The following is a 140,564-nucleotide window of genomic DNA, read 5'->3' as shown; positions in this document are numbered from 1 at the left end:
AGAGCAACAACGGAAAAGCCAGCAATCATGTGTTCGCTGTAGAACTCGATTCGATTGAGAATAAGATTATTTAATGACATCAATGATAACCATGTAGGAATTGATTATATTAATGGATTGAAGTCTGAAATATCAAATTCAGCAGGTTATCATGACAATGAAACTGGTCTCTTTACGAGCTTGTTGCTTGCTGGTGGTCAAAGAATGCAGGTTTGGGTGGAATATAATGGTGGGAGAAGCAATTAATGTTACTTTAGCTCCTTCAAACATGGTAAGCCCAGTAATCCAATTCTTAATTTGTCGATTGTGATCTTTCACCAATTTTAAAACAAAATCATGTTTGTTGGCTTCTCATCGTCCACTGGTTCGTTGTTAGCATCTCATTATGTTTTGGGTTGGATTTTAAAATGATGGACAAGCAGAGAAACTGTGCACTCTCTAGCTTCCTCCTAACTTCCCCGAATTGGTCCAAACCGAAATCAAAGTTTTCGACAATTGGGCTCCCTGTAATTTTGTAAGCTTGACTTTATCTGCAGTGTCAGGTGTGGTTTATGTGAAAGAAGGAAAGAAAGTTCGCTGAAGTGCTTGAAGTTGGAGCTTGTATATGGGCCTCATACATTCAAATACAAAGATCTTTATTTCGCCACCAAAGATTTAGAGAAACAGAGCTATTAGGTAGTGGTGGATTTGGCAGGGTATACAGAGGTGTACATACGCAACTCTAAACTAGAAATTGCAGTGAAGAGTCTCTCATGAATCAAGACAAGGAATGAAGAATTTGTTGCTGAATTGTTAGTATTGGTCATCTCCGCCACCGGATTTTGTACTACCTCTTGGGTTTATTGCCGGCGTAAAGGAGAGCTGCTTTTGGTGTATGACTACATGCCTAATGGAAGCCTGGACAAGTACATCTATGGCCAACAAAGGACCCTGAATTGGAAACAAAGATTTCAAGTAATCAAAGGCGTAGCCTTGGTGCCTATTTATCTACACGAAGAATGGGAAAAAGTTGTTATTCACAGAGACCAAGGCTATAATGTGTTACTTGATGCTGAATTGAATGGAAGGCTGGTGATTTTGGGCTTGCAAGATTGTATGACCACGAACTGATCCACAAACAACTCATGTGGTTGGTACTGTTGGCTACCTCGCCCCAGAGCACGCTCGAACAGGAAAGGCCACTAGAAGTATTGATGTATTTGCTTTTGTGTGCCTTTCTGCTCGAAGTTGTCTGTGGCAGAAGGCCAATAGAGCCACAATCCCCGACAGAGGAGACTGTGATTTTGGTTGATTGGGTATTTGGTTTTTGGAGCAAGGTAAATTATTGAGGCAAGGATCCGAAATTGGGAACAGATATGTCGCGGAGGAGCTAGAGTTATTGTTTAACTTGGGTTGATGTGCTGTCATTCAGAGCCAGCAGCTAGGCCAAGCATGCGACAAGTTGTGCAGTACTTGGAGAGGATGCTCCTTGCCAGAGTTATCACTCTAAAATTTCAGACTGTGGCCTAAATTTGCGCATTCGAGGTTTTGATGACTTTGTGGCTCGTTTCCATCTTTAATGGGCATGACATCATGGACTTCTATTGCAGATTCAATACTTTCAGGTGGCAGATAAGGTTGCAACGTCAAATTATTGGATATAATATGAATGTAATGATGTTTTGCTGTACAATAATCTTTGTGTACTAATGGATGAGTACTAATATGTGTACTAACTAAAGCATAGTACCCGTACTATGCGTATAGTACGGGTACTATGCTTTAGTTAGTACACATATTAGTACTCATCCATTAGTACCCATAGCATCACTCTTTGCTGTATTATTCTTTGTAATATATTCTCAGTTGTAGCCGTGCTGGTGTAATATAAATAATAATAATATTGTAGCATGCATGAATTAATGACCGGAAATTGTCATTCAAATGGGTACATAGCCAAGCAATAATGTATTTAAATGAGGCAGATTTAACTATTTTGAAGATAAAAAAATAATTGAATAAAAATTCTGGGTACTTGCTAGTTACCCTTAATTGGATACACTCTGAACATATTGTAAATTTAGTTTCAAGAGTATTATCATATTTGGTACTTAAGAATTATGTTACAATATGGGTTTAATAGCGTTATTCTATTAAATATGGTGGATTGCAAATTGGAAAATAAGAAGGGTCACAAAAGAAAATTGGAGACAACGATTTAGTGTCATCAAAGGGGTAGCTTCAGGCTTATTGTATCTACATGAAGAATGGGAACTAGTTGTCATTCACAGAGATGTGAAGGCCAGTAACGTTTTGCTTGATGGTAAATTCAATGGAAGACTAGGTGATTTTGGCCTTTCAAGATTATACGATCACAGTAGTGATCCACAAACAACTTGTGTAGTTGGAACTTTTGGATATCTTGCCCCAGAGCGGAAAATGATAGAGTTACCGAAAAGTGTATATCGAAATTGTGCATCGAATAACGTGGTAAAATCTTAACCGTTGATTAATATTAACTTATAATGAATCAACGATCAGGATTTTGTCACGTTATTTGGTACATAAATTTGGTATACACCCATCGATAACTGTAGCATTACTCACCCCAGAACACACTCGTACTTGGGGACGATCACAAAAAGTAGTGACGTGTTTGCTTTTGGTGCCTTTTTGCTTGAAGTTGCCTATGGGAGAAGGCCAATTGAATCACGAGCGGCAAGAGAAGATTGCATAATTTTGGTTGATTGGGTATTTGGTTTCTAGAGTAGAGGTGAAATTCTCGAGGCAAGAGATGTCAAATTGGGTACAGATTACGTAGCTGAAGAATTGGAGTTGGTATTGAAACTTGGGTTGGTATGCTCTCATTCCGAGCCAATAGCTAGGCCGAACATGCGTCAAGTTGTGCAGTATTTAGATAAGGATGCTAGTTTGCCAGAGTTATCACTATCAGCCCTTGGAATTTCAGCTAGTGGCCTAAATTTTGATCATTGGGAAGGTTTCGATGGTCTTGCGGTCTTATATCCATCTTCTATGGGCTTAACAGTGTCGACTTCTGTTACAGATTCAATACTTTCAGGTGGCAGATGATCCTTTTTTTATTAACCCAATTTGGCCATATATTGTATTTTAGTTTGATATTGAGGATACGTTTGGTTCAGAGAATGTTGGATTACTAAGAATATTAGGGCTTCGTTTGGTTCAAAATTTTAGGTTTTTGGGAAAAGTTTTTTGAAAAAAGTTAAAAAAAAGTTGAATTGGGCGGGTATTACGATGTAAGATTTACCAATTATAAAATATCCCCTATGTTTATTTTTTTACAAAACACCCCCTATAATAAAACATTAAAGGTTAACAAAAACACCTCCAACCCACCCTCAAATACGGACAGCCGACCACCACCGCCGGAGGGTGGCCGGAGTCGCTGTAACAAAAACATTAAAAATATTTAGGGGTATTTAATTAAATTAACAAATTTAGGGGGTTTAAAAAAAGTTGAATAATATTATGAGTTTTTGGGTATTTTACTGTTTAACTTTTTTGGAAATACTAAAAGTAGTATTCCCAAAATCCAACCAAACGAAGCCTAGATTATTAAAATCTTATATTACTTTAAAGATTATTAAAAATCTTTAGGAAAATGTATTTAGTTTGTTGGTGGGTATGTTATATTAATATGTTTGGTTAGGGGAAATAAATTGGTGGTATGTTAGTTAAATTACTAAATTGCCCTCTCTTTAAATATTAATATAATATTATTTTTATTATTAATTTTTGAATAATTTTTTTTAACCCCCAATATTTCAGATTTAGCTAAAACACACCCACATATAAACCTTTAATTTATGACAAAATCACCCCCCACTGCCTGCCGCCATCGCAAACCACCGTCGGAAGTCTCCGAAAGTCGTCGTGAGTAGCTCACCATGACCACGAGGCTTCGATATAGCCGTTTCTGGAAAACAGCCATATCAGGCCAAATCTGGCCGAAAATGTCCAGATCTATTCTGGCCATTTCCGGCCAGATCCTTGGCCATTATTAGCCAGATCTATTCCAAGCAACATAGATCTTGCTAATAATGGCCAGGGATATGGCCGTTAACGGCCAGATCTGGCATAATATGGCCATTTTCAGCCATAAATATGGTTGGAAACGGCCAGATCTGGCCTGATATGGCCGTTTTCAGCCATAAAATATGGCCGAAAACAGCCATATCGAAGCCTACCAGAACCTCCCAACGAATCTCGGTCATTTTTAAGGACTCCGGCGACTTTCTGGCGGTGGTCCGTGGTGGTTGGTCCACTGTCGGTGGTGGTGGCTGGGTGGCGGTGGTGGCCTGTAATTTGTTTTAAATATAATGGCATTATTGTCTAAAAAATTAATTAAATAAGGGTAAAATTGAAATGGTATATTAATGTAAATTTATTTTAAAATAGGAGCATTATTGTCTAAAATTTTTATTAATAAGGGATAGAATTGTAACAAAAATAAGATTGTTAAGGTAATCGTACAATACCTAAAAAAATAGAGGTAATCAGATTACCTCTAATATTACCAATAATAGCAATTATTGATAATGCAAGATTATCAGAATCTTATATTACTTGATAATCAAACATGGTAATCAAGTAATATAAGATGACATAACTCTAATAATCTTTCATTACCTCCAATCAAACGCTCCCTTCGTTTTATTCTTTATTTCCTGCACGTCCTTAATTTTATTATTTAATTTAATTAATTTGACACGTGAATTTGTTATTAGTTTGTGACAGTATATTCTAGATTTTATCTTTCAAAACATTACTACTCTAATTGACTGGCATCATCCACGCAAGCAAAAATTTTTCACTTAAAAAAAAAAAAAGGCGAATTGATGAAGTTACAGCTTTTCTAGCCACTTTTGACAAAGCGTGAGATCTGCAATTACGCGCTTCAAAAACAAAAGAGAAGTTCAAGTCCAACTGAAGCTTGATTGTTCTGGGCAACTGATGGGAGAGTCTGAGATGGATTTTGTTTAGGGTTCGTGATTGACTGGGGAAGAATAAAAAACTGGACAAAGTTTGGTTGGTGCTTAACACTTAATGGAGAGAGTTAATTTTTTTTCTTTTTGATTGTGTGGTCTACCTATTTCCAGTCTGATTTTATGTTATTTTTTTAGTTATGTAACCCAACGCAATCAAAGCGCCGGTGTAAAATAATACAGTTTTTACGCTTTCAACTAAGCTGGTGTATGTAGATGCAAAAAATCTACCGTCATGAAAATAGGGTGTGATCCCGTGAGGTTGAGGTCACTGACAATCCGTTAGACCTGCACACATGAAAAGGCAAGCGTGAAGCTTCCGGAAAACACCGAGGTGGTGTTTGCCGTAGGTACTCCGACGCTCAAGTCAGCAAGGCTGAAAGAGATTTAATAAGAATTAAGGAGAAGAAGAATTACCAGGAGTCTTGTCGGAGGCTAGGACTACGGCGGAGGCATCGGGTTCTTGGGAGCAAGAACTTAGGAGCAAATAGATGGTTTTGAGTAGTGTAGATTGACTGTGGGAGATTGCCCNTGATCTCCTTTGAAAACCAACTTGAAATCCTATGAAAATTTGAGAATAAAATGCTTGAATTAGTGGCTTTTATGGTGGATTTGAGAGATGAAGAAGAAGATGATGCACTTGGGGTGTAAAAGGCCGACTCCTCTCACTTAAAATCTTGTAAATATTTATTCCATTGTTGCTCTAATGTGATTGGTCAATAAAAGTTAGATATAAGGGTCATTTGGCATAAATTATTCATATAAGGGCGTTTTGGTCATTTCTACCACAACATAAAGATAAGTACTCATTTAATGCCATTTGACTTCTTTAAAACACTTAACAATTAAGCAATCCCATTAGGTAAATGACTAACTTAACCTTAATGCACTTTTATGGATACTTATTTTATATGAATTTGTATGAAAAGACCATTATACCCTTGGTTACCGTTTACGCCATTTAACCATATCAATCAACTTTATGACCATTCTACCCTCATTACTCTTCAATGACATCACCCCTTACACTTTATAATGGCCACATCTCAAAATACATGTAAATTGACCATTTTACCCTTCCATTCAAAAAAAAGAAAATTATTTGAAAAGGTAAGTTTCATACCTTAGGGCATCGGAATAATAACGCAGGGTTTACAAGACCTTCTTTTGGTGTATGACTACATGCCTAATGGAAGCCTGGACAAGTACATCTATGGCCAATCAAATGTCACACTGAATTGGAGACAACGATTTAGTGTCATCAAAGGGGTAGCTTTAGGCCTATTGTATCTACACGAAGAATGGGAACAAGTTGTCATTCACAGAGATGTGAAGGCCAGTAACGTTTTGCTTGATGGTGAGTTCAATGGAAGACTAGGTGATTTTGGCCTTTCAAGATTATATGATCACGGTAGTGATCCACAAACAACTCATGTAGTTGGAACTCCTGGATATCTTGCCCCAGAGCAGACTCGTACTAGGAAGGCCACAAAAAGTAGTGACGTGTTTGCTTTTGGTGCCTTTTTGCTTGAAGTTGCATGTGGGAGAAGGCCAATTGAATCACGAGCGGCAACGGAAGATTGCATGATTTTGGTTGATTGGGTATTTGGTTTCTGGAGCAGAGATGAAATTCTCGAGGCAAGGGATCCGAAATTGGGAGCAGATTATGTTGCGGTGGAGCTATAGTTAGTTTTGAAACTTGGGTTGATGTGCTCTAATTCAGAGGCAGCCGCGAGGCCAAGCTTACGACAAGTTGTGCAGTACTTGGAGAAGGACTTTCCTTTGCCAGAGTTGTCAGCTCTAGGAACTTCAGGCGGTGGGCTAAGATTTGTACATCCAGAGGGTTTTGATGACTTTGTGGTCTTGTATCCATCTTCTATGAGTATATCAGCATCAACTTCTATTGTAGATTCAATTCTTTCAGGTGGCAGATGATGTTTTAATTTACGGGCATATAATTTATGTTTGGCTGCATTATTCTTAAAATGTAGCGCTGCAGGTGTAATATAAATACAATAATATTGTAAGGCGCATCTCCTTCCCAAATTAAAATATTCAAATATTTTCCCATATTTTAACTCAATACCTAACACCCTTTACTCTGAAGCATATTAATAGTTCAAAATTTAGGGGTGAGCGGTTTCGGGTATCCTGCATTTTTCAGGGGAACTGGAACCGGAACTGCACAGTGCAGGTTTCCAAAAAAAGGAACCGGAATCGGAACTGCACAGTGCAGGTTCTTCAATTCAAGGAACCGGAACGTAAAATGTAGGTTCTGGTTCCTTTCCGGGTACCCTGTAAAAAATCAATTATCCCCCTATTAGTTTAAAAAATGACACAAATACCTTAAAGGTTTACAAATACACCCCTAACAAATTTTTATTATTCATTCATTTATGTAAAATGTAACTCATAACCTGTAATCTCTAAGCAACAATTGAATTCAATCAATTCATCACAATTCACATACAATTCGTTAATCAAAATCAAAACACAAACAATTATTCATCACAATTCACACATTGCCAGGGGTCCATTTGATAAGTTAATAAATTATTAATGTTTATAAATTTATTAATTTAATGTTATAATTGGCCAATTGGGTATTTATAATATACTAAATATAATTTAGTAAATTTAGTATTATAAATTAGTAATGTTATAATTAATTAAGTGATCATACTACAATGTAAATTGTAATGTTATAATTAATTAAATGATCATACTACAATGTAAATTGTAATGTTATAATTAATTAAGTAATAATTATTTAATTATATGTAAATTATATAATATTAAATTGTTAATCATAATTAAGTATTGTAAGTATGTTCTAATAGAATGTTATAAATTAATTAAGTAATCATACCATAAATTTATAATGTAATGTTATAATTAATAAAATTATCATTAATTAAGTATTGTGTAAATTAGTAAATTAATTACTAATGTTTATTAATTATTACATCAAATCAATTAAGTTAATTATAATTAAGTAATGTTATATTAATTATATCATCATCACTATAATAGTACAATGTAATGTTATAAAAATTAAGTAATCATACTATAATCTATAATTAATTTTGTATTAAATCATTAAAAGATACTAAATTTATTGAATGTTTAATGATTAAGTAATTCATATTATAAATATAGAAGGTAATGGTATTATTAATTAAAATTTAAATCATTTAATAAGTAATGTAATAATATAGTAAATTACTAATATTTATAATGTAATGTTATAATCATCACTAATTATGTAATCATTTAACCATGTAATGCTATAATTAAATAAGTGATCAAATATAATGTAATTAATAAGTGTTAATTTAATTGAGTAATTATTAACTATAATGTAATGCTTAATTAATTTTATAAGAAAATTTATAAGGTAATGTATATAATTAATTAAATTTCTAATCAATTAATAAGTATGTGCTAATGTTTATGTAGTAAATTAGTATTACTAATGTTTTAAAACATAATATCATAACTCATAATCAATTAAAAATAATCATTTATATTATAAGTTTAATTATTAGTAATCACACTATAATGTAATGTTATAGTGAATTAAGTAATCAAATTATAGATCTTTAATGTATATTATAATTAATTAAAATTTAATCATTAATTAAGTAATGTAATAAATAATAATGTAGTAAATTACTAATGTTTACATGATTATAAATTATAAATAATTAAGTAATCATTAACTATGTAAGGCTAATTAATTAAGTGATCATAAGAATGAATAAAATAACGGTTATAATTTAATTAAGTAATATTACTAACTATAATGTAAATTGATTAATTAAATTATAATCATTTAATTAAGTAATCATTTGTTTATAAGTAATGTATAATTAGTATTATCATAGAATGTATAATCAAAAATCATTAAACTAATACGTAATGTTATAATTAATTTTGTAATAACTAATCATACTATAATGAAATAGTGAAATGTTACACAGAATTAAGTAATCATTACTATAAGTCTTTAATATAATATATATAATTAATTATAATAGAATATTATAATTGATTAGTAATTATTAATTAATGTAATTTTACAATTAATTTATAATAGTACTAAAATTTATAATGTAATGTTTTAATAATTATAATTTTAATCATTTGATAAGTATTATGCTATTTTATGTAGTAAATTAAATTACTAATATTATAACTAATGTCATAATCAATTAAAAACATTTAATTATGTAATGTATAATTAATTTATAATCATATACTAATGTAATATTATAGTAAATTAATATTAAGTAATTATACTATAAATTTTTAAGTATATTATATAATAATTAATTTTTAATCATTAATTAAGTTTATACTAATGTTATAATAAAATGTTATAATTGACTAAGTAATATACATAAATCTATAATGTAATGCTATAATTATTTAAATTTCTAATATTTAATTAAGTAATATAAAATGTTATAACTTATAAGTCATTAATTAAGTAGTAATCAATTAATGTAATGCTTAATTAATATAATATAAATCAATTAAGTAATGTTATAAACATTATAATAATTAAGTATCATTTAACTATAATGTAATGTTATAATTGATAGTATGATATTAACTAGTAATTAAATTTATTAATGTTATCAATTTATCATATTAATTAATTAATTACTAATTTATATATATACTTAGAACTTGATAATTGAAGTAATAACTAATATATTATTACTCAATCAAAATATACTATTTTTTCAAAAATAATTTTTAATAACATTAAAATGTAAAACACTTTTAATTGGATATATTCCAATTATTCACTTAATTATCAAAACTTTAATTTTGTATAATAAATTAAAGCTTTATATTGGTGAATTCTCTGTGAATAAGTATAATTGTATTCGGATATTTATTTATAGGTTATTCTAAAAATTTAACTTTTTTCTATTTTAAATTTTTTATATGTAAAATAATAGAAACCTCAATATTCAATTTCACAAATATTTCATTGTAGCTAGGTTCCAAAACAGGTTTAAAACAGGTTCCAAAACAGTTCAAACAGGTTCTAAAAATCAGTTCCAACCGGGTACCCCTAAAGGTTTCCAAACAAGTACCCTTTTTAAAGGTTCCGGTTCTCCAACACAAGAAATGGAACCGAAACCGAAAACCTACTGCAGTAACCGGTTCTGGATAGGTTCCGGTTCCGGTTCTACCGCTACCCGCCCCCCTAGTTAAAATGTGTGATGTAATAATTCCATTTCTGTTTTGAAGGATACACTCTGTACAGTATAATTTAGAAAAGAGTAACAAACTTTCCCATGGTTTAATGACACTTTTTCACTTATAGATTTTTAAAAATCATTTTATTACCAAAATTTATATTTCGTTTCTGATTTGGCATATTTGAGACCTCACACCACCACTATTTTCTTCCCGATCATTACTCACAAAACCCTCAAACCCTACTTTTTTCGACCTTGTTATGACCGAAATTGAGTGATAAGGTTTGCCCAAGCCGCTCCCAAGCCAAATTTCGATCATCCCCACTACCAAAATCCAACCTTTGTCCAAATTCAACCAATTCAACAACACAACAGCCCTTCAGTTAAATTCGTCAAACACAAAACAGGAATAATCTCACACTTACCTATAATTTCGGACCCAAGACGGTAGAAACCACTTTAGCATAACGGACTACTCACCCAACAATTGAAGTGACAATTCACCCCAAAACATCCCCTGCCAATGCGGAAAAGAATGCACTGTAACGGATACGCTGACTCCCCCCCCCCCCCCCCCCCCCTTTCTTGCTCCCCCGCCACTCGAACCAAGACCAAGGGGCTATAGTCATTAGATTATGGACTATACACCCCTGGTCTTGGGTTCGCAGTGGCGGGGGAGGCGAAGAAATCCCTCAAAAAGGGGGAGGGGGGGGGGGGGGAGGGGGGACAGTACCTGCCACATAGGAAGCTGTGTGAACTCCATGGCCGATTAGTATTGGGCCCACCATGCTAACCGTTACATGCACAATCAAAGAACACAAAAGGTCTCTCAAATGGATAAACTAATTTTCATATATTTCAAGACTAAGTGATACAATGGAATAATTACCCTTATATAAGCAAATACAAGGATAAACAAGTAAATTACAAATACAAGAAAATGAAATAAAATTAGCTAAATATTACAAGTCATTCATTCAAAAAATAAGGTCATGTCTATTTAATGCAAAAGAGACACAATTCCCTAATTCTATAATCTATGTCTTTAAGCACCCTATTAGTTGTTTAAACTTGCTTCCATCAATGGTCCTAATTAAGTTTACCAATAAGGGTGTAAGAATTTGGGCCTTTAGAATCATGCAAATGGATCCAATAAGGGGTCATGTGGACTTTCCCCTTTGTAATGCAAATTGGGCCGAATTTAACACTTTGAACATTTGGGCTTCTTTCTTGGTGGTCTTAAGCTTTCCTTGTTGTGCTTGGACTTGGAGTGACTTTGGCCGAAATGTTTGGACTCTTCTCTTTCTTTAAACTTGCTTGGGCCGATTGGTCTTCATAGCTCCCCACATTCCACAAACCAAGTGTTTTAAGACTTTGAGTGAATTTCTTCGATTCAACCAAATTAGCAAGTGTGTTAGGACTTGCAATTCCTTGTCCACTCATGTTTACAAGTGTTTTAGGACTTGTAAATGTATCACCTTCCACCACCAAAAGACTCACCGACCTCCCCTTTCCAAAAGTCCCAACAGCCTGGATCGAATTGCTCTCTGTTTGTAGTCAAAATATAAATTTAGGTAGTAAACTGGTATTTTAAAAGTCTGTGAGTAGAAAAGTGTTATTCAGCCATTACTTGGGTGGGAAAAAGTCATTTACTCGTTATAAAATTAATATTTTATAACTCTTAAATTGAAATGTTGGTATATATATGTACAACTTAATTTAAGAATTATGTTACAATACGGGTTTAATAGCATTGGATTAAAACTGAGGGATCATTAATTCAAAAATATAAAAGAGCAAACTGACTTCTTATTCACATGAAACGTTACGTTCTTAATACCTTATTTTTATTATTTATATTCTTAATTCAAACTATACGTACTTTGAAAGCACCATCGGATTTTCACTCTACCCCAACGCAGGAAGCTCGCTGGAAAAGTGAAATTCCCCGTTTGTGCAACCAATCATATGATAAATTCAAATCGGCTAGTCTAAGTCTCCATGGTATAACTAAGTTCACTGTCCATGGACTTTTGCAACTTACCAAAGAAAACCCTAATGCAAAAGAATCAAGCCTTCTGCTGTAATACCCTGTTTTTATTTAATTTATTTTTGTGTCTTTGAGGGGTAAAATGTAAGTTTTTAAATTTTTTTTGGTGGTGAAAACGAAAGAAATGAGAGATTGTGGGTTTTCATGTAACAAATGGAAGAAAATAGGGTATTTCTGTGAGAAAAATATGACATGGTGGGGTTATGGTAGAAATAATAGAATTCAAGGGATAATTTTATAATTTATGAAAATGTGTTATATAAATAACAGAGAAAATTAATTAAAATACAGTTTCAAGTTTGGAATGAAATAAATAGCCATGAAGTTTGAAACTAGAGGTGGGCAAGGACTGAGCCCAATTAATCCCAAGTTTGGGCCTAATGGGTCTAGTCCCAAAGTGGGACCAGTCCCATTGGAACTGATCCCAATCAGTCTCGAGACCAATTCGAGGCCCATGAAATTTTTTAGGGTCCGGATCGGTCATGGACCCATAGGACTGGTCCTAAGACCGGTGCTATGGGCTTGCAAAAATTTCAATATGCCCCCTTAATACATAAAATTTTAGTTTAGCCCCCTATTTATTATCTATTTCGTATTAAATGGGGGGATTTTGGACATTTAACAAAGGCTTAAACGAAATGGGGTGGGAGGGTTTGGGCTCGAGCCTAGGATCGGTCCCAGGCTCGAGCCTTGAAGGAGGGACCGAACCTAGGCCCGGGCCCTCCTCCATGGGCCTGGTCCAGTTTTGGGCCGGACCTTATAGGACCGGTCCTTGTGAGGACCAGTCCCAAGCTCGATTTTTTGGATGGGTTTTTTGGGTTCGGGCCTAAATTCCCACCTCTATTTGAAACTCTTTACTAAACGATCATTTGCTTAAGCGATACAGGCTTATCTAAAAGTTTCTCTATTAAACTATATGTGTTAAATTACTTAAGTGATAAAGTTTATGACTATTTAATTTATTCTAAAGTTGAGATGATATGCCTTCTATAAATACTGGGCAGTTGGCAAGAAGTCGAGAGAGAAGAAGAAAACCGAGAGGAAAAGAGAAGAGAGGAGAGAAGGAAAGAAAAGAGAGAAGGAGAGGAAGAAAAGAAAGAAAAGACAGAAAGAAAGAAGAAGGAAAAAAGAAAAAAGGAGTAGAGAAGGGAGAATGCTTTCGGCCGAGAGGTAGATTGAGAGTGAAATGAAATTAGTACAAGGGAGGAGAGAAATCAATAGATCGATTAAATCCAAGTTCGGGTATTACATGCATGGAAACTAGACAGTAGATCTCCTCATTTGCTTCTTCAATCTAGGAGAGATTAACTTGTGTTTTTTCTCGGTGTTAGGTTTGGAAGAGAATAGTGGTTGAGAGTGCAAGGGAGCTTCAGTTGAATATTATGATACTTGCATTAAAATTCATTGTTGGTTGGAATGAGCATATGCATGTGTGGAATGTTTTTGGCTGGAATAAATTGAGGATTGTGGGTGGTAATTTTTGTGTGCTGAAAATGGTGTAGAATGGAGTGGCAAAGATTATGTTGAATTTGGCATTTTCGTTTTAATGGAGTCTTGCATATGTCCTGGAAGTATGTTTATTTGTGTTGTTGATTTATAAGTTAAAATACATTGAAAAGAGAGAAGTCAAAATTTGTGATGAATGCCGAATTGAAAGTGCCAAGTTTCATGCTTCTAAAGAAAAGATACACATGTTCTTTATGTTTATTGCATTGCTGGAATATTTAAGAAGTGTGGAGGAAGATTTTTTTTAGAATGTAGAATTATTTTATATAGTGGAAAGTGTTTTGAATAAGAATAGTGAGCAGGTGAGCTGGTCTAACAACAATAAGGTCCAGTTATTTGTTGGGTATTGGGTTTACTATTTGGTGGGCTGGCCTAATAACAACAAGGCCCAGTTATTTGTTGCGTATTGAATTGTACTATTTCTTGGGTTGGCCTATTAAAATATAACCCGGTTTCTTTTGTAAACCCTTTTTAATTCGTTGGGTTTGGGCCTTAGGGGAAGTTCCCCTTCTTGAATTAGACTCCTTTATTCTGAAGGGAGAAAACTGTCATGTTTCAGAGTTTTTAGAGGGTTGTAAGGATTTAAAAGTATAGGGGGTTTACTGGAGGGCCTAAAAGTTTAGGAAGTTGAAGGATTTAAAGGTATATGGGGGTTGATGTAAATAATGGAAAATATAAGGGGTAAATGAACATTTACATTATTAGTAATTATGATGTTTCAAGCATTGCACTCATATTTGCATGCCCGTTTTTAATGGGAACAAATGTTATATGATATTATTACTTGTACGTAAATTGCATGAAGGCACTTATGATGCATGGTGTGGTTGGATATTCGAATGCACGTGGATGGTTGTGTATGATTATCATATTGGATACCACCTTTATAATACCCTTCCCTCTCCAGACATCAGCTAGCATGTTATGTTTATCCTCGTGCGCGCATTGAAAATTGAATGATTGAAATATCCTATTGGGACAAGATGGACGTCTAACGAGTTTCATAAGGGATTATACCAAGCGGGTATTGGCCAGTGTAAGATTTTGACACCCCAAGGATAGATTGTGTGCAGGATTCCATTTGATATCATATTATGGCGCCCAAAGGGTAGATTGTGGTTGGTCTAACTGTTTGTCTGTATATGATTTTGCCATCCCGAGGGTAGACTATGGATGGCACCACCCTGAGGGTAGAATGTGGGTGGCCCAACTACTTGTTTGTTTTTGGGACCAACACAAGAGAGGTATAACGTAGGTCTCTGGGTACCGGCATGGTAGTGGTGGCCGTACTAATTATATGAGTGGGATTATAGCACTCAATGGGTACAGGCTTGGGTGGATTTATAATATATTAAATCATTCATTATCTATTATGGATATTATTGAAACGAAAATCACACCAACCTGAGAAAACTGATTGACCTTGATGGAATCGAAACTGATATCTGTGTGATTTAGGATAAACCAGCAATTGAATGTAAATGTGTGTAAGAAAGTAAAGAACACAAAGATTTTTAAAGTGGTTCAACATGTTGGAACTTGAACCTATATCCACTGTTATCTTATTGCTTTTGAGGGATACAAGAACAATTTAATATGCCTGAATAAATTTGCTAAACCCTCTCTCATCGTTTGAAGGGGTTTTTATACAAGTTTGTAATTAATGGAGAGAGATAAATTCGAGATTGCAATCAAAGTTGATTTGCAATCCCGTGATCTCCGCGATCGTGGGCTGAGATTGCGCTCGCAGTGGTGTTGATCTTATCCTTTCCGAAATATCTGAGATTAGAGTTTATCTTTGATTTTGTTGAACAGCTGTTTGGATTGATCGTTGTGGCGAGCCTCACCTGGGTCGAGCTTACTCTGAATCGAACTGATTTTGAGTCGAGCTTGCTCCTGGGTCGAGCTTGTTCTGGGTAAAACTATCTCTCTGCGAGCTTTCGAGATTTGTGAGCTCTTATGGCAAAATCACACAATATATATATTTATTTATTTATTTATTTATTTATTTTGATGTAATATTTTGAACATCTTTTTGTAAAACATGTTTAACAGTTTGACAATAAATAAGAAGCAGAAATTTTTGATTGAGTAAATCACTTTGAAATTTAGAAATGTATAAGACAATGGATAATATATATATATATATGTTTTGATGCAATATTTTGAACATCTTTTTGTAAAACATGTTTAGCAGTTTGACAATCAATACGAAGTAGAAATTTTTGATTGAGTAAATCACTTTGAAATTTAGAAATGCATAAGACAATCCAACTGATTGTTCGACATCGGTTTAAGTCTTAGTGCCCTTTTTATGCAACCCGCCTAAAGTCTGTCTCTACATTTCATAAGAAAGAAGTCATTTTAAGCGTCCAAAGATACTTGAATTTTCTCCTCTCGTCGAAACAGAGATGAGTGACACTGAATTAGCACAGCAATCATACGGCATTCATGTTTATGTCGATGGGTAAGGCCGTAAGAGACTAACTAACAGTCTAACATAACATGCTATACTTTTCATTGTTATATCTTCTATATAATGCCTGTGAGAGAACGGACATGGTTTAAGGAATTGCCCAGCCATGTTTTTCAAAATTGCAATACTGCTGTCCTCCTTAATCATCAGCTTAACTGCAGCAGATGAAATGTTGGTTTCATCTACAATGGGTTCAGATCGGAAAATCTCAGCCTCCATGGTATAGCTAAGTTCACTGCCAATGGAGTTTTAAAGCTCACCAACGAAACCCAAAGACAAAAGGGTCAAGCCTTCTACCCAACCCAATATACTTCAGACCCCAACAAATGGCACCGTTTTCTCTTTTTCTACCACTTTTGTTTTCGGTATCCGTCTCAATATCGGATTCTTAGCGGCCATGGTATGGCTTTCGTGATTGCACCAACACTAGGGCTCCCTTTCGCTCTTCCCAGTCAATACCTCGGCCTTTTTAACGATAGCAATAATGGAAATGCCAGTAATCATGTTTTTGCCATAGAATTCGATACAGTGCAGAATGCCGAGTTTGCTGATATTGATAATAACCATGTAGGATTGATGTTAAAGTTTGAAATCTGAGATATCAGCTCCAGCTGGTTATTATGATAATCAAACCGGTGATTTAAGAACTTGAAGCTCATTGATCGTCAGAGAATTCAAGTTTGGGTGGAATATGATGTGGAGGAGAAGCAAATTAACGTTACTTTAGCTCCTTTAACAGTGGTAAGCCAAGTAATCCCTTCTGTCTTTGTCGAGGGATCTTTCATTAATTTTTATGAAAACATGTTCGTTGGCTTCTCATCGTCCACCGGTTCGTTGTTTTCATCTCATTATGTTTTGGGTTGGAGTTTCAAAATGAATGGACAAGCAGAGAACTTGCACTCTCCAGATTCCTAAGCTTCCCCGAATTGGTCCCAAACCGATCAAAGTTTTCTGACAATTGGGCTCCCTGTAATTTTTGTAAGCTTCTTTAACTGCAGTGTCAGTGGTGGTTTATGTGATAAGAAGGAAAAGAAAGTTCGCTGAAGTGCTTGAAGATTGGGAGCTTGAATATGGGCCTCAGAGATCAAATCACAAATCTTTATTTCGCCACCAAAGGATTTAGGAAAAGCTATTAGGTAGTGGTGGATTTGGCAAGGTGTACAGAGGTGTACTACCCAACTCTAAACTAGAAATTGCAGTGGAGAGAGTCTCTCATGAATCAAGACAAGGAATAGAGAATTTGTGGCTGAAATTGTTAGTATTGGTCACATGCGTCACCGGATTTAGTACAACTCTTGGGTTATTGCCGCGTAAAGAGAGCTGCTTTTGGTGTATGACTACATGCCTAATGGAAGCCTGGAGAAGTACACTATGGCCAATCAAATGTCACACTGAATTGGAGACAACGATTTAGTGTCATCAAAGGGGTAGCTTAGCCTATTGTATCTACACGAAGAATGGGAACAAGTTGTCTTCACAGAGATGTAGCTAGTAACGTTTTGCTTGTAGGTGAATTCAATAGAAGACTAGGTGACTTTGGCCTTTCAGATTATATGATCACGGTAGTGATCCACAAACAACTCATGTAGTTGGAACTCCTGGATACTTTGCCCCAAGTAAATCGTACTGGGAAGGCCACAAAAAGCAGTGACATATTCGCTTTTGGTGCCTTTTTGCTTGAAGTTGCATGTGGGAAGGCCAATTGAATCACGAGCGGCAACGGAAGATTGCATGATTTTGTTATTGGTATTTGGTTTCTGGAGTAGAGGTGAAATTCTCGACGCAAGGGATCCGAATTGAGAACAGATTATGTTGCGGGGGACTAGAGTTAGTGTTGAAACTTGGTTGATGTGCTCTAATTCAGTGGCAGCCGCGAGGCCAGCTTGCGACAAGTTGTGCAGTACTTGAGAAGGACTTTCCTTTGCCAGAGTTGTCAACTCTAGGAACTTCAGGCGGTGGGATAAGATTTGTACATCCAAGGTTTTGATGACTTTGTGGTCTCGTATCCATCTTCTATGAGCATAGCAGCATCGACTTCTATTGTAGATTCAATCCTTTCAGGTGGCAGATGATGTTTTAATTTACGGGCATATATTAATGTTTTGCTACATTATTATTAAATGTAGCGCTGCAGGTGTAATATAAATATAATTGTAAGGTGCATCTCCTTCCCAAATTAAAATATTCAAATTTTTCCCATATTTTAACTCAATACCATAACACCCTTTGCTCAAGCATATTAATAGTTCAAATGTGTGATGTAATTAAATTCCAATTTCTGATTGAAGGATACGCTCTGTACAAGTTATAATTTATAAAGAGTAAACGACTTTTCCCCACCCAATAATAGTTTATGACATTTTCCCCACTTACAGACTTTTAAAATTCATTTTATTACCAAAATTTATATTTCGTTTCTAATTTTGGCATATTTGCGACCTCACACCACTACTATTTTCTTCCCCGATCATTACACACCAAACCCCCTCAAACCTACTCTTTTCGACCTTGTTAATGGCCGAAAATTGAGCGATAGGGTTTGCCCAACCGCCCCGCCCTCCCAAGCCAAATTTCGATCAATCCCAACTACCAAAATCCAACCTTTGATCCAAATCCAACCAATTCAACAACATAACATGCCATAAATCCAGTTAAAATTCGGTCAACAACAAACAAGAACAATCTCACACTTACCTGTAATTTCGGACCAAGACAAGTAGAAACACTTCAAGCGTAAAGATTGCTCCCACCACTTGAATTGATTCACTATCAAATCCCCTTAACAGGCTTGATAAAGATGCACAATCAAACACAAAAGTTCTCCAAATGATAAACCAATCTTCATATATTTCAAGACTAAATGATACAATGGAATGGTTACTCTTATATAAGCAAATACAGGGGTAAACAAATAAATTACAAATACAAGAAAATGAAATAAATTAGCTAAATATTACAGTCATCTTCAAAAAATAAGGTCATGTCTATTTAATACAAAAGAGACACAATTCTTAATTCTATGATCTATGTCTTTAACCACCTCATTAGTTGTCTAAGTTTGCTTCCATTAGATCAAAAGCCAATCAATATTCCTAATTAAGTCTACCATAAGGGTGTAAGAATTTGGGCCTTTCGAATCATGTAATGGATCTAATAGGGGTCTGTGGACTTTCCCCTTTGTAATGCAAATTGGGCCGAATTTGACACTTTGAACAGTTGGGCTTCTTTCTTAATGGACTTAAGCTTCCCTTGTTGTACTTGGACTTGGAGTGACTTAGGCTGAAATGTTTGGACTCTTCTCTTTCTTTAAACTTGCTTGGCCAATTAGTCTTCATAGCTCCCACATTCCACAAACCAAGTGTTTAGGACTTGCAGTGAATTTCTTCAATTCAACCAAATTAGCAAGTGTGTTAGGACTACAATTCCTTATCCACTTTGTTTACAAGTGTTTGAGGACTTATAATGTATCACCTTCCACCACCAAAAGACTCATTGACCCCCCTCTCCAAAAGCCCCAACGTCTGGATCAAATTGCTCTCTGTTTGTCGTCAAAATATAAATTTAGGTAGTAAATTGGTATTTTAAAAGTCTGTGAGTAGGAAATTGTTATTAAGCCATTATTTGGGTGGAAAAAGTCATTTACTCATATAAAATTAGTATTTTATAACTCTTAAATTGAAATGTTGGTATATATATGTACAACTTAATTTAAGAATTATGTTACAATACGGGTTTAATGGCATTGGATTAAAACTGAGGGATCTTAGTTGAAAAATAAAAAAGAGCGAACTGACTTCTTATTCATAAACGTTACTTTCTTATACCTTATTTTTATTATTTATATTCTTAATTCAAACTATAGGTACTTTGATAGCGCCACCAGTTTTTCACTCTGCCCCAACGCAAGAAGCTCGCTGGAAAAGCGGAATTCCCCGTTTGTGCAACTAATCATATGATAACCCAATCGGCTAATCTGAGTCTCCATGGTATAAATATTTTCACTGTCCATGGACTTTTGCAGCTTACCAAAGAAAACCCTAATGCAAAAATAACAAGCGTTCTGTTGTAATACCTGTTTTATTTAATTTATTTTTGTGTCTTCGAGGGGTAAAAGTAAGTTTTAAAATTTTTTTGGTGGTGAAAACGAAAGAAATGAGAGATTGTGGGTTTTAATGTAACAAGGAGAAAATGGGCATTTCTGTGAGAAAAATATGACATGGCGGGGTTAGGGTAGAAATAATAGAATTCAAGGGATAATTTTATAATTATTAATTTATGAAAATTGTTTATATAATAAAAGAGAAAATTAATTAAAATACAATTTCAAGTTTGGAATTAAATAAATAGCCATGAAGTTTGAAACTAAGGTGGACAAGGACCGGCCCAATTAATCCCAAGTTTGGGCCTTTGGGACCGGTCCTATTGGAACTGAGCTCAATCTATCCGAGACCAATCCTAGGCCCATGAAATTTTCAGGGTTCGGACCAGTCATGGACCCATAGGACTGGTCCTAAACCGTGCTATGGGCCTGCAAAAATTTCAATATGCCCCCCTAATACATAAATTTTAGTTTAACCCCCTATTTATTAATATTTTGTATTAAATAGGGATTTTGGACATTTACCAAAGGCTAAAACGAAATTGGGTGGGAGGGTTTGGGCTCGGGCCTAGGTCGGTCTTAGGCTTGGGCCTCGAAGGAGGGACCGAACCTAGGCTCGGGCCCTCCTCCATGGGCCTAATCCGGTTTTGGGCCGGACCTTATAGGACCGGTCCTTGTGAGGCCATCCTAGGCTCGATTTTTTGGATGGGTTTTTTGGGTTCGGGCCTAATTCACACCTCTATTTGAAACTCTTTACTAACATCATTCGCTTAAGCGATATAGGCTTATCTAAAAGCTTCTCTCTTAAACTATATGTGTTAAATTGTTTAAGTGATAAATTTATGACTATTAATTTATTCCAAAGTTGAGATGATATGCCCTCTATAAATACTGGGCAGTTGGCCAGTTGCCCAAATGAAAGAAGAAGAAGAAGAAGTCGAGAGAGAAGAAGAAACCGAAGGAAAAGAGAAGAGAGAAAAAAGAAAAAAGAGAGAGAGGAAGAAAAGAGAGAAGAAAGAAGAAGGAAAAAAAAAAGGAGTAGAGAAGGGAGAATGCTTTCGACCGAGAGGTAGATTGAGAGTGAAATGAAATTAGTACAAGGGAGGAAGAAATCAATAGATCGATTAAATCCAAGTTCGGGTATTACTGCATGGAAACTAGACAGTAGATCTCCTCATTTGCTTCTTCTCAATCTAGGACAGATTAACTTGTGTTTTTTCTTGGTGTTAGAAAGTTTGATAAAATAGCAAGTTTATACCTCTAGTTTTATATATTCTAATTTATACCCCTAAATTAACACATTGAATTTCTTTTAACAATAAAAGACTAAAATAGTCATTTACATGTCTCAAATTACTCTATCCCAATTTCATCCCAAAATTCAACATTCACATAAATCATCTCCACCCCTCTTCCGCCGCCAACCGTTTGGAGCTGATTCCGATCAATTTTCTCACCTAAATTGACTGGAATCATCACTTTATTATTTCTCAAGTATTTTTCTAACCTTGATAGCCCTCGATTTGACCCTTTTTTTAAGAATCTCATAACCCAACTCTACCGCACACGACAGCCATTTTGGCCTTTTCAGCATGTACTCAGCGTTGTTGGCCTTCCCCGACATCACCATCTTCCTCCCCCTAACCCTCTCACCAAAATCCCTATCATATCTCATCTATTTACTCCGTCAATCACCGGCCACCGATACCTTTTGGGTTGCGACTTCTCAAGCTTTTTTTGGCCAATTCGACATTGAAAATTACATATTTCACCACTCATCGCTTCTCTAACATTTGTTCTCCAAAACCCCCCATGAACCTGACCCTGTTAGCCTGCCGATCGTCCACTTCTCCTAGTGATTTTGCATCTCAAAAGGCAATAAAATAAATTTGAAATAATTTTTTTAATATATGTTTATATTATTAGAAGGCCTCCAAAGTAACTCTTATCTAAGGTCACAAATGTTCTTGAGACGGATAGGACAAGGTATAAATTATAAATGATTTCAATTTGGGTGACTTTAAAATATATACTATTTTCCACTAATTAATTGAAGACATGATTGGACACCTTAAGTTCTCTCCTTCTATCCTGACCACGTGACATTGACAAAAGTAATACAAATATTAATTGTTGCAATGATAAATAACAAACTTTATGGGTGCGTTTGGTTCATTATTTTATATAGAATTTTGGGAATAATATTGGGTAGTTGAATAGGGGAGTATTACGAGGTAAAATTTAAGAATTTATAAAAAAGCCCCTAGGTTTACTAATTTAATTAAACACCCTAACATATAAAATGATAAAAATACCCTTACCACCTGCAGTGCCAGATTCTGGCCACCACCATCGGAATCTGGCCTAAAAATCGCGTTATGACACAGACCGGTCAGATCTGTGTCATAACGCGTCGTTATGGCCTTTTCCGGCCAGATCTACGGCCTGCTATGGTAGTCGACGGCCGAAAAAGGTCAAAACGACGGCCATCTTTGATCGTCAGTGACAGCCAAAGATATGGCCGTCGTTTTCGGTTAACGATGGCCAAGATTTGGCCGTCGTTGACCCTCAATGACGGCCATTTCTTTGGCCATCGCTTCCGACCAGATCTGGCCTTTTCTGGCTAGATCCACTGTGGATCTGGCTGGAAAAGGCTAGATCAGTGAATTACCGGCCATCTTCGGTCGGTAATTCACCGTTGTGGCAGATTCCGGCCACCACCGACGGTGGTTGCCGGAATCTGGCAATTATGGGTTACGGAGGTGTTTTTGTTATTTTTTTAACTTTTTTTTCAGGGGTATTTGATGAAATTAATAACCTTATAGGGTCTAAAAGTAATTAAAAAAATCGGGTAATATTTCTGAAATAATGTGCCAAAGATTATTTGGAGAATAGGATTGAGAATATGGGCAGGAATAATGAACCAAACATGACCATATTATCTTATACTTCCAACCAATGGTATTGTTTCTTGCCTATGTAGAAAAAAAAAAGGGAGAAATTATAGCCTATTGATTAATAGATATTCTAGATACAAATAAAGAAATATACTTACATGTAACAATCTTAATATATCACTTAGTTGACATATTGAGACTGTTCAATTCTATAAGAGTAAACGACTTTTCCTCACCCAAATGGCTACTTAATGACATTTTTTCACTCATAAATTTTTAAAATACCATTTTATTATCTAAATTTATATTTTATTTCTGATTTTAGCATCATTGCGACCACATACTACCACCGTTCTTTTCCCTAATAATCACTTACCAAAACTTCTCAAACTCTATTATCGTTGATCCCACCAATCGCCAGAAATCGAGTGATTAGGGTTTATGTAACCATCCCTTTCAAGTTAAATTTTGACTAATTCCAACCATAAAAATTTAATATTTTATTAACAAAATACTCATCAGTCTTTTTTTTTCAAAAATTTTAATAATTTGAATCGAATTTACTCTTTATTGGTCATTAAAATATAAATTGATATAATAAAATAGTATTTTAAAAGTTTGTGGGTGAAAAAGTTGTTATTAGCATATTATTTGGGTGGGAAAAAGTCGTTGACTCATAATAGACGGTGAGCATGCTGTTGCCTTCAAGGTACGTAGAAGCAAGCTAGCCGTTGAACGTGGATGTAAATATTAAATGTGCGTCAATCAATTAACGAACGTCAACACCAAAATGCCCCAAACGGTCTACGAAGGGCAGCGTGGAAATTAAACCAAACTGATTGGTCGACATCGGTTTAAGTCTTAGTGCCCTCTTTTATGCAACTCCGCCTAAAGTCTGTCTCTACAGTTCCATAAGAAAGAAGTCATTTTAAAGCGTCAAAGATACTTGAATTTTCTCCTCTCAGTCGAAACAGAGATGAGTGACACTGAATTAAGCAGCAATCATACGGCATTCATGTTTATGGTCGATGGGTAAGGCCGTAAGAGACTAACTAACAGTCTAACATAACATGCATATACTTTTCATTGTTATATCTTCTATATAATGCCTGTGAGAGAAGCGGACATGGTTTAAGGAATTGCCCAGCCATGTTTTTCAAAATTGCAATACTGCTGTCCTCCTTAATCATCAGCTTAACTGCAGCAGATGAAAATGTTGGTTTCATCTACAATGGGTTCAGATCGGAAAATCTCAGCCTCCATGGTATAGCTAAGTTCACTGCCAATGGAGTTTTAAAGCTCACCAACGAAACCCAAAGACAAAAGGGTCAAGCCTTCTACCCCAACCCAATATACTTCAAGACCCCAACAAATGGCACCGTTTTCTCTTTTTCTACCACTTTTGTTTTCGGTATCCAGTCTCAATATCGGATTCTTAGCGGCCATGGTATGGCTTTCGTGATTGCACCAACACTAGGGCTCCCTTTCGCTCTTCCCAGTCAATACCTCGGCCTTTTTAACGATAGCAATAATGGAAATGCCAGTAATCATGTTTTTGCCATAGAATTCGATACGGTGCAGAATGCCGAGTTTGCTGATATTGATAATAACCATGTAGGGATTGATGTTAATAGTTTGAAATCTGAGATATCAGCTCCAGCTGGTTATTATGATAATCAAACCGGTGAATTTAAGAACTTGAAGCTCATTGATCGTCAGAGAATTCAAGTTTGGGTGGAATATGATGGTGAGGAGAAGCAAATTAACGTTACTTTAGCTCCATTTAACAGTGGTAAGCCAAGTAATCCACTTCTGTCTTTGTCGAGGGATCTTTCATTAATTTTTAATGAAAACATGTTCGTTGGCTTCTCATCGTCCACCGGTTAGTTGTTATCATCTCATTATGTTTTGGGTTGGAGTTTCAAAATGAATGGACAAGCAGAGGAACTTGCACTCTCTCAGATTCCTAAGCTTCCCCGAATTGGTCCCAAACCGAAATCAAAGTTTCTGACAATTGGGCTCCCTGTAATTTTTGTAAGCTTGACTTTAACTGCAGTGTCAGGTGTGGTTTATGTGATAAGAAGGAAAAGAAAGTTCGCTGAAGTGCTTGAAGATTGGGAGCTTGAATATGGGCCTCAGAGATTCAAATACAAAGATCTTTATTTCGCCACCAAAGGATTTAGTGAAACAGAGCTATTAGGTAGTGGTGGATTTGGCAAGGTGTACAGAGGTGTACTACCCAACTCTAAACTAGAAATTGCAGTGGAGAGAGTCTCTCATGAATCAAGACAAGGAATAAGAGAATTTGTGGCTGAAATTGTTAGTATTGGTCATCTCCGCCACCGGAATTTAGTACAACTCTTGGGTTATTGCCGGCGTAAAAGAGAGCTGCTTTTGGTGTATGACTACATGCCTAATGGAAGCCTGGAGAAGTACATCTATGGCCAATCAAATGTCACACTGAATTGGAGACAACGATTTAGTGTCATCAAAGGGGTAGCTTTAGGCCTATTGTATCTACACGAAGAATGGGAACAAGTTGTCATTCACAGAGATGTAAAGGCTAGTAACGTTTTGCTTGATGGTGAATTCAATAGAAGACTAGGTGACTTTGGCCTTTCAAGATTATATGATCACGGTAGTGATCCACAAACAACTCATGTAGTTGGAACTCCTGGATACTTTGCCCCAGAGTAGACTCGTACTGGGAAGGCCACAAAAAGCAGTGACATATTCGCTTTTGGTGCCTTTTTGCTTGAAGTTGCATGTGGGAGAAGGCCAATTGAATCACGAGCGGCAACGGAAGATTGCATGATTTTGGTTGATTGGGTATTTGGTTTCTGGAGTAGAGGTGAAATTCTCGACGCAAGGGATCCGAAATTGAGAACAGATTATGTTGCGGGGGAGCTAGAGTTAGTGTTGAAACTTGGGTTGATGTGCTCTAATTCAGTGGCAGCCGCGAGGCCAAGCTTGCGACAAGTTGTGCAGTACTTGGAGAAGGACTTTCCTTTGCCAGAGTTGTCAACTCTAGGAACTTCAGGCGGTGGGATAAGATTTGTACATCCAGAGGGTTTTGATGACTTTGTGGTCTCGTATCCATCTTCTATGAGCATAGCAGCATCGACTTCTATTGTAGATTCAATCCTTTCAGGTGGCAGATGATGTTTTAATTTACGGGCATATAATTAATGTTTTGCTACATTATTATTAAAATGTAGCGCTGCAGGTGTAATATAAATATAATAATATTGTAAGGTGCATCTCCTTCCCAAATTAAAATATTCAAATATTTTCCCATATTTTAACTCAATACCATAACACCCTTTGCTCTGAAGCATATTAATAGTTCAAATGTGTGATGTAATTAAATTCCAATTTCTGATTTGAAGGATACGCTCTGTACAAGTTATAATTTATAAAAGAGTAAACGACTTTTCCCCACCCAAATAATAGTTTAATGACATTTTCCCACTTACAGACTTTTAAAATATCATTTTATTACCAAAATTTATATTTCGTTTCTAATTTTGGCATATTTGCGACCTCACACCACTACTATTTTCTTCCCCGATCATTACACACCAAACCCCCTCAAACCCTACTCTTTTCGACCTTGTTAATGGCCGAAAATTGAGCGATAAGGGTTTGCCCAACCGCCCCTCCCAAGCCAAATTTCGATCAATCCCAACTACCAAAATCCAACCTTTGATCCAAATCCAACCAATTCAACAACATAACATGCCATAAATCCAAGTTAAAATTCGGTCAAACACAAAACAAGAACAATCTCACACTTACCTGTAATTTCGGACCAAGACAAGTAGAAACACTTCAAGCGTAAAGGATTGCTCCACCAACTTGAATTGATTCACTATCAAATCCCCTTAACAAGGCTTGGATAAAGAATGCACAATCAAAGAACACAAAAGTTCTCTCAAATGGATAAACCAATCTTCATATATTTCAAGACTAAATGATACAATGGAATGGTTACTCTTATATAAGCAAATACAGGGGTAAACAAATAAATTACAAATACAAGAAAATGAAATAAAATTAGCTAAATATTACAAGTCATTCATTCAAAAAATAAGGTCATGTCTATTTAATACAAAAGAGACACAATTCTATAATTCTATGATCTATGTCTTTAACCACCTCATTAGTTGTCTAAGTTTGCTTCCATTAGATCAAAAGCCAATCAATAGTCCTAATTAAGTCTACCAATAAGGGTGTAAGAATTTGGGCCTTTCGAATCATGTAAATGGATCTAATAAGGGGTCATGTGGACTTTCCCCTTTGTAATGCAAATTGGGCCGAATTTGACACTTTGAACAGTTGGGCTTCTTTCTTAATGGACTTAAGCTTCCCTTGTTGTACTTGGACTTGGAGTGACTTAGGCTGAAATGTTTGGACTCTTCTCTTTCTTTAAACTTGCTTGGGCCAATTAGTCTTCATAGCTCCCCACATTCCACAAACCAAGTGTTTTAGGACTTGCAGTGAATTTCTTCAATTCAACCAAATTAGCAAGTGTGTTAGGACTAGCAATTCCTTATCCACTTATGTTTACAAGTGTTTGAGGACTTATAAATGTATCACCTTCCACCACCAAAAGACTCATTGACCTCCCCTCTCCAAAAGCCCCAACAGTCTGGATCAAATTGCTCTCTGTTTGTCGTCAAAATATAAATTTAGGTAGTAAATTGGTATTTTAAAAGTCTGTGAGTAGGAAATTGTTATTAAGCCATTATTTGGGTGGGAAAAAGTCATTTACTCATTATAAGATTAGTATTTTATAACTCTTAAATTGAAATGTTGGTATATATATGTACAACTTAATTTAAGAATTATGTTACAATACGGGTTTAATGGCATTGGATTAAAACTGAGGGATCATTAGTTGAAAAATAAAAAAGAGCGAACTGACTTCTTATTCATATGAAACGTTACGTTCTTAATACCTTATTTTTATTATTTATATTCTTAATTCAAACTATAGGTACTTTGATAGCGCCACCGGATTTTCACTCTGCCCCAACGCAAGAAGCTCGCTGGAAAAGCGGAATTCCCCGTTTGTGCAACTAATCATATGATAAATTCCAATCGGCTAATCTGAGTCTCCATGGTATAAATATGTTCACTGTCCATGGACTTTTGCAGCTTACCAAAGAAAACCCTAATGCAAAAGAATCAAGCGTTCTGTTGTAATACCTTGTTTTTATTTAATTTATTTTTGTGTCTTCGAGGGGTAAAATGTAAGTTTTAAAATTTTTTTGGTGGTGAAAACGAAAGAAATGAGAGATTGTGGGTTTTCATGTAACGAAGGGAAGAAAATGGGGCATTTCTGTGAGAAAAATATGACATGGCGGGGTTATGGTAGAAATAATAGAATTCAAGGGATAATTTTATAATTTATTAATTTATGAAAATGTGTTATATAAATAAAAGAGAAAATTAATTAAAATACAATTTCAAGTTTGGAATTAAATAAATAGCCATGAAGTTTGAAACTAGAGGTGGACAAGGACCGAGCCCAATTAATCCCAAGTTTGGGCCTTTGGGACCGGTCCTATTGGAACTGAGCTCAATCAGTCTCGAGACCAATCCTAGGCCCATGAAATTTTCAGGGTTCGGACCAGTCATGGACCCATAGGACTGGTCCTAAGACCGGTGCTATGGGCCTGCAAAAATTTCAATATGCCCCCCTAATACATAAAATTTTAGTTTAACCCCCTATTTATTATATATTTTGTATTAAATAGGGGGATTTTGGACATTTACCAAAGGCTTAAACGAAATTGGGTGGGAGGGTTTGGGCTCGGGCCTAGGATCGGTCTTAGGCTTGGGCCTCGAAGGAGGGACCGAACCTAGGCTCGGGCCCTCCTCCATGGGCCTAATCCGGTTTTGGGCCGGACCTTATAGGACCGGTCCTTGTGAGGACCAGTCCTAGGCTCGATTTTTTGGATGGGTTTTTTGGGTTCGGGCCTAAATTCACACCTCTATTTGAAACTCTTTACTAAACGATCATTCGCTTAAGCGATATAGGCTTATCTAAAAGCTTCTCTCTTAAACTATATGTGTTAAATTGTTTAAGTGATAAAATTTATGACTATTTAATTTATTCCAAAGTTGAGATGATATGCCCTCTATAAATACTGGGCAGTTGGCCAGTTGCCCAAATGAAAGAAGAAGAAGAAGAAGTCGAGAGAGAAGAAGAAACCGAGAGGAAAAGAGAAGAGAGGAGAGAAAGAAAGAAAAGAGAGAAGGAGAGGAAGAAAAGAGAGAAAGAAAGAAGAAGGAAAAAAAAAAAGGAGTAGAGAAGGGAGAATGCTTTCGACCGAGAGGTAGATTGAGAGTGAAATGAAATTAGTACAAGGGAGGAGAGAAATCAATAGATCGATTAAATCCAAGTTCGGGTATTACATGCATGGAAACTAGACAGTAGATCTCCTCATTTGCTTCTTCAATCTAGGACAGATTAACTTGTGTTTTTTCTTGGTGTTAGGTTTGGAAGAGAATAGTGGTTGAGAGTGCAAGGGAGCTTCAGTTGAGCAGAATTTTGTGAGTTGAATATTATGATACGTGCATTAAAATTCATTGTTGGTTGGAATGAGCATATGCATGTGTGGAATGTTTTTGGCTGGAATAAATTGAGGATTGTGGGTGGTAATTTTTGTGTGCTGAAAATGGTGTAGAATGGAGTGGCAAAGATTATGTTGAATTTGGCATTTTCGTTTTAATGGAGTCTTACATATGTCCTGGAAGTATGTTTATTTGTGTTGTTGATTTACAAGTTAAAATACATTGAAAAGAGAGAAGTCAAAATTTGTGATGAATGCCGAATTGAAAGTGCCAAGTTTCATGCTTCTAAAGAAAAGATAAACATGTTCTTTATGTTTATTGCATTGCTGGAATATTTAAGAAGTGTGGAGGAAGATTTTTGTTAGAATGTAGAATTATTTTATATAGTGGAAAGTGTTCTGAATAAGAATAGTGAAGTAGGTGAGCTGGTCTAACAACAATAAGGTCCAGTTATTTGTTGGGTATTGAGTTTATTATTTGGTGGGTTGGCCTAATAACAACAAGACCCAGTTATTTGTTGCGTATTGGATTTTACTATTTGGTGGGCTGACCTATTAGTAATATAAGCCAAGTTTCTTTTGTAAACCCTTTTTAACTCGTTAGGTTTGGGCCTTAGGGGAAGTTCCCCTTCTTGAATTAGACTCCTTTATTCTGAAGGGAGAAAACTGTCATGTTCCAGAGTTTTTAGAGGGTTGTAAGAATTTAAAAGTATAGGGGGTTTACTGGAGGATCTAAAAGTTTAGGGAGTTGAAAAGGATTTAAAGGTATAGGGGATTGACGTAAATAATGAAAAATATAAGAGGTCACTCATATTTGCATGCCCGTTTTAAACGAGAACAAATGTTATATGATATTATTACTTGTACGTAAATTGCATGAAGGCACTTAGGATGCATGGTGTCGTTGGATATTCGAATGCACGTGGATGGTTGTGTATGATTATCATATTGGAGACCACCTTTTATAATACCCTTCCCCCTCCAAACATCAGCTAGCATGTTATGTTTATCCTCATGCGCGTTTTGAGATTGTCTATCATATTGAATGATTGAAATATCCTATCGGGACAAGATGGACATCTAACGAGTTCTATGAGGGATTACACTAGGCAGGTATTGGCCAGTGTGCAATTTTGACGCCCCAAGGATAGATTGTGGGTGGGATTCCATTTGATATCATATCATGACGCCTTAAGGGTAGATTGTGGGTGGTCTAGCTGTTTGTCTGTATCTGATTTTGCCATCTCGAGGATAGACTGTGGATGGCACCACCTTGAGCGTAGACTGTGGGTGGCCCAACTACTTGTCTGTTTTTGGGACCAACATGGGAGAGGTATAACGTAGGTCTCTAGGTACTGGCGTGGTAGTGGTGGTCATACTAATTATATGAGTGGGATTATAGCACTCAATGGGTATAGGCTTGGGTGGATTTACAATATATTAAATCATTCGTTATCTATTATGGATATTGTTGAAACAAAAATCACACCAACCTGAGAAAACTGATTGACATTGATGGAATCGGAACTGATGTATGCGTGATTTAGGATAAACCAGCAATTGAATGTAAATGTGTGTAAGAAAGTAAAGAACACAAAGATTTTTAAAGTGGTTCAACATGTTAGAACTTGAACCTAAGTCCACTGTTATCTTATTGCTTTTGAGGGATTACAAGAACAATGTAATATGCCTGAATAAATTTGCTAAACCCTTTCTCATCGTTTGAAGGGGTTTTTATACAAGTTTGTAATTAATGGAGAGAGATAAGTTCGAGATTGCAATCAAAGTTGATTTGCAATCCCGTGATCTCTGCGATCGTGAGCTGAGATTGCGCTGCCAATGTTGTTGATCTTATCCCTTTCGAAATATCTGAGATTGGAGTTTATCTTTGATTTCGTTGAACAGTTGTTTGGATTGATCGTTGTGGCAAGCTTCACCCGGGTCGAGCTTACTCTGAATCGAACTAATTTTGAGTCGAGCTTGTTCTGGGTAGAACTATCTCTCTGCGAGCTTTCGAGATTTGTGAGCTGTTATGGCAAAATCACACACACACACACACACACACACATATATATATATCCATTGTCCTATGCATTTCTAAATTTAAAAGTGATTTACTCAATCAAAAATTTCTACTTCGTATTGATTGTCGAATTGCTAAACATGTTTTACAAAAAAATGTTCAAAATATTGCATATATATATATATATATATCCATTGTCCTATGCATTTTTAAATTTAAAAGTGATTTACTCAATCAAAAATTTCTACTTCGTATTGATTGTCAAATTGCTAAACATGTTTTACAAAAAGATGTTCAAAATATTGCATCAAAACAAATTTATATATATATATAAATTTTTGATTGAGTAAATCACTTTGAAATTTAGAAATGCATAGGACAATGTGAATATATATTAATAAGGGTGAGCACGAGTAGAACCGAAACCGGGGGGTGGAATCAGAACTGGAACCGGTACTGTGCGGGTAGGTTCCGGTTCTAATTTTTTGGAACCGATACTGTGCGGTTCCAGTTCCCGTTCTTGTGTGTGGAAGAACCGAAACTAAAACCTGTAAAAAGGGTACCTTGTTTGGAACCTGTAGGGGGTACCCGGTTTGGAACAGATTTTTGGAACCTGTTTTAAAACTTGTTTTGGAACCTTTTTGGAACCTGGACTACAATGAAATATTTGTGAAATGTGAATAATGGAGGGTTTCTATTATTTTACATATAAAAAAAATTAAAATAGAAAAAGTTAAATTTTTAGAATAACCTAATTAAATAAATATACGAATACAATTTTACTTATTACATATAAATTACATCATATTAAAAGTTGTAATATATTATAATACATTAATATTAAAGTTTTGATTAATTAAGTGAATAATTGGAATTATGATCCAAGTAAAAGTGTTTTACAATTTTTAATGTTATTAAAAGAATTATTTTTGAATAAAATAGTATATTTGATTGAGTAATAACATATTTAGTTATTTACTTCAATTATCAAGTTCTAAGTATATCTGTAAATAAATTAGTAATTAATTAATTATATATGATAAATTGATAAACATTAATAAATTTAATTACTAGTTAAATATCATACTTAATCAATTATAACATTACATTATAGTTAAATAATTACTTAATTAATTATAATTTTATAATATTACTTAATTGATTTATAGTATAATTAATTATAGCATTACATTAATTGATTACAACTTAATTAATTGACTTATAAGTTATAACATTTAGTATATCACTTAATTAAATAATTAGAAATTTAATTAATTATAGCATTACATTATAGATTTATTGTATAATTACTTAGTCAATTATAACATTTTATTATAAACATTAATACAAACTTAATTAAATGATTAAAAATTTAATTAATTATAATATTACATTAAAAATTTATAGTATGATTACTTAATAGTTAATTCACTATAACATTACATTATAGTATGATTATATAATTAATTATAACATTACATAATTAAATGATTACTTAATTGATTATGAGTTATGATATTATGTTTTAAACATTAGTAATTACTAATTTACTACATAAACATTAGCACAATACTTAATTAAATGATAAGAAATTTAATTAATTATAACATTACCTTATAAACATTTCATTATAAACATTAATTAAGCATTACATTATAGTTAAATAATTACTCAATTAAATTATAATATTATTATATTACATTATATTATGATCACTTACTTAATTATAGCATTATATAGTTAAATGATTACATAATTACTTAATTAGTTATGAATTTATAACATTACATTATAAACATTAGTAATTTACTATACTATTACATTACTTAATTAAACGATTAAAAATTTAATTAATTATAACATTACTTTATATATTTGTAATATGATTACTTAATCAATTATAACATTCCATTATAAACATTAGTATATTAATTAAATGATTTGAAATTTAATTAATTATAATATTAAATTATAGATTTATAGTATGATTACTTAATTCATTATAACATTACATTATACTATTATAGTATGATCATATAATTAATATAACATTACATAATTAAATGATTACTTAATTGATTATGACATTATATTATAAACATTAGTAATTAATTTATTAATTTATACAATACTTAATTAAATGATTAGAATTTTATTAATTATAACATTACATTATAAATTTATGGTATGATTACTTAATTAATTATAACATTCTATTATTAACAATATTACAATACTTAATTAAATGATTAACAATTTAATTAATTATAATACATTATAATTAAACCCTAAACCCAAATAGTATATTTGTTAGGGGTGTATTTGTAAACTTTTAAGGTATTTTTGTCATTTTTTAAACTAATAGGGGCATAATTGATTTTTTATAGGGTACCCCGGAAAGGAACCGAAATCTGCATTTTAGGTTCTGGTTCCTTGAATTGAAGAACCTGCACTGTGCGGTTCCTTTTTTTGGAAACCTGCACTATGCGATTCCGATTCTGGTTCCCCCGAAAAATGGAGGGTACCTGGAATTGTTCACCCTATATATATGTTTTGATGCAATATTTTGAACATCTTTTTGTAAAACATGTTTATCAGTTTGACAATCAATACGAAGTAGAAATTTTTGATTGAGTAAATCACTTTGAAATTTAGAAATGCATAGGACAATGGATAAAAACTCTTTTTCGATAGTGGAGTATTTTCGTTGAGTTTCATTCCAAAATTTGGAAGTAAATTAGATAACTTTTCTTTGTTATCTTGTACTTGTTTGAGAATACCTCCATATCCTAAATCTGAGGCATCTGTTTCAACTATTTTGAAGGCTAATGGGTCTGCTAAATTCAAATAGGGCGAATGGGTGATTTGGGTTTTAATCTGTCGGATTATGTTAGTGTGTTGGCTTGTCCACGGTGTTGGATTCTTTATATATATTTTTTTTGTTGTATCATTTTAGATCTTTAGTTATAACATATAGCTTTGCCGGTGTAATATACTCCATATGATGATGATGATGATTAATATGTTTTTTTAGCATTTAATTGTTTATCTAACAGGAATGTGAATGAAGTATATTGTACACTAATTCTGATTGATTCATTTATTTTTGTTTAAGAATTATTATTGTAAAGTTTATTTTTTAGTGGTATACGAGTCACCCACCTGGCTTCATTAATTAGTTGCCTAATAGGAATTGAGCATGATTGGAATTATGTTGATGAATTAGTAGCTGAACAAATTAATTAAGATTTTGATGTACAAGTGATCGCAGGATGATTGGATTTCCGTAAATCAATTGAACTGTGAGATTTTAAGATATCAATAAAATACTAGACAACATGGATGTTGTTGGGGGAGCTTCTACAAATTGGAAAGGCGACTTCTGTTTACAGTTTTTTTTTTTTTTTTTTTTAACACAAATTTACCATTATTTAAGTGGCATGTACAACTTAGTGGACAACTAAATGGGCTCAAATAGTCACTATTAGATGGCTTGCTCGTAAAAGAGCAAAATGAGATTGCATGAGCTCAACGTTAATAGGGTGGCCATTGGGGCTCTTACTCGGATGACAGTTCTAAAGTCTTGAAAGATTAGTTGAGGTGCATGCAAGCTGACCTAGACGCCTTTGGTGATTAAACAAAAAGAGCTCAAATAATGACACGTATTTCGAAATCTGGTTTCAAATAAATGATGGCCCAAGGTTATTTCACATTAATATAGAGTTTGCAGTGTTGAGAAAATGTATTTATCGTTGAAAACATCCATGAAGCTAATTTAACAATATAATTTTATCTCTGTGAATTGATTTGAGTCGAAGAATTAGATGTTACATGCAAATCCATCAGTCGTATTACATTTAATTGTGAATAGCACTAGTCATAATTTTTAGTACGAGAGTTCTTATAAGATCATCTGGTATGTTATGAATCATTCTAGAGGATGACTTTAAAATATCTACCATTTTCCCCTAATTAATTAAATATTTGAGACCTTAACTCACTACAAGGAAAATGGCATTTGGCGTCTATCAAAAATAGATGCTAATAGTCAAATTTAGACGCTAATTGTTTATCGTGTCTAAAATTCCTAGTTGCCGGCTAGTTGCAAAATCGTTGTTGGAAAAAGTATCCGTAAATAAAATCATGGTTAGATGCCAAAATTTTTTCTTTAGCGACTAGCAATTTAGTTACTAATTGCCTCAAAAAATAGTCCCCTAAATTAGAAGCCAAATGAATAAGGATAATTTGGTAAAATTGTATCACAACTATTGATTTAGTCGCAGAATGTAGCTTTTAGTAACTAAAAAATGGATAATAATTCTTAATAAAATAGACGTCGAATGCTTAAGGGTAATTTGATAAAAACATTTTGCAATTACTTTTTCAGTTGCAAAATGCCTCTCTTAGTGACTAAAACTTCAATTGTAATTGCCAAAAAAATTTAGTTGGTGAATGTTGAAAGGAAATATGGTAATTTCCTTTCGACACCCATTAAATTAGTTGCAAAAAGCATGTTTTAATAACTAAACTATCAATGGCAAAAGCGGCTTAATTTTAGTTGTTAGAAGTGTTTGACCAATTTGCTTTGTTTGATTTCGCAACTAATCATTTGGTTATTTTTCTACATCTAAGTGGTATAGTTGCCCATAGTATATGAGATTTGGAAACCAATTTTTGTAGTCAGTAATAATTGATTAGTCCAAGATTGTTTATTATTTCTGCGACTAAAACTTTAGTGGCAAATATGATTACATTTAAGAGCAATGTTGTTGCTCCTTGTAATTCACTTGGTGAACACATTGAACATCAACAAAATAAGAGAGACAATACAAAAATATGGATCAACAACATCAATTATCTTCATTGCATATAAAGTCAATAGTCCATACATGGATTTTTTAGCAACATGAGCAATAAAAATAAAAAAATGCATTATCATGTGTGGATAACCAAAAACAAAAATGCATAACCCAATCAGTCCGGTCACCTTTTGGAGCTTTACCTCGGTGGAAAGCCAAAGTCTTTATCATCCCCACAGCTTCACTATTTTAGTGAACATGCCTATCCTTCCCTGTGGTCTTCCAATACCCAAAGTCAGTAGCACAATTCATTCTAACAAGTCTACAGAAACACAGCAACAGAAGTTCATTTCAAATAATTGAAAATAGAAACCTAGAGGAATTTCATTTCTAACAAGTCTACAGAAGCTCAATTACATAGCAACACTATTTGCAATAAGCAATTAGATTTTGGTTTGCTGCCTAGATCCCACGTTACAGAATTATAAAGACATTCAAGCAGTAGAAAACATCGAAACAAAACATATGTCATAACCATTATATTAGAAAAAAAAAAAAAAAAAAAAATTATTTCATTTAAATTTCAAGAAGTTATCAAAGTAGATTTCACAATTAACATGCGACATGCATGAATCATGAGGAAAATATTTAAAATGAAAGAGCACTTATTAAAGTAGTTGAAATTGGGCAAACTTTCACGCATTTCATCAAGCAACCATCTGCACATGTTAAGTCATAAAAATATCAATTACCACTAGAAGTTTCAGAAAATGTGAAAACCACTTTAATAGATGCATACAGAGTGACCTATCCAGGTATATACAAAAAATGAAGGAGCATCCAAATATTATAGTTATTTTTGGTGCAAATAAATGCTTTATCAATGATTGGAAGATGGAGGGATAATTAACAAGCACATGAACCATACAGAAACATACCTATAGTCAATAGAAGGAAAAAACTTATGAGAGGTATATCTAGAGCTGGTCAAGCACAAGTCCCAAGCAGGCCCGGGCCTAGGACCCTTTGGGACTAGTCCTTTTGGGACTGATCCTAAATGGAACCAGTCGCTCATGGGCTTGGGACCAATCCTGGGCCCATGAGCAATTTTAGGACCCGGACCAGTCCTTAGAACTAGTCCTATGGGCCCAGGACCGGTTCTATGGGCCTAGAAAATTTATTTTTCCTCCCTGATCTTTTTTTATATTTTAGGGGCGAAACAAAATTTTGTAGGGGGTTTTTAGTATTTTTCAGGGGTAGATTAATAAGTTTCTAAAAGTTTAATTAATTTTAAAAAATAATAAAATAATAAATAAATTAATAGTTAATTTTAACATAAATATAATATTCACATTTCACACATTCACACTTCATAAATAAACAATTAAATAATTTTTTTTATTAAATTATTCATATTCATCGTCAACAATATTTACATCATTCAAATCTGTATTCCTAAAGAGTTCGAGATCTTTAGGGTGCTGTTGTAGTCTTCTTTCTGCATAAGTCAAATCCCATAAACATGTTATCACTTCAATCATCTCATCGATTAAAAAACATCTTCTGTCTTCAACAATCCGACCACTTGTTGAAAATGTTGACTCGGTTGCAATTGTAGAAACCGACACAGATAAACTGTCACCTGCCATTTGGGCTACAATGGAAAATCGACTTTCATGTTGGTTCCACCATTGAAAAATATTCATATCACGTTTTCCCTTTATCGTCATAAAGGACAAGTCCACTTATAGATAACGATTCAGCTTATTTGGTCTATGTATATATAAACTGGAGTTGCTACTTTCTTCATGTTTCATATATGTCCACTTACTCGATCCTTTACTAACATCTTTTATTTATTTAGATAAAAATACTTTTGGAATCTATGATACTAAAGAGATTCACCAACAAACATGGATTACTTATTTCTTAAATAATCACTCAAAATTTGTTTGGTAAACATATTTCAAGAGTGATTATAAAGTAATCTACTTCTTTTATAATCTAAATGAATCCAAAAGCGTGTATATTTTTAGTTTTTAGATTTTAAAGTCAGCTTTTAGAATATTCAATACCAAAATGCCCCAAGATTACACATAAATTCTATCTTTTTATGAATAAATTTTATTAAAATTTATTCATAAAAAATATTAAAATATATAAATATGAATTAAATTAAAAAATTATATTTAAAAAATCTGAAAAATTTGCCGACGGTGTCATTGTTCAACAGTTGTCACTGGCAATAAGCATTTGTTGCTAGAAGCGTGTTTGATGACACCCTCAACACTATCAAGATTGCCAAAAGGAGATCTACACAACCATATCAGAATATCAATCGTCAAACACATCTTTTGTGCATAAGAGACCGACTTAGTTTAACCGAAACTTTTAAAAAATTATAAGCAATCCTAAATTAAGCATAAGTGAATGAAGATCATCCCAAGTGAAGACAAAACATATTCTTTAGAAAAAGAAACAAGTAAGAAGAGGAAGTTGGCCAACCAAAGAAAAGCTCAACACAAACAAACGTGTACCGGTGTATATATCCTTCAGCCTAACAAAAATTAAATAAATAAATAAAATTTGTTGTCCCAAAGTTTTTATATCAATTAAATAAATATAATATATTATATGATCACAAGTTCTCGTTAAATGGGTATATTATTCTTTAAAATAACATAAACAAATGGTATGAAGTATGAACTACTTCCCAGGCAAGTAAATTTTATAAAAAAAAATTTTAACCCCTATAATTTATGTTTATTTCAAAATTTATAAGAGGTTTTACGTAATTATATAAGGGATTAAAACGAAAATGTTTAAAAAAATTTAGGTCAGGCCCAAGCCTCGGAGGAGGGCCCAGTCCCTCTTAGGTCTGGCCTCGTTTTGGCACCAGGTCTCCTAGGACCTGGTTTTTGAGCTGGGTTTTTTGACCTAGTCCCAAATGTCCACCTCTTGGTATATCTGATACGTAAACTTGTTGAACCGTACAGAAACATACCAGATTCATGAAAAAATGTGCATCCTTGGTAGAGAAACCCAAGTTGGACAAATAGTAGGAACAAGAGACAATGTGGACGATGGTCCAGAGCACACAATTAGTTTTATATCTGATTGGTAAACTTGTTGAACATGTAAAATTCTGTGATCATTTTAACATCATACCATAATATATACTTCAACAGTTCATGTACAATGATACGAAATAGGATTCTAAACTAATAATGTCATTTAACTTTTGATTTAAGAGAAAAAAAAAAAAAAAAAAAGGTTATTCTCTACAAGCTACCACTAGTATAGGAAATTTGCAGGAAAGAACTCATCACCTTTGCAAAAATCAGTAGCAACATCGATAGCTATCTTTATCTTCTCACCATACCCTGTTCTACTGATAGCCTCTTTAATAAAATCCAATCATTCTTTCACGCTGCCAACAGGAATTGGACATAATTAGAAAACGAACAACCCTCTAATCAAAATTTACTAGTATTATGCATGACTTTATATGTCGAATTTAAAACTTAAACAGCCATAAATAATACGAAAGTAAGAAGGAAACCAAAGAACAAATATACTTTGCATGTGAGTGGAAGGCAATAAGAAGATTAAGAAACTTACTCCCATTGTAGTGGTGAACCCCAACTTTAGCCAACATCACATAATACTCTATCTCATACTTCCGAAAAGGAGGGTGATTGTTGGTAACGATAACCAGCTTCGCTGCAACCCAAAAAAGAAAAAGGAAAAAAAAATGGTTCATTTAACAAATCCGCAAGAAATGAAATATTCCCATAACAAAGACTAGATCCAGTCAGAACCCAATAATTTCTAAGTTCTCATGAAAAAAGGGTCACAAGTTCACAACCTAACAACTAAAACACAATTATTTTACTGGGTCCACAGCTAAGAGTCATTTTAGTTCATAAAAGAAGCTAAAAAATACAGAGATAATATAATCATCAATACATGAAATAAAATGAAAAACAAAGTTAATGGGTTAGGTTACCTTTGGAGCTTCTTAGGGTGTGAAGCACAGTTTTGTAATCCAAAGTGTAATTGCCACTCTTCATGACAAGAGCAAGCCTGTTGTTGATGCTCTCATGGGACTTCTTCTACAAGAGTTAGCCATAATCAACTTATTTCTCTTCTTTAATTAAGATTGAAAATGAATAAAGTAGATAATAAAGAAGAGAGACAGAGAAGGAGATGAGTTACAATCTTCTTGGCGGCCACCATTATGTTAAGGCACTAGGGTTCTCACAAAACAGATTCAAAGAAAAGCGAAGAGTTGTCTCAATGAATTTCCCTATAATTTCCCTAACTCCAAAATCTTAACATTCAATCAAAACGATTAAATTGAACACCAAAATCAACCGAATTTTAATTAAATCGACGAATTTTCTCCCATTACGATCTCTAAATTTAAAAAGAAAAGAATGAGAAAGAGGCGAACGAACCAGAATGCAAAGAGGTAGAGAAGCAGAGGGAAATTGATCGTGAAGAAGAGAATTGATCTTGGAGACGGAATCTTCAAACATTTGTTTCTCTCCGAGCTATTTTTGCAATTCTCCCAATTGTTTCTGAGAATTAATCAGATTAGGGAGTTGGATCCGAAGGATCGAGGAGAGTCGGATCCATCGAAGTCGAAGGATTTCTTGGAAGAGAAGAAGAGTTTGTTCTTGAACACCATTGTTTCGGTTAATTAGAGAGTGATTTTAAGCAGCCCTAGCATGTTAGAGATGTCGGGCTGCAGCTGGGCATTTGGGACCGGGCCCAAAAAGCCCTGCATCAAAACCCGGTCTTAGTACCGGTCCTAAGAGGCCTGATCCCGAAAAGGAAGAGAGTTTGGGCCCTCCTCCAAGGCCCGGGCCTGGGCCCGGTCCCAGGCCTGGGCCCAAAGTTTTTTTACACTTTATCATTTTAATCCTTTGTAAAATTTAATTCAACCCCTTAAATAAGTATAAATCATAAGGGCTAAAAAAATTTTTACAAAATTTATTAAAAAAAAAAAAGGTTACAGCCAACGGTTATAAACTAAATAATTATAAATTTTTTTTTCATTTTCCCCCCCACAACTATACTATAAGTAACCCTAAAACCTTTCATTTTATTCACACCTGTCAATCTCTCATTCTTTCATTCTCTCAATCTCTCTACTCCAAATCTCCAATCAATTTCTCATTCAATTTATATTTATAATTTATTCATATTATTTATTTATATTATTCAAATTTTTTTCTATTTTTCAACATCATTATAATTTCATATTATAATTTCATATTATAATTTAATTTCTTTTCATTTTAATTATTTATTATTTTATCATAAATTTATAATGTCTTCCCCAAATGAGTTTTACGTTCCATCCACCGAAGAAATTGAAGCCTTCAATCCATTTTCATCATTTCCTCTAGAGGAAGCAGCTGTAATTCCACAACCACATTCGGTGGGACGAGGTGTAGCCAAACACATGCGAGTTGCGAGTCAACGGGTACAGACATAGCCCAACCCCCCCAACCGTCAAAGAGGGTTGTGTCCGATGTCTGGCGTGAATGTGTGAAATGTGAAATTACATTTATGTTAAAAATTAAAATTAACTATTATTTATTATTTTTTAAAATTAATTAAATTTTTAGAACTTACTAATCAACCCTAAAAAATACTAAAAACCCCCTATAAAATTTCGTTTGCCCCAAAATATAAAAAAAATTAAGGAGGGAAAATAAATATCCAAACCCCATGGGACCGGTCCTGGGCCCATGGGACCAGTCCCGACTAGGCCTAAGGCCTGGTTCGGGTCTTGGTTTTTCTCAGGGCTTGGGACCAGTCCCAAACGGGCCCAGGCCTGGGCCGCAAGGGACCGGTCCCTTGCCCAGCTCTAGGGCTACCGAAAGAAACATTGAAGAAGGCACAAAGAAGAAAGGGAAATTTTTGAAAAATGGGTGTGAAATTAAGAAATTTTGCCTTAATGAAATTTTGGGGGGGGGGGGGGGGGGGGGGTGGGGGGGGTAGGGGGTGGCAAGGGGGAATTGGCAGCGAAACTTTTGATGGGCGGGAAATTTTGCCTTAGTGAAATTTTTAATTTTTTGTTTTTTTAATATAATCCTTAACAATTTTAACTATCAACAATTGAGACTGCAACTGTCAAGAAAAAAACTCGTATACATATACGTGTGTGTGTATATATATTGTAGATGCAAAAAATCTACCGTCATGAAAATAGGGTATGATCTCGTGAGGTTGAGGCCACTGACAATCCGCTAGACCTGCACACATGAAAGGGCAAACGTGAAGCTTCCGGAAAACACTAAGGTGGTGTTTGCCGTAAGCACTCCGACGCTCAAGTCAGCAAGGCTGAAAGAGATTATTTGATAAAAATTAAGGAGATGAAGAATTACCAGGAGTCCTGTCGGAAGCGAGGACTACGGTGGAGACGTCGGGTTCTTGGGAGCAAGAACTTAGGAGCAAATAAATGGTTTTGAGTAGTATAGATTGATTGTGGGAGATTGCATGCCTAATGAGAGTGCAAGCCTCTGTTTTTATAGTGAACCCAAGGGGTTGGAATCTTAGTAGAACACTAAGTCCTATTTTGGGAGATAATCCCTATCCTCAAAGAGATATGATTTATTGACCTTATCAGATTAAGTTTAATAGTTTAAATAAGGTTTGGAATCTTAGTAGGACACTAAGTCCTATTTTAGGAGATAATCCCTATCATGAAAGAGATATGATTTATTGACCTTATCAGATCAAGTTTAATAATTTGAGTAAGATTTGGAATCTTAGTAGAAGAGGAAATATAATGAGATTCTAATTTCCTATTTTTAGATTGTTGTAGGCTAATAGGCTGAAACCCAGTTTAGCTTAACTTATAAGATAACCCAACTCATAGAGTAGGTAGTTCACAATGTGATTTTAAGCATAGGCCCAATCAGGATTGGGTTGAGGCCTTGGGTCATGACATGTTTATTTCGTTATTGGGCCTTGTCAAACCCAAGACGATTTTTGGCCCTAACATATATATATATATATATATTTTATCAACTCATTCTGTCAAGGAAATGGTTTTTTCTAGTAGTGACATATTACAAATAGAACAATTATTTAAAAAAAGAGTCATGAAACAAAGAAAACCCATTAAAGCTTTCCTCTTTGAATCACACTCAAATCAAAACCCAAATAAAAAAGAGATCGAAAGAACAAACCCACAAAACAGTTTTAAAAAAAAATGCCTAGAAGATACACAAAAATAAATGTATAGAAAATAAAATCAAAAATCTAAAGAACAAGAAGGTGAATAAAAATGCAAACCTTAGTTGGAGAAATCGATGAATATGAAACCTTCTCGAACGAGTATCCATAAAACAGAAAACTTAAATACCCAATTGAGAAAATAAATAGATATTATTAAATACCATTCGTTTATCAACAATAATAAACAAATTTAAAGCATCCATTACAATTATAATAGCCATTGCAATGTCAGATAAAAGAGAAGATAAAAGTAAAATCACCCATTACGAAGTTAAAACCACCCATTTAGGAATGTCACAAACAACAGATGCTTAAACAAATTAAAACAAATGTTATGAAGAAACGGATTGAAAATCAAACAATAAAATCGAAATACCATATGTAAAAGAATGAGTTTTAACATAAAAATAAAAAGAAGTCACCTTCAATGGAGTAATGTAGGTGGCAAAAGTAGAATCGAGGAAATGGTAAAGTGAAGAGGGAAATTGGATACAGAGGAGTGCGTGGAGAAGAAGAGGACTCGGGTAAGAATAGGGAAATTTGGGTATTAGGGATTTGGTTTTAAGTTTGGGTTTATATAGGATGGGCTTTTAGTAATTGTTTCTAAAAAAAATAGGTATTTATTTATTTGATTAGTTCTTTGTAACAACCAATTTTAGTCACCATTTGTAACTTTCATGTTTGGTAAACCATCAATTGCAACTAATATTTTAGCAGTTGCCAAAAAAAAAAAAAAATTGCAACTAATGTTGTAGTTGTCATTGTCAAGTTTCTGATATCTTAACTTTTTGTAACTAATTGATTTTGGTTACTAGTAGTGTATATCATTTTTAATAAACAATATTTAGTGGCTAACATTTTGGTTGCGAAAAAATCATATTAACAACTATAACTTTAGTTGCCAAAATAACATACCCAAAATTTCAATTTATTTCAAACGGGAACATGGGGGCCCAAACTCACAGAATTTACCATTTATTTGGCAACTAAAATCTTAGTTGCCAAAAGACGATAATTTGCAACTAACTATTTAGTTATGTAATAATAATTTTAGTCACAACTTAAAATATTATTTTTTTCATTTTACTGGGAAAGTGGAGCCCAAAAAAATTCATCAACTTTTAGCAACTAAATACATTTTAGTTGCTATACATGAGTTTTTGCAACTATTGTAATATGCACAAAATAATTAGTTGCCAAATGTATCTTGAGCCCTCTGTAATTATTGTCAGAAGCTTGGATATTTCAGTAATTGCATTATTTTGTAACTAATAAAAATAGTTACAAATTAATTAATAAATATTTACATCTAATTTAGCAACTATTAAGTAGTTACAAATAATTGTTTTCTGTAACCATAATTTTAGTTGCTGAATTTCTTGTTGTAATTGCTAATTGTGTTGTAATACTAGGAAAATTTACTGCATAAAAATTGACTACCAAATAAATTAGTCGCTAATTTGATATTTTTGATAAATTAGCGGTAGAATGTTAATTTTAGACTCTAAAGGTGAGAATAAATGGGCACCAAAATTTTATTCTCCTCTAGCCGATCAATTGGAATTTAGTTACTAAATATGAAGTATCTATAACTATTTTTGCCTAGTTGCAAAAAAATTAAAATTGGTTGCAAAAAGTACTTTTTCTTACTGTGACTTCTCCTTCTATATTCTAACCAGGTGACGTACCATTGACAAATATTGATTCTTGCACTCACAAATTACTTTATATTATCTTATATTTACTTGCGTTGGTAGAAAAATAAAAATCGATAGCTTAACTACTAATGGAAAGTTATACATAAATTATATTATTTGAGTGACCTTCTTCAAGCAGCATATATTCCATTTTCTGTTGTTTTGGATTTTGCCTTTGACCTCGAGGACGCCCACGGATTCAAAACAATAGGAAAGACAAAAGCGACGTAGGTGCTGAGAGTGGTAGTGAGTATTAAATTCACATGTCAATTAATTGACAACATCAATTCCAAAAAGGCCCAAAATGGTCCCCGTATGACAGCTGAGAGGGGGAAAGCATATCTGATATCGTCATCGCTTTAGTGCCTTCTTCTCTACGACTCTCCACCAAAAGTCTCTGTTTTCTACAGTTCGATACGAATGAAAGTTTACCCTAATGTATAATAAATAACTAAGCAGTAATCCGACGGCATTCATGTGTATGGTTGATGGTTAAGAGGCGCATGAACTTTTCATTCTTATATTATATGTGTAAGAAGAGCATGGTTTAAGAAATTGCTTTGCTTTGCCTAGCCATGTTTTTCAAATTTGCAATAGTGGTGTCTTCCTTAATCGGGTTAGTAGCAGCAGATGAAAATCTTGGTTTCATCTACAATGGTTTCAGATCGGCTAATTTGAGCCTCCATGGTACAGCTAAGTTCACCGACGAAGGACTTTTACAGCTTACCAACGAAACCCAAAGAATAAAGGGTCAAGCCTTCTACCCTAATCCAATATCCTTCAAGACCTCAACAAATGCCACGGCTTTCTCTTTTTCTACAATTTTTGTTTTAGGTATCCAGTCTCAAGTTGATGTTCTTAGTGGCCAGGGTATGGCTTTCGTGATTGCACCAACACTAGGGCTCCCTTTCGCTCTTAACAGTCAATACCTCGGCCTTTTTAACGATAGCAATAATGGAAATGCCAGTAATCATGTTTTTGCCATAGAGTTCGATACGGTGCAGAATGCCGAGTTTGCTGATATTGATAATAACCATGTAGGGATTGATATTAATAGTTTGAAATCTGAGATATCAGCTCCAGCTGGTTATTATGACAATCAAACCGGTGAATTTAAGAACTTGACGCTCATTGATCGTCAAAGAATTCAAGTTTGGGTGGAATATGATGGTGAGGAGAAGCAAATTAACGTTACTTTAGCTCCATTTAACAGTGGTAAGCCCAGTAATCCACTTCTGTCTTTGTCGAGGGATCTTTCATTAATTTTTAACGAAAACATGTTCGTTGGCTTCTCATCGTCCACCGGTTTGTTGTTATCATCTCATTATGTTTTGGGTTGGAGTTTCAAAATGAATGGACAAGCAGAGGAACTTGCACTCTCTCAGATTCCTAAGCTTCCCCGAATTGGTCCCAAACCGAAATCAAAGTTTTTGACAATTGGGCTCCCTGTAATTTTTGTAAGCTTGACTTTAGCTGCAGTGTCAGGTGTGGTTTATGTGATAAGAAGGAAAAGAAAGTTCGCTGAAGTGCTTGAAGATTGGGAGCTTGAATATGGGCCTCATAGATTCAAATACAAAGATCTTTATTTCGCCACCAAAGGATTTAGAGAAACAGAGCTATTAGGTAGTGGTGGATTTGGCAGGGTGTACAGAGGTGTACTACCCAACTCTAAACTAGAAATTGCAGTGAAGAGAGTCTCTCATGAATCAAGACAAGGAATGAGAGAATTTGTTGCTGAAATTGTTAGTATTGGTCATCTCCGCCACCGGAATTTAGTACAACTCTGGGGTTATTGCCGGCGTAAAGGAGAGCTGCTTTTGGTGTATGACTACATGCCTAATGGAAGCCTGGACAAGTACATCTATGGCCAACAAAAGGTGACCCTGAATTGGAAACAAAGATTTCAAGTAATCAAAGGCGTAGCCTTGGGCCTATTTTATCTACACGAAGAATGGGAAAAAGTTGTTATTCACAGAGACGTCAAGGCTAGTAATGTGTTACTTGATGCTGAACTGAATGGAAGGCTGGGTGATTTTGGGCTTGCAAGATTGTATGACCACGGAACTGATCCACAAACAACTCATGTGGTTGGTACTGTTGGCTACCTCGCCCCAGAGCACGCTCGAACAGGGAAGGCCACTAGAAATACTGATGTATTTGCTTTTGGTGCCTTTCTGCTCGAAGTTGCCTGTGGCAGAAGGCCAATAGAGCCACATTCGCCGACAGAGGAGACAGTGATTTTGGTTGAATGGGTATTTGGTTTTTGGAGTGAAGGTAAAATTATTGAGGCAAGGGATCCGAAATTGGGAACAGATTATGTCGCGGAGGAGCTAGAGTTAGTGTTGAAACTTGGGTTGATGTGCTCTCATTCAGAGCCCGCAGCTAGGCCAAGCATGCGACAAGTTGTGCAGTACTTGGAGAAGGATGCTCCTTCGCCAGAGTTATCAGCTCTAGAAATTTCAGACAGTGGCCTAAGATTTGCGCATTCGGAAGGTTTTGATGACTTTGTAGGCTCGTCTCCATCTTTAATGGGCAGAACAGCATCGACTTCTATTGCAGATTCAATACTTTCAGGTGGCAGATAAGATTGCAACGTCAAATTATTGGAGATATAATATGAATATAATGATGTTTTGCTGTATTATTCTTTGTAATATATTCTCAGTTTCAGTTGTAGCCGTGCTGGTGTAATATAAATAATAATAATATTGTAGCATGCATGAATTAATGACCGGAAATTGTCATTCAAATGGGTACATAGCCAAGAAATAATGTATTTAAATGAGGCAGATTTAACTATTTTGAAGATAAAAAAATAATTGAATAAAAATTCTGGCTACTTGCTAGTTACCATATTGTAAATTTAGTTTCAATAGTGTGGAGGAAGATTTTGTTATAATGCAGAATTATTTTATATAGTGAAAAGTGTTCTGAATAAGAATAGTGAAGTAGGTGAGCTGGTCTAACAACAATAAGGTCCAGTTATTTGTTGGGTATTGGGTTTATTATTTGGTGGGCTGGCCTAATAACAACAAGGCCCAGTTATTTGTTGCGCATTGAATTGTACTATTTGATGGTTTGGCCTATTAAAATATAACCCGGTTTCTTTTGTAAACCCTTTTTAATTCGTTAAGTTTGGGCCTTAGGGGATGTTCCCCCTTCTTGAATTAGACTCCTTTATTCTGAAGGGAGAAAACTGTCATGTTTCAGAGTTTTTAGAGGGGTGCAAGGATTTAAAAGTATAGGGGGTTTACTAGAGGAAACCCCAGAGGATCCAAAAGTTTAGGGAGTTGAAAAGGATATAAGGGGTAAATGAGTATTTACATTATTAGTAATTATGATGTTTCAAGCATTGCACTCATATTTGCAAGCCCATTTTAAATGAGAACAAATGTTATATGATATTATTACTTGTACGTAAATTGCATGAAGGCACTTATGATGCATGGTGTGGTTGGATATTCAGATGCATGGTGGGGTTGGATATTCGAATGCACGTGGATGTTTGTGTATGATTATCATATTGGAGACCACCTTTTATAATACCCTTCCCACATCAATTAGCATGTTATGTTTATCCTCATGCGCATATTGAGATTGTCTATCATATTGAATGATTGAAATATCTTATTGGGACAAGATGGACGTCTAACGAGTTTCAGGAGGGATTACACCAGGCAAGTATTGGCCAGTGTGGGATTTTGACGCCCCAAGGATAGATTATGAGGGGGATTTTATTTGATATCATATCATGACGCCTTGAGGGTAGATTGTGGGTGGTTTAGCTGTTTTTCTGTATCTGATTTTGCCATCCCAAGGGTAAACTGTGGATGACACCACCCTAAGGATAGACTATGGGTGGCCCAACTACTTGTATGTTTTTTGGACCAACACGGGAGAGGTATAACGTAGGTCTCTAGGTACTGGTGTGGTAATGGTGGTCATATTAATTATATGAGTGGGATTATAGCACTTAATGGGTATAGGCTTGGGTGGATTTATAATATATTAAATCATTTGTTATCTATTATGGATATTGTTGATACGAAAATAGAAAATCGATTGACCTTGATGGAATTGAAACTGATGTGTGCGTGATTTATGATAAACCAGCAATTGAATGTAAATGTGCACAAGAAAGTAAAGAACACAAAGATTTTTAAAGTGGTTCAACAAGTTAGAACTTGAACCTATGTACGTCCACTATTATCTTATTGTTTTTGAGGGATTACAAGAACAATGTAATATGCCTGAATAAATTTGCTAAACCCTCTCTCATCGTTTGAGGGGGTTTTTATACAAGTTTGTAATTAATGGAGAGAGATAAGTTCGAGATTGCAATCAGAGTTGTTTTGCAATCCCGTGATCTTCACGATTGTGAGCTGAGATTGCGCTGCAAGTGGTGTTGATCTCATCTCTTCTGAAATATCTAAGATTGGAGTTTATTTTTGATTTTGTTGAACAACTGTTTGGATTGATCGTTGTGGTGAGCTTCACCTAGGTCGAGCTTACTCTGAATCAAACTGATTTTGAGTCGAGCTTGCTCTTGGGTCGAGCTTGTTCTGGGTAGAATTATCTCTCTGCGAGCTTTCGAAATTTGTGAGCTCTCTTATGGCAAAATCACACAATATNTATGACATTATATTATAAACATTAGTAATTAATTTATTAATTTATACAATACTTAATTAAATGATTAGAATTTTATTAATTATAACATTACATTATAAATTTATGGTATGATTACTTAATTAATTATAACATTCTATTATTAACAATATTACAATACTTAATTAAATGATTAACAATTTAATTAATTATAATACATTATAATTAAACCCTAAACCCAAATAGTATATTTGTTAGGGGTGTATTTGTAAACTTTTAAGGTATTTTTGTCATTTTTTAAACTAATAGGGGCATAATTGATTTTTTATAGGGTACCCCGGAAAGGAACCGAAATCTGCATTTTAGGTTCTGGTTCCTTGAATTGAAGAACCTGCACTGTGCGGTTCCTTTTTTTGGAAACCTGCACTATGCGATTCCGATTCTGGTTCCCCCGAAAAATGGAGGGTACCTGGAATTGTTCACCCTATATATATGTTTTGATGCAATATTTTGAACATCTTTTTGTAAAACATGTTTATCAGTTTGACAATCAATACGAAGTAGAAATTTTTGATTGAGTAAATCACTTTGAAATTTAGAAATGCATAGGACAATGGATAAAAACTCTTTTTCGATAGTGGAGTATTTTCGTTGAGTTTCATTCCAAAATTTGGAAGTAAATTAGATAACTTTTCTTTGTTATCTTGTACTTGTTTGAGAATACCTCCATATCCTAAATCTGAGGCATCTGTTTCAACTATTTTGAAGGCTAATGGGTCTGCTAAATTCAAATAGGGCGAATGGGTGATTTGGGTTTTAATCTGTCGGATTATGTTAGTGTGTTGGCTTGTCCACGGTGTTGGATTCTTTATATATATTTTTTTTGTTGTATCATTTTAGATCTTTAGTTATAACATATAGCTTTGCCGGTGTAATATACTCCATATGATGATGATGATGATTAATATGTTTTTTTAGCATTTAATTGTTTATCTAACAGGAATGTGAATGAAGTATATTGTACACTAATTCTGATTGATTCATTTATTTTTGTTTAAGAATTATTATTGTAAAATTATTTTTTAGTGGTATACGAGTCACTCGCCTGGCTTCATTAATTAGTTGCCTAATAGGAATTGAGCATGATTGGAATTATGTTGATGAATTAGAAGCTGAACAAATTAATTAAGATTTTGATGTACAAGTGATCGCAAGATGATTGGATTTCCGTAAATCAATTGAAATGTGAGATTTTAGGCTCGGGGTTAGTTATTTAGAATAACATTTTATGCTAAATAGTATTTTTGAAAAATAAGATAGGATTTTGAAAAGGGTTTTATACATTTCTGATTATCATTTTCTGAAAATATTTAGATTATTTTTAACCTCCTAGGTTTGTTAATTTAATTAAACACCCATAACAATAAAAGTTTATAAATTGACAAAAACACCTCCACCCACCCACATATTGCTGGCAACTAGCCACCACTAACGAAAGGTGGCCAGAATCTGCTGGAATGGTGCCTGACCGGTTGGATCTAGCCGGTCGTGTGTCGATTTTGCCTTTTTCGGCCAGATCCACCATGGATCGAGCCAGAAAAGGCTAGATCTACGGTTGTGCATCATTACGACACCGACGACTGGCGATGGCTGCTGGTAGGTGATAGTAGCTTGGGTGGGTGAGGGTGTTTTTGTTAATTTCAAAACTTCTATTGAAAACGGTAATTGTTAATGTTTTGAGTTGAATATAATAAGATTGGATTTTGAAGAATATTAAAACAAATGTATTTTTGGTTTTTAGGATAGAATAGTGGAATATGATAGTGGGAGAAGAGTGTGCCAAACGGACCCTAAGATATCAATAAAATTCTAGACAACATGGATGTTGTTGGGGAGCTTCTAAAAATTGCAAAGGCGACTTCTGTTTACAGTTTTTTTTTTTTTTACACAAATTTACCATTATTTAAGTGGAATGTATAACTTATTGAATAATTAAATGGGCTCAAATAGTCACAATTAGGTAGCATGATAATAAAAGAGCAAAAAGAGATTGCATGAGATCGTTTGAGTCTCTCTAGACGCTAATAGGATGGCCATTGAGACTTCTACTCACATGACAGTTCTAGAGCATTGAGAGATTAGTTGAGGTGCAAGCTGACTCGAATGCCCTCGTGATTAAAAAAAAAAGGACTCAAATAATGACACGTATTTCGAAATTTGGTTTCAAATAAATGATGGCCAAAAGTTATTTCACATTAATACAGAGTTTGCAGTGTTGAGAAAATGTATTTATCATTGAAAGCATCCATGAAGCTAATTTAACAATATAATTTTATCTCTATGAATTGATTTGAGTCAAAAAATTAGATGTTACATGCATATCCATTAGTCGTATTACATTTAATTGTGAATAGCACTAGTCATAAATTTTAGTACGACAGTTCTCATAAGATCATCTGGTATGTTATGAATCATTCTAGAGGATGACTTTAAAATATATACCATTTTCCCCTAATTAATTAAATATTTGAGACCTTAACTTCTCCTTCTATATTCTAACCACGTGAGCCTGCCATTGACAAATATTGATTCTTGCATTCACAATTACTTTATATTATCTTATATTTTCTTGCGTTGGTAGAACAAATAGAAATTGATAGCTTAACCACTAATGGAAAAGTAATACATAAATTATATTATTTGAGTGACCTTCTTCAAGCAGCATATATTCCATTTTCTGTTGTTTTGGATTTTGCTTTTGACCTTGAGGACGCCTACGGATTCAAAACAACAAGAAAGACAAAAACGACGGAGGCGCTGAGAGTGGTAGTGAGTATTAAATTCACATGCCAATTAATTGACAACGTCAATACCAAAAAGGCCGACGACGGTCTCTGTATGGCAAGTGAGAGGGGACACCATATCTGATATGGTCATCGCTTTAGTGCCTTCTTCTCTACGACTCTCCACCAAAAGTCTCTGTTTTCTACAGTTCGATACGAATGAAAGTTTACCCTAATGTATAATAAATAACTAAGCAGTAATCCGACGGCATTCATGGGTATGGTTGACGGTTAAGAGGCGCATGAACTTTTCATTCTTATATTATATGTGTAAGAAGAGCATGGTTTAAGAAATTGCTTTGCTTTGCCTAGCCATGTTTTTCAAATTTGCAATAGTGGTGTCTTCCTTAATCGGAATAGTAGCAGCAGATGAAAATCTTGGTTTCATCTACAATGGTTTCAGATCGGCTAATTTGAGCCTCCATGGTACAGCTAAGTTCACCGACGAAGGACTTTTACAGCTTACCAACGAAACCCAAAGAATAAAGGGTCAAGCCTTCTACCCTAATCCAATATCCTTCAAGACCTCAACAAATGCCACGGCTTTCTCTTTTTCTACAATTTTTGTTTTAGGTATCCAGTCTCAAGTTGATGTTCTTAGTGGCCAGGGTATGGCTTTCGTGATTGCACCAACACTAGGGCTCCCTTTCGCTCTTAACAGTCAATACCTCGGCCTTTTTAACGATAGCAATAATGGAAATGCCAGTAATCATGTTTTTGCCATAGAATTCGATACGGTGCAGAATGCCGAGTTTGCTGATATTGATAATAACCATGTAGGGATTGATGTTAATAGTTTGAAATCTGAGATATCAGCTCCAGCTGGTTATTATGATAATCAAACCGGTGAATTTAAGAACTTGACGCTCATTGATCGTCAAAGAATTCAAGTTTGGGTGGAATATGATGGTGAGGAGAAGCAAATTAACGTTACTTTAGCTCCATTTAACAGTGGTAAGCCCAGTAATCCACTTCTGTCTTTGTCGAGGGATCTTTCATTAATTTTTAACGAAAACATGTTCGTTGGCTTCTCATCGTCCACCGGTTCGTTGTTTTCATCTCATTATGTTTTGGGTTGGAGTTTCAAAATGAATGGACAAGCAGAGGAACTTGCACTCTCTCAGATTCCTAAGCTTCCCCGAATTGGTCCCAAACCGAAATCAAAGTTTTTGACAATTGGGCTCCCTGTAATTTTTGTAAGCTTGACTTTAGCTGCAGTGTCAGGTGTGGTTTATGTGATAAGAAGGAAAAGAAAGTTCGCTGAAGTGCTTGAAGATTGGGAGCTTGAATATGGGCCTCATAGATTCAAATACAAAGATCTTTATTTCGCCACCAAAGGATTTAGAGAAACAGAGCTATTAGGTAGTGGTGGATTTGGCAGGGTGTACAGAGGTGTACTACCCAACTCTAAACTAGAAATTGCAGTGAAGAGAGTCTCTCATGAATCAAGACAAGGAATGAGAGAATTTGTTGCTGAAATTGTTAGTATTGGTCATCTCCGCCACCGGAATTTAGTACAACTCTGGGGTTATTGCCGGCGTAAAGGAGAGCTGCTTTTGGTGTATGACTACATGCCTAATGGAAGCCTGGACAAGTACATCTATGGCCAACAAAAGGTGACCCTGAATTGGAAACAAAGATTTCAAGTAATCAAAGGCGTAGCCTTGGGCCTATTTTATCTACACGAAGAATGGGAAAAAGTTGTTATTCACAGAGACGTCAAGGCTAGTAATGTGTTACTTGATGCTGAACTGAATGGAAGGCTGGGTGATTTTGGGCTTGCAAGATTGTATGACCACGGAGCTGATCCACAAACAACTCATGTGGTTGGTACTGTTGGCTACCTCGCCCCAGAGCACGCTCGAACAGGGAAGGCCACTAGAAATACTGATGTATTTGCTTTTGGTGCCTTTCTGCTCGAAGTTGCCTGTGGCAGAAGGCCAATAGAGCCACATTCGCCGACAGAGGAGACTGTGATTTTGGTTGAATGGGTATTTGGTTTTTGGAGTGAAGGTAAAATTATTGAGGCAAGGGATCCGAAATTGGGAACAGATTATGTCGCAGAGGAGCTAGAGTTAGTATTGAAACTTGGGTTGATGTGCTCTCATTCAGAGCCCGCAGCTAGGCCAAGCATGCGACAAGTTGTGCAGTACTTGGAGAAGGATGCTCCTTCGCCAGAGTTATCAGCTCTAGAAATTTCAGACAGTGGCCTAAGATTTGCGCATTCGGAAGGTTTTGATGACTTTGTAGGCTCGTTTCCATCTTTAATGGGCATAACAGCAGCGACTTCTATTGCAGATTCAATTCTTTCAGGTGGCAGATAAGGTCGCAACGTTAAATTATTGGAGATATAATGATGTTTTGCTGTATTATTCTTTGTAATATATTCTCAGTTGTAGCTGTGCTGGTGTAATATAAATAATAATAATGTTGTAGCATGCATGAATTAATGATCGGAAATTGTCATTCAAATGGGTACATAGCCAAGCAATAATGTATTTAAATGGGGCAGATTTAACTATTTTGAAGATAAAAAATAATTAAATAATAATTCTGGCTGCTTGCTAGTTACCCTTAATTGGATGCACTTTGAACATATTGTAAATGTAGTTTCAAGAGTATTATCATATTTGGTAATTAAGAACTATGTTACAATATGGGTTTATAGCATTATTCGATTAAATATGATGGATCGCAAATTGGAAAATAAAAAGGGTCACAAAAGAAAATTTTATATGAATCACCCTTGGATGGCTGGATGAGATGATAAAGACTCTTGAGTATATTACTGAAGTGGTATTGAGTCTGATTCTACTCAATTGCTAATGGGGGTGACCACTGAAGGATATACTCGATCGTTAACTTCAAGGTCTAGGGGTGACCATTATAGGGATACTCGATCATTAACTTCAGGGTTTGGGAGTGACCATTGGAAGGTATATATGTCATTAACTTCAAGGCCTAGGGATGGTCATTGGAGGGAATACCTAGTAGTTAACTTTAGAGTCTAGGGTATAAAAATTATATGAAACGTTCTTTATACCTTATTTTATTGTAGAGAAATACTAGCCTTACAAAAAGAAATACAAAGAGGGGTATACAAAGACAAATCATGCCCTTAATCTTTGTGATTGCCTCTCTTTCTCTGTTTTTCCCTTCTTTTAAGGGTATAATTTATCTTTGTATACCCCTATTTGTATTTCTCTTTGTAAGGCTAGCATTTCTCTTTATTATTGCATGCTGGGACAAATTCATCAACTTTATAATATGGCGTCGTTTTACATTTCAAAAAATCTCATTCTGGACCTGCCTTGGGCTTTACCAGCCCACCAGGGCTGTTTCCTAAACGGGTTGGTCTAACGCATTTTGTACGATCGGGTAAACCGGTTTATCTGTCGGATCTTTTCACTTCCAAAATCTGAATCTCTCCCCGCAATTTCAATGCCTGAGACAGACTTTTGATCAATCAATCGGGAAATGCCGGTGAGAGTCGTAGACAACTCTGCACCGTCTCAAGTATCAGGTATTCTGTTTCAATGAAATTACGATCTTAGTCATTGCGTCTGTTAGGTTATCAAATTCTTGATTGCTTTCTAATTATCTGAGTTAATTACAGTGGTCTCGATTAGGAAATTTATTAACATATTTTGTAATTATGAGTTTCTTTTTGTGTGATTTCATTGTATTTTGTGTACTGAAGGTGCAAATTCTGGAAATACTTCACCCCCAGCCTGCTCACTTTTGAGTGTTGGACAGGTGAATTGTTCTGTCGTTTTATTTTTTATTTTTTTTTCATATCATTAAGCTTTTTTATTGTTTAAAAGGCATGTGGTTCAAGTTTATTTTTTGTTGCACACCAATTCCGATTGATTGATTTATTTCTCTTTAAAAATTACCATCATAAAATTTACTTGCTAGCCTCATACGACTTGCCCCTGCTTCATTAATTAGTTGCCTAATATGAATTGAGTATGATAGGAATTATGTGGATGATTTATTGGCTGAACAAATTAACTAATATTTTTTATACTTTTTAAGTAATGGCAAGATGATTGGATTTCTGTAAATGAATTCAGATGTGAGATTAAGATGTTGAAGAGGTCGCAAAACCATATAGCTGTTGTGTAATGGAGACTTTCAATTTTTATTTTTTTATTTTTCTCTCCTTGTAGTGAAGCTGCAGAGTTTCTTTTTTATGGTGCTTTTATGTGTAAAGCTTTTGGCGTTTCAATGTTTGTTGCACAACTCTCATTTTTCATGCAACAAGTAGTTTAGATGATTCATTCCTTCTTTCTGTTTTTAAAATATATGTGTGTGTTGTTTTTTGAAGGAAGGGTTGTGCCCTGGCCGGTGAATGTATGTGAAGCCATGAACTCATGTAGATAAAAGTTTTTTCTTGCGCTTTGGAAATAAATGATTCTTATATTTAGGGGTGACATACCTTATTGCTATGGTTGAAAGGATTCAATGTATGGCATTATATTTTATTGCAGGCATTTTCTGGTACACAGAATGTCTCAAATCTTCAAAAGGAGGAAGCTTGGAGAGTTAATGTCCGGATACAAGGATGTGACCTTGAACATGGGTATCTATGTGGCACCATGGAAGCTCTGAATGTTCCTATGGCAGACACACCAGTTAGTGTTATTTTCTTCTCTCAGCAGCAATTAAATTGTGTCTACCCTTTTCATCCTATCTTATCTGGTATTTTTAAGATACAGAGCTTTGATACTGACAAATAATTATAAAAGTATCTTCAGTTAAACACTGCCACCCTGGTTTAATGGATTTTTATTAGATATCCATTCTTATTCTTCTTATTCATAGGTTTCACCCACCTAAGTTTTCAATTTTTGCTGTCTGCTTCTTGCCTCTTCTTACATTTTGATTTATCAATGTGATACAGAAGGTTTATTTGTTTTGATTTTTCATATAATTTTACTCTTTGGTTCCCATATTAGGAAGTATTAAAAGTTATTGCAGAACTGAGATGCAGAGTTTTTCCCTGTGCATGCATGCACACATACGCTCACACAAAAACACACACTCTCATATATCCCTTTCCCTTAGTATTGACTTTAAAATTTAGTCAAATATGCAGAATCTCCTTGTAAACTCATCAGTCATTTAATTGTTTTTAACGATGTTCAGGTAGTAACTTTCTGGGAAGGAGAGATTGTTGATACGAAAAACTATACTTTCTACACCGGCAAATGGGAAGCAGCGTATGCTCTTTCTTTTTCCTTTTCCCTTTTAAATTGAGCATTAAATAAATCTCAATAGATTGTCTGTTCCCTTTTAATTGGTTAAAGAAACTTTTTATAGGCCAGAGGATGATATAAGGCATTGGACGAAGTTTCAATCTTTTTCACCCCTTCTGGTAATGATTTGTGTATTTTCACCCATTTGGTGAGTTACAACTGCTTCTACATATACATAATTTATGTTCATTTCATCAACTCAATCTCTTCAGAATCAAGTGGAGGTTGATGGTGGCAAATCATTGGACCTGAGTAACTACCACCACATATTTATGGTAATTTTGTTTGAGACTTAATCAATTTAATTTAGTGAACAGTTATTTAACAATATGATAGGACAGTTTATTGAAGATGTGATAGTTTGGCATGCTTTCTATGCTCAAAATTATGCGTGGGTTATGTTTTTGTTATACATTATTTACTAAAATTAATAAATGGCTGACAAGCTAATGTGGCATATGCCATCTCAATTATCGCACCATCTAGTAAAGAATTTTTTGTAAAAGTCTTTTATAGATTTAGCATGAATCTTTGATTAATTGGTAGAAGAAGTTGATATGTTTAAATTAATTTAACTTGCCATTTTTTAATTTTGTCATTGTAGAGATGGAAAGAGCAATATTTTGTGAATGTTGGAACCGACTGTGGGCTAACCATAGCAGGCTTCTACTATGTTTGCTTCTCTTGTAGTGATGGCTCCATCAATGGCTTCTATTATGATCCCAATAGCAGGTACTTCTTTGCTGCCATCTCTGATTCTAAGTTTTGGTTGAGTAATTGTCTTTTCTTGGAAATAGTATGCCAATGATGAATGCTTCTCTTTTGTTTTCTGGAAAGCTGGGATATGTCCATAGACTGATTACGAATCAGGCTATCCTTGTATTTTACACTGTCATCCTTCTAACCCCTTCGCCCCTCTCGCACTTTGACTTTCTTTCTCATGTATCAAAGTGACTGACGAAATGCTGTTAAATTGAGTTGCAGCCCTTTTCAGAAGCTTGAGCTGAAATGTACCAACGAGGGAAGATCAGGTTTTAGTTTTTCATCGTATGAGTTACAATGAAAAAGAAAAATTGGCAAGTGATTCTGATAGCAGCACTGATTCAACAATAGTTGTCAAATCGCGTATAATATTGAGAATTGTAGAATACTAATAACCATGGATTCAACTACTGAAATTATTTGACTTCCTCGATTTGCATAAAAAATTCTGAGGGAGGACTTGCAAGAGCGCAGGCACTCGAGCGAACATACATTTTGATGACTCTTGGAAAATTGATAAAATGTGCATGTATTTGGTTATGAGAGTGTTAATTATGTATTAGTGCCTATACCTTATGATATCCCTTTTTCAATTTTGTTACAGTTTTAAAAAGAATTATCAGTTAGGAATTGCAGGCCAAAGCAGTTAGCAACATGATGATGAATCTCTGCTAGCAGTTTGTTATACAGTTTCTTGAAAACCGAAGTCGGTTATTTCCTTCTCATCCTCTGTAGTCAGTTAATTATGCAAAGAGAAATTTGAGAAAAAGGATGGAGACTGGTCTTTCTTATGCCTTTAAATCATATTGAATTTACACAGTTGTAACATAAGTAACTACTCTCAAGAACATAAATTAGGTCAATATTATACTTACAATTTAATATATAATCTTTCTCTTATAATTTTGACGTGGTAGCTTGTAATGGATTTAACTTGTATAATTATGATAGTTTATAATGGGTTTTGTCTACCTGATTAAGAATTGTCACGGTGGAATTAGAAGAAAAAGTTTGTAAAATTAATTTGTGAGTAAGTTTGATTGATAGTTAAATAACTATGGAGACCGGTATTTAAGTAAGCCATAGAGATTTTCATTTTCTAAGGGGAAAAAAAAAAAACCAAATAACGTGGGCAGCCAAGATGAATCGGTGGTGAAAACAGGAGTGGGGAGAGTGATTGATTGATTAGAGAGTAGTGAGGGAGTTTCTCGTGCACAGTAAAAGCATATTTTTTTATGAATTAAATGAGAGTCATTGATTAGTTGAAATAGCAGTTACGCCGCACTCACTATCATAACCCGGAACGTGGGGTCATCCACAACTGGCGAACTCCCCCTTACGTGAACCCAGTCCCAATCCCCGCCACCATCTTCCAAAACATCCTCTATTCAAACACGTAACTCAGTGACTATTGAAAGAGAAGCAGCTGCACATTTATGTAATGCGTGCGCTCACGCAATTGGTTACTGTGGTCAAATTATAATATGCATGCAGCATTTACCCCTTTTCATGAGGGTCGTCTCCTTCTTTTTATATCTCCTTCTCCAACCCAACCACCCCACCATCTCTTATTAATCCTTCTAACTTTCTCTTTTCTCTCTTATTTTCACTATTTTTCATGCTTTCTATTTTTGTCAAGCACCGCCTGTTTGAGGTACATATATTAGTCAAAAAGATTTACGTGTCAGAGCCTTTTTCCCTTGTCCCCGTCTTTAATACTCGATTGTTTGTTCGAGAGAGATATATATATATATATATAGACGTATTGGTAAGGATTTTTTTTAGCAACGGGTACAGAAGTATGGAGATAAGTTTGTTTTGTGATGAGCTGTGGCTTTCGAATCCTGACGAAACTTCCCATGAACCCAAACAACGCATTTTAGAGAGGTGTCCTGGTTATTCATTTTACAACACTAAGGAAGACTGTGAACAGGCTAGTATTATTTGCTTTAAGAAGGAGTTGAGTTACATTCCTGAACCTGGATATTTAGAGTATCTCCAGTCTAATAATTTGATGAACTTTAGGCTCAAAGCTATTCAATGGCTTTTCAAGGTCAGTGTTATTCATTTCATCCCGAAAAAGAATATGATAATAAAGAAGAGGAATAGACTTCATGTGGGTTTATCTCTAACTTCTTGTTTTTTGTTGTCTTCAGTCTCGCAGTCGGCTGAATCTCTGTTACGGAACTGTTTTCAACGCTGCAAATCACCTTGATCGATTCATATCCATGAACCAATGCCATGTAATTAACTATAGCTTAGAATCCATCTCTTAATTTGCTGGCTTTGTATTTTTATTTTGATACTGAATACTCACATCATCATATATTTTAGGGATGGAAATGTTGGATGATTGAATTACTGTCTGTGGCGTGTTTATCAGTAGCATCCAAGTTTACCGAGACGTCCGCTCCTTTATTGCAAGAGATTCAGGTGATCTATTATACTTATTGCTTGCTGTTATTAACTCTATTGTTATGGTATTAGTGTCTTAACTGATTGATAACTGTGCGGTTGTGGTGGTCATTATAGTTGGAGGACCTTGAACATTGGTTTGAATCAAGCACAATAAGGCGAATGGAATTGACCCTGTTACAGACTTTGGGATGGCACCTTGGCTGTGTAACACCTTACTCTTATGTAGAACTGCTATTATCCAATGTTGACTCTCTCGAATCTCACCTTCACAATCAGTTAACCACCCGATTCACTCAGCTTCTTCTCGGAGCTATGTTAGGTACACAGTCCTATCAATTTCTCTTGCGTTAATCTGATATATCAGGCAGATGATTCTCAAATACATGATCAAAGCTGGATTTTCCCAACAGAGCTCCGCTACCAATGCTCTTGGCAGATGAATTTTGATTGATCAATTTCAATCGTCACATTGTTTCATTTGCACGACATTGTACAATTGCTGTAATTATTGTGCTCATTTAAGGAAGCTTGAACTTGAATTATAATGAAGCAACATATGTAGGAGAAGTTGCTCCAGATGAATTTGATGCTCATCCTGATTAAACCAAAACTAATGGGTGCAGATTTCAAGCTGGTGGAGTTTCGGCCAAGTCTTATTGCCGTATCTGCTCTACGGTGCTGTCTAGATAAGCTAATTCCATCGTCTTGTTCACACCTCGCCTCTACAAGTCTCCTCAACCAATTTCAAAAGGTACAAAGATTTAAACGCTATTTCTCAGCTTATGTAAATTAGAGAATGGAAATAATATATGGGTTTTCACTTTTCAATTTACTAGGATGATCTTCATAAGTGTCATATGATAATGAAATCACGCATGGTAGACCCATTATCCAACATATTAGTCAGTGGGCAACTTCACAATTGGCCTTCAAGTCCTGTCACGGTTTTGGTGAAGGAGCGAATTGACATCTATGATTCCCAAGTTGATCTCTCTATGTTCAAGCTGCCAGGTTCCAACATCAATACTGAATCATGCAGAAAGAGGAAGAGGCAATTATTAGAACATTAGGAAGGGTGTTCAAAGAGCATCATTTCCTTCTATCTATTGACCAAGGCAAAGAAAATTTGCTTCATAATCTAATTTATATACATCGGGGAAACACAATAACCCATCAAGTATTTGGTAACCCTTTTTCTTTTCTAAAGTGAAACTAAAAAAGTCTACTTGTTGGAGTGGAACTAGCGTAAAATATTTTTTATCTTTGGTGCTGCTGATGATTAACTCTAATTTATTTTTAGTTTGTGTTATCCTCTCGAGCAACTCAACTGAAACATTCTTAATCAGCTCCAAACATTTAGATAATAACTTTTAAATTCTAGCAAAAATTTTAAAGTAGATAAGTATTAAATGAGAAGATCATTACAAAAAATTAAGATATTGGATATAAGTAATTATTATATTTCTACCTTCTCAAAAGCTCCAAAAGAGATTTTTTTTTTTTTTTTTTTCAAAGTAAATTAACATGTATTTTTTTTTATGACCGAGGGTGTTCGGGCCAGCTTACATGCATCTCAACTGATCCCCCGAGACCTTGGAATTACCGATCAGGTAAGAGCTCTAATGGTGTTGATGCAAAAAATACATCAACTAGAGTAATCCGATTGACCTTCGGAATCGGAACAGATGTGTGTGTGATTACGAAAAACCAACAATGTATGAACATAAAATGCAATAAAGTAAATGACACAATGATTTTTTAAAGTGGTTAGGTGAGATATACTCTTGAGCCTACATCCATTGTTTTATATTTGATGTGAGAGCTTACAATGATAATCTTAGAATAATTTGCAAACCTCTTTCTCATCATTGGAGGGGTTTTGTATAAAGGAAAAAGCGAAAATAAATGGATTACAATTAAAAATGAAACGTAACTCCGATATTCTTGCAATTGAGCGTTGAGATTGAGCCAAGATTGATGTCTGATCCCTTCCAAAATATCCGGGATCTAAAGTTATCTGTGAGTTGGTTGAACAACTGTTGGGATTAGTTGCGATTGGCTTGTGCTAGGTCGAGCTACAACTCGACGAGCTTATTTTGGGTCAGACAATCGATTGAGTCAAACTGATTCTGGATCGAGCTGTTACCTCGCAATTATTCGAGTTTGATGGAAAAGTCACACACAACATCTACCCTCTAGTGTTCGATGCTCGTTTCGAGCTTTGAAGACTATTATTCAATTTGATATCAAGCTCGAACTTCATCGGTTGTCTGCTAAAGGCAAATTCAGTCGAGCTTCACAAGTCAGACTCATTTTCGGTCAACGTACTCAACACTTGGTTTTTCCTCCGCTATGATGTTCTTGACAAACTCGAAATTTGAAGTGAAGGGCATATGTGTAACTTTCACGCAGACTGTCGCATTTAATGCGGCGGCCTTGGGCAGTTACTTTTTGTCGCGCGTGGGCGACTATAGCTGTCCACGTGCACAATCCAAGCGACGTGCGGTGACGGTTATGATTGTGGCAGCCTGACGATTGATCGCCCCTTATAGATGATTGACATGTGGCCACGTTCAAAGGCTAGGATTGCTCGACGAATGGAGGTTTGAGATTCACTGTAGATCGACGGCTACGATCGAATCTCGCCCTTTTGTCTCCCATGCAAATCACTATAAAAGTAGGCAATATCGTCAGAACGTCTACACACTTTGCAAAAGTTTTTAGATTTTCTTGATTATTTCGTCGTTGCTCTTTTGTTTTCACGACGCTTTTCCGACGAGTTTCTTCCATCTTTTCACTTCGGTAAGGTGTCTTTCCCTTCCTTTGCTTACTTTTACGCCTTTTTGCAGTTAAGGGTGGCCATTGTCGTGGCCACATTGAGTTTTTTAGGGCTTTGCTAGCGTTTATTGAATGTATTTTTGGCGGTTTTGGGTTTAAGGAGGGTTTATGGTGGTAGCCACCAGATTCCCAGTAGGTTGCTTGTGTTTGTTGTCCACACAAGCTACCCTGGGTGCCTGAACTTAAAGCAAATTATGGATAGGTCGCTGAATTTTTGAGCTCTGACACATGTTCGCGTCTGTTTCAGGTAACTAGAGGTGAGCTATCATCATGTCTTTGTCAAGCAGCAATAGCATTGATCGCATGTTCAATCCCCCAGCGAGCTTGACACTTCTTGGCGGTGTAGTCCTTCAGGCTTCCAAGGATGTCATTGTCCGGAGTTTGGACCCTGATGCGGCGGGCTCTTCGGACCACGTTTCTGTCGAGATTGTTCAGTCGAAAAGATCTCTAGTCCATAGGCCACGGAAGGAACCACATTCCTGAATTGGGGCCGATGACCTTAGGCACATAACAAAAATTTATGCGTCTTAACTTTCCTTGCGGGTTCCGGGAGGCTTCTATAAAAAAAATCCCACCACCGGCTATGTGGTAGTCTCTGATACCTTTTTAAGGTATGGGAGGTCCATTTCCCTTCATTACTTCATAGAAAGTGTTTTGAGACGGTTCGACATCATCTCTCTTCAGTTGTCGGTGAACTCATATATTATTATCGTAGGCATGTACATAGCATACCAAATAGCTAAGTTGGGTAAGTTATCCGTAGAGAAGCTCGGTATAGCTTAAAAAAGAGTCAAGATCAAACGTACTATCTCTCATAGGCGAGGAAAGTACATTTTAACAGTTTGGTTGACGTCCCAAAAAAGATCCCGCATTGGGACTCTCAGTTTTTCTTTTATATGGTCGGGGAGACCGGTATTTTTGTTTCATAAGCTAGTAAGACTTCAACCCTTGTGTGTGCAAAGAGTGTTTCTAAGCTCGATCGTCAGACTAACCAAGTTTTTTTACTTTGCAGTAAACGTAGAGCAAAACTTTCTTTCTATAGCGAGCTTAGAACGGCTTCGCCAATCTTTCTGACAAGGAGCGCAATGTTAATGAGCTTATCTCGCTTCCTCGGTTGAGAGCGTACGACGTCAACAATGCCAAATTTAACACCATTCTTGAAAAAAGTAAAGTGCTTACTTGCTCCTTTTTTTTTTTTTTAAGTCGTTAATTGTTTGCTTCTCCTTTTGTAGATATGTGGGCCAAGAAACCAAAGGGCCTGAAGAAGAAGATGGCAGCGTTCAAGACTGCCAAGAAACAGTCGGTCGCTTTGACGAAGAAGCAGCCTGCTGATGCTACGGGATGGTCGAGCAGGGTCCCTTGCGCCCGGTCCTCAAGCACAGTGGTGGCAAGCTTGGGGAAGGCCTAAGTGCCAAAAAGCCCATGATTGCCTCTAAGGCAATCGGGGAGAAAGGTGCCCTTGAGCCCCAAAGAGGGTTGACGAAGAAAACCTCTAAGCCAATTGGAGGCTCGGGGAAACAGAAAGTGCCCAAGCAACATGATGGCTTGGTAAGAAGAATGTGCCAAAATAGCATGAAGGCTTCGACAAGAAGAAGTTGACTGAGCTGTAAGGGGGCTCAGGAAAACAGAAGGTCATCGAGCAGCAAGGTGGCTCGGGCAAGGAGGCTGCAAGGCAAATTGGTGGCCCTAAGAAGTCTGCGGCCAAAGACTTGGCCAAGAAAAATTATATTCCCATTACTGAAGTTGTCATTCCTGTGGGAAGTAAATCAAGTTCGCCTTAACAGGGAGGCAAAATGATGGACGAGGCAGCTTGGGCTGCGCTCGATGCAATATTCAACGAGCTCCCTGAGGACATCGATATTGGGGCCTCGACAGTCAGGGATGCTGTCACCTTGCAAACTTACACGGGCATTAGAGATTCGTCTCCTCCCCAGCTATTATCTTGGGCATGTAGCTACGTGACAAAAGTATCAGTAGTTTGCCCCTTTTTCCTTTATATATATAAATGCTTCTCTTTTTTCTTCACTGACTTTCATTTCTTTTCAGGCTTGCGTGGCAACCAAGCTTCTCTTTGATGAGAGTTACCCTACCTCAGTGGGTACTCATCGTGGTAGGAGGCGGAGGCTCTGAAGGAGGATGTCTTGGCTAGGGCTGAGGTGGCAGAGAAAGAGAAAAACTTGAAGAAGGTTGAGCTTGAGCGACTCAAGGAAGAGGCTGAGGCCAAGGCCTTTGGAGATAAAGAAATGGAGTTCCTTGAAAAAATCAATGCGAGTGAGACTGCTCGAGCAAAGGCTAAAATGAGAGCAGTGGAGGCTAAAAAGAGTTTGGCCTAGCAACAGGGTGCTAACAACAAACTGAATTTCGAGCTTGCCTCGGCTCAGAAGGTTGCCTTGGATTAGGAGGCTAAGTACAAGAAGACCTCGCTTAAGCTTGCCAAGTAGGTGGCAGGTCGCTAAAGGGCCGAGGCTGAGGCTGAACAACTCAAGCTCGACGTCAAGGAACTGAACTCGGCCATTACGAGCCATGCTTGGAAAACGTTGGTCTTCCTAGTGCAGAAACTGTGGGAAGCTCATCCTTCACTCGACTTTTCCTTTCTTCCGAGGGCTTATCAGAAGGAGGTCATTAAGATAAAGACCGAGGCCCAAGGCATGACATACGTTTACTCGGACGACTTTGAGCCTGACGGTGAAGGTGAGTAGGAGGTTAAGGAATGAGAGAAAGATGTTGGTGTTAAGCAAAAGGTCGAAGATCTGGCTTCTTTGGCCACACTTCCGCCTATTGCTGCCGACCTTCTTCGGTTAAGACTACGAAAGACGTTCCGGATCCTACCCCCGAAGAGGCTACCAAAACTCCTTCTATCGACGATCTTTCTGCCCCTATTGGCAACGAGCTCCCTGGTTCTGCAGGCGATGATGCCCCCACACCTCCAACTGCTTAGATATTTTTTCGTATATCTTTTTTTTTTTTAGTTTAGTTTGTAAATAAAATTACATAATCAATGAAAAATTTGTTTTGCACATTTCTTTCGAGCAATTTTTATTTCTGTAGAGTCGTTTCGATCGTCCGAATCAGACTTATCATAAAAAATTCGAATTTGCTCCAAGTTATGCGTAGCTGACTTCTTGAGGAACTTTTCAAATATATATAAGAAAATCTTGTGCGACAACTCTGAGTTTAGACTAGTTGTCCGTCTTGAGTTTTGGTCGCCAGTTTATAACCGATTTTCCTTCGACATGTTTTACTTGAGTTTTTCCAAGTTTAACTTCGTCGATTCGAGAAATTTCTCCCTTCATGAGTTGAATTCTAGCGTGGCTTATCGCGCTAAGCTGTATTTTTTCAAACTCTTAACTCTAAGTTTTGGATGTGATTGCATAGGTTGCGATTTTGAAACCATAGATGATAAATGATGAACAAAATACTAATAACCAAAAGGTGACTAACAAAATAAAGTTCATGAATAATATCCCTTTTTATTGATAGAATTTTGGTCATAAACGACCTTACAATGAATATGGGAGAAAAACAAAACATGAATGAAACCCAAGCTGCTTATTAGTAATACCTTCGCAAATGCTCGACGTTCCATACTCGTAGTACGACTTCACCATTGAGGTGTTCCAGGTGGAAAGTTCCTAGTGTGAGCTTTTCGGAGATCCTGAATAGACCTTTCCATTTAGGCCCAAGTGCCCCCAAATTTGAGTTTTGTGTACCCTGAACAACCTTTCTAAGGACTAGGTTGCCCACTTCAAAGTCCCTGTTCTTGACTTTAGAGTTGAAGTATCGTCTGGCTCACTATTGGTACGAGGCGAGCCTTAGTTGAGACTTAGCTCAATGTTCTTCGATTAGGTCTAGCCTCAGGTGGAGAAGATCTTCATTTGTTTCTTCATTAAAGACTTCCTGGCAGAACGAACTAATCCCCACTTCAACTAGGGTCATTGCTTCACACTCGTATGATAAAGAGAATAGGGTTTCTCTCGTCAAGCTTCTAGCTATCGTTCTGTAAGACTATAAGGCCTCGGGCAATTCCTTAGCCTATCTTCCCTTCAATGCATCGAGCTTCTTCTTAATGGTGTGCTTGATCATTTTGTTCACAATCTCTACTTGGCCGTAAGCTTAAAGCCAATAAACAGCGACGAAGCTCTTCTTGATACTGAGCCTTTTGTAGAAGATGTGAAGTCCTTACAATCAAACTGTTTCCCATTGTCGATTATTATTGTATGGGGAATTTCGAATCTACAAATGATGTTTCTGTAGACAAAATCCTTTAGCTTGTTCGATGTGATGCCAGCCAAAGGCTCAACTTCTGCCCACTTAGTGAAGTAGTCTACTACAACCACTGTGAACTTAACACCTCATTTTCCTTGAGGGAAATTGCCTATCAGATCGATCCCCCAGATTACAAATGACCAAGGACTTGTCAAGGTAGTTAACTCTTGGGGTGGAGCTCGCGGAACATCTGCAAAACTCTGGCATTTTTCACACCTACGCATATAGTTTGCTGCATTGTCAAAAACTGTTGGCCAGCAATAGCCCTGGCGAAGTACCTTGTATGCTAGAAATCTTCCCCCTGCATGGTTCCCATGGATGCCTTCGTGGATTTCTCTCAAAACATATTCTATGTCCTCATGATCAACACATTGCAAGAGCGGTGAGTTGTACCCATGCTTATACAGTTTGTCATTAATGAGCGTGTATTGAGCTGACTTTGCTCGGAGTGTCTTAGCTTCACTTCTTCCTTCAGGCATTGTTCCATCTCTTAGGTAAGCAATTATTGCATTCATCCATATGTATCTCTACCCTGTTACTAAGACTGATTCCTATGGAGCGAGAATGCTTAGACTTGGGAGGAATTTGACAAGTATTGAATCATTCTTTTCTTAGCTCATTGCCGAAGCTAGGCAAGCTAGAGCATCGACCACTAAATTCTTTTCTCTCAGGATTTGAAGAATAGTGAAAGATTTGAACTACTCGAGCTCAGATTTCACCTACCGGAGGTAGGATGTCATTTTGTCCTCCTTTACTTGATATTTCTCAGAAATCTGATAGACTACGAGTTGAGAGTCGCTGTAGATCTTGATGAACTTTGCCCCTATTTCCTTGGCGAGGCGAATCCTCGCTGTAGATCTTGATGAACTCGAATCTAACGACAACCCTGATCGGGTTCCCTTTGGGACTTTCGAGCAAGAGCCCAGCTCCTGCCTCGTTCTCATTTGAGAACCTGTCAACATATAGAGTCTACTACCATAGACCGTCAAGCTTTGGTTTATGCGGTTCGCTTACTTCCGAGGTACTCACCCCTGACGGGCTTACTTCTCCCTCGGGCTAATAGGAAAATTCTGAAATGAAATCTACCAAAGCCTAACCTTTTATTGTTGTTCTCGGGATGTGCTTGATATTATGCTGACGCATCTCCATTGTCCACTGAATTAATCTACCTGATGCCTCGGGCTTTTGCATTATTTTTCTCAGTGGGAAGTTCGTCAGTACATGTATGGAGTGCGCCTGAAAATAGGGCCACAACTTCCTAGCGGCGATGACAAGTGCATAGGCGAGCTTCTCCATCTCTAGGGATCTTGTCTTAGTGTCGAGCAACCTCTTGGTCACGTAGTACACCCGTTATTACACTCCCCCTTCTTTCCGTACCAAAATCGCGTTGATCACAGACTTAGATACCAATAAATATAGAAGCAACAACTCACCCTATATAGGCTTTGATAGCAAATGAGACTGCCTCAAATGCTTTTTCAATTCCTAGAATGCTTTCTCGCACTCCTCTGTCCATTTGAAACCTTTGTCTCCCTTTAGGGTTTCGAAGAATGGTAGGCACCTGTCTATGGCTCGAGAAATAAACCTGATAAGTGCGGCCACACACTCTATCAAGATTTGAACCTGCCTTATACTAGGCGAGCTTTTCATGTCTAGGAGAGCTAGCATATTTTCTAGGTTGGCTTCGACACGTCGCTGATTAATAAGGAAACCAAAAAATTTTCCCGAGCTTACTCCGAAAGCGCACTTCAGAGGGTTGAGTCTCATTCTGTATTTTCTAAAGATGTCAAACATTTCTCCCAGGTGCTCAATGTGGCTTTCGGTGACCTTTGGTTTGACGAGCATATCGTCGATGTACACCTCTATTGTTTTCTCAATTTACTTGGCGAATATCTTGTTCACCAAACGTTGCTAGGTCACCCCAGCATTCTTCAAGCCAAACAGCATAACCCTATAATAGTAAATACCCCATCCACTAATAAATGACGTGTGTTCTTCGTCAAGCTGATACATTGAGATTTGGTTATATCTTGAGTATGCATCCATGAAGCTGAGTAGCGTGTTTCCAACTGTTGCATCTACTAATTGGTCAATTTGGGGTAGCAGAAAGTTGTCTTTGGAACAAGCTTTGTTTAAATTTTTGAAGTTGACACAAGTCTGTCACTTGTTATTTGAATTTTTCACAAAGACTGGGTTGGCGAGTCAGTCCGGGTATTTCACTTCCCTGAAGAAGTTAATGTTCAGGAGCTTGTCAACTTCATCTTTGAGCGCTTTGAACCACTCCGCATCCATAGATTTCCTTTTGTGTCTGATTGGTCAAGCTTCTGGGTTGACATTTAATCTGTGGCACATTGCCTCGGGACTAATCCCCACCATATCCTTATGTACCCAAGCGAACACATCGAGGTTTTTCTTTAGGAAACCCACCAGATTATTTGTAAGCTCGTCCCTCAAACTACTGCCAATTTTCAGTATGCGAGTTAGGTCTTCCTACTTCTCGCAGCTCTTCTTTATAGATGCGAGGATCTATAATGTCCTCCAGAGGTCCAAGGTTTGACTTGGACTCTGCAATGACCATGGTTCTCAAGAGTGGCAATTTCAAAGAAGCATTAATAACCCAGTTGTAACACTCTTGAGATTCTTTTATACAGCTCCTGATCGTTGCGACCCCGCCTGGAGTTAGGAATCTCATCGCCTGGCAATGTACCAAGGTGACTACACTCAGATCATCCAGGATCGGTCTTCCAACAATGACATTATAAGTGGTCAGGCAGTCTACTACTAAAAATTCTGCTATCACCGTCCTGATCTTGGGTTCTGTCCCTAGGGTCACGAGTAGGTCGATTGTTCCCCTAGAGACTAGGCTATCCCCGGTGAATCCATAAAGCGGCGATGGACACACCCTTAGATCTCATTCTATGAACCTCATTTCTCGGAAAGCTCCTAAGAAAATGATGTTCATTGCACTGTCATTATCGAACATCACCCTGAGTACTCGGGCATTGTCTATCTTTGCTATGATCCCGATCGCGTCGTGATTGTGGCAAGGAGATTCTTCACACTTATCCATGGTGATATATCACCTCGCTCTCTTGTTTGGACCACTTCGACAACTTTTGTTCACAGCTCATTACTCGCGAGACTGAGTCTATTTTGGCCTCTTGAGCATATTGCTTGCGAGAGCGCCTTGAGCTCCTTGCAATGTCAGGGCCCCCATAGATCATGCCTACCAGGACCTCAATTTTGGTTGGGGCTTGCTAGACCTAATTATTTTGCTCACCTGTATTTTCGCGAGCTGACACCACCTTGACAAATTCTTTTAGGTGGCCCCTTCGGAATAGATCTTCGATAGCATTCTTTAAAGTTTGGCTCTCATTGGAGTTGTGCTCAATGTCCAAGTGGTATCGGCAATATTTCTGCCGATCTCTTTTGCCTAGTCCACTTCATCCTTTTTGGAGCGGGCAGTCTCTTAGCCTCACATGAGACTTCATATATATGAGCTATGTCTTGAGTGAGGAGAGTGTATTTTGCATATCACGGAAAAGGTTGTCTTTCCCCACGATTTTTTGTTTTTTGTCTCTTTTGGAACCTATTCTAGTCCTTGTCATTGCGGTCTTGGCCCTTCCATTTATCTGCTGGGTGATCTTGTTGTCTGTCTAGGGCTCTTTGTGGCGAGCTTCTGGCTAGGGCAGCTAGCGAGTTTTCCACTTGCTGATGTTTAGTAGCCATCTGATAAAACTTTGTCAGGCTCACATGGTCTTTACTTTAGAGCTCTTTCCATAGCTCCGTTTGTGACCTGATACCTACAATTAACAAAGTCCAAATTGATTCTTCGGGTGCATCCATGACCTTTGGTTGCTTATTTTGGAACCTCATCAGATACGAGGTCAGTGTTTCGTCTCTCTCCTGAAGAATATTGCTCAGATAGCTGAGCGGCATTGCAAATTGTCTCCTTGCTTGGAATTGTTGTAGGTACAGTGAGGATAATTGTTGCCAAGAGCTAATTGAGTTCGCCTTAAGCCTTTTGTACCACCTCTTGGCATCCCCTACCAATGTAACCGGGAAGCAACGACACTTTGCCAAGTCACAGACCTGGTACAGTTCCATCAGGTTATTGAAAGTGTCGAGGTGGTCTCTGGGATCTCCTTTTCCATCGAACTTGCTTTTTGACGCCCTAAATCCTTGGGGAAGTGGGGCCTATAGCGAACTTACTTTGTGAAGGGAGAGCTCACTATCTCTTCTGCCACATTGTTTTGGAGGGCTCTTAGATCGTTGAACAATTTCTGCACCCGATCTGAGTCTTCGTTGTGGGGATTGCCCTGGCTAGCTCTGTTCAGCCTTACCTCAAGCAAGTGAGTTCGCAAATATGTTGCTTGTGAGCCCCTCCATTATGCGCATGGATGCGTGATGTTGAGTCATGATGGTTGGGTTGGTAGGTGCTATGATGATCATTAGTGCGTTGCTTGCGGACATTGGTTATAATCAGAATGTCAGTCATTAACGGATTGGCACACAGGACTCGTCTCGCAAGCTTGCGAGGTCTGAGCTTGCCTTGGGTGTGGTTTAAAACCGGCATCCTCATGTTGTGGGTATTGTCGAGTAGGTCAAGTGTCCCGTGGGCGACCATTGCCTTCATTTTCCCCCATTGGTTGTTTTCCTGGTCACCTCTCGGGGTTAGTTTGCCTGCATAACTCACATTCATGAGCGGAATGTACCCTCTATTGTTGGGGATGTCGGTCATCCCTTGGTGTCGATGAACCAGATTGGTCGCTGACTAAATTCTAACCTGTTGGGGTAACATCTATGAAGCGTGGCTGGTCAAGATCTTGGGGGGTTGGTTGCAGATTTCTTAGCTCAACCACGTTATGTTGCACCGCCTATGCAATCATTGTTCTGATCATATCCACCAATTGGTCGTTCTCGGGATTCGACGTCCCTACCGTTGGTTATTCGTAGCCTATTGTGCTAGCAGCACTAGTGGTTAATGCCCGATGGCGTCTTGATACACCTCCTAATGGGTGGTTTCCATGTTGTCATGGTTTCTGGTGGTGGTTTTTGATCATGTACGAACCATTGTGGGCCTTGAGTGATCAGGTCATGGGGATTGTTTGCTGGAAATTCTGAGATTTTGGCGAAGGCCCTCCTTCTAGCACCAAAATGTTGATGCAAAAAATACACCAATTAGAGCAATCTAATTGACCTTGACGGAATCGAAACGGATGTATGCGTGATTACAGATAACCAACAACGTATGAACGGAAAATGCAATAAAGTAAATGACACCATGAGTTTTTAAAGTGATTCGGCGAGATATACTCTTGAGCCTACGTCCACTATTTTTATATTTGCCGTGAGAGCTTACAATGATAATCCTAGAATAATTTACTAACCTCTTTCTCATCATTGGATGGGGTTTATATACAGATTTTGTACAAAGGAAATAGCAAAAATAAAGAGATTACAATTAAAATTGAAATGTAACTCCGATATTCTCGCGATTAAGCGCTGAGATTGCGCCAAGATTGCTGTCAATCTGATCCTTTTCGAGATATCCGGGATCTGAAGTTATCTATGAGTTGGTTGAACAACTGTTGGGATTGGTCGCGACTAGTTTGTGCTAGGTCGAGCTATAACTCGACGAGCTTATGCTGGGTCGGACAATCGATTGAGTCAAACTGATTCTTGATCGAGCTATTACCTCGCAATTATCCAAGGTTGATGGAAAAATCACACACAACAAATGGCTACCCTTATTAGCAATCGAGGAGAGATTCGAACTCAAGATCTCTTGAGTAATATACCCAAGAGTCCCCATCGAATCACTTGGTCACCCAAAGGTAGTTTTAACTTGCAAACTTATGTAGTCTTTATTATAGCTAGATAACAAATTATGAACCAAACTTAATTAGTATATGTTTCAAAATTTAAAATTAAATATTATAATCAAGCAATTGTAAACACCCAATTAATTATTAAACTAAGTACTAAGCTCTGGGCATGCTAACTTTTCCAAAACCCTTTAACAGCCAGAAATACATGCAAACTTATGGTTTCTTTTTTTTTTTTTCTTTTACCAGGCCAACTTGTACGTATCTCAACAAATCTCTTAGGGTCCTGAAGTTGATAACGGGGTAAATCCCCTTTATGGTCACCTCTATTAGCAACCCAGATGGATCAAACTCAAGACTTCTTTAGTAATGTACCTAAGAGTCTTAGCAGTCAACTAGGACTATTCAGTGTATTACTCAAAAGATATTGAATTCGATCTACTTGAGTTGCTAATAGAGTGGTCACTAAAAGGATTTATCTGACTATCAACTTCAGGGTCCCAATGGATTAGTTGAGATACGCACAAGCTATTCCAGAAACCGCTGCAAAAAAAAAAAAAAAAAAAAAAAAAAAAAGTAGCTAACCCAGCTTTAAACCCATAAATTTTGAGTATCGTGGCAACATATTATTTGTCACTAAAATGAACCTAAAACCACTTAGCCAAGGCAATCCTGCAAGGACATCCACAATCTTTCACAAGTGGGGGCCCAGCAAATATGCGTAGTGAAGTAGAGATAAGGTGGTAAACGAAGCCGTAGCAAAGGTTTGTGAAACGACAGCCATGGCCACTTCGTCGCTGATCTCATCATCGCTTCTGCCCACAGAACCTCTAAAACTTCATCGCCGAAATCACCAACTTTCGCTTTTCATCAATCATAACAGGGTTGAGACCACCTCCAAGAAGCGACCCTCCTTCACGGTCCGAGCTGCAAAGCCTCCTGCTGGGGTATGTCGTATGTTTGCTCATTGCATTATTATTCTTAATTTAGTTTTGAAACTAAGTGGAGGTTCAAAATTTAGGTGGAATTGCCGAAAGTGCAGCCAAAATTCCAAGCCCCTTTTCTTGGATTTACCAGGACTGCAGAGATATGGAATTCTAGAGCCTGTATGATTGGCCTTATTGGAACTTTCATTGTAGAATTGGTGAGCTATTATCATTGTGTCCTGAGTATGTCATTCGAACATTTTGTATTTGAAATAGTTCCTTAAAACTTTATGGGGTTTTCTTGATTTTGCAGATATTGAACAAAGGAATTCTTCAGGTTATTGGGGTCGAAATTGGAAAAGGTCTTAACCTCCCTCTATGAAGCTCTAATCCGGGTATATATACGTGAATGCAACTTACGTTACAGAATTGAGATCCAATTTTATAACTTTCATTTGTAATTTTCATGTAATTTTTCATTTTTTTTTAAATTGTACCACTATGCAATGGTGTACACATCCAGTAATTGTGATCTATACAAAATGTCCTGCAGCGGTTTTCGTTTTTCAATTGCAATTGCAGTTCTCTTCAATGCATAGTTTAAGATTCCCCGTTGATTACCCTCAATTGACTTGTGACGGGCTAAGAGCTTAGAATTTGCTTCACTTGCTATTACAAGAATAAAACAATGCTAATTTATTCATCACGAAATTCAGCCAGACAGTTTATACAGTAACTCTACATTGAAATACTTTTCGTGCATATTACGAGTTTCAGCAGCCTCTAGTTAATACAAGAAGATTACAGACGGCAAAACTGAGAAATGCCACTGGGTTTGCATCTCTTCACATTATTTTTACATAAATAATGTAGTAGACCATGCGCAGAATGCATGCCACAATATGTGAAGATTATGCTCTTACAGTTATTTTGAGGCGACATTCATATTGCCTTGCAATCTACAAAGTATAACTAGGGTTATCTAACAGCTACTGAAACTGGAAAAAGATGATTACATGGCCCGGCTAGTTCGAGCATCTATAACCATCACTTTGTTAGATGGCTCTGAATTCAGGGCCTCAGCCAGTGACATGCGGCGGTTTCTCCATGTAGCTTCTGCCCACCTTTTCGTTCTCTCCCCTTCATCCTTTCTGTTCTGCTGAACACATAGCGCTTCTGCATATCCACCTACACAACCAACCAGCTGGATAAATGCCGAAATCATTATGCATGTGTGCTATGAGACTGTCATAATTGGATCCCTAAGAACAATTTGCCTTTCCAAAGGCATCAAAGAATCATACAAGTTGAAAACACACAAGACATGCATCAAATGTTTAAGGTATCTTTAAAAAAGGAAAAAAAAAAAAAAAAAAAACACCCAGTAATAACGAAGTGATTGCAACATCATGACACAGCAAAATGCTCGACTTTTAAATTGTATAACATTCAATAAGTATGAGAAGTGAATGTCAGGCCAACATTTCTGTCACATGATAGGCAGAAATAACTCATGAGAACCAATTCAAATTAGGACCACTTCCATCACTGAGTCATGATCCCTCCATAAGAATATACGAGTATGCAAGAAGAAAAGCAATACGATTTTCAAGTATACCTCTTGCAAGGGCCATTATATCTCTTCCATCCACTTTTGTCTCAGAACCTGTACAACCAAACAGGCAAAACAGAATCATTCCTGAATAGCATTGGGAATAGGCAAAATGCTAAGACTCTGGCTATACCTTCAGAATCCAATGGTGGAGCTTTCAGAAGTTCTATCGCCCTTCTATAAAGCCCCTGTAAAGGATATATTGTTAAAACTTTACAATAACATAATTACCAATACAAATTGCAACGATGACATAACCAATGACAAGTGATAAGAAAATTTCACAGGTAATAAGAAGTCCAAACAGAGTTTAATTAAAACATACATAAGGTTTACCCAACAATTGAAAGGACAGTACAACAGGCTAAAACTTATGTTTGCACAATTTTTTCTTTTCTAGTCAAAAAGATCTATGACCTTATCCTAACAGGATCTATACAACAAATCATCCTCGCCCATGGTAGTTTTTTGAGGATCTAGTACATTCCTGATCTACAACTTTGAGATCAATTTAACCAGAGGAAAAAGAAATAAACTATTATGGCTAATATCAAGAATCAATATGAATGGAAGACACCTCTAGAACCAATTTTTCTTGATATGAAATAAAAATGATGGTCATGTGAATTCTAACCTCTTGTACCAAAAGAGAACTTGACCGCTCTTGAATTGCTTTATTCCGAAACATGAGAGCCAAGCAGGTCAAGACAACACCAACTTTTGGGTGGTGGGAGCCTACAGGAAGTCAATAAAACCAAAGGGAAGAATTGGTATATAATCCACAATATTCATTCTACAAAACCAGCTAAAAGAAATATGAACATAAGTGATTAACAAAGCACATCCAAGGCAACAAACCAAAAAGTTCCTCTGTTTTAGTTAAAGCCCTTGTCAATATCTCCTCAGCATCACCAAAGTTCCTGAATTAAGGTTAGGGACGGTTGGCATCAGAAGACAATATTATTGAAGGTAAACAGTGATTTAAGGCACTAGCCAAGGATTCTAAGTCTTACCCCATGTGTCCCTCAAGCTGTCCTAGACCAAACGTAGCTGCCAAGGAAACTTCCTCCAAAGCCATATTACATGATCCCAAGGCATTTGTATCACTAAAGTCTTTTTTTTCACTCAACACTTCAATCACATTCTGGTAGAACTCCTTAGCCAGTGGAAAGTTCCGTGTGACATGCAAATATTCTCCGTATGATAAAGCAGCACTGCCTATATATAACAACTTCAATATAACGAACAACCATGATTCCCATAACGACTAGTAAAAGCAATGAACCTCACCAGTATAACCCACATTCTCCTGAAATCCTCTGAAGAAAGATTCAGCTGTTCCCCAATAAGCCAAATTCAATAATAAAACAAATCAACATGACAACAACAAAAAAATGAAAGAATGAAAACTCACAAGAGCTTCAGCAGTACCTGATTCAACATTCCCGTGGACAAGCTCAATCAGCCCTTTTACTGCCTTAGCACGAGATCTAACAGCTGCATAATCACCTCCATCACTCTCTGGTTTGCATTTTCCCAGAACTTCTAAGCATTTATCTGCGACCACTGACGAAGTATCATCCTATATAAGGAGAATCATCTCCAGATAAATCTTAAATTCTAAACAGATTACTAATAGAAATAAAAAACACTAGTTTAACTATTTGTTGAAATCACTACTTACTTGCCCCAACTGTAAATGGAGTCCAACAAGGGCTTCCACCGCAGCAACTACAATAAATGCACAAAACACAATTTTTAATCAATACCCTTTCCCTAAATAAGAGTTTAAACATAACAACTTTGAAACATAAATCTAATTTCCTCATAGACAGAACTGCACCTCTTACTCCCAGAGAAGATTGTTTTAAATTTTCAACTTTCTGCAGCCTGTCTATTGCCTCCATTAAATTCCCTCTACAATAAAATTCAAATTACAAGCTCAGAGATATTGAAGGGCCGAACAATGAAATAAATATTTAAAAAAAAAAAAAAAAGAACCTTTCATATAATAAAGTAGACATAGCGAGTAACGCAGTTCCCCTCCAATTTTGAGCGCACTGGCCTTCCCTTGGCTGAGTAGAGAAGCACTGCTCGAGTACTAGCAAACCTTGTGCGTACGATTCATCTACATATGCATAACACGTGTCACCACTTACAAAAAAAATAAAAGAAAGAAATTTGATTAAAAATGGGAAAAGTTTTGGGCTGAATTGATAGGAAATTTTAAATACTAACCTGATTTCTGAGACCTGGCATGAGAGAGAGCGTAATTGATCATCTGAAAAACAACTGGATTTGAATTTGGGCCGTTGACGTTGGTTCCATCATGAAGTAATCTCGACGGTGGTGATGCCGCAGAGAGTAGGAAATGTCCATGGGAGGAGGCTCCTGGCAACCGAATGCTTCGGGAGAGGGTAGTCGCTGATCTTGACAACTTAATTGCGGTGCGAATCATTGCTGATTTGATTATCACTGTTCGTTTCGTTCAAAACCCTAACAAAATGGAAGGGTTTTAGAGATTTAGAGATGCTGATTTGGTTAAGGGTTCTTCTGAGAGTTAAACGACATGTGTCCACCCAAAAAAGTTCCATTAGACAGTTTCCCACCCTCGAACTTTTAAAACACCCCTTACTACCCAAATAATATGTTTACCTCTGATTTGGGTGGGAAATATAGTCATTTACGAAAAAGCCCTCTTCCATTGCTTCTCTTCTTAGCCTCTTCCCTTGCCAGCAATTGCCGCCGATGTTGGGATCATCGATGACCATAAAATATTATAAATAAACATTCCTCAATTGTCTTTCAACCCAACAAACATAAAAATCGAATGAATAAATCCTAATTAATCCAATTAAAACTCGAAAAACCCCAAGGTAGGGGAGCTTCAGTCGTTGACGATTGGTGAGCAAACGGGATATAGGATGTTGGGGCTTTTGGAGAGGAAGATCCAAGGAATCAATTGGTGGTAGCAGGGACAATTTTCGACACCGAAAATGATCGAAAATCAGCTTGAAAGTCGAAAGGTCGCACGGTGCACGGTCGACCATCGGCAAGCAAGGGACAATGATGGAGATAAGGGTTTTGTAGAGTGGGTTGTGGGGAGTGTGATGGTGGTGTCTAGGGGAATTTATGGCAAAGAAATGGACTAGAAAATGGAGGCGATTGGTTTTGTAGAGTTGGCCATGCGAATGGAGGTGGTGGTGGGAAATGGTGAGTGATGACGATAAATGGAGGTTGGGGCTTTGTAGAGGAGGTGATGAGGATTCTATGAGTGGTCTCAGAAGTGATTTTAAACACCAAAATTGGTCCAAAAATGGCAAAAACTGTCGATTGTAACGCTACTAACATGCACCATCTCTTGCTAACATGCGTTGTTCTTCTTCTCCGATAGTCAATGTTTGTTGACCATTCTGCCCTCATTAATAATAGACTTTTGACTATTTTGCCCTTTCTGACAACAAAAATTACTAACAAAATTATGTTTTGGGTATTGAAATGGTATTTAAAAAGTGGGTGGGTATGAATTTGTCAATGGGCTATTTTTTGGGTAGAAACATGTCGTTAACTCTTATTCTGATAAGCTAAAGTTTTCTACCAGTTTCCAGTAAACGACATCGTCTAGTGAATCAAATGCCATGCAACTTTTAAATTTACACATCATCGTTTCAACTTTTATGTATTTTGTCTCCTACAAAGCAAAAAGAGTATAAGCTTCAACATATTTGTAATTAAATTAAAAATTAAAATTTGTTATTAAATGGTTCTTTTATTAACTTTGTTTCTCTTCTTTGTGGAAATATATATTTATGATTAATTAAAGTTATTATTGGAAATTATAGATTTTGAAATTAATACAAGTAGAAGAAGGATGATAAAATGCTCCAATTATATTAAAAGTTACAACATCTATTCTTAAAAAAGTAATACTACAACTACAATTTTTTTATATAAATTTTCTTTTACAAACTTAAATGACAAAAGATGATTAGGTAAAAGCTTATTTTAAATTTAAAATCACCCAATCATCTTTTGTCATATAAGTTTATGAGAGAAGGTTTATATAAAAAAATTGTGAGTGTAATATTATTGCTCTTAAAAAAGTTCATTAAATAAATAAATCAATAAAAAATTAATTTGAAATCTTTGATATTCACTGATGGGTTCCCAATCCTCCATCAATTTAACGGCAAGGATGTAAAGCAAAATGACAAGTTGAAAACAACAAGAGGATCTAACATGATCTCCGAGTTCGAGTCCTTTTTGTAGTAAAAAAAACAAGAGAATAATCTAACATGATCTTTCGAGTTCGAGTTTCCACGATTGCTAATATGGGTGATCATTTGAGCTCTTATCTACTAATAGTTTTAAGGTTCCAGAGGATTAGGTAAGGTCTACGCAACCTGGTTTTAAAAAAAAAAAAAAAAGGACAAGTTGTGATATAATAAAATATTAAGCAGCTATGATGAAAGTGGGCTTCCTGGGTTCCTGTTCAAATCTTTTTAACTTAACTAACCTGCTTTATCAATCCCAAACATGCATCCCAATTCTATTGACGTCTGCTTCTTATACACAAAAGATGAAGAGCTTACGCAGCTTTGTATAACAAAGTAAGATGCATAATTATGTCTCATCAATTCCCTTAAACCTTTCTCTTTACCAATGATTCTTCTTAATCATATTCTATCAATTTGCCATTACTTTTATTTTAAAAATATATTATCAATTCCTGAACCGTCCAATCTAAAAGAATCAATGTCATGTTTATCTACGTATAGCTTTACTTTGTTCTAGTTTCATATCAGATGATGTTAGACTTCATAGATTAAAAAAATGGAGCTATTTCTAGTTTAGGTACACATATTCTCCTAGATTAAAGAAGCCCCCGGTTGGAAGAAATGCATATACGCCCCATTGTTGCAAAAGTAAAAGTAGTTCAGAGACACTAATATAGTAGAGCAAGAAAGCTAAAGTCATCAACTGGGCACAGTCCTGATTACTAGTTATAAAAAGCTTCAAGTTTTATACTGTCTCTCACACAACTCACTACTGAATTCACAATAATCTTGAAACCATGTCAACTTCTTTAATTATCCTCCCTCTTCTCTTTTATCTGTTGGCCTTGTTCTCCTTTACAGGTTTTGTTATTAGTTTTCTTCCTGATTGTTAAGTTTAATTTTGTACTTTGTAATTGAATTACTGAGTTTTTGTTTTTATGTTACTGATGGTTGCAGATGGGACACAAATGATACTTGTGAACAACTGCCGTGAAAGGTTATGGCCCGGAATACTAGGCGGTGCCGGTCAGCCCACTCCTAATGATGGTGGTTTCAAACTTGACAGTGGCGAGGAAGTAGTTCTTGATTTGCCTGAAAAGTGGTCTGGGAGGATTTGGGGTAGGCAAGGATGTAACTTTGACAGTAATGGGAAAGGCTCATGTGACACTGGAGATTGCGCTAGCCAGCTTCATTGCCAAGGCGCTGGTGGTGTTCCCCCAGCAACTGTGGTTGAAATGACACTTGGTTCATCTTCTTCACCTTTGCATTTCTATGATGTGAGCTTAGTTGATGGCTTCAATTTACCTGTCTCAATGAAACCTGTTGGTGGTGGAATTGGGTGTGGCGTCGCGTCATGTGACGTTGATGTGAATATTTGCTGTCCATCAGCACTGGAAGTGAAAGTAAGAGACAAGGTGGTCGGGTGCAAAAGCGCCTGCTTGGCTATGCAATCGGCTAAGTATTGTTGCACAGGCGAATACGCAAACCCAAAGACCTGCAAGCCAACACTTTTTGCTAATCTGTTTAAGGCTATTTGCCCAAAGGCCTATAGTTATGCATTTGATGACTCTTCCAGCCTTAATAAATGCAGGGCTTCACGGTATGTCATCACTTTCTGCCCTCCCAAATGAGAAATGACACAAGGGAAATAAGGGTGCGGTTATGGCTCCACAAGGAAGTCAAAAGACATAAGGCATTACATTAGTGATGGAACGTCCCAGTAATTTTTAGTTGATTTATGTACTGTTTTCAGTTTCTTTTTTCTTTTTCATTCATGGATGATAGAATTTTGAAGATCTTTCAGTAACAGATGGAGGGTGAATTAAGGAAATGGATAATACTAGTTTTTTCTCTTTTGGGCATCCTTGTTGATTGTGCACACACAGTAATTCAGTTTTCATCAAGACTAAAGTGACATAAAGCAAGATTTACATATTATGCACCAATCAGATTAGCCTCATATGAACAGTTCGAATTTTGAAATCAAATTCTGTGTTCCTGTCTTATAGTAACATCTCCAATGAAATACATATAGAGGCAAACATGCATGCCAAAGTGGGATGACTTGTTTTAATTCCAATAGCTGTCATTTGAAGATTAATTTAGTACAGAATGAGAATGATGTCCAAAATACGACGGATATGCAAGAAGTTCCCCTTTTCGACTCAACACAAATGCCAACAACACTCAAGAACAAGAACCAAATAAAGATCTCTAGATAAGCACCAGAATACTTAAAAAGGCAACGAGAGAAAGCTACTCTCCATGAAGTGTCCAAACACCAGAAGCAGAGTCGCTAAACACTTCAATTTGACAATTCACCTTCTAAAACAGAGATATTATATATCAAAAAACCAGATTAAACAGGGAGAAAGCTCCAAGTGTTGTCCTTTAAAGAAATCCTTAGTTGAGAGAATAGCAAAGATACCTTTAGCTAACAAACAAGAGACTGATCACGGGTAACAAAAGCACTAAGCTACAAATACTTAACTGGTGACCATATATCAGAAATAGGACGAATTAACAATCTTAAGAGAGAAAAAATGGGTTCAAACTCAGATGAGACGATCATAGAAAATGAGGATGCTCCCACTTACGCTCCATCTATACCTGTACCTAATGTTCAAGAAATGGTGAGGAAGGAACCTGCAAAGATTCCTGACAGATACATAAGAAATGATGAAGACAACCCCCCGATCACTGATATGTCTCATCTTTCTTCCGAGATTCCTGTCATCAACTTGTCACTTCTCTCGACAGGTGAAACGGAGGAGTTGAATAAACTGGATTTTGCTTGCAAAGAGTGGGGATTCTTTCAGGTATATTAGAAATAACTAAGTTGATCTTCTTCTGACCCTGCCACCTTTTAACATTGAAAACTCTTCGCAGGTGGTGAATCATAGAATAGCAAAAGAAGTGTTGCAGAATATGAAGGATGCTACAGCTGAGTTTTTTGAGCTTCCATTAGAAGAGAAGAACAAGTATGAAATGCCCCCAGATGACATACAAGGATACGGACATGCATATGTGGTCTCCGAAGAGCAAAAACTAGACTGGTCAGATGCATTGATTCTGCTTGTTCACCCTTCTCATTATCGAAAACTCAAGCTCTGGCCAAGCACACCAAAGGGATATAGGTACCCTTTTCTATCTAGTTGAGCAAAGTAATCAAATGATTTCTGTCCATTATTTGAAATGTTTCTTTGATGCAGAGAGATTATCAATGCGTATACAAAGGGAGTTCAAAAGGTTGGAGAGCAGCTTCTCCGCGCATTTTCTACTATCATGGGGATGGACAAAGATGGACTTCTTGCACTGCACAAAAATTTGTTGCAAGCTCTACGAATAAACTATTATCCAGCATGCTGCAGGCCAGACCAAGTACTAGGAATAAGTCCACACTCAGACACAAGTTCCATAACCATTCTTATGCAAGAAGCTGATATAAACGGGTTACAGATCAGGCACAATGGTGGTTGGGTACAGGTTAAACCAGTTCCAGATGCTCTAGTGGTTAATGTTGGAGATGTTATTGAGGTACTGGACTTCTAACTTAGCAATTTTGTTTAGGTCAAACTCCAATAGAGTATAATAGAAATGGGAATTTAACCTTTTTATCTCCATTTTGGAATGACAGATTTTGAGTAATGGGAAGTATAAGAGCATTGAGCACAGAGCTGTGACAAACCAGAACAATTCAAGAATTTCTTATGCTTCATTTCTCATCCCTCAGGATGATGTGGAGATCGAGCCGTTAGCTCATCTAGTGGGTTCTCAAAGGTTGATGTACAAGCAAGTGGTGTATGGAGAATACGCAAGGAGCTCCATGCAGAGAAAAATGGAAGGGAAGGCACACACTGAGATAGCAAAGATTGAAACTTGACTGATATTTCTAAATTTCAGGATCCCCCCACAAAGGCTGATATTGCCTCCTCGTGCTTGTGCCAATCTGCATCAACTCTATCTGAACTACTTTGTCACTGTAAAAGATCTAAAAGTGTAACTTCATTCTTCAGTGTTCCGACCCAAATTTAATGCAATGCTCTTACTCCTAAATTTACTTTTTTTTTCGTTCTTTTTTTTCTTTGAAATTCAATTCAGAACAAAAATGGGAGAAAATTACCAGCAAAAATCAACATCGTAAGTTTCACCTGACACAATTTCTGCTACACATTGTTCATCAACCACTAAACCTCAAATTGAAGTTAATTCAAGTTCCATTAGCAACAGAAGACCAAATTTTCAGTCCAGAAAATCACATTCAATGTACATTAGAAATCTAGAATCCAGCCAAAGAAAAGAAAAATGAATCTCTGGCTTTTCCCAGAAACAAAACCCAGCGAAGAAAGTAAGCCCAAGGAAAACACAGTCAATGGAAAATATAAAAAGAAAAAAGGGAAAAGAAAATCAAAACTCAATTTACCAGTGCTCCATTGTGAACCTTTCATTTGGCTGAAAGCTTTTCACAAGTCACAACCAAGTTGATGACCTGATCAAATTCCAACAGCAATGAGGATGACGAACTTGCTCCCAAGAGTGATGCAAGAAGTCCTTTGACTTGTACACAAATGTCAAACTACATACTAATCAAAAGAATTGAAGGAATATTTCTAGATAAATTCCAAATTACTAAATTAAGGCAACGTGTCAGGTTTTTTCCAGAATACATTATGCACCTATCAAATCACGTTCTGGAAGGATCCATAGTTAGGGCTGCAGTTAGATTTGGCTGAATGCTTCCAGTATGAATGCCAAGTTGATAACCTGTCAAATTCTAATAGCTTTCATTTGAAGATTAATTAGTACAGAATGAGAGTGATATCCAAAATACGACGGATATGCAAGAAGTTCTCCTTTTGGACTTAACATAAATGCCAACAACACGCAATAAGAAGGAACAAATGAAGATTTCAGGAGAAGCTCCTTAATGATAAATCAAGGGCTCCTGGAACGTCCAAACAACTAAGCAGAGTTAACAAGACAGTTCCATTTGACAACTTCACCTCGTGAAACAAAGATATTATATATCTAGAATCCAAATTAAACAGGAAGAAAGTTCCAAATGTTCTACTTTACAGGAATCCAGAGTTGAGGGAATATCAAAGATCCCTTAAGCTAACAAATAAGAGTCTGATCACCAGTAACTAATGCACTGCGCTATAAATGCTTGGGTAAATACAAGTTTCTCCAGACAAAATTTCTGCTTTCATCAACAACTAAACCTCTTATGTCAAATGAAAGTTAATCCAAGTTCCATTAGCAACAGGCAAAATTTTCAGTCCAGAAAATCGCATTCAATGACATAAGAAATCTAGAATCGAAGCAAAGTAAAAAAAGATGATAACTGTTGGAAATTAAAATTAGAAGCCCATAGAAACAAGTCTCAGGCTTCTGATTTCAAAAGAGATGAACTTATGCAGAGAAGCAATAACTTTGTTTATAAAATTCTCGTACATAAGCCATATAACATTGTTACATTTATACCCTTTTTATATGTTTTTAAAGGGATAACATTAAACAACTGCACTTAACTGATTGAAACATGCAGTTAATGGAAATTTCAAATTCATAAAAAAACTGAAAATGACAGTTTTTCAACAGTTGTCATGCAGGTCATGCGGCGGCATAATTTCTTCAATGCCGCGGCATCTTCTTCTCTGGAATTTCTTCGTGCCTTCAAGACTCTTCATGCCAAACTTGCAGCCAATCTTGCTGCCTTGCTGCCAATCTTCATTTTCTACCAAAAAGATTCATTCTTCAACAATAACTCTGGCTTTTCCCAAAAGCAAAATCCAGGGAAAAAAGAAAGCCCAAAGGAAAACACTGTCAATGGAAAATATAAAAAAGGGAAAAGAAAATCAAATGTTAACTAAACAGTTTGCACAGGACAAGCAAATCCTCCTTTCTTTTGCGTTTTTCTTATCAAAGAGAAACAAATCCATGGACTAGCTTGGTAAGTATCGAACTGCCTGCACTCATTACATTACAGCTTTATCAAGGGGATTTGTCTATCAAAATCAGCTGCCTCACCAGTTGAGGAGACGCTCTTTAAAAAATGATATTTCATATCAGTTATTCCAGAGGGAGTCTACGAATTGCCTTTATTTCGTGGTTGCTTCTTTTTTCAGCTTCTTCACCTAATTTACCAATCCCATCTGAACCTTTCATTTTCTAAAGGGATCATGTCCCGAGGCTCCAGTTAGATGTGGCTGAATGCTTGTCTCAACCAAGTTGATGACCTGATCAAATTCCAACAGCACTGAGAATGACGAACAGACAACCAAGGGTGATGCAAGAAGTCTTTTTACTTGTACACATATGTCAAACTACACACTAATCACAAGAATCAAAGGGATAATTCTAGATAAATTCGAAAATACTAAATTAAGGCAACATACAAAGCTTTTTTACTTGGACAATGAGTTAGCATGGTTGCAGGACACTCCACTGAGACAATTCACCAAGTAAAACAAAGATACAGTGTATCCAAAAACCAGATTAAGCAGGAAGAAAGTTCCAAATAATCTACCTTAAAAGAATCCTTAGTTGAGGGAATAGCAAAGATTCCTTTGGCTAACATCCAAGAGCTTTGTCACGGGTCACCATAGCACTGGCTATATGTACTTAAGATCATCTGCTGGCAGTTCAATATGCAAGTAAGAGAACCAACAATCTAATAGAAAAAACATGGGTTCAAACTCTGATGAGATCATCACAGAAAATATGGATGCCCCCACGTATGCACCATCTCTGCCGGTACCAAATGTTCAGGAAATGGTGAGGAAGGAACCTTTGCAGGTTCCTGGAAGATACATAAGAAACCAAGAAGAAAGACTCCAAATGGACGATATGTCTCATCTTTCTTCCCCGATTCCTGTCATTGATTTGTCACTGCTCTCAACAGGAGACGTGGAGGAGCTGAACAAACTGGATCTTGCTTGCAAAGAGTGGGGCTTCTTTCAGGTATATAAGAAATACAAAGTTGATCTGACAATCCATACCACCTTGCCATTTGATCCCATCAAAGACTACATTGAATCCCTTAAACTTTTTGCAGGTGGTGAATCATGGAGTGGCGAAAGAAGTGTTGCAAAATATGAAAGATGCTGCAGCGGAGTTTTTCGCGCTTCCATTAGAAGAGAGGAAAAAATATAAAGTGGCCTCCAATGACATACAAGGATACGGGCAAGCGTATGTAGTCTCCGAAGATCAGATACTGGACTGGTCAGATGCACTGATGCTAATTGTTTATCCTTCTCACTATCGGAAGCTCAACTTCTGGCCACGCACACCCAAGGGATTTAAGTAAGTCTATTCATTCAAGTACATATAATTAATGGTCATCTCATAACTAAAATGTTGCATTAATGCAGAGAGATAATTGAATCATTTTCCAATGGAGTCAAAGAAGTTGGAGAGGAGCTCCTGCGTTCATTTTCTAGAATCATGGGTATGGATAAGGATGCTCTTCTAGGCCTGCACAAACAAGGGGCACAGGGAATGCGTGTGAATTATTATCCCACGTGCAGTAGGCGAGACCTAGTTCTGGGGTTAAGTCCACACTCGGACTCAAGCACCATAACAATTCTTATGCAAGAAGATGATACAGAAGGGTTGCAGATCAAGCACAATGAAGAATGGGTTCCAGTTAAACCCGTTCAAGATGCTCTAGTGGTAAACGTTGGAGATGTTATTGAGGTACTCAGCCACTAACTTGGCAAGTTTGAGTTAGTCAAAATTCACTGAAACTAACTTTCTCTCCTCCACATTGTAATAACAGATTTGGAGTAATGGGAAGTACAAGAGTGTTGAACACAGAGCAGTGACAAACCAGAAGAAAGCAAGAATTTCTTATGCATCATTTATCATTCATCAAAACGATGTCGAGATCGAGCAGTTAGATCATCAAGTGGGTTCTCAAAAGTTGATGTACCAGAAAGTCAGGTATGGAGATTATCTAAGGAGCTCCATGAAAAGAAAAATGGATGGAAAGGCACATACCGAGATGGCAAAGATTACAACTTAGTATGCATTCCTAAATCCCAACCTCAGAGAAGGGTTGATATCCAACCACAAAGCGGAATGTAATGCTAAAAAATGCCACTTCTTCATCCTCGTCCTGTTGCTCTGTTTCAACCCCAAATTTATAAATTCAGTGCTCTCTTTCTTAATTTTCGTGACCCCGAAATTGGATCTGTTGAGAAATTTAGAACCGTACGTAAAATACTTCACGAGCAACAAACCTACATTTCACGCTATACAGGGAAGTATGCGGTAGCCAATGAATAAGCATTTTCTAGCTCGGGGTTCAAATTGGAGCGGCCATGGTTTAGTGTAGACGCAAAACAGAGAAAACTGAATGTTTTGAGATGGGAATATAGGGTTTTTGGTTGTACAGTTTTTCAAAAGGTGATTGGTAGCAGATTAGGAGAGGGTGTTCGATTGACAAATAAATGGCAGTGATAACAAATTCTGTCCAATATCGCATAGGAAGTCCGATTGAAATTTTAAGGCTCTAGCTACGTTCAATATATGCTGATGTTTTTGCTCAGCGAGAGCGTTTTGTTGTGGAGTGGCAACATAGGTCAGTATGTGAATTGTGCCTTTGGAATTGTAAATTGGGCATATGAAATTCGGCACCGTTATCAGTTCTGATATTTTGATTTGGGTGTTGAATTGTGTGGATATAAGGGAAAAGAAATTTTGAATTGAAGTTCGGGCTTCTGATTTGTTTTGCAACAAATAGATCCAAGTGCATCTGGTAAACTGATCTACGATTGTAAGAAAATAACGGGTGCCATTATATGCTTGTGTGGAATTTGGTCCTCAAATATCTGCTGAAATTAAATCAAAAGGCTTGGTAACCGTGGTGATAGACTGAGGAAATTGAAGTTATGTTGCTTGGCAAGTGGACAAATTTCACAAGAGAATTGAGATAAACTTGAAGGCCTTGAATTTGATTTTTGAATTTCACTAATACATGCTGTGTCATGGAACTATGCCCCAGTCTGTAATGCCTAAAGTAATCGTCAAACTTTGAAGTACTGGTGGTGTTAACATAGCTTGAACAGAATTTAGAAAAAACATTGTAAAGCGTTGGGGCTGGTGTTGAAGGTTGAAGATGGTAAAGGCATTATGCATTGTCCCTATGCCAGTCGTCTTCCAAGATGAAAGGTCCTGTATGTAGCAAGAGTTGGAAAAAAATATGAGACAACAATTTGAATGTAGTAGATGTAGTTAAGATTTAGTAGAGCAATTTAAAGGAGAAGGTTGGTACGCATAGCACATGCTTGAGAACGATATGATCAGAGAGATGAATACACACATGTGTGGCCAATGGGTGGTGCCATTTGGAAGTTTAATGGTGTGGGAAACAAAAGACACGTTATGCGTGAAAAGATGGGGGCTCCAGTATCAATTACCAAGAGGAAAATGATTTTGTGAAAGTGTGTGATGTGTGTGTGAAATGGCAGGAATGAATACCAGAGACGGGTGAAATTTGGTGGTTGAGGAACTGGAACATGCATGGTTTGCTGCGAGGAAACTGCTGGAGACTGAGAGGATTGGAGCAAGGCGATGAGCTGGTTGTACTGCTCTTGAGTAATAGATGGTCCATTGCCGATTTGTTCATGTTCAAGTGAAGATTGATTAGCGTAGGATTAGATCTGGAGTTGTTTCTGTGACCTGGAGGAAAGCCATTCAGCTTGTAGCATTTATTTGGTAGGCCGGTATGTTGCAATGTGTGCATACGGGAAGATTGGGGTTGGTTTGAAGCATCGTTCCAGTGAATGGCCTGAAATGTTGCAGTGGGAACAGAATAATCGATCCTTGTGGGAGGAAGAATGACTTCGTTGGTTGGGTCCTTTTGCGCCCATTGCAATCGGAGCAGAAGGGGAGTGAAGTTGGCGTCGTCTTTCTTCCTGTTGGACAAGAGATAGAACACGATTCAGTGCTGGAAGAGGATCATAGAGGAGTATTTGGGCGCGAATAGCATCAAAGGAGTCATGTAATCCCATAAGGAATGGCATAACCCTGCTTGTGATTATATTCCATCAGGGTCTTGACTGCGCCACATGAACATGACGGCATCGGTTCATAATCTCCAGTTTATCCCAGAAACTTTTCAATCGGTTGTAATACTAGCTAACTGAATCATCATCCTGTGTAAGTGTCGAGATGGACTTGGTGAGCTGAAAAATTCTTGGAGCATTTTGAATCGAGAATCGCTCGCGAAGATGTTCCAAACATCCTCAGCAGTTTCGACATGAGCTATGATGTTCTGTGTTCTAAGGCAACCGAATGTTGAATCCAAGCTATCACCATATCATTACATCGTTCCAAGGTGCATACAAGGGATCTGCAGTTTTTGAGGGTTTAGGGATGGAGCCATCGACAAAACCCATTTTGTTTTTGCTCGCATTGTTCTTGCCCAGACCACATAATTTTCAGTTGTAAGCAAATCTGGAACCAATGGAGAAGACCGCTTTCACCAGGTTGGACAAAATAGGGGCTGGCAGGATTGTGTGGTTGGTTTGGGATTGGAAGGCATTGTGGGATGTTGGTTTAAGAGCCGAAAGGTGTATCTGTCATGGCTCTGATACCATGTTGAGAGTTGCGTGAAAACAGTATAAAGAAAATGGAAACTGCAGAAAGCTGAAAATGGAAACTGCAGAAAGCTGAAAATGGAATGACACAAATTGTATTTCTTTTCTTCATGTTTTGTATACATCAGTGGCATGCAGATATTTACAGATAAAAAAAGAATAACAATAGCTAGCAAACATATAAAAGAGAAAGGAATAATAACAGTGGCAAATATAACAAATTGGACTCAACAAATGCAACAGAATGGCCTCATCGTCTTCACGTGACTGCTGCGTTTTTATCAGGGGAACCGTGGCTATTGTAGGTCCAATGCATCCTCTAATCTTAACTAATTTATGGACGGCCGTCCCAAAGTTTTTTTTTTTTTATTTTCAAAATTTGTTTATGGACGGGCGTCCTTTAAATAGGGACGCCCGTCCCTTTTATATGGACGGGCGTCCATGTGAGTGAATGGCCGTCCAAATTTGATGGACGGCCGTTCACTAGAAAAAATTATAAAAAAAATGAGAGGTGTGTTACACGTAGGCCGGTACACGATTTCGGTGTAATTTTTTCGGTGTCCGTAGCATTATTCTTTGTATACAGTGGCATGCAGATATTTATAGATAAGAAAAGAATAACAATAGCTAGCAAACATATAACAGATAAAGGAATAATAACAGCTGGCAAATATATAACAAATTGGACTTAACAAATGCAACAGAATGGCCTCATCGTCTTCACGTGACTGCTGCGTTTTTATCAGGTGGAACCGTGGCTATTATAGGTCCAACTGCATCCTCTAATCTTAACATCCCTCTGCAAGATGGAGAGTATATATTCAGTACTTCCATCTTGGACAATAGTCGCGTGAGTGTCGGAGCATGCAGAGGCTTGGTAAAGAGATCAGCTAACTGCTCAGAAGAAGAAACGTGGGTAGTGGCAACATTCCCAGCCAGGACGTTGTCACGAACAAGATGGCAGTCCAGCTCGATGTGTTTGGTGCGCTCGTGGAACACGGGGTTGGCAGCGATATGTATAGCGGCTAAGTTGTCACAATATAAGATGGCTGGATTAGAAATGGTAACACAAAGGTCTTTGAGAAAAAACCAAAGCCATGTGATTTCACACACGACAGCCGCCATGGCCCTATATTCCGACTCGGCTGAGGATCGTGAAACTGTGTTCTGCTTTTTCGATTTCCAGGCAACAAGAGACTGGCCAATAAACACACAAAAATCAATCGTTGATCTCCTAGTGTCAAGACAATTTGCCCAGTTTGCATCAGAGTAGGCAGTCAGTTTCAATGAGGAGGTGGTAGGAAAAAATAAACATTGGCGTGGGGTCCCTTTTAGATACCGAAGAACTTTGAGAAAGGCATTATAATGGGGTACTCGTGGGGTCTCCAAGAAATGACTCAGAAAATTGACACTGTAACTGAGGTCAGGCCGTGTATTGGTCAGGTAGAGGAGCTTGCCAACCAATTTTCGATACTGAGTAGGATCGTGAAACACCTCACCTTGGTCTTTCTGGAGTTTGATATTCGGTTCCATTGGCAAAGGGGAAGTTCAGGCAGCAAGTAAACCAGTCTCAGAAAGTATATCCAGGGTGTACTTGCGCTGACAAATTTGTATTCCATCCTTTGAGCGAGCTATTTCCATGCCAAGAAAATAGTTGAGTGAGCCCAGGTTCTTGATTATGAATTTGGTGGACAAAAATTTCTTGACCTCATCAGTGGAAGTCTGATCTGAACTCATGACAATAATGTCATCTACGTAGACCAATAGAGTTGTGAAAGAAGAAGCCGTGTGTTTGATGAACAAACTATAGTCTGACTTAGACTGCACAAAGCCAAACTTGGCCAACGAAGATGAAAGTTTTGTGTTCCATTGTCGTGATGCCTGTCGAAGACCATAAATGCTTTTTCTCAATTTACAGACTTGATTCTCTTTTGAGGAAGCTAGACCGGGAGGAAGCCGCATGTATAATTCTTCATCAAGGTCTCCGTATAGAAATGCATTATTAATGTCCAACTGTTGCAAATCCCATCCTTTTATGGCAGCTACAGCAAGCAAAGTGCGAATGAAAATCATCTTTGCAACAGGAGAAAAAGTGTCATGAAAATCTATTCCTTCACGTTGAGTGAAGCCTTTCGCCATCAAGCATGCTTTAGCACGTTCAACAGATCCATCAGCTTTGAATTTGTAGCGAAAAATCCATTTGCAATCAATCGGTTTCTTGCCAAGAGGTAAGTCAACGATGGACCATGTTTCATTAGTCTCTAAAGCAGTGAGTTCCTGCTCCATCGCCTCACGCCAAATAGGGTCTTTGAGAGCTTGAATGTGTGACTTGGGTTCGGTATGGATGGAGATGGAAGTGGTAAATGCTCTAAATGATGGAGATAAAAACTTGTAAGATATGACAGATGATAAGGGATATGGATTATGCAAACCCGTGCGAGACGGAGATCCAGTGGCTTCCAACTTGGAGTTCGACGTCAATGGAGACAATGCATTGCAGTGAAAATCCTTGAGATATGTCGGGGCGGTTCGAATTCTGGTTGATCGATGTGGGGTTGGCGAGGGAGTGTTGTTGGTGAGGTTGGTAATGTGACTGTTGTCGATGGAGGTAGGGGAAGGGACATGATCATCCTGGTGAGGGACTTCACCAAAATATGTGTGTACAGGAGGTGTTTGATTGAGGTGGTCAGTGGGGAAAGGAGACAAATGGGTTTGTGTTTGTTTGAGAGGAAAGATGTGTTCGTGGAATACCACATCACGGGAAAGGAAAATCTGATTGGTGGTAGTGTCAAGGAGCTTGTATCCTTTGACTCCATATGGGTAGCCAATGAATAAGCATTTTCTAGCTCGGGGTTCAAATTTGGAGCGGCCATGGTTTAGTGTAGACGCAAAACAGAGAAAACTGAATGTTTTGAGATGGGAATATATGGGTTTTTGGTTGTACAGTTTTTCAAAAGGTGATTGGTAGTGCAGATTAGGAGAGGGTGTTCGATTGATCAAATAAATGGCAGTGATAACAAATTCTGTCCAATATCGCATAGGAAGTCCTGATTGAAATTTTAAGGCTCTAGCTACGTTCAATATATGCTGATGTTTTTGCTCAGCGAGAGCGTTTTGTTGTGGAGTGGCAACATAGGTCAGTATGTGAATTGTGCCTTTGGAATTGTAAAATTTGGGCATATGAAATTCGGCACCGTTATCAGTTCTGATTATTTTGATTTGGGTGTTGAATTGTGTGGATATAAGGGAAAAGAAATTTTGAATTGAAGTTCGGGCTTCTGATTTGTTTTGCAACAAATAGATCCAAGTGCATCTGGTAAACTGATCTACGATTGTAAGAAAATAACGGGTGCCATTATATGCTTGTGTGGAATTTGGTCCTCAAATATCTGCTGAAATTAAATCAAAAGGCTTGGTAACCGTGGTGATAGACTGAGGAAATTGAAGTTTATGTTGCTTGGCAAGTGGACAAATTTCACAAGAGAATTGAGATAAACTTGAAGGCCTTGAATTTGATTTTTGAATTTCACTTAATACATGCTGTGTCATGGAACTATGCCCCAGTCTGTAATGCCATAAAGTGTAATCGTCAAACTTTGAAGTACTGGTGGTGTTAACATAGCTTGAACAGAATTTAGAAAAAACATTTGTAAAGCGTTGGGAGCTGGTGTTGAAGGTTGAAGATGGTAAAGGCCATTATGCATTGTCCCTATGCCAGTCGTCTTCCAAGATGAAAGGTCCTGTATGTAGCAAGAGTTGGAAAAAAATATGAGACAACAATTTGAATGTGTAGTTAAAGATTTAGCTGAGAGCAATTTAAAGGAGAAGGTTGGTACGCATAGCACATGCTTGAGAACGATATGATCAGAGAGATGAATATCACCCACATGTGTGGCCAATGTGGTGGTGCCATTTGGAAGTTTAATGGTGTGGGAAACAAAAGACACGTTATGCGTGAAAAGATGGGGGCTCCAGTATCAATTATCCAAGAGGAAAATGATTTTGTGAAAGTGTGTGATGTGTGTGTGAAATGGCAGGAATGAATACCAGAGACGGGTGAAATTTTGGTGGTTGAGGAACTGGAACATGCATGGTTTGCTGCAGAGGAAACTGCTGGAGACTGAGAGGATTGGAGCAAGGCGATGAGCTGGTTGTACTGCTCTTGAGTAATAGATGGTCCATTGCCGATTTGTTCATGTTCAAGTGAAGATTGATTAGCGTAGGATTTAGATCTGGAGTTGTTTCTGTGACCTGGAGGAAAGCCATTCAGCTTGTAGCATTTATCTTTGGTATGGCCTGGTATGTTGCAATGTGTGCATACGGGAAGATTGGGGTTGGCTTTGAAGCATCGTTCCAGTGAATGGCCTGAAATGTTGCAGTGGGAACAGAATAATCGATCCTTGTGGGAGGAAGAATGACTTCGTTGGTTGGGTCCTTTTGCCGCCATTGCAATCGGAGCAGAAGGGGAGTGAAGTTGGCGTCGTCTTTCTTCCTGTTGGACAAGAGATAGAACACGATTCAGTGCTGGAAGAGGATCATAGAGGAGTATTTGGGCGCGAATAGCATCAAAGGAGTCATGTAATCCCATAAGGAATGGCATAACCCTGCTTCTGTGATTATATTCCATCAGGGTCTTGACTGCGCCACATGAACATGACGGCATCGGTTCATAAATCTCCAGTTTATCCCAGAAACTTTTCAATCGGTTGTAATACTAGCTAACTGAATCATCATCCTGTGTAAGTGTCGAGATGGACTTGGTGAGCTGAAAAATTCTTGGAGCATTTTGAATCGAGAATCGCTCGCGAAGATCGTTCCAAACATCCTCAGCAGTTTCGACATGAGCTATGATGTTCTGTGTTCTAAGGCAACCGAATGTTGAATCCAAGCTATCACCATATCATTACATCGTTCCCAAGGTGCATACAAGGGATCTGCAGTTTTTGAGGGTTTAGGGATGGAGCCATCGACAAAACCCATTTTGTTTTTGCTCGCATTGTTCTTGCCCAGACCACATAATTTTCAGTTGTAAGCAAATCTGGAACCAATGGAGAAGACGCGCTTTCACCAGGTTGGACAAAATAGGGGCTGGCAGGATTGTGTGGGTTGGTTTGGGAATTGGAAGGCATTGTGGGATGTTGGTTTAAGAGCCGAAAGGTGTATCTGTCATGGCTCTGATACCATGTTGAGAGTTGCGTGAAAACAGTATAAAGAAAATGGAAACTGCAGAAAGCTGAAAATGGAAACTGCAGAAAGCTGAAAATGGAATGACACAAATTGTATTTCTTTTCTTCATGTTTTGTATACAGTGGCATGCAGATATTTACAGATAAAAAAAGAATAACAATAGCTAGCAAACATATAACAGAGAAAGGAATAATAACAGCTGGCAAATATATAACAAATTGGACTCAACAAATGCAACAGAATGGCCTCATCGTCTTCACGTGACTGCTGCGTTTTTATCAGGTGGAACCGTGGCTATTGTAGGTCCAACTGCATCCTCTAATCTTAACATTGTTGCAAAATATGAAAGATGCTGCAGCGGAGTTTTTCGCGCTTCCATTAGAAGAGAGGAAAAAATATAAAGTGGCCTCCAATGACATACAAGGATACGGGCAAGCGAATGTAGTCTCCGAAGATCAGATACTGGACTGGTCAGATGCACTGATGCTAATTGTTTATCCTTCTCACTATCGGAAGCTCAACTTCTGGCCACGCACACCCAAGGGATTTAAGTAAGTCTATTCATTCAAGTACATATAATTAATGGTCATCTCATAACTAAAATGTTGCATTAATGCAGAGAGATAATTGAATCATTTTCCAATGGAGTCAAAGAAGTTGGAGAGGAGCTCCTGCGTTCATTTTCTAGAATCATGGGTATGGATAAGGATGCTCTTCTAGGCCTGCACAAACAAGGGGCACAGGGAATGCGTGTGAATTATTATCCCACGTGCAGTAGGCGAGACCTAGTTCTGGGGTTAAGTCCACACTCGGACTCAAGCACCATAACAATTCTTATGCAAGAAGATGATACAGAAGGGTTGCAGATCAAGCACAATGAAGAATGGGTTCCAGTTAAACCCGTTCAAGATGCTCTAGTGGTAAACGTTGGAGATGTTATTGAGGTACTCAGCCACTAACTTGGCAAGTTTGAGTTAGTCAAAATTCACTGAAACTAACTTTCTCTCCTCCACATTGTAATAACAGATTTGGAGTAATGGGAAGTACAAGAGTGTTGAACACAGAGCAGTGACAAACCAGAAGAAAGCAAGAATTTCTTATGCATCATTTATCATTCATCAAAACGATGTCGAGATCGAGCAGTTAGATCATCAAGTGGGTTCTCAAAAGTTGATGTACCAGAAAGTCAGGTATGGAGATTATCTAAGGAGCTCCATGAAAAGAAAAATGGATGGAAAGGCACATACCGAGATGGCAAAGATTACAACTTAGTATGCATTCCTAAATCCCAACCTCAGAGAAGGGTTGATATCCAACCACAAAGTGGAATGTAACGCTCAAAAATGCCACTTCTTCATCTTCGTCCTGTTGCTCTGTTTCAACCCCAAATTTATAAGTACAGTGCTCTCTTTCTTAATTTTCGTGACCCAGAAGTTGGATCTGTTGAGAAATTTAGAACCGTACGTAAAATACTTCACGAGCAACAAACCTACATTTCACGCTATACAGGGAAGCATAAAATTTGGACCCTTGAGCTAAATAGAATACAATTCCATCGCCAAAGGGAGGTCTTTTTTAATCACCCAACACTACCTCCAACATAACCATGATGTGCGATAAAAAGATTGCCAAGACAATAAAGAAACAAAATTTATCATATACTGACAGTTAGCTAACGATTTTTTTTCTTGGTTTCTTTGAAAACAAAAAACAAAAAATGTACATTTATTTTATAACAATACAACTGCCTGAGCTACATTACGGTTTTATCAATGGAAAATCATCTATCGACCAGAATCTGCTTCACCGCTTGGGGGTCCTTGATTATTTGCTGCTTCACCAGTTGAGGGTCCTTGATTATTTGTAGCCGATGAAGGACCCACTCCTAACAGCAGGGGAGCTTCCTTCTTTTTGGTACTGGACTTAGTATTGGCATCAGAATTTGCAGCCCAAGCTCTAAGGGGAGGCTCAAAATGCTGACTGGCAACATCAGGTGGAGGAGCATCTTCCCCAGGAAGAACAAGAAGTCCCTTCTCTCGAAGAGAAGATGGTTCCCTGTAGCAGGTATTCCAGAGGGAGTCTATAAGCTGCCTTTCCTCCCTAGCAGCACCTAGATCTTCGGCTGACATTAAGCTGATGCCTTTAATCCGATCTTCGAGCAGTTGCTTTAATTTCTCATCTTCTTCACCCAGTTTACCAGTGCTCCCATCTGGCTTCTCACGAGCAAGCTCAAGAAGGCCCCGAAGAGCAGCTTCACGTGTATCTCCATCTTCACTGGAGGCAAGGTGCATCATTATGCGGGGAAATCCTAGCTCACTTACCACATTGCAATCTGAACTATTCTCATGCAGCAGATACTGAATCAAGTTCAGAGCTTTCCTGGAAATGATTAATTTTGTTAGAAAACTAAGTCAACAAGCTAACTTGATAAATAACAAATAGCAGTCAGCCATATGAGCATGTCAACTATTTTTCAAGTAGACTTCAGTTAATCTGCCATCTCAGTTCTTCTAAGTTACAAACCCCTCTAAATTCAAACTACAGAAATTATTTCAAAGTGAAAAAGAAACAAGCCCAAACTTCTCCAAGAATTACCTTTGAAACCTAACATTCTCAGATCCCAAAGCATCTCTCAAGCCAGCATAACCATTCGCAAGACGAAAAGCCGTAATACCAGGCTTGTTGTGCCGGATTAAAGCTGAAAAGCCAACCAAACAAATATCAGATCAAAATCCTATCAAGCCACGGATGACAGGGCAGAAACTAATACAAAATATCTGATAATAATGAAAATTACCCAAAGAGATTATTGAACAAGAACTTTACTTACAGGATATGGCACCAAGTGCTTTGGTTCGAACAGTCATATCAGGGTCCGATGTAAAATTAGAGAGAAGAGGTTCTAATCCATTTGCTTCTATAACCAGTTGTTGACTTCGTGGATTGTTCTGCACAATGGTGGTAACCACGTCTGCAGCTTTTGCTCGAATGTTGGCATGTGAGTTCTTTAAATAACTCAGGAGAGGAGTTAACCCACCAATTGAATTAAGATCTGTCTCATAATCAGAAATGATTAGTACTATTTCCGTAAAGCATTAAAGGAACAAAATTACTGAGCAACTCCACAGAAGGCTAGACCAATATATGATAAACAAGTCAGAAAAAGGAGGGGGAGGAGGTAAAAATGTGAGACACCAAAAATTCATTTATTTAGAGTAACTTCAGTCTTTATCTATATCTCATTTCCATGCTTGATTCTTTAAGGTGAATATTGTTATATAACAAATTCAAAAGCATTACATCTGACTTCCAAACCGTGTACAAAAAGAATTCAAACAGAATCACCCTTGCAAAATGATCATAGTGGAAGCAAAATCCATAAACCATAAAAGACAAGGGAATGTGCGCACTTAGTGTAAAGTGAATTATATCACAAAATTCCAAATATCTCTGAAATAGCTTTATTCAAAACCAATCCAGCCAGTGTTTGATCCAATTTTTTCCTTTTCAGATATCAAAAAATTGATTTAAAACTTTTGTTTCTGCTCAAAAGTCCGTTTGGCAATTGTGTTTTTCTTTTGAGATAATAATACTCACAAATATCCAACTAAAAACCTAAAATCGAACTAATATAACCCCACTAAAGAGTTAAGAGAGTAACGTTAGAAACAAACATATATAGCTACTACTATTCAAACAACCAAAAATGTAGCTTTTACAGGCAACAAATACTTTATTCATATAATTTGCTGTTTGCTTCTAGAAAAGTACTAATAATGTAATATATCCAACTACAATGGATACATTTCCTGTCATAGGAAAATGCAACTTCCCTAAGTGATAAAAGATACTTCATATTGGCCTAGGCGTGCACATAACTACGAGTAATTTGGATATAGCATTGGATTGACAATTGTAACAATTGAAATGCAAACCCAAAATTCAAAATATAACCCTACTCATAAAATAGCATAAGCACATACCATTAGCCATGTCAATGGACTCCACATGCTCTTGTAGTTCATCCAACAAATCTGCGACCATATACATTACCATTAGCCATGTCAATACATAAACATTTAATTAAACTAAGAAAACTTAAAAAATAATAATAATAGATACTATGAAATTACCTTCAATATCTTTCGGAGTAACTCCTTGAGCCTCCAAAACTTGCTCAGGAGTTTGCATGACAAGAGTTATCTCTTTCATGCGCTGAATTACATCCACGGTCTGCGCTTGCATCGCTTCCATAAACCATCTTCGATCTTCGTCACTAACCGACATAAACCAATCCATTAATTAACCTTAATTTAAGGTCCATAAACCAAAAGCACTTCAAATAATAAAAGAACTGTAGTTGGTACCTCAAATTGCGTTGTGAACGAGTGCCGTCAGAGTTCGCGATGCTCCACTTAAGTAATCCGTCCCAATTGGGTCCGTTATTGGCCATTTTTTTCCAAATAAAACCCTAGTTTAACCCTATTAATAAACCAGCAGAATCGTGTGTGTTAATACAAAATTTCATAATGAAGTTCAGAATGGGAGAGACTCTTCGATATAAATAGCACTATAGCGGCACGTACCGACAAGCTGGGGATAGTGGAGAGTGGAGACGATTCCAGACACTGCCAGACACCATAGTTTTATATGGACCAGTCTGACTTAAGCCCAATATTTTAATGGGCCAGAAGTTGAGCCCATAAAAATAAATGCCTATACAAGACTTTAATAAATAAAAGAAAAATAATGAAATTAACCATATCTTGAGGTGTAAGCGAAAATAATCACCTCTTCATTGTTTACCAAAATACCCTTCATATGTCGGTCTTATACTTCCCTCCTTACAGCACATCTTCTTCTAGATGTATGTATTTGTATATATCTAAAGAATGGGAGAAGATGAAGCATTTCTAGAAGAAGATGTTAATACAATCTCTTATTGTATTTTATTAACACTATTAGACGAAAATTGCTTATTAATTAGATAAAATCCAATCTTGTATACATATAGTTAATTTGATGCATAAATCATGAATCACATGATACTTAAAAAGGAATTAATTCAAATCAACTCAGCTGATTAAATTTATTAATAAATAATAAGTTTTTAATTTTTTTTTTCAAACTTACTACTAAGGATTTTATACAACTATCTCCATATTTGACAACGGTTTGTGTTTGAAATAGTTTCGTGTCGTGTTAAATTTTCTTAAACTAAATCTAACCTATTAGCTTATCAAGTCTAAATGTAAAAACCTGAACCCCCACACAATTTTTAACATGTTACCCAAACCTAACCCGTTAAAGCTGTTACTAATTTTTTTTATTTTATCGAACATTGAAATATTATATTGTATAGACTAAAAATTGTATTGGGATTGACGAAATCTAATAACGAAATAAACATATTACAGCCCAAGGCCTTAACCCAATTTCGGTTGGACCTACGCTTAAATCTACCTTATGAAGTGTCCATTCTATGAGTTGGGCTACCCTATAAGTTAAGTTTAATCGGGTTCTAGCCCATTAACCCATAGCATTTCATAAAAAGGAAACAGGATCCTATTCGTTGTCCAAATCCACCAAGATCCTGAACCTACTAGAATTGGAAGATCCTAGTTTGATAAAGGTAAGCTAGTCTCAAGACTTCCTTCCTAATTAGAACTCTTATGCCAAATATGACTTAGAGTCTTACTAGAATTCCAACCTTCTTGGTTCACCATATAAACATGGGCAAATCTTCTCATTATTCATTTAGAAATACCCCATAGCACCTAGCTCTCAAAGTTCTTGCTCCCAAGAATTGTTACATTATTCCGGTAATCCTCTTCGCTCTCAGCCCTCACTAAAATACCTTCAACCTTGCTAACTTGAGCGTTAGAGTACTTACGGTAGACACCACACCGATGTCACCTGGTGTCTACCCAAGGCTTCACACTCTGTGCAGGTCCATCAAATTGTTAGTGGCTCATTCTTCCTTCTGAATCAACTGTAGATTTTACCGTCTGCATATATCATTGAGCTCTTATAGATAATTTTATATTACAACTAAACTATGTACATAAATGAGTAATGCTACAGACACCGAAATTTTGCACTGAATGATGTGTCACGTAGCATATTAACAAATATTCCGTGAATGAACGGTCATCCATCAAATATGGACGACCGTTCGTGATTATTGGACGACCGTTCATTTTAAATGGACTCCCGTCCATGTAATATGGATGAGAGTCCATTTACTATGGACAGGCGTCCACCTAGAATGGACACCCGTCCATTGTTTAAAATAAAAAAAAAATTAAAACAAAAATCATAGACACCCGTCCATATATTATATGGACAGGCGTCCATATTCAATTGACGGACACCTCTTTTATATGGATGTCTGTCTATTGTTTAATTTAAAAATTTTTACACATAACATTTGAGTCTGAATCAAGATCCAAAAAGTAAATGTCGCTATTTTTCATTAAATTTGTTGTCTATATTCAAAGTAATTGGACAAGTGTCATAAGAATATGACCAAAACTATGCATTGCTTTCATGCTTTTTATTCTTATTAGATCCACCCAATATGCTTTTATTGTTGTTACAATTTTGTTGAGACTATGAAATTTTTTAATTTAAACAATGGACGGGTGTCCATCTAATATGGACACCCGTCCATTGTGATTTTTGTGTAATTTTTTTTTTTTAATTTAAACAATGGACGGGCATCCATCTAATAGGGACGCTCGTCCATTCAGTAGGGATGCCCGTCCATAAAGTATGAATGCTTGTTCATGATTTTTTTTTTTCTCAATTTAAACTATGGACGGGAGTCCATTTAAATTGAACGGCTATCCAATAATCATGGACGTCTGTCTATATTTGATGGACGACCGTTTATTTACAGAATATTTGTTAATATGCTACGTGGCTGTGTGACACGTCATTCAGTGTAAGTCTTCGGTGTCTGTAACATTATTGGTACATAAATACACATATATTGAAATGCATAAAAAAAATCTATGATCATATAATCCGAAAATACAAGTAAAGTATATCAAAGTTCACCTGGTCTAAATTTGATGATGACTAACAAGTTTTGAGTAACTATAAAACATTTTTTCTTTTTGGTTCAATGATATAGAAATTAGCAAGCATCTTATATCAATTAGGTTAAAATTAATCAAAATATCACATATTATATGTTGTACTTTTTTAAATATTTTGTTACTAAAATTAATGATATATTTAATTAAAAAGTTAAACGGGTTAATTTAATAATTTATTATTACTAAATCCGAACATGATCCATTATGAAATATGTTACTAATGGGTGATCTGATGATAAACCGAACCATAAAATTAAATCTGCTTTTAACATATGGGTTTGTGTTGTATTATTGAATCATATCTAGTTTTGGCAGCCCTATCACCAGGGAGATTCATGCTAATCAAGTTTAGAATTTTTTTTCTTGTGATTGGGGATGTTTAAAGGGTCCTTGATTATTGCTGTCACCAGTTGAGGGTCCTGATTATTTGTAGCCGATGAAGGACCCTCCTAACAGCAGGGGAGCTTCCTTCTTTTTGGTACTGGATTAGTATTGGCATCAGATTTGCAGCCCAAGCTCTAAGGGGAGGCTCAAAATGTGACTGGCAACATCAGGTGGAGGTGCATCTTCCCCAGGAAGAACAAGAAGTCCCTTCTCTCGAAGAGAAGATGGTTCCCTGTAGCAGGTATTCCAGAGGGAGTATAAGCTGCCTTTCCCCCTAGCAGCACCTAGATCTTCGGCTGACATTAAGCTGATGCCTTTAACGATCTTCGAGCAGTTGCTTTAATTTCTCATCTTCTTCACCCAGTACCAGTGCTCCATTGGCTTCTCACGAGCAAGCTCAAGAAGGCCCCGAAGAGCAGTTCACGGGTATCTCCATCTTCACTGGAGGCAAGGTGCATCATTATGCGGGGAAATCCTAGCTCACTTACCACATTGCAATCTGAACTATTCTCCTGCAGCAGATACTGAATCAAGTTCAGAGCTTTCCTGGAAATGATTAATTTTGTTAGAAAACTAAGTCAACAAGTAACTTGATAAATAACAAATAGCAGTGCAGCCATATGAGCATGTCAACTATTTTTCAAGTAGACTTCAGTTAATCTGCCATCTCAGTTCTTCTAAGTTACAAACCCCTCTAAATTCAAACTACAGAAATTATTCCAAGTGAAAAAGAAACAAGCCCAAACTTCTCGAGATTACCTTTGAAACCTAACATTCTCAGATCCCAAAGCATCTCTCAAGCCAGCAAACCATTCGCAAGACGAAAAGCCTAATACCAGGCTTGTTGTGCCGGATTAAAGTGAAAAGCCAACCAAACAAATATCAGATCAAAATCCTATCAAGCCGCGGATGACAGGGCAGAAACTAATACAAAATATCTGATAATAATGAAAATTACCAAAGAGATTATTGAACAAGAACTTTACTTACAGGATATGGCACCAGTGCTTTGGTTCGAACAGTCATATCAGGTCTGATGTAAAATTAGGAGAAGAGGTTCTAATCCATTGCTTCTAAAACCAGTTGTTGATTCGTGGATTGTTCTGCACAATGGTGGTAACCACGTCTGCAGCTTTTGCTCGAAGTTGGCATGTGAGTTCTTTAAATAACCCAGGAGAGGAGTTAACCACCAATTGAATTAAGATCTGTCTCATAATCAGAAATGATTAGTACTTTCCGTAAAGCATTAAAGGAACAAAATACTGAGCAACTCACAGAAGGTAGACAATATATGATAAAACAAGTCAGAAAAAGGAGGGGGAGGAGGTAAAAATGTGAGACACCAAAAATTCATTTATTTAGAGTAACTTCAGTCTTATCTATATCTCATTTCCATGCTTGATTCTTTAAGGTGGAATATTGTTATATAACAAATTCAAAAAGTACATCTACTTCCAAACCGTGTACAAAAAGAATTCAAACAGAACACCCTTGCAAAAGATCATAGTGGAAGCAAAATCCATAAACCATAAAAGACAAGGGAATGTGCGCACTTAGTGTAAAGTGAATTATATCACAAAATTCCAAATATCTCTGAATAGCTTATTCAAAACCAATCCAGCCAGTGTTTGATCCAATTTTTTCCTTTTCAGATATAAAAAATGATTTAAAACTTTTGTTTCTGCTCAAAAGTCCGTTTGGCAATTGTGTTTTTTTGGATAATAATACTCACAAATATCCAACTAAAAACCTAAAATCGAACTAATATAACACACTAAAGGTTAAGAGAGAACGTTAGAAACAAACATATATAGCTACTACTGATTCAAACAACCAAAATGTAGCTTTTACAGGCAACAAATACTTTATTCATATAATGTTCGTTTGCTTCTAGGAAAGTACTAATAATGAATATATCCAAACAATGGATACATTTCCTGTCCTAGGAAAATGCAACTCCCTAGTGATAAAGATACTTCATATTGGCCAGGCGTGACATAATACGAGTAATTTGGATATAGTATTGGATTGACAATTGTAAAATTGAAATGCAAACCCAAAATTCAAATAAACCCTACTCATAAAATAGCATAAGCACATACCATTAGCCATGTCAATGGACTCCACATGCTCTTGTAGGTCATCCAACAAATCTGCGACCATAACATACATTACAGTCAATACATAAACATTTAATAAACTAAGAAAACTTAAAAATAATAATAATAGATACTATGAAATTACCTTCAATATCTTTCGGAGTAACTCCTTGAGCCTCCAAAACTTGCTCAGGAGTTTGCATGACAAGAGTTACTCTTTTTGCGCTGAATTACCTCCACGGTCTGCGCTTGCATCGCTTCCATAAACATCTTCGATCTTCGTCACTAACCGACATAAACCAATCCATTAATAACCTTAATTTAAGGTCCATAAACCAAAAGCACTTCAAATAATAAAGAACTGTAGTTGGTACCTCAAATTGCGTTGTGAACGGTGCCGTCAGAGTTCGCGATGCTCCACTTAAGTAATCCGTCCAATTGGGTCCGTATTGGCCATTTTTTTCCAAATAAAAACCTAGTTTAACCCTATTAATAAACCAGCAGAATCGTGTGTGTTAATACAAAATTTCAAATGAAGTTCAGAATGGGAGAGACTCTTCATATAAATAGCACTATAGCGGGCACGTACCGACAATGGGGAGTAGTGGAGGGTGGAGACGATTCCAGACACTGCCAGAACACCCAGTTTTTATGGACCAGTCTGAATAAGCCCAATATTTTAATGGGCCAGAAGTTAAGCCCATAAAAATAAATGCCTATACAAGACTTTAATATAAAAGAAAAATAATGAATTAACCATATCTTGAGGTGTAAGCGAAAAAATCACCTCTTCATTGTTTACCAAAAACCCTTCAATGTCGGTCTCATACTTCCCCTTACAGCACATATCTTCTGATGTATGTATTTGTAATATCTACAGAATGGGAGAAGATGAAGCATTTCTAGAAGAAGATGTTAATACAATCTTTATTGTATTTATTAAACACTATTAGACGAAAATTTGCTTATTATTAGATAAAATCCAATCTTATATACATAGTAATTTGATGCATTAAATCAGTTAATACATGTCAGTTATTCCAGAGGGAGTCTACGAATTGCCTTTATTTCGTGGTTGCTTCTTTTTTCAGCTTCTTCACCTAATTTACCAATCCCATCTGAACCTTTCATTTTCTAAAGGGATCATGTCCCGAGGCTCCAGTTAGATGTGGCTGAATGCTTGTCTGAACCAAGTTGATGACCTGATCAAATTCCAACAGCACTGAGAATGACGAACGGACAACCAAGGGTGATGGAAGAAGTCTTTTTACTTGTACAGATATGTCAAACTACACACTAATCACAAGAATCAAAGGGATAATTCTAGATAAATTCCAAAATACTAAACTAAGGCAACATACAAAGCTTTTTTACTTGGACAATGAGTTAGCATGGTTGCAGGACACTCCACTGAGACAATTCACCAAGTAAAACGAAGATACAGTGTATCCAAAAACCAGATTAAGCAGGAAGAAAGTTCCAAATAATCTACCTTAAAAGAATCCTTAGTTGAGGGAATAGCAAAGATTCCTTTGGCTAACATCCAAGAGCTTTGTCACGGGTCACCATAGCACTGGCTATATGTACTTAAGATCATCTGCTGGCAGTTCAATATGCAAGTAAGAGAACCAACAATCTAATAGAAAAAACATGGGTTCAAACTCTGATGAGATCATCACAGAAAATATGGATGCCCCCACGTATGCACCATCTCTGCCGGTACCAAATGTTCAGGAAATGGTGAGGAAGGAACCTTTGCAGGTTCCTGGAAGATACATAAGAAACCAAGAAGAAAGACTCCAAATGGACGATATGTCTCATCTTTCTTCCCCGATTCCTGTCATTGATTTGTCACTGCTCTCAACAGGAGACGTGGAGGAGCTGAACAAACTGGATCTTGCTTGCAAAGAGTGGGGCTTCTTTCAGGTATATAAGAAATACAAAGTTGATCTGACAATCCATACCACCTTGCCATTTGATCCCATCAAAGACTACATTGAATCCCTTAAACTTTTTGCAGGTGGTGAATCATGGAGTGGCGAAAGAAGTGTTGCAAAATATGAAAGATGCTGCAGCGGAGTTTTTCGCGCTTCCATTAGAAGAGAGGAAAAAATATAAAGTGGCCTCCAATGACATACAAGGATACGGGCAAGCGTATGTAGTCTCCGAAGATCAGATACTGGACTGGTCAGATGCACTGATGCTAATTGTTTATCCTTCTCACTATCGGAAGCTCAACTTCTGGCCACGCACACCCAAGGGATTTAAGTAAGTCTATTCATTCAAGTACATATAATTAATGGTCATCTCATAACTAAAATGTTGCATTAATGCAGAGAGATAATTGAATCATTTTCCAATGGAGTCAAAGAAGTTGGAGAGGAGCTCCTGCGTTCATTTTCTAGAATCATGGGTATGGATAAGGATGCTCTTCTAGGCCTGCACAAACAAGGGGCACAGGGAATGCGTGTGAATTATTATCCCACGTGCAGTAGGCGAGACCTAGTTCTGGGGTTAAGTCCACACTCGGACTCAAGCACCATAACAATTCTTATGCAAGAAGATGATACAGAAGGGTTGCAGATCAAGCACAATGAAGAATGGGTTCCAGTTAAACCCGTTCAAGATGCTCTAGTGGTAAACGTTGGAGATGTTATTGAGGTACTCAGCCACTAACTTGGCAAGTTTGAGTTAGTCAAAATTCACTGAAACTAACTTTCTCTCCTCCACATTGTAATAACAGATTTGGAGTAATGGGAAGTACAAGAGTGTTGAACACAGAGCAGTGACAAACCAGAAGAAAGCAAGAATTTCTTATGCATCATTTATCATTCATCAAAACGATGTCGAGATCGAGCAGTTAGATCATCAAGTGGGTTCTCAAAAGTTGATGTACCAGAAAGTCAGGTATGGAGATTATCTAAGGAGCTCCATGAAAAGAAAAATGGATGGAAAGGCACATACCGAGATGGCAAAGATTACAACTTAGTATGCATTCCTAAATCCCAACCTCAGAGAAGGGTTGATATCCAACCACAAAGTGGAATGTAACGCTCAAAAATGCCACTTCTTCATCTTCGTCCTGTTGCTCTGTTTCAACCCCAAATTTATAAGTACAGTGCTCTCTTTCTTAATTTTCGTGACCCAGAAGTTGGATCTGTTGAGAAATTTAGAACCGTACGTAAAATACTTCACGAGCAACAAACCTACATTTCACGCTATACAGGGAAGCATAAAATTTGGACCCTTGAGCTAAATAGAATACAATTCCATCGCCAAAGGGAGGTCTTTTTTAATCACCCAACACTACCTCCAACATAACCATGATGTGCGATAAAAAGATTGCCAAGACAATAAAGAAACAAAATTTATCATATACTGACAGTTAGCTAACGATTTTTTTTCTTGGTTTCTTTGAAAACAAAAAACAAAAAATGTACATTTATTTTATAACAATACAACTGCCTGAGCTACATTACGGTTTTATCAATGGAAAATCATCTATCGACCAGAATCTGCTTCACCGCTTGGGGGTCCTTGATTATTTGCTGCTTCACCAGTTGAGGGTCCTTGATTATTTGTAGCCGATGAAGGACCCACTCCTAACAGCAGGGGAGCTTCCTTCTTTTTGGTACTGGACTTAGTATTGGCATCAGAATTTGCAGCCCAAGCTCTAAGGGGAGGCTCAAAATGCTGACTGGCAACATCAGGTGGAGGAGCATCTTCCCCAGGAAGAACAAGAAGTCCCTTCTCTCGAAGAGAAGATGGTTCCCTGTAGCAGGTATTCCAGAGGGAGTCTATAAGCTGCCTTTCCTCCCTAGCAGCACCTAGATCTTCGGCTGACATTAAGCTGATGCCTTTAATCCGATCTTCGAGCAGTTGCTTTAATTTCTCATCTTCTTCACCCAGTTTACCAGTGCTCCCATCTGGCTTCTCACGAGCAAGCTCAAGAAGGCCCCGAAGAGCAGCTTCACGTGTATCTCCATCTTCACTGGAGGCAAGGTGCATCATTATGCGGGGAAATCCTAGCTCACTTACCACATTGCAATCTGAACTATTCTCATGCAGCAGATACTGAATCAAGTTCAGAGCTTTCCTGGAAATGATTAATTTTGTTAGAAAACTAAGTCAACAAGCTAACTTGATAAATAACAAATAGCAGTCAGCCATATGAGCATGTCAACTATTTTTCAAGTAGACTTCAGTTAATCTGCCATCTCAGTTCTTCTAAGTTACAAACCCCTCTAAATTCAAACTACAGAAATTATTTCAAAGTGAAAAAGAAACAAGCCCAAACTTCTCCAAGAATTACCTTTGAAACCTAACATTCTCAGATCCCAAAGCATCTCTCAAGCCAGCATAACCATTCGCAAGACGAAAAGCCGTAATACCAGGCTTGTTGTGCCGGATTAAAGCTGAAAAGCCAACCAAACAAATATCAGATCAAAATCCTATCAAGCCACGGATGACAGGGCAGAAACTAATACAAAATATCTGATAATAATGAAAATTACCCAAAGAGATTATTGAACAAGAACTTTACTTACAGGATATGGCACCAAGTGCTTTGGTTCGAACAGTCATATCAGGGTCCGATGTAAAATTAGAGAGAAGAGGTTCTAATCCATTTGCTTCTATAACCAGTTGTTGACTTCGTGGATTGTTCTGCACAATGGTGGTAACCACGTCTGCAGCTTTTGCTCGAATGTTGGCATGTGAGTTCTTTAAATAACTCAGGAGAGGAGTTAACCCACCAATTGAATTAAGATCTGTCTCATAATCAGAAATGATTAGTACTATTTCCGTAAAGCATTAAAGGAACAAAATTACTGAGCAACTCCACAGAAGGCTAGACCAATATATGATAAACAAGTCAGAAAAAGGAGGGGGAGGAGGTAAAAATGTGAGACACCAAAAATTCATTTATTTAGAGTAACTTCAGTCTTTATCTATATCTCATTTCCATGCTTGATTCTTTAAGGTGAATATTGTTATATAACAAATTCAAAAGCATTACATCTGACTTCCAAACCGTGTACAAAAAGAATTCAAACAGAATCACCCTTGCAAAATGATCATAGTGGAAGCAAAATCCATAAACCATAAAAGACAAGGGAATGTGCGCACTTAGTGTAAAGTGAATTATATCACAAAATTCCAAATATCTCTGAAATAGCTTTATTCAAAACCAATCCAGCCAGTGTTTGATCCAATTTTTTCCTTTTCAGATATCAAAAAATTGATTTAAAACTTTTGTTTCTGCTCAAAAGTCCGTTTGGCAATTGTGTTTTTCTTTTGAGATAATAATACTCACAAATATCCAACTAAAAACCTAAAATCGAACTAATATAACCCCACTAAAGAGTTAAGAGAGTAACGTTAGAAACAAACATATATAGCTACTACTATTCAAACAACCAAAAATGTAGCTTTTACAGGCAACAAATACTTTATTCATATAATTTGCTGTTTGCTTCTAGAAAAGTACTAATAATGTAATATATCCAACTACAATGGATACATTTCCTGTCATAGGAAAATGCAACTTCCCTAAGTGATAAAAGATACTTCATATTGGCCTAGGCGTGCACATAACTACGAGTAATTTGGATATAGCATTGGATTGACAATTGTAACAATTGAAATGCAAACCCAAAATTCAAAATATAACCCTACTCATAAAATAGCATAAGCACATACCATTAGCCATGTCAATGGACTCCACATGCTCTTGTAGTTCATCCAACAAATCTGCGACCATATACATTACCATTAGCCATGTCAATACATAAACATTTAATTAAACTAAGAAAACTTAAAAAATAATAATAATAGATACTATGAAATTACCTTCAATATCTTTCGGAGTAACTCCTTGAGCCTCCAAAACTTGCTCAGGAGTTTGCATGACAAGAGTTATCTCTTTCATGCGCTGAATTACATCCACGGTCTGCGCTTGCATCGCTTCCATAAACCATCTTCGATCTTCGTCACTAACCGACATAAACCAATCCATTAATTAACCTTAATTTAAGGTCCATAAACCAAAAGCACTTCAAATAATAAAAGAACTGTAGTTGGTACCTCAAATTGCGTTGTGAACGAGTGCCGTCAGAGTTCGCGATGCTCCACTTAAGTAATCCGTCCCAATTGGGTCCGTTATTGGCCATTTTTTTCCAAATAAAACCCTAGTTTAACCCTATTAATAAACCAGCAGAATCGTGTGTGTTAATACAAAATTTCATAATGAAGTTCAGAATGGGAGAGACTCTTCGATATAAATAGCACTATAGCGGCACGTACCGACAAGCTGGGGATAGTGGAGAGTGGAGACGATTCCAGACACTGCCAGACACCACAGTTTTATATGGACCAGTCTGAATTAAGCCCAATATTTTAATGGGCCAGAAGTTAAGCCCATAAAAATAAATGCCTATACAAGACTTTAATAAATAAAAGAAAAATAATGAAATTAACCATATCTTGAGGTGTAAGCGAAAATAATCACCTCTTCATTGTTTACCAAAATACCCTTCATATGTCGGTCTCATACTTCCCTCCTTACAGCACATCTTCTTCTAGATGTATGTATTTGTATATATCTACAGAATGGGAGAAGATGAAGCATTTCTAGAAGAAGATGTTAATACAATCTATTATTGTATTTTATTAAACACTATTAGACGAAAATTGCTTATTAATTAGATAAAATCCAATCTTATATACATATAGTTAATTTGATGCATAAATCATGAATCACATGATACTTAAAAAAGAATTAATTCAAATCAACTCAGCTGATTAAATTTATTAATAAATAATAAGTTTTTAAATTTTTTTTTTTCAAACTTAATACTAAGTATTTTATACAACTATCTCCATATTTGACAATGGTTTTTGTTTGAAATAGTTTCGTGTCGTGTCTTATTTATGTCGTGTTAAATTTTCTAAAACTGAATCTAACCTATTAGCTTATCAAGTCTAAATATAAAAACTTGAACCCAAACACTATTTTTAACATGTTACCCAAACCCAACCCGTTAAAGTTGTTACTATTTTTTTTTTTTTTTATTGAACATTGAAATATTATATTGTATAGACTGAAAATCGTATTGGGTCTAATGAGGTCTAATAACAAAATAAACATATTACGATCCAAGGCCTTAACCCAATTTTGGTTGAGCTTACGCTTAAATCTGCCTTGTGAAGTGTCCTATAGTTTAATCAGGTTCCAACCCATTAACCCATATCAGGTCATAAATAGGAAACAGAATCCTATTCGCTATCCAGTTCCACCAAGATCTTGAACCTACTAGAATTGGAAGATCCTAGTTTGGTAAAGGTAAGTCTCAAGACTTCCTTCCTAATTGGAACTCATCTGCCAAATATGACTTAGAGTCTTACTAGAATTCCAACCTTCTTGGTTCACTATATAAACAGGGGCAAACTCTCTCATTATTTATTTAGAAATAACCCATAGCACATAACTCTTAAAGTTCTTGCTCCCAAGAACTGCTGCATTATTCCGATAATTCTTTTCGCTCTCAGCCCTCACTAAAATATCTTCAACCTTGCTAACTTGAACGTTAGAGTACCTACGGTAGACACCACATCGATGTCACCTGGTGTCTACCCGAGCCTTCACGCTTTGTGTAGGTCCATCAGATTGTCAGTGGCTCATTCTTCCTTTCGAATTAACTTTAGATTTTACTGTCTGCATATATCATTGAGCTCTTATAGATAATTTTATATTACAACTAAACTATATACATAAATGAGTAATGCTACGAACACTGAAGACTTACACCGAATGATGTGTCATGTAGCCACATAGCATATTAACAATTATTTCGTGAATGAACGGTTGTCCATCAAATATGGACAGCTGTCCGTGATTATTGGACGGTCGTTCATTTTAAATGGACTCCTATCCATATAATATGGACAGGAGTCCATTTACTATGGACGGGCATCCACCTAGAATAGACGGCCGTCCATTGTTTAAGATAAAATAAAAAATTAAAACAAAAATCATAGATACTCGTCCATATATTATATGGACGGGCGTCCCTTTTATATGGACGTCTGTTTATTGTTTAATTTAAAAAAAATTTACACACAACATTTGAGTCTCAATCAAGATCAAAAAAGAAAATGTCCCTATCCTTCATTCAATTTGTTGTCTATATCAAAGTAATTGGACAAATGTCATAATAATATGACCAAAATTATCCATTGCTTTCATGCTTTTTATTCTTATTAGATCCACCCAATATGCTTTTATCGTAGTTACAATTTTGTTGAGACTGTGAAATTTTTTAATTTAAATTAACAATGGACGGGCGTCCATCTAATAGGGACACCTATCCATTGTGATTTTTGTGTAATTTTTTTTTAAATTTAAACAATGGACGCCTAGTAGGGACGTCCGTCCATTAAGTATGGACGCGCGTCCATGATTTTTTTTTTTAATTTTTTTTTCAATTTAAACTATGGACAGGAGTCCATTTAAATTGAACGGTTGTCCAATAATCATGGATGACCGTTTATTAGCGGAATATTTGTTAATATGCTACGTGGTTACCTGATACATCATTCGGTGTAAATCTTCAGTGTCCGTAGCATTATTGGTACATAAATACACATATATTGAAATGCATAAAAAAAATCTATAATCATATAATCCAAAAATACAAGTAAAGTATATCAAAGTTTACCTGGTCTAAATTTGATGATGACTAACAAATTTTGAGTACTATAAAACTTTTTTTCTTTTTGGTTCAATGATATAGAAATTAGCAAGTATCTTATATCAATTAGGTTAAAATTTTTAAAAATAATCAAAATATCACATATTATATGTTGTACTTTTTTAAATATTTTGTTACTAAACTTAATGATATATTTAATTAAAAAGTTAAACGGGTTGATTTAATCGTTTTTTATGACTAAATCTGAACACGATCCGTTATGAAATATGTTACTAATGGGTTGATCTGATGATACATCGAACCATAAAATTAAATCTGCTTTTAACATATGGGTTTGTGTTGTATTATTGAATCATATCCAGTTTTAGCAGCCCTATCGCCATGGAGATTCATGCTAATCAAGTTTAGAATTTTTTTTCTTATCATCGGGGATGTTTAAACCAATGTTTTGAAAACCGGACCGGACAATGACCCGTTCAAGGGTTCGGTTTTCGGTTTGACCGGTTGGATCGGTCGGTTGGACCGTAATTTATAAAAAAATTTTAGTCCCTGAAGGTTTGAAATTCATCAAAAACACCCCTAAATACTCCCTTAAGGTTTGAAATATATCTAAAACACCCCTGTCGGCGAAGATTCTGGTGAGTGGTGGCGGCAGTGACGATCGACGGCTAATCGAAGCTGGAATCTTGGGGCTTTTGATGTGTAGGTGTCGACGACTCTGATGGTGGTGCTAGGGAGTTCCATCGGCGTCGGGACTCGTCGGAATCAACAAAAGAAATCCGATGTTGCGTAAACTTTAGGTGGACGGCGATCGACGAAGGCTGGACGATGACGATTGAAAATGGATGGGTTTGGTCGTGGAGATGCCGTCCGTCGAATGGGGGTGTTTTCTCCGTCGAAAGATGCCGGAATCCGACGGGGTTTAGCTGCGAGTGGACCGCGATTCGGCAGTATTTCGACGGTCCAACCGCGGTCCAATCCGCTTTAAATCAAAATAACAGTTTTTTATATATACCGGACCAGATTTGCCGTCGGTTGCCTGTCGAACCGGTCCGACCAGACAGTCCAGTCCGGTTTTCAGAACATTGGTTTAAACTAGTTTGTGTACATTTCAACTAATATTTTGAAACCCTATAATTATCAGTTGGATAAGAGTCCTAGTAATTACCCCTATTAGTATCTGAAAGAACCCAAACTTAAGAACGCATGGGCTATGTTTGGTTCATTATTTTTTATCCATATTCCCAATCATATTTCCCAAATATTGTTTGACACATTATTCCAGAAATATTACTATATTTTTTTAATTACATTTAGACCCCTTAAGCTTATTAATTTCATTAAATACCCCTAGAAAAAAGTTTAAAAATTAACAAAAACACCCCTATCAACCCATACTTGCCAGATTCTGGCAACCACCGTCGGTGGTAGCCGAAATTTGTACAACGGCCTACCTACAGACCAGAAATGGTCGGAAGTTAGCCGATCTGGCCTTTTTTTGGCTAGATCCACAATAGATATGGCCGGAAAAGGCCAGATCTGGCCATCAACGACAACCAAATATTGGTCGTCGTTGATGGTCAACGACGGCCAAATATTGGCCATCGTTGACCGAAAACGATGGCTATATCTTTGGCCATCGTTGACAGCCAAAGATGGACTTCTTTTGACGCTTTTTGGAGGTTGACGACAATATTTGGTCGTAGATCTAATATTTTTCAGCTAGATCCGTGGTGGATCTGGTCGGAAAAGGCCTAAGCGATACGTTACGACATAGATCCGATCAGTTTATGTCGTAACAAAATTTTTCAGCCAGATTCCGGTAGTGGTGGCCGGAATCTGACATTGCAGGTGGTGGAGGTATTTTTATTATTTTATATATTAGGGTTTTTAATTAAATTAGTAAATTAAACGACTTTTTTATACTCTCTCATCTAACTATCAAATATTATTCCCAAAACCTTACTTAAAATAAAGAATCAAACGCACTAATAAAGTTTTCTTTTGCCCTTTTCGCTTTCACCATTCAGATTTACATAACGGTATTTAATCGGCCTTTGTCTTACGAATTCATTGAATACTTTAAACTTTAAAGTTTAAACTTAATACAAAATTAACTTCTATTTGACAAATTTAATGAATTATTAAATTTATACCTTCTGAAATGACTGATGAGACGCAAGAAAAGATGTGAGCGTTGGGTCCATTATTATTTCCCAATTCCCATAAAAACATTAGAAGAAAGAAGAAATTGGTAACCTGAACTTGTGGAGGACTTCATCAGAGTCAAGCATCAGACACCGTACACGTTTCTTCGCGTTAAATAAATCGCTTTCAGTCTGATCACATCAAATCAGTTAGACGCCGGCGCATTTTAGCAGGTACGCCTTCTAACGTTGGTGTTGAGTGATGGCCAGTTAACGAACCAATAATTTGATCTTCTGATTATTAAATTAAAAATAATAAGTTGATAGTGGGGGTGGAAAACGTGGAATATTCGCCTCCCTCACGTATTGATTTTGTTTGTCCATTAGTCGGTGTCGTTTTGCTCAATACAGCAAACAAAAGGGACGGTGATTTCTGTTTCAGTAAATTTTTTTTTAGAAAAACCTCGTTGCCGTGTTGTGCCATGCGCATGGATGGTTAAATCGGCGCACGTGGTAGTCAAGCTTAAGGATCTACGGCATCTTTGAAAGGATCTGAATATCTGGAACGTCAAAATCGGCAGACATGATGAATGATTGTCTCGTCAATTCACATCCGCGGCAGTAAACTTTAGGTGACCCATCGCTGACGGATTGAGAGAAATTTAAAAACAATTTGTTATTAGCATTTCAAATCAATCTATCTATTCAAATATATCAGTTAAAAATAAACGGTATTAAATTTATTATTTATTATTATTATTATATATCGAATGGATATTCGGAGGAAAGCTGATTAAAGTAAAATTTAAAATTTAAAATGAATTGAGTAGTTATAAAATTTAAAACTCTTCATTAAATAATTATTTATTTAAGTGATATAAGCTTATCGTTTAAATTAAGTGATATAAATTTATCTATAAGTTTATCTTTTAAGTTATATGTGTTAAATCGTTTAAAAGATTAAATTCATGATTATTTAATTTATTTCAAACTTGAGATGATGTTTTAATAGTTAACTTAATGTGTTCCAATTAGTTTATACGCATTTCAATTAATTTTTTGAATCTATTGAATATGATAAGTCCAATCTTTTAAATAAGTCACAAATGTGATATGTGGTCCTAAACTATTTCAACCTAAAACGTCAATAAATGAAGCAAACATTCTTGACTATCATACTAATCCCTTAAGATTAAGTTAATCAATTATCTTAAATTCATATCATGATCTAATTTTTCACCATATTTAACAAGTTTAATTATATCTAAATTTTATAGTACTTTCACTTGTACATTATTTATTATTGTTCTATATGTTGTTTCATATGATTACCTTTGTCCAAGTAATTTTATATTATATTATCCAAACTTTTTCCCACCATTTATTTTGCATAACAATTAACTAATGTTAATTTTACAGTAAAAATAAAGTTTGAAAAAACGTTTAAAATAAAATGGTTAAATTTAAAAAATGTTTAAAGGGCTAACCAATACTAAAAATATTTTTCTTACAATAAACGTTAAGAAAAAGTTTTATACAAAAATGTTTTTGGGTAATAAATACGAAATTCAAATTCAAAATCAAACATAATATTAAAATACTTTTGATTTATACGTTGAGTAGTTCAGGCGAGGGGGAATTTTACCGGACAGGCGGACAGTACTGTAATATTCCTTTTCTGGTACATTAGAGAAAAAAAATCTTTTATTTCAAATAGCTACCGGAACACTAACGCCGTCAATTATTTTTTTAAAAAGGTAAACAAAAAGCGTAAGTAGCACGTTTAGCTTAAATTACCTTAACCAATGACGCGCTTTCACCGTTGAGTCTTCCACGCGACGCTTTTAAAGTCTTCAATTCTGTTTTAACTTTACTCCTATATCTCCCTCCCTCTCTCTGCCGCTCAGTGAAATTAGGGTTCTTCAAATTACTGAATCTTTCTTCGATTATCTGAAAATCTCACCACATTTTAAGAACAATCGTTGTTTCTAATTGAAGAAAGGAGTTTTCTTTTAGAGCTTTGTTCCTCGAATTTATCTGTTTGTCGATGGCTTCAACGGGATCCTCGTACTGGTGCTATCGTTGCAGTCGGTTAAGCCGGATTCGGGGCCGGACGCAAGATACGATCGTCTGCCCTGATTGTGGCACTGGATTTATCGAGCAAATCGAAACGGGTTCCCAATCTCCTCCGCCGAGATTCATGGCCGCGTCCATGTACGTCGACGGATCACAGAATCAGGAACCTTTAACGAGCCCGAGGCTACGCAGAACCCGGAGAAACGGTGGAGATCGATCTCCTTTTAACCCCGTCATCGTCCTACGTGGACCTCAAACCCCTGATGGTGGAAATGACGAAAATGGTGCTGAGAGGGGAAATTTTGAGCTTTACTACGATGATGGATTAGGGTTGGGCCTTAGACCCTTACCCTCGAGCATGTCGGAGTTCTTGATGGGGTCAGGGTTTGACCGGATTCTTGACCAGTTATCACAGTTGGAAATTGACGGAGTTACACGGTTTGATAACCCTCCGGCCTCGAAAGCAGCGATCGAGTCAATGCCGGTGGTCAAAATCGTCGAGTGCCACGTGGCAAAAGACTCACATTGCGCGGTTTGTAAAGAGGCGTTCGAGCTTAATTCAGAGGCTCGTGAGATGCCATGTAAGCACATTTACCACTCCGATTGTATTCTTCCTTGGCTTTCAATTCGTAATTCGTGTCCTGTGTGTCGGCATGAATTGCCGAGGGAAGGTAATATCCGTAATTTGCGAGAATCCGGTAGGATTCGTGACGAAGACACGGTGGGGTTAACTATATGGAGATTGCCAGGTCGCGGTTTTGCTGTTGGGAGGTTTAGTGGCAATAGAGGAGCTGATGAAAGAGATTTTCCTGTTGTCTTCACTGAAATGGATGGTAGGTTTAACAATGCTGGTGGTGCCCCGAGAAGGATTTCCTGGGTGCCTAGTGGAAGGAGAGCTAGAGAGAGACGGGGATTTGGTCGTGCTTTTCGCAATTTCTTTTCGATTTTTGGGCGGATTAGGTATACGTTTTCACGTACTAGTGCTGACTTTGATAGTAGAAGTCCGTTTTATGATGTTATTTATGGTAGGAGAAACGCTTGGAATTTTGATGAACCCAGATGGTGAATCTAGTTTTGATTGTTTATGTAGGGTTTTGTTTTTTGTTGAATACTATGATCATCGTCGTCTTCCTCTTAACAAAAGAAACATTTTGTAAAGTGTATTAGTAAGTTGCTGTAAATAATGACGTTTAAGGAAGAGAAATGGGTTAATTATTCAGTTTATTCTGTGTCGAACAAAGAAAAAGAAAGAATTTTGAACTAGTAGGAGATAGTTTCACGCAGAAGAAGTAAGCTATGCTGTTAGAGTGGACACTTGAGAGTCATGATCTAGGTAGTGAGGTACCAATCATTATGTATAATTGTAATTGTTCATGGTTTTAATGCAATAGTTTTATGCTTGCTTCTTTCTCTCATGTAATTTTGTGGCAGCAGTTTATGGTATTTTTCTGCAGTTGTATATGTAAAATTTTGAATTAGTTCATGTATTGAATTTGTTTTACAAAATGCTTTTTTCAGTAACCGTGCATCCACTTGACTGCAGAATCAAAGGCAATTTAGTTTTATCTCCAAGGAAATCTTACAATGGGTTATTAATTTGAATGATCAGACAAGCAGCTAATAGATTTTATTTTATAATTGTGAATGTGTTTGTATCGGTGTTAGGTTTCAGGCTTAAAGTATTCCATTAACCGTTTTACTTGTACCAAGTTTTTGCTTAATTTCTTTCCCTTCATATTGTATTTGCATGGCAGTTTTTGTGCTCTTTCGTCTTCGGTACTTTATTTGAATTTTTAGTCATTGCATTTCATGTAACATGGTCTGTCTCTTTGTTCCACTGATCTTGTGTGGTTTTTTATTTTTTTTTCATTGTTGAATCAAAACGCCAATCGTTTCTTAAAAGTGGGTCTATAATGCTGGGGTTTTCTCTCATGTTCGAATTTATTGACCATGTGAATGGTTCTGCTGATTCCAGATTTTCCATATGTTAACAGAAGCTCACAGTTGGGAATGGGCCATGGCCATTAATGTGGATATAGGTAAACTGGCACATCTACTGCTGGATCATCTTGAATCTTGTTATTCAAAGTCAAAACGTTATTTTGTGCTAAGATATGGATATTGGGTCACAATGGATGATTTTGATTGAATAACTTGGTGCCCTTTACCTTGTAAGTGTTTATCAATTTCTTTCATGCTTTTGGGTGTCCATTATTTGAAATTTATTCCATTTTATGTGGCATATAGAGGTCTTATTAGTGAACTTAAATTTATTATCTTGAGGACATTTTTCTTTGGAAATTTGCTTTTTAATCATTAAGGCTTTTCATTCGTGGCAAAATTTTATTTTTATGTTTCTACCTAATTGAGAGAATATGTGAAGAGCTACAAAAATTATGGTGGCGTGACATTGTGATTCTTTTACACAGGTTGTTTATAACTTTGTGTTGAAATGTAAAACGGTTGCACTCTATTTTGCTTGAAATTCCAGCATTTTCCTCCAATTACAGATTCATGAAATGGCAAGAATACCGATTAATGATATGTGTAATGTCTTATTATTCAGAGCATGTTTCGCATCAGAAATAGGGGACGAATTATTCTATAACAAATTTAAAACTTGGACGTTTTATTAGTAGGAAGATACTAAATTACTGGGGTTGATGTTCCCCTACTGTAATTTTGTCCTGCTATTTGTAAATTTTAATCATATCTGTTTTCAGACTTGAGTTACTACAGGCTTAAAAAATTTCATTGTGATGGAAATTTCCATTTCACAAATTGTTACCCAACCGTTGCCAATGTTTATGCGCAGAGCTTACTATCAAGGGCATGTGGAAACTGGGAAGTATTAACACGATCAAAATTCAAGAAGGAATCTTCAAGAAGCCATGAAAAGGCTTGTGTATAAATATACAATAGATCAGATCTTTCTGTCCATGAATGGTAGCCAATGAATTTAACATAAATCACACATTTAGCAAAGGTTCCACACAATTTACTGGCTTACTCGGGCCATGTTTAGCAGTTATAATGAGACTGCATTGTGCTTCCCTTGATGGTTTCAGAATTTGCAACAACACTAAGGATAAATATCATATGGGAGTTGACAAACAAGCTGGGATTTTTCCGTTGTTTTCATTGGATCAGTAAAGTTCTCTGGACCACCCTTATCCACAATCTTGAGTTCTGACGTGGCCTTATCCATTATATGCGTCACCTTGACATTCAACAATTTCTGAAGCCAATTTAAACTTCTTCTTTCGAGTAAAACAATCAGAATTTGCATCACCAGAATGGCATCGATAGCGCCTCTTCAGAGTTTTTATACTATTACCAAGACAAGGAAGCATTTGGCCGTAGCAAGTAGCCCTTCTCTCACAGGCTTTTCTGCTCTACCAACACCAACTGGTAGGGTGTTGAAGAATAAAAAAAGATCATTGACGGTGGTTGCAGCCGTCGGAGACGTCTCAGCTGATGGCACCACCTACTTATTTATCGGTGCAGCCACTGTTGCCCTGCTCGGAACTGCCTTTCCAGTCCTCTTCTCCCGCAAGGACACGTAAGTCACCTCTTTCTCTCATATTGCCTATCGTAATCTCCTTTTTTTTTATTTGTTAATTCTCATTGCTTTAGCTATTAAAGCTCCCAATAAGTACATTTTAGATACTGATGAAGAAGACTCAAACGTTTTAAGTTCGAACATTTTGCTTTAAAGCCCCAGGGAAGAAAAATCATCTCTTTTTAACATACGTGAAAGGCTTGTTACAGCTGCCCTGAATGCGACGGAGCAGGTTTTGTTCGGAAATCAGGAGTTACCCTGAGGGCAAACGCTGCTCGAAAGGATGAGACTCAGATTGTCTGTGCTCGTTGCAGTGGCCTTGGAAAGCTCAATCAAATTGATAAATAAAAAATTACTGTGTTTTGTAATTTTGAACTTTAGCCCTGCTGTAATTTCAGTACCATGAAGTCCCGACACTGTTATACTGTAACTCCTACCTCAAATTTTCCTACGTTTATCACCATGATGATATATTTCTTCTTCTTTAATCTAATTTTACATTTGTAATATATTTGCCCGCAATTTCTTTTCCCCTTTTCCCTAAATTATCCCCACTGTTATGCTTCTTCAGCCACATTCATGGGCTGACAAACAACCAATGAACACCGGGCTTGTGAAATGAGGGGCCTTCAACCGAAATAATGTTTCTCAAGATCAAGTCAAGCAGTTTATTGAAGATAAACATAAGTTTGATATTCTTATCTACTTCATCATCAAAATTCCTATCAGATAGACAACATTTTTAAACTTCAAACTTATCTTTAAATTACAAAATTTTGATGTCTCAAAATTGTGGTTATCGGTTTGACATTTAAGTATTTTGATGATTGTGTTTATATTTCGAAAAACTGATAGAAAACATTCAGACTTGAAAAAGAAAAGAAAACCGTATTAGGTAGGCACATAATAAAAGTGGCCACAAGCACATGAAAGGAAGCAACAACAAATATGGAAAAAAATGAAACAAAATAGGTATACAAGTTTTTGATTGAGTTTGAGTTGTTTGCATGGCCGCTATTAATATTCGGAGAATAATCCATTATCTTCCAGCAAATTGCTGACCAAATGACACGTTTATACTTGCACAACATCATAGCCTTCTTTAATTGCAGAAAAGCACGCCCTCCATTTCCGATTAACATGGATTTATAGGTTGACGAAACCAAGACAAGAAGATCTGCACCTTTTTCACTACTTTGGCTTTCTGCTTTCATTGCAATCATTTTACGTATTCATGATATTGATACCCAAAGAAAAACAAGTTTAGAAGAAGGGAACAGTAGTTTTGTAGTTGTGCAGGTGTATTATATTGTGGGGGTGTTAAAAAATAAGGATATTTGAAGAAATTAGGAAAATATGAAGCTGATGGATGAGGATCTGGGAACAGAACGCGCAGATGAATTTGCGACGGATGATGAAGAAAATCAGGCAGAAAGGGTATGTGAAATCAATGATGATTCAGAATCTGATTACTCTGGCCATTCCATGGCCTCGGATAATGCCACCGATAATGGTCATACCATTTGGCCTCAGAGCTACAGGTTTTGTTATTATTATTGTTGTTGATAGTTCTGTTTACGATTTGTAAAAGAAGAATAAGCAAAGCAATTTTCTATTCTCCTTGAACATGTATTTGTGGAATGTGTATATGCAGGGATTCAGTGGACATGTGCACAAGTATCGCATCCCCTTCCTTTGGTTTCCTGAGAGGGACTAGTCTGACAAGACTTGGCAGTTCCATGCGCTTACCATCCAAGAGAAATCTAGCTTCTGATGTTGATTCCTTGCCCACTAAACCCCTAATTTCTGATTTAGAAAAAGTAGTCCCTGAAAAGTTGTCCAGTAGAAAATTATCTCTCAATGACTATGAGTTGCCTCCTCAGAAGAAGCAGAGTTCATTTGCTCAAGCAGTTCTTAATGGTAAACCTTATAAGTTTCTTTCTCTGTAAATTTTAAATGAAGAAATGCAGTAAGATAATAAGAATAAGCCAACTAAAAGCCACATCTTGGCAAGCTTCATAAGAGATCTAATTCTTTATTATAAAATTACATAAACATGTATTTGGTATTTTACTGCATTTACTGAAGAAATAATCTATTCCATAGAATCAGTGGGCAGAGTAGAAATAAACCACGTTTAGAAGCAACAGTAACCTTTCTGACTTTTTATACTTTTCTTGAATCCTACAGTTATGTGTTTTACTTAAGATTACACCTTTATTCCTTGATCTCCATTGTCGAATATCAAAATAGGATACATTCATTGCTAGTAGCTAGATTTCTGGGTTCTCATTCTGAAATATCACTTTCGTAAGGGGATACTAGTTTGACGCTCCTCATTTTCATTGCATGTTTCATAGGTCATTGTTTTCTTAACATTTTTTGAATGCAGTCTATGAAGGAGGTGCAATCTAGATATAATCTAAATGGATACACGTATATATTTGTCGAAATCTAGTATTCATAGAGTCAATTGCTTTGTAAGGTTATTGTTTTGCTATATGCTTAAAAACTTGGAAGTCATGGTTTTTCTTCTATGCAGGAATCAATGTTCTATGTGGCGTAGGACTTCTAGCAGCTCCCTTTGCGGTCAAAGAAGGAGGGTGGTTGAGCCTCTCACTGATCTTATTGTTTGCTGTCATTGCTTGTGATACTGGGATTTTATTGCAGAAATGTTTAGATAGCTCTCCCGGACTTCGAACTTACCCTGATATTGGACAGGCTGCTTTTGGAAAACCTGGTCGCCAAATGATAGCTGTAAGTTCAATTAAGAAATTGATTCTCCAATGTCAACAAGCATGTATTTGTTCACGTACATACTTTTGTTTGCATCCGAAGTAACACTGAGAGCTGAGTTTTTGTCAAATGCAGATAATCTTGTACATGGAATTATATGTAAGTCCTTCGAATTTTCATTTTCTGCCTGTCACAATTCTCTATTTAATTTGGTGCCCTGTTCTTATTATGAGCTAAAAGGTGAAGAGTGCTATGTTCTGTAGGCTGCTTGTGTGGAGTACACAATCATGATGGGTGATAACTTGTCGTCATTGTTTCCGAACACCAACATGTATATTGCGGGAATGCATCTTAACTCCAATCAACTCTTTGCCATAACATCAACCCTCATTATTCTTCCAACTGTTTGGCTTCGAAACCTTAGCTTTCTCACGTATATCTCAGGTTCTTTATCTTTACTTCTCCCTTTTAGTCTCGGGCTTTATTTTTCTTGACATTCCTCCCGAAAGGTGTACCTGCTCACTCTTAAAGCCCTTGTGCTCAGTCGGAGGAGTTCTTACAACTGGTCTGGTGATGCTTTGCCTGGTATGGATTGGGGTGGTAGACAATGTGGGGTTTCATCTTAGCGGAACAGCCTTAGACTTGGCAAATCTACCTGTTTCAGTGGGAATATATGGTTTTTGCTATGCCGGCCATTCAGTTTTTCCAAACATATATTCTTCAATGAAAGAACCATCACAATTTCCTTGGGTTCTTATAATTAGGTGACAGCAATATTTTTATTGTTTTCCTGGTTCAGTACGCAAAAATACCAAGAACTTGTATAAATGTAAATGATGATTAGTATCACTATCTAACTTTGCCTTTGTTCAAAATCAATTACTATTTAACTTTGTGTATAAAATCACTTGTTCTTCAGAAAATCAGCTATAACAAAAATATCCATCTCTCTGTTGCTGCAGCTTCTTTTTTGGGTGGGTTTTGAACACTGGGATAGCAGTCTGTGGCTACCTGATGTTTGGTGATTCAGTCAAGTCTCAATTCACTTTAAACATGCCCAAACAATTGGTGGCTTCCAAAGTTTCTCTCTGGACAACGGTACGAGAACAATCTATATTCATTGTTGTAGTCAGTTTTTCGCACATCAGCATCCAGCAAATCAAGATTGTTAGACTATTAAACTAGTACTCAGAACTTGAGGTCAGTTTGTATTCGTTGTCAAATGTTAAATTTATTCTTTTTCTAGGTTGTGATCCCAATGACAAAGTATGCCTTGACACTTACACCAGTTGCATTGAGTTTGGAGGAATTGATTCCTTCAGCCCAGCTTCAAACTTACAGTGTATCAATAGTCATCAGAACAATTTTAGTAATTTCAACTTTGGTTGTGGCACTCACAGTTCCATTCTTTGGTACGAACATTTTAAATTTACACATAAATTAGTTGTAACATTGGTCTGATTTTTGAATATGATGTACATCAAAGAAATGCATATGCTTTCCACTAAGCTGCTCATTTGTTTGGACTGCAGCTTCTTTGATGTCATTAGTAGGATCATTTCTTACAATGCTAGTTGTAAGTTTCCTTTACTCGGATAAACCTCTGATTTAATGCTTATAAAGAACAAAACAAATGTAGCTATAATCTAAATGTTTGATTGCAGACTCTTATTTTTCCATGTGTATGTTACCTGAGCATACTTAAAGGTAGACTATCTAAGTTGAAGGTAAGCATTTTTCACTTCTTCGACATCAATATATGCGAAATTCTTCCCAGTATAAAGGGAAAAAAGTTTTAGCTCATCAGATGTTTTTTTTTATTCTTCTTTAATCAGATTGCAGTTTGCCTTTTCTACATTACTATTGGAGTAGTATGTGCATATGCTGGGACATATTCAGCCCTCACAAGAATTGCTAATCAAACGAATGAGTGAAGAAACCAGCATCTCTCTGCTGCAGCTTATCATCTTGTGCCATTGTGTTCAACAGAAAATTTATAGTAAAATTCCCATTTATCTTTCGAAGAGATTGACTGAAACAGCTAGACAAGAAATTGAGATCATATTATCAAAGCCACCATAACACAAATGGATAGAGCTCCAGTTTTGGCAATAGAAAAACATTGTCTGCAGTTAAATTATGAAAATGTTTTTGAAATATCAAATGCTCAACTTAATGTGTATGGTTGATACCCTGTCTCCCTGTCGATTTCTTCGATTTGACAGAACTTCGCCTTTCTTTCTTTATCTGGTGTCATCGTCGAGAACCTCTATAAAGTTTTTGCATAGGAATGGGAATCATCAGGGAACCCATTTTATTAATGGACCCAACCACGAACTGTGTCCTTAAACAATTCAGCATTGCATGTGCGACCACCTGACTGAACATGTTTTTTTCTTCTTTTTTTTTTGGCGTACAAGATAAACTGCACTTGGATTCAACCACATTCTAGAACAACCCGCGTGAATGTCTGATTAACTACTTAAACTATCTTGAATTAGTTAATGTCTTGTTTTACTTAAACACAAGACGCGTATTCTTAATTAATGTATCTAACTCTTCATTAATTTAGTTATATCAGTTCTACAGCTCCTCAAATCTGTGGATTATCTGCATAAAGTCTGATAAAATGATAAACATACTTTTGTTAAGTACCTTCACCACCTTATTCACATTCGCATCACCTCACCCTTCAATGATTTGAGGTTTTTCAGAGATTTTCAAGTGGAGTAACCCCATATTTAAGAGTAAACCACTTTTTCCAACCCAAATAATGGTTTAATGACCTTTTCCACCCATAGACTTTTAAAATATTACTTTACTATCCAAATTCATATTCCGTTTCCGATTCTAGCATTATTGCGACTCCACATTACCACCATTCTCTTTCCTGATCATCACTCACAAAAATCTCTCAAACCCTACTCCCATCGACCTTGTTGATCGTAGACAATTGAGCGATTAGAGTTTGTGCAGTAACCTCTCCCAAGTCAAATTTTGATCAACTACAACCACCAAAAGTCAACTTTTTATTACCGAAAGACTCATCGGTCTCATCTTTTCAAAAGCTCTAACAGTTTGAACTGAGTTTGCTCTCTGTTCAATGTTAAAATATAAATTTGGATAGTAAAATAGTATTTTAAAAGTTTATGGGTAGAAAAGTATCATTAAACATTAACTGGGTGGGAAAAAGTCTTTAACTCCAAATTTAACTGACAGAATTTTTTTATTATGATTAGATCTTATTCATATCCATGTTTTAAGCAATTTCTTAGGAATAATGAACCAACCAAGTCTTCAATGTAGTTTAATTACAATTAAAGCATATCTGTGAAATTCTTTTTTTTTTTCATTAATTATTGTTGAAGACTTGAAGGTATGGGATACAACAAACATGTAATTATACGGCGTGGTTAGTTACTACACCATCCATAGATTAGGCCCCAAATAATCAAAGCATGAATATGCGTAAAGAATGGGTTTGGGGCCATTGGGGGGAATGAGATTTCTGATGAAATGTCATTCATTGAAGTTACACTCCGTACAAGCAGTTGTTGTAACTCAGGTCTTAAAACCCGACCCGGGGAGTGACCCGGTCAGATCACCAATTGAACTGGTTTAACCGTCGAGTCGAACCATGATGTCCATGCCAATGTTAACGTGATGACGCTATTCTAACGTCAGTATGACATATAAAAAATTAAAAAATAATAAAAATACAGTTTAACCGTTGGGTCAAACCGGTTGGACTGGTGGTTTGTAACAAAAAAAAAAAAAAAAAAGGGTCAAACTGTGGTTCAAATTGGGTAATTTAATATTTTCGGTTTTTTAGTTGAATCGACCTGGTTCAATCACCAGTTCCCGATTCAACCGGTTGAACTGGCCAGTCCGGGTCGGGTTTTAAAACATTGGTTGTAACATTAACATAACATTATATATTTATTTACCATGTATGATGTGTTAAGCTGATAATGACATAAAGATAATGAAGAGTTTTTTTTTTTTTTTTGGTTTATCATCACGATGTCTGAGTCAGTTTACGTGTACTTCAACTAATCTCGAAAACTATTGGATAAGAACCCTAATGACCACCCCTATTAGTGCCTAGAGTGACTTAAACTCAAGAACTTATAAAACATCATTTTGATTTTTTAACATCATGCCACCCAATGGTAGTTAAGATAATTGGGAATTGGTCTGCTAATTCTACCGAACCTTCAACCGGAGAATTTACCCGATCAGCCACATTAATTTCTCTCCTCAAAACAGACACTCACCTACACCATTTAATTCTTTATTTAATCTCAGAATCTACCTCCCAAACAAAGCCAAACAATTACAGAAGAGCAATAGTTTCAAAAGGGGCTTCTCAAAATTGATCCTCGAAAATGGAGGAACCAAAAAGCAGTAGACAGAATAGAATGAACAGCTGAGAAAGGAGAAAAGAAAAGCAAAAGCGATACCAATAGTTTCATTACTAAAATGGGATTACCACGTGTCCCATAGTAAATTTAACTCTAATAAACAAAAAGATTACATAAAGTAACATTATGTCTTAATCTAATTAATTACATAACTCAACTAATTTTTCTCTCTGGTAACTTTGAATTAAGGAGTTAGATTTAAGCCGAAGTGTCATGAAAGCGCGCGCAGTCGTTGTCAAGATAGTTGCCTACAACAGTCAGGTTTAGCTCTTCGTAGATCTAAATTTAGTTTTAGTTTTAACTCAAGTTGGACTTTGGTGGCAGACACTTCTTCAGATTTCAGATGAACAACCAGAAAACGTGTAACCAATTTTGATACTGACACATTACAACTTGTTAACTACTTAATGCACATGTCTGTTCAAAAGGGTCTCAAAATCACCTAAACGACATGGTTTCTACTCTGTCTCTCTCCATTTTTAACCCATCTCAACCTCCCCCTGATTCTTCTCATTTCTGTCCATAAAACTCTACATTCTTGTTTATCCGACTGTTGCATTACAATGAAAACATACATTCTCTGCCATATGTTTGACCCTTATCTTAGAAATCCCTCCTTTGTGTTTCTCTACATTCTGTTGATCCAAATCCAGTTCCAGCTCAGCTTTTCTTCACAGGATATGCTTATATTATCCTTAAAAACTCAACTAATCCCATCTGGCTCTGTTCCGAGATCACCAAACAAGCTCCCATTTCATCACAACGTGAGCCTCACTGTCTCTTTGACTGTTGGTACACCTCCACAGAATGTCTCCATGGTTTTAGACACTGGAAGTGAACTCTCCTGGCTTAACTGCAACAAAACCCGATATAATTACCCGAATTCCTTTGATCCGAACCGTTCATCCTCTTACAACCCCGTTCCTTGCTCTTCACCCACCTGCACCAACGGTACCCAAGACTTCAACATTCCGGCTTCTTGTGACGTAAACAACCTCTGCCACGCCACTCTTTCATATGCGGATGCTTCTTCCTCTGAAGGAAATCTCGCCTCCGAAAATTTCTTTATCGGGTCATCCGAGCTTCCGGGTCTCGTTTTCGGGTGCATGGACTCGACTTTCAGCTCCAACCCAGGGGAAGACTCTAAAACCACTGGGTTAATGGGTATGAACCGTGGGTCTTTATCTTTTATATCTCAAATGGGTTTTCCGAAATTCTCGTATTGCATATCTGGTATTGATTTTTCGGGTCTTTTGCTACTCGGTGATGCCAATCTTACGTGGCTTGCACCGTTAAATTACACACCGTTAATCCAAATATCAACTCCGTTACCGTATTTTGATAGAGTTGCCTACACGGTTCAGCTCGAAGGAATCCGAGTTTCGGATAAGTTGCTCCCATTACCGAAATCCGTTTTTGAACCGGACCATACCGGGGCCGGTCAAACCATGGTTGATTCGGGTACCCAGTTCACTTTTTTACTCGGACCCGCTTACAGTGCATTGAAAACCGAGTTCTTGAACCAAACCACAAACATTTTAAAGGTTTTAGAGGATCAAAGTTTCGCATTTCAAGGAGCAATGGATTTGTGCTACCGAGTTCCACTGAATCAATCCACTCTACCCGAACTACCAAGTGTGAGTATGGTGTTTCGGGGCGCCGAAATGACGGTAACGAGTGAGCGGCTCCTGTATCGGGTACCGGGTGAAGTAAGGGGAAGTGATGGGGTGCATTGTCTGACGTTTGGGAACTCAGATTTATTAGGTGTGGAGGCGTACGTAATCGGTCATCATCATCAACAAAACGTATGGATGGAATTTGATCTTGAGAATTCAAGGATCGGTCTCGCCCAAGTACGGTGTGATCTGGCTGGTCAGAGATTTGGTGTGGCCTCATAGAGTAGGTCCCACACAGATTTTATTAATGGCGCTTTAATTATTGACACGTGGCTTTGTACTATTTGGTATTTTTTTTTTTTTTTAGCCTGATTTTATTGTTAGATATATATGTGTATATTCTTTTTTATTATTGAAGAAGAATATTTGTTGTGTATCTCAGTATCTCTAAGTTTGAATGTCAATTATTGTTTCATATCAAAATAATTAAAACAATTCGGAAAAAATAAGGGAAATCTTGACATGTATATAACGGAGAATGACAGTTTCCCACCCAGAGTTTGGTGCATTTAAGTTTCCCCGCTAAAAAATTTGTTAAAATCCGTTTGTTAATTTTAAGAAAAGAAAGACAATAAGATAGTAAATTCACCATAACCCTTTCTGTATTTTTATTTCAATAATATTAGCCTCACTAACATATTTTACTAATCTCATGTGATAGTTTGTAATTGATTTAGTTAGACTATACCAATTTTTAGGCAAGACTCATATAAATTAACTAATTATAAATTGACATATCGCACTAGTGAGAGAAAGTGAATGAGTGTAGTATTGCTCGTTTACTTTGTTTCTTCCTAAGTTCCTTTATTTCTTGTTATCTATATTCTCTTTCTTCACTTCCTTCTCTCTTTTCTTCTATCTTATTATTTTCCTCTTTCTTCTTCTCTCTTGCCAACGGACGTGGCTGATCACATTTGGTCATTGTGTGGGGGCCTTGCAGTGACCATATATGCCTGCCGCAAGACCCTCACATGGCGGCCAAGCAGTAGGTGATTTTTCCCTTTTTCTTTTTCTTTTTTTTTGGTTGTGGGTGCGGATCGGACCCAACCATAGTTTTTCTATTTTCATTTTTTTTTCTATTGTGGGTTGATTGAGGAAAAATATTGTTTTTGATGTTCTGGATTATGAGTTGAAAGATGATGAAGGTGATGATTTTGAGTTGAAAAACTGTGATGAAGCCGGTGGCAAAGATGGGAGGTGATGAAGTTTTATTTTCAGGCTTTGATTAATTTTTTATTTATTAAAGATTTTTCAACAGAAAGAGAAAACGAAAATCAAATCATAAAAAAATTTATTAAGTCAAATAATGAAAGGTATTTCTCACCAAGCGATATTTTTTAAACTTTTTGGTGGTAAAACTTAATAATAAATATTTTCACACAATCTACTCTTACAAATATTTTTTTATAATCGGTCAGTTTGCAATTAGATAGACATGACTTATAGCGAGCATACATGAACCATTTGCGAGCTAATCAATTACGAGCTATCACGTCGGAATCATGAGAAAAAATTTATAAGATTAAATTGTAAGTGTAGTATCTTAATTACAATCTTAGTGGGAATTTGTGATTCTCCTTGTATATAATTTGAAATATCGAAGGCAGTTACAAATTTCTTTATGATGCTTCAAACAAATTTGAAGCAATTTTTTTGAGTTTAAATGACAGACAATATATTTCAAATTAACCAAGGAATTAGAAAATGTACAAAAAAAAAAAAAAAAAAAAAAAAAAAAAAAAAGCCCCTATATTGTTATATTAAAATCGCTATGAATTATGCCATATGAGGTGCTTCACTAACAAGAGAAGGCTACTGGTACTGAGAGTGCCTAAAAGGATTTACATAGTATTGGGCTTAACGTGGACCCTTAATACCACTGGGCTTGCTCCCTTTAGTTGGGCCCCTAATTGGCACTTGGTTTCTTAACGGCTTGAATTTAATCTAATTATACTGCTACTTTTAGCACTATAATAATTAATAAGGGATATAATAACCTGACGACAAATTAGAGGGCTTAAACAAAATTATCCAAATCCCTGATCTTTTATAGCCAAGAAATTCTTATATAATACGAATTTGCCCTTACTTCAAACCTCTCCACACACACTTGGAACATTTTCGAATGGCGGCCAAGCAGTAGGTGATTTTTCCTTTTTTCTTTTCCTTTTTTTTGGTTGTGGGTGCGGATCGGACCCAACCATAGTTTTTGTATTTTTGTTTTTTTTTTTTTTTTTCCTATTGTGGCCTTGTGGGTTGATTGAGGAAAAGTATTGTTTTGGATGTTCTAGATCATGAGTTGAAAGATGATGAAGGTGATGATTTAAAGTCGAAAAACTGTGATGAAGCCGGTGGCGGAGATGGGAGGTGATGAAGTTTTGTTTTCATGTTTTGATTAATTTTTTATTTATTAAAGATTTTTCAACGGAAAAGAAAAAACGAAAATCAAATCATAAAATATAATAAAATAAGCTATAAGAAGAGAGAATATAATTGACTGGAAATAGATCCAATGCTTTTCTTATTCCAAAGTTGAGTGTATATCATCTTTCATAATACATCTATTTATAGTCTCAAGATTATGAAATATTATAAATGAAATTAAAAGCTAATAAAATTATTTGAAGTTGTAGAACTTGAAAGGTTTAAGAGTTCGAGAAGATGAAAGACTAGGAAGTTATAGAATTTCAAGGGACATCCACATTTATTCATAACACTCCCCCTTGGATGTCTATTACACAAAGAATATGCCTTGTTAAAACCTTACTAGGAAAAAACCTAATAAACCTAGTGAAGGAAAAAGAGTACATTATTCTTGTGTATTATACACATTTAGAAACTGTCTCATTAAAAACCTTACTAGGAAAACCAATGGGATAAAACCTTGGTCAAGGGAAAAAGAGTACAATGTGTATTTACTCCCCCTCATGATGTTATCACTTAAGATTTTTGTACTAGTGCATTTCAATATTGTATACCATCTTTTCAAACGTTGTAGTCGATAAAGTTTCAGTGAATAAGTCTATCAGATTATCACATGAGTGAATCTATTTAACTTCAATATCACCATTCTTTTGAAGATCATGAGTGAAGAAGAATTTTGGTGATATATGTTTCGTCCTATCACCTTTGATATAACCTCCCTTTAACTGAGCTATGCATTCAGTATTATCTTCATATAATGTTATAGGAACTTCTTTGTTGTAATCAATGCCACATGATTCTTGAATATGTTGGGTTATTGATTTGAGCCAAATACATTCTCAGCTTACTTCATTGATAGCTATTATCTCAGCATGGTTTGAAGAAGTAGCGGCTATAGTTTGTTTTGTAGAACGCCATGAAATAGCCGTACCTCCATATATGAACAAATAGCCTGTTTGAGATCTAGCTTTATGTGAGTTAGATAAATATCCTGCATATGCATAACTAATTAATTGAGGTGTAGATTCATTTGAATAAAATAAACCCATATCTATTGTTCCTTGAAGATATCGGAATATATGCTTAATTTTGTTCCAATGCCTTCGTGTCGGAGCACAACTATATTAATAAGCCTCCTCTAACCCAGATTACCCAGATTTACAACAAGAAGAAGGGGAGGGGCATAAAGGGGAATTGAGTGAGGAATTAGTTAAAAGGGAATCTACCATGTGGACTCTAAAAAAAAGGGGCATTGAGAGTGTGACTCCATTCTAGTGTATAGGAGGGGAAAAACCACGTAAAAATCATTAGTAAATTTCGAAAATTCTTGGGAGGTCGCTAGCTCCTCAAACTGCTAGCAGCCTAGGTTTTGCTGTTTCCTTTATCATCTTTTATATCATTGTTTTATTTATTATCATCTATCTTAAATACTTGTCAAATTATGTTTGGTTCAACAATATATCAAAACACATTCAGTCAATTCTGGATACTCTTGTTTGTTTAAGGATTCTTGGATTGTTTTGTTGGGTTGTTTTTGGTTGATTCCTATCAAATTGGTATCAGAGCCAGCTTGGGGTATGGTTAAATCTAAAATAAAAAATAGAGTGGATGGGCTGGAAAAAGAGATGGGAAGCATGGAGAAGGAAATGGGGTTGATGAGGGAGGACTTAGGAAGTGTCAAAGAGTATCTCTTGGAACTCAAAGAGTGGATGAGGTTGAAGGATGAGAAAGAAGAAACTAGAAATCGAGAGAGGGATAGAACCAATACAGGGAACATGTCAAACAACGAGGAAGGCAATAGTAGTCGAGAGGGGTTGAAGGTAATTGAAAATAGCAAGGAAGACAGGAAGGTGAAGAAGTTGGAATTACCGATTTTCAACTAGAAAGATCCAAGTGGGTGGACATTTTGGGCCGAGCGGTATTTCCAGATGAACCAATTTGAGGAAGATGAGAAAGTGGATGTCATCATTGTGTGCATGGAAGGGCGTGCTTTGAATTGGCACCAGCGGGTCAAGACACGATTGTCGATCTTATCTTGGAGTGCCTTCAAGTCGACGTTAGTTGAGCGCTTCCAGCTGTCGTACAAGAGGTCCGCCTACGAAGCCTTGGTGGCTCTAAAACAAACTAGAACGGTGACTGAGTATAGAGAGCAATTTGAAGAATTATCAGCACCCTTACATGAGGTAAGAGAAGACCTCCTCATGGGCATATTTGCTAATGGGTTGAAGGAAGATCTGCGGGTTGAAGTGAGATTGACTAAGCCCAAAAACCTTTTTGATTTAATAGACCAAGCCCACCGCACTGAAAAGAGAAATTGGGTTTTAGATATAATGAAGCCCAGGTTATCCAAGGCCCAAATAGGTCGATCCGAGTCCTATACCAAAGGTCTCATCCAACTCAGGACTCACTCGCCCAAATTGGTGGAATTCAACAACGAAGGGCAACGAAGGGGGGCAAAATCTAGGCAACCAAAGTCGGAACTGGGAAAAAGGAGGAAAACCGATAGAAGGGACGACGACGCCAGCCATAAGGGATGGATTCCGACGACTAACATAGGCTGATCTACAGTGTAAAAGGGAGAGAGGTCTATGCTTTCAATGTGACGAAAAATTTGGCCCAAACCATCGGTGCAAGAGTAAGTCATTACAAGTCTTGTTGGTCCTGGATGGTGATAAGGCTGGCGGAGGAGAATCAGAAGTTGAAGCCGAAGTAAAGACTCTTGAAGAAGGTAAGCCCTTAGCTCTGTCTATGAATTCAATAGTAGGAATTACTTCTGACCAAACCATGAAGCTTAGGGGGCAAATTAGAGGGGAGTATGTGGTTTTATTGGTGGACAGTGAGGCTTCCTACAACTTTATCTCGCAAGAGTTGGTGAAGGAGTTAGGAATCACGATGGATGAGTCTAAAGCTTTTGGGGTAATGGTGGGGAATGGAGTTAGGATTAAAGGGGAGGATATTTGCTAGGGAGTTAAATTGGTGATTCAAGGGGTAGAAATACAACAGGATTTTTTTCCGTTTAAGTTGGGAGGTGCTGACGTGGTGTTAGGTATTACATGGCTAAGCTCCCTAGGTGATGCGTGTTCGAATTGGGGAAAATTGACTATGGAGTTCAACAGGGAAGGAAAGAGAATGATGCTCAAAGGGGATCCTTCATTGATTAAGACTGGAGTGTCTCTAAAGTCCATGATTAAGACATTATAGTCTTAGGATACTGGGTATTTAGTAGAGCTTAATTCCATTGAGAATAAAGGAACACCTGGGGAGGAAAAATTTGACCCAGCTATGGTAGAAGTAATGCAGGAGTTCCAAACCATTTTTTATCAATCTATTAAGCTACATCTACGGAGACAACATGACCATGCCATTGTGCCCCAAGCAGGAGCCAAACCCCCAAACATTTGACCCTACAAATACCCTTACCACCAAAAAAACGAGATTGAAAAACTGGTTGAGGAAATGTTGACTGCTGGCATCATACAACCTAGCACTAGCCCATTTGCCAGTCTTGTGTTGTTGGTAAAAAAGAAAGATGAAAGCTGGAGGTTCTGTGTCGATTATAGGGTGTTAAACAACCTTACTATCCCTGACAAGTTTCCCACACCAACCATCAAAGAATTGTTAGATAAATTAGCCGGGGCTATGGTCTTCTCTAAATTGGATTTGAAATCAGGTTACCACCATATTAGAGTTAAGGAAGAAGACATACCCAAGACAACCTTTAGAACTCATGAAAGACACTACGAGTTCTTGGCCATGTCGTTTGCTTGACTAATGCCCTGTCCACTTTCCAAGCCCTCATGAACACAATTTTCAGGCTGCTGTTAAGGAAATTCATCCTTATTTTCTTTGACGACATACTCATTTACAGCCCTGATTTTACCACCCACTTGCAACATTTGCGGCAAACCTTCCGGATCCTTGAAGAAAACTCCTTGGTGGTTAATAGAAAGAAATGTTCATTTGCCAAACAAAAATTGGAATACCTGGGTCATCTAATATCAGCCAAAAGGGTGGAGGCAGATCCTCAAAAGATAGAGTCGATGGTCTTTTGGCCAATTCCGCAAAATGTGAAAAGCTTATGGGGATTTTTGGGCCTTACAGGGCATTTGACATGACCCATCCCAACCTTCCTTATCCCATAGGCTCCGAGCGCATCCATGAGACTCAGGTGATCAAGACATGCCATGTGGGAAAACTATAAAACCTGTTTATGAATAAAAACATCATAAAACTCTTCTAGCCAAAATATTTATAAGCACTCTCTTATTTTTTTTCTCACGAATAAATGTAACTAAAATTTTCACAAAATGAAATGTATGGAATCAGATTTTTCCATATCTTTAATAATCCAGAACAAGAAACTAATAGATGATGAAGAAAACATAAACTTTGCAGCGGAAAATAAAACACAATTATAAAATATATGATGAAATGAAGTCGTGTGGCCCAACCTTGAGTGGGATTCACTCTTCTGCACGAATCTCCTTCTTGACCTGGTGGGGGGAAAGAAAAACATTTGAAAACGAGGGGTGAGCTAGAAATGCTCAATGAGTGGGGAATGGGTTAGTATGTAATAAAACATTTCAATATACAATAAAAACACTCATGCTTATAAAATTTCATTTTCATAAACACATTTTATAATGTAAGCCATCTTTCATAACATATGTTGAAATCTCTCATGGCAAGACTTCTTTCTAAAAGCTATTATGTTAAATGAATCAATACCCATGTTTCTCTAAAACTATCATTTCTAAGAAACAGTTCATATACGGATAACATTTACATTTATAAGTTTCCATTTTCAAATAAATGATATACATACATAAACATATCCAAACTATCTCTCAATCACATGTGAAAACTCTCACCCAACTAGTACCCAGGGGTAAATCCTTCCAACCCGACAAGATCTAACATCGCGTGGGTTAAACCACTAAGTCCATCCTGCTAGGTGAAATTGGTCACCGCTCAAGCCTTTGACCCAGTGAGTCCAAACATCACTCGGGCCGGCAAAATCATATCTCGTGTAGTGATATCTGCCTCGCTCAAGCTTTCGACCCACTTGGGCCGGTAAATCAAATCATGTGTAACGATATCTGCCTCGCTCAGGCCTTCGACCTACTTGGGCTGGCAATATTAATCACGTGAAGCAATATCTACCTCGCTCAGCCTTCAACCCACTTGGGCCGGTAATATCAAATCATACACATGCGTAGAATCAAATCAATATCATGAGGGGGATGGGTACTATGTAGGGTGGTTTGAAACCCATTATCATCTCATACTTATTCTCAAAACATTTTTCTCATGAGCATATAATAATTTCACAACTTAAAAATATAAATTCAGGTTTCAAATGTTTTCAAATCTAACAATTTCAACCTATTTTCATTTCTTTTTGAACTATTGCCACAAAACATCAAAATTCCATCTTTCTCATGTCAATCAACAATTTCCAACAATAACATTGCAATAAAGCTCATTTATATAAATAAATCAAACATATTAGGCAATTTAAAACAATCAACAACTATAAAAGAGCATTTAGAGATAACTTTGTTAAAAAGAAAGTTAGGGGTTTAGATTTTTCCACTCACAGTTTGGAGCTTAACCCTTAAGTCGAAAAATGATTGAAATCTTCTAACAATGTCCCCGCTTGCCTCCCTATATACAAAATCCAACAAATCCTCCATACATAAGTCCCCCTAAGGTAACACCTCAATATTAAAATCATTGGACACTACACACACCAAAAGATTAACATAACTTCTTCTTTAACAAAACTGTCTCATAATCGAACATCGGTCGCTCTCAGATTTTTCTTAAAAATTTTACTCATCACTGCAAAACCCCTCCCTAGCCGGGTATTTCCTAAGTATCCTTTGGCCATTAAGAACCTAGAAAACGCACTCCTAGGAAATAAGTTTATTTTAAAATCCTATTTAAAGAATAAACTTGTAGTTTAAAAAAAAAAAAAACACACACACACACACACACACACACACACACACATATAATTTTATGATATTAAGAGTTGAAGTAGAGAAACCCTAGCCATTCTACCCTCCATTCAAGCCATTCTCTACCCAAATTCTCTCAAATTTCTTCATTAAATTTCCAAGGAAATTCATAGGATTTTGGCTAACTTTTGATAGATTTTCAATCCTAAGCATCCAAAGGTA

The 140,564-nt window shown here is 36.7% G+C and overlaps 18 protein-coding genes and 2 pseudogenes across 22 annotated transcripts; 15 read left to right on the top strand and 5 right to left on the bottom strand.

Moving 5' to 3' along the window:
• Positions 1-6,689, top strand: part of LOC116135305 — an 8,761-nt pseudogene extending 2,072 nt beyond the window's left edge.
• A 17,710-nt stretch (positions 6,690-24,399) lies between these two features.
• LOC116135343 (L-type lectin-domain containing receptor kinase IV.1-like) lies at positions 24,400-26,412 on the top strand. Its single transcript, XM_031421041.1, is given in 1 exon segment — positions 24,400-26,412. A coding segment is annotated over 1 exon segment (2,013 nt).
• A 12,460-nt stretch (positions 26,413-38,872) lies between these two features.
• LOC116135304 (60S ribosomal protein L30-like) lies at positions 38,873-40,892 on the bottom strand. The gene is made up of 4 exons (XM_031421011.1): positions 40,872-40,892; positions 40,663-40,768; positions 40,232-40,376; positions 38,873-38,966 (listed from the first exon to the last, which is right to left on the bottom strand). The coding sequence occupies exons 1-4, from the start codon at positions 40,890-40,892 to the stop codon at positions 38,873-38,875; spliced, it is 366 nt and encodes a 121-aa protein (XP_031276871.1).
• A 5,207-nt stretch (positions 40,893-46,099) lies between these two features.
• LOC116135303 lies at positions 46,100-55,382 on the top strand. Its single transcript, XM_031421010.1, has 2 exons — positions 46,100-48,181; positions 53,371-55,382. The coding sequence occupies exons 1-2, from the start codon at positions 46,183-46,185 to the stop codon at positions 55,380-55,382; spliced, it is 4,011 nt and encodes a 1,336-aa protein (XP_031276870.1). The 5' UTR covers positions 46,100-46,182.
• Positions 55,383-56,513: 1,131 nt separating this feature from the next.
• Positions 56,514-59,950, top strand: LOC116135337 (glucose-induced degradation protein 4 homolog). Its single transcript, XM_031421035.1, has 8 exons — positions 56,514-56,581; positions 56,759-56,814; positions 57,552-57,695; positions 58,210-58,283; positions 58,384-58,438; positions 58,532-58,594; positions 58,924-59,051; positions 59,304-59,950. The coding sequence occupies exons 1-8, from the start codon at positions 56,536-56,538 to the stop codon at positions 59,380-59,382; spliced, it is 645 nt and encodes a 214-aa protein (XP_031276895.1). The 5' UTR covers positions 56,514-56,535; the 3' UTR covers positions 59,383-59,950.
• A 932-nt stretch (positions 59,951-60,882) lies between these two features.
• On the top strand, positions 60,883-65,669 carry LOC116135301 (putative cyclin-D7-1). Its single transcript, XM_031421009.1, has 7 exons — positions 60,883-61,134; positions 61,238-61,324; positions 61,416-61,514; positions 61,614-61,818; positions 62,123-62,250; positions 62,336-62,550; positions 65,570-65,669. The coding sequence occupies exons 1-7, from the start codon at positions 60,883-60,885 to the stop codon at positions 65,667-65,669; spliced, it is 1,086 nt and encodes a 361-aa protein (XP_031276869.1).
• Positions 65,670-75,213: 9,544 nt separating this feature from the next.
• Positions 75,214-75,753, top strand: LOC116135263 (light-harvesting complex-like protein OHP1, chloroplastic). The gene is made up of 3 exons (XM_031420958.1): positions 75,214-75,378; positions 75,453-75,575; positions 75,671-75,753. Exons 1-3 carry the CDS (start codon positions 75,214-75,216, stop codon positions 75,737-75,739), a joined length of 357 nt encoding a protein of 118 aa, XP_031276818.1. The 3' UTR covers positions 75,740-75,753.
• Positions 75,754-76,237: 484 nt separating this feature from the next.
• LOC116135332 lies at positions 76,238-79,468 on the bottom strand. Its single transcript, XM_031421030.1, has 12 exons — positions 79,208-79,468; positions 78,971-79,097; positions 78,813-78,886; positions 78,654-78,700; positions 78,401-78,551; positions 78,260-78,304; positions 77,983-78,187; positions 77,828-77,889; positions 77,604-77,704; positions 77,103-77,157; positions 76,976-77,023; positions 76,238-76,545 (listed from the first exon to the last, which is right to left on the bottom strand). The coding sequence occupies exons 1-12, from the start codon at positions 79,425-79,427 to the stop codon at positions 76,370-76,372; spliced, it is 1,311 nt and encodes a 436-aa protein (XP_031276890.1). The 5' UTR covers positions 79,428-79,468; the 3' UTR covers positions 76,238-76,369.
• Positions 79,469-81,964: 2,496 nt separating this feature from the next.
• Positions 81,965-83,138, top strand: LOC116135344 (thaumatin-like protein). Its single transcript, XM_031421042.1, has 2 exons — positions 81,965-82,107; positions 82,204-83,138. Exons 1-2 carry the CDS (start codon positions 82,044-82,046, stop codon positions 82,875-82,877), a joined length of 738 nt encoding a protein of 245 aa, XP_031276902.1. The 5' UTR covers positions 81,965-82,043; the 3' UTR covers positions 82,878-83,138.
• A 651-nt stretch (positions 83,139-83,789) lies between these two features.
• LOC116135262 (protein SRG1-like) lies at positions 83,790-85,223 on the top strand. The gene is made up of 4 exons (XM_031420957.1): positions 83,790-84,065; positions 84,136-84,383; positions 84,459-84,783; positions 84,884-85,223. The coding sequence occupies exons 1-4, from the start codon at positions 83,790-83,792 to the stop codon at positions 85,127-85,129; spliced, it is 1,095 nt and encodes a 364-aa protein (XP_031276817.1). The 3' UTR covers positions 85,130-85,223.
• A 2,710-nt stretch (positions 85,224-87,933) lies between these two features.
• Positions 87,934-89,358, top strand: LOC116135267 (protein SRG1-like). Its single transcript, XM_031420963.1, has 4 exons — positions 87,934-88,209; positions 88,304-88,551; positions 88,620-88,944; positions 89,027-89,358. Exons 1-4 carry the CDS (start codon positions 87,934-87,936, stop codon positions 89,270-89,272), a joined length of 1,095 nt encoding a protein of 364 aa, XP_031276823.1. The 3' UTR covers positions 89,273-89,358.
• An 8,021-nt stretch (positions 89,359-97,379) lies between these two features.
• Positions 97,380-98,309, top strand: LOC116135300 (protein SRG1-like). Its single transcript, XM_031421008.1, has 3 exons — positions 97,380-97,588; positions 97,657-97,981; positions 98,064-98,309. Exons 1-3 carry the CDS (start codon positions 97,380-97,382, stop codon positions 98,307-98,309), a joined length of 780 nt encoding a protein of 259 aa, XP_031276868.1.
• A 365-nt stretch (positions 98,310-98,674) lies between these two features.
• On the bottom strand, positions 98,675-101,654 carry LOC116135342 (hsp70 nucleotide exchange factor FES1-like). The gene is made up of 7 exons (XM_031421040.1): positions 101,624-101,654; positions 101,405-101,519; positions 101,171-101,313; positions 101,021-101,071; positions 99,868-100,089; positions 99,633-99,735; positions 98,675-99,416 (listed from the first exon to the last, which is right to left on the bottom strand). The coding sequence occupies exons 2-7, from the start codon at positions 101,488-101,490 to the stop codon at positions 98,822-98,824; spliced, it is 1,200 nt and encodes a 399-aa protein (XP_031276900.1). The 5' UTR covers positions 101,491-101,519; positions 101,624-101,654; the 3' UTR covers positions 98,675-98,821.
• A 2,889-nt stretch (positions 101,655-104,543) lies between these two features.
• On the bottom strand, positions 104,544-106,902 carry LOC116135299 (annotated as a pseudogene).
• Positions 106,903-108,273: 1,371 nt separating this feature from the next.
• On the top strand, positions 108,274-109,612 carry LOC116135298 (protein SRG1-like). Its single transcript, XM_031421007.1, has 4 exons — positions 108,274-108,549; positions 108,644-108,891; positions 108,960-109,284; positions 109,367-109,612. The coding sequence occupies exons 1-4, from the start codon at positions 108,274-108,276 to the stop codon at positions 109,610-109,612; spliced, it is 1,095 nt and encodes a 364-aa protein (XP_031276867.1).
• Positions 109,613-109,977: 365 nt separating this feature from the next.
• On the bottom strand, positions 109,978-112,957 carry LOC116135341 (hsp70 nucleotide exchange factor FES1-like). Its single transcript, XM_031421039.1, has 7 exons — positions 112,927-112,957; positions 112,708-112,822; positions 112,474-112,616; positions 112,324-112,374; positions 111,171-111,392; positions 110,936-111,038; positions 109,978-110,719 (listed from the first exon to the last, which is right to left on the bottom strand). Exons 2-7 carry the CDS (start codon positions 112,791-112,793, stop codon positions 110,125-110,127), a joined length of 1,200 nt encoding a protein of 399 aa, XP_031276899.1. The 5' UTR covers positions 112,794-112,822; positions 112,927-112,957; the 3' UTR covers positions 109,978-110,124.
• Positions 112,958-119,349: 6,392 nt separating this feature from the next.
• Positions 119,350-122,500, top strand: LOC116135284 (E3 ubiquitin-protein ligase RDUF2-like). 5 transcript variants are annotated; one of them, XR_004128868.1, is made up of 3 exons: positions 119,350-120,517; positions 121,552-121,728; positions 122,281-122,500. XR_004128868.1 is itself a non-coding variant. In XM_031420991.1 (3 exons), exons 1-2 carry the CDS (start codon positions 119,529-119,531, stop codon positions 121,583-121,585), a joined length of 1,023 nt encoding a protein of 340 aa, XP_031276851.1. In that variant the 5' UTR covers positions 119,350-119,528; the 3' UTR covers positions 121,586-121,596; positions 122,281-122,495. The 5 variants fall into 5 exon arrangements, 4 of the variants coding, with proteins under 4 accessions (XP_031276851.1, XP_031276850.1, XP_031276853.1 ...); XM_031420991.1 differs by having other exon boundaries at positions 121,552-121,596; positions 122,281-122,495; XM_031420990.1 differs by lacking the exon at positions 122,281-122,500 and having other exon boundaries at positions 121,552-122,190.
• A 353-nt stretch (positions 122,501-122,853) lies between these two features.
• LOC116135297 lies at positions 122,854-123,628 on the top strand. Its single transcript, XM_031421006.1, has 2 exons — positions 122,854-123,119; positions 123,329-123,628. Exons 1-2 carry the CDS (start codon positions 122,854-122,856, stop codon positions 123,465-123,467), a joined length of 405 nt encoding a protein of 134 aa, XP_031276866.1. The 3' UTR covers positions 123,468-123,628.
• Positions 123,629-123,992: 364 nt separating this feature from the next.
• LOC116135283 (amino acid transporter AVT1D-like) lies at positions 123,993-128,102 on the top strand. Its single transcript, XM_031420989.1, has 11 exons — positions 123,993-124,660; positions 124,774-125,039; positions 125,662-125,876; positions 125,991-126,014; positions 126,119-126,299; positions 126,400-126,619; positions 126,818-126,953; positions 127,102-127,267; positions 127,388-127,431; positions 127,520-127,582; positions 127,691-128,102. The coding sequence occupies exons 1-11, from the start codon at positions 124,476-124,478 to the stop codon at positions 127,787-127,789; spliced, it is 1,599 nt and encodes a 532-aa protein (XP_031276849.1). The 5' UTR covers positions 123,993-124,475; the 3' UTR covers positions 127,790-128,102.
• Positions 128,103-130,601: 2,499 nt separating this feature from the next.
• LOC116135340 (aspartic proteinase PCS1-like) lies at positions 130,602-132,177 on the top strand. The gene has a single exon (XM_031421037.1). It carries the CDS (start codon positions 130,843-130,845, stop codon positions 132,175-132,177), a length of 1,335 nt encoding a protein of 444 aa, XP_031276897.1. The 5' UTR covers positions 130,602-130,842.
• The last annotated feature ends 8,387 nt before the right edge of the window (positions 132,178-140,564 follow it).

The sequence above is a fragment of the Pistacia vera genome, unplaced genomic scaffold, assembly GCF_008641045.1.
Source record: "Pistacia vera cultivar Batoury unplaced genomic scaffold, PisVer_v2 Contig298, whole genome shotgun sequence".
NCBI lineage: Eukaryota > Viridiplantae > Streptophyta > Magnoliopsida > Sapindales > Anacardiaceae > Pistacia > Pistacia vera.
The sequence above is the reverse complement of the archived record's forward strand: the minus strand, read 5'-3'. Positions and strand labels throughout refer to the sequence as shown.

Excerpts from the sequence above, each read along its gene's own strand:
- LOC116135304 (XM_031421011.1), bottom strand. The coding sequence starts at position 40,892 with ATGGTGGCCGCCAAGAAGATT. Across the intron at positions 40,769-40,871 it reads TGGTGGCCGCCAAGAAGATT|AAGAAGTCCCATGAGAGCAT; the intron begins GTAACTCATCTC and ends TAACTCTTGTAG. Across the intron at positions 38,967-40,231 it reads GCCTTCCACTCACATGCAAA|ATCTCCTTTTGGCAATCTTG; the intron begins GTATATTTGTTC and ends ATGGTTGTGTAG.
- LOC116135303 (XM_031421010.1), top strand. The coding sequence starts at position 46,183 with ATGTTTTTCAAATTTGCAATAGTGGTGTCTTCCTTAATCGGGTTAGTA. Across the intron at positions 48,182-53,370 it reads TGCAGATTCAATACTTTCAG|CCATGTTTTTCAAATTTGCA; the intron begins GTGGCAGATAAG and ends TGCTTTGCCTAG.
- LOC116135337 (XM_031421035.1), top strand. The coding sequence starts at position 56,536 with ATGCCGGTGAGAGTCGTAGACAACTCTGCACCGTCTCAAGTATCAG. Across the intron at positions 56,582-56,758 it reads TGCACCGTCTCAAGTATCAG|GTGCAAATTCTGGAAATACT; the intron begins GTATTCTGTTTC and ends TGTGTACTGAAG. Across the intron at positions 57,696-58,209 it reads TTCCTATGGCAGACACACCA|GTAGTAACTTTCTGGGAAGG; the intron begins GTTAGTGTTATT and ends AACGATGTTCAG.
- LOC116135301 (XM_031421009.1), top strand. The coding sequence starts at position 60,883 with ATGGAGATAAGTTTGTTTTGTGATGAGCTGTGGCTTTCGAATCCTGAC. Across the intron at positions 61,135-61,237 it reads CTATTCAATGGCTTTTCAAG|TCTCGCAGTCGGCTGAATCT; the intron begins GTCAGTGTTATT and ends TGTTGTCTTCAG. Across the intron at positions 61,325-61,415 it reads TATCCATGAACCAATGCCAT|GGATGGAAATGTTGGATGAT; the intron begins GTAATTAACTAT and ends CATATATTTTAG.
- LOC116135263 (XM_031420958.1), top strand. The coding sequence starts at position 75,214 with ATGGCCACTTCGTCGCTGATCTCATCATCGCTTCTGCCCACAGAACCT. Across the intron at positions 75,379-75,452 it reads CTGCAAAGCCTCCTGCTGGG|GTGGAATTGCCGAAAGTGCA; the intron begins GTATGTCGTATG and ends TTCAAAATTTAG. Across the intron at positions 75,576-75,670 it reads GAACTTTCATTGTAGAATTG|ATATTGAACAAAGGAATTCT; the intron begins GTGAGCTATTAT and ends TTGATTTTGCAG.
- LOC116135332 (XM_031421030.1), bottom strand. The coding sequence starts at position 79,427 with ATGATTCGCACCGCAATTAAGTTGTCAAGATCAGCGACTACCCTCTCC. Across the intron at positions 78,552-78,653 it reads TCCATTTACAGTTGGGGCAA|GATGATACTTCGTCAGTGGT; the intron begins GTAAGTAGTGAT and ends CTCCTTATATAG. Across the intron at positions 77,158-77,603 it reads GTTCTCTTTTGGTACAAGAG|GGGCTTTATAGAAGGGCGAT; the intron begins GTTAGAATTCAC and ends TATCCTTTACAG.
- LOC116135344 (XM_031421042.1), top strand. The coding sequence starts at position 82,044 with ATGTCAACTTCTTTAATTATCCTCCCTCTTCTCTTTTATCTGTTGGCC. Across the intron at positions 82,108-82,203 it reads GGCCTTGTTCTCCTTTACAG|ATGGGACACAAATGATACTT; the intron begins GTTTTGTTATTA and ends TGATGGTTGCAG.
- LOC116135262 (XM_031420957.1), top strand. The coding sequence starts at position 83,790 with ATGGGTTCAAACTCAGATGAGACGATCATAGAAAATGAGGATGCTCCC. Across the intron at positions 84,066-84,135 it reads AAGAGTGGGGATTCTTTCAG|GTGGTGAATCATAGAATAGC; the intron begins GTATATTAGAAA and ends AACTCTTCGCAG. Across the intron at positions 84,384-84,458 it reads AGCACACCAAAGGGATATAG|AGAGATTATCAATGCGTATA; the intron begins GTACCCTTTTCT and ends TCTTTGATGCAG.
- LOC116135267 (XM_031420963.1), top strand. The coding sequence starts at position 87,934 with ATGGGTTCAAACTCTGATGAGATCATCACAGAAAATATGGATGCCCCC. Across the intron at positions 88,210-88,303 it reads AAGAGTGGGGCTTCTTTCAG|GTGGTGAATCATGGAGTGGC; the intron begins GTATATAAGAAA and ends AACTTTTTGCAG. Across the intron at positions 88,945-89,026 it reads ACGTTGGAGATGTTATTGAG|ATTTGGAGTAATGGGAAGTA; the intron begins GTACTCAGCCAC and ends TTGTAATAACAG.
- LOC116135300 (XM_031421008.1), top strand. The coding sequence starts at position 97,380 with ATGAAAGATGCTGCAGCGGAGTTTTTCGCGCTTCCATTAGAAGAGAGG. Across the intron at positions 97,589-97,656 it reads CGCACACCCAAGGGATTTAA|AGAGATAATTGAATCATTTT; the intron begins GTAAGTCTATTC and ends GCATTAATGCAG. Across the intron at positions 97,982-98,063 it reads ACGTTGGAGATGTTATTGAG|ATTTGGAGTAATGGGAAGTA; the intron begins GTACTCAGCCAC and ends TTGTAATAACAG.
- LOC116135342 (XM_031421040.1), bottom strand. The coding sequence starts at position 101,490 with ATGGCCAATAACGGACCCAATTGGGACGGATTACTTAAGTGGAGCATC. Across the intron at positions 101,314-101,404 it reads CGTTCACAACGCAATTTGAG|TGACGAAGATCGAAGATGGT; the intron begins GTACCAACTACA and ends TATGTCGGTTAG. Across the intron at positions 99,417-99,632 it reads GAGAATGTTAGGTTTCAAAG|GAAAGCTCTGAACTTGATTC; the intron begins GTAATTCTTGGA and ends AATCATTTCCAG.
- LOC116135298 (XM_031421007.1), top strand. The coding sequence starts at position 108,274 with ATGGGTTCAAACTCTGATGAGATCATCACAGAAAATATGGATGCCCCC. Across the intron at positions 108,550-108,643 it reads AAGAGTGGGGCTTCTTTCAG|GTGGTGAATCATGGAGTGGC; the intron begins GTATATAAGAAA and ends AACTTTTTGCAG. Across the intron at positions 109,285-109,366 it reads ACGTTGGAGATGTTATTGAG|ATTTGGAGTAATGGGAAGTA; the intron begins GTACTCAGCCAC and ends TTGTAATAACAG.
- LOC116135341 (XM_031421039.1), bottom strand. The coding sequence starts at position 112,793 with ATGGCCAATAACGGACCCAATTGGGACGGATTACTTAAGTGGAGCATC. Across the intron at positions 111,039-111,170 it reads AGCACTTGGTGCCATATCCT|CTTTAATCCGGCACAACAAG; the intron begins GTAAGTAAAGTT and ends TTGGCTTTTCAG. Across the intron at positions 110,720-110,935 it reads GAGAATGTTAGGTTTCAAAG|GAAAGCTCTGAACTTGATTC; the intron begins GTAATTCTTGGA and ends AATCATTTCCAG.
- LOC116135284 (XM_031420991.1), top strand. The coding sequence starts at position 119,529 with ATGGCTTCAACGGGATCCTCGTACTGGTGCTATCGTTGCAGTCGGTTA. Across the intron at positions 120,518-121,551 it reads TCGATTTTTGGGCGGATTAG|AAGCTCACAGTTGGGAATGG; the intron begins GTATACGTTTTC and ends ATATGTTAACAG.
- LOC116135297 (XM_031421006.1), top strand. The coding sequence starts at position 122,854 with ATGGCATCGATAGCGCCTCTTCAGAGTTTTTATACTATTACCAAGACA. Across the intron at positions 123,120-123,328 it reads CTCTTCTCCCGCAAGGACAC|CTGCCCTGAATGCGACGGAG; the intron begins GTAAGTCACCTC and ends GGCTTGTTACAG.
- LOC116135283 (XM_031420989.1), top strand. The coding sequence starts at position 124,476 with ATGAAGCTGATGGATGAGGATCTGGGAACAGAACGCGCAGATGAATTT. Across the intron at positions 125,040-125,661 it reads TGCTCAAGCAGTTCTTAATG|GAATCAATGTTCTATGTGGC; the intron begins GTAAACCTTATA and ends TCTTCTATGCAG. Across the intron at positions 127,432-127,519 it reads CATTTCTTACAATGCTAGTT|ACTCTTATTTTTCCATGTGT; the intron begins GTAAGTTTCCTT and ends GTTTGATTGCAG.
- LOC116135340 (XM_031421037.1), top strand. The coding sequence starts at position 130,843 with ATGAAAACATACATTCTCTGCCATATGTTTGACCCTTATCTTAGAAAT.